Source organism: Silurus aristotelis (assembly GCF_946808225.1).
Source record: "Silurus aristotelis genome assembly, chromosome: 21".
Classification (NCBI taxonomy): Eukaryota; Metazoa; Chordata; class Actinopteri; order Siluriformes; family Siluridae; genus Silurus; species Silurus aristotelis.
In genome coordinates, this window is record NC_139594.1 from 12,181,956 (window position 1) to 12,326,134 (window position 144,179).

The 144,179-nt window shown below is 37.3% G+C and overlaps 5 protein-coding genes across 7 annotated transcripts; 3 read left to right on the forward strand and 2 right to left on the reverse strand.

Moving 5' to 3' along the window:
- Positions 1-13,539: 13,539 nt before the first annotated feature.
- Positions 13,540-50,676, reverse strand: gatad2b (GATA zinc finger domain containing 2B). Its single transcript, XM_083523324.1, has 11 exons — positions 49,843-50,676; positions 26,216-26,566; positions 25,010-25,139; positions 23,579-23,710; positions 22,366-22,479; positions 21,851-22,021; positions 20,576-20,945; positions 19,689-19,891; positions 19,479-19,589; positions 18,753-18,948; positions 13,540-18,645 (listed from the first exon to the last, which is right to left on the reverse strand). Exons 2-11 carry the CDS (start codon positions 26,563-26,565, stop codon positions 18,518-18,520), a joined length of 1,905 nt encoding a protein of 634 aa, XP_083379450.1. The 5' UTR covers position 26,566; positions 49,843-50,676; the 3' UTR covers positions 13,540-18,517.
- Positions 50,677-60,868: 10,192 nt separating this feature from the next.
- gnrhr1 (gonadotropin releasing hormone receptor 1) lies at positions 60,869-70,578 on the forward strand. 2 transcript variants are annotated; one of them, XM_083524184.1, is made up of 4 exons: positions 60,869-61,106; positions 65,551-66,082; positions 68,938-69,145; positions 69,218-70,578. In XM_083524184.1, exons 2-4 carry the CDS (start codon positions 65,552-65,554, stop codon positions 69,631-69,633), a joined length of 1,155 nt encoding a protein of 384 aa, XP_083380310.1. In that variant the 5' UTR covers positions 60,869-61,106; position 65,551; the 3' UTR covers positions 69,634-70,578. The 2 variants fall into 2 exon arrangements, with proteins under 2 accessions (XP_083380310.1, XP_083380311.1); XM_083524185.1 differs by having other exon boundaries at positions 69,221-70,572.
- Positions 70,579-97,587: 27,009 nt separating this feature from the next.
- Positions 97,588-116,503, reverse strand: LOC310716295 (immunoglobulin superfamily DCC subclass member 3; the record flags this gene model as incomplete). The annotated part of the gene is made up of 14 exons (XM_083523323.1): positions 116,389-116,503; positions 109,489-109,800; positions 109,108-109,252; positions 108,870-109,000; positions 108,429-108,566; positions 108,099-108,257; positions 103,526-103,691; positions 102,831-103,081; positions 102,428-102,592; positions 100,845-101,033; positions 99,266-99,382; positions 98,340-98,466; positions 98,130-98,262; positions 97,588-97,677 (listed from the first exon to the last, which is right to left on the reverse strand). Exons 1-14 carry the CDS (start codon positions 116,435-116,437, stop codon positions 97,588-97,590), a joined length of 2,172 nt encoding a protein of 723 aa, XP_083379449.1. The 5' UTR covers positions 116,438-116,503.
- Positions 116,504-122,657: 6,154 nt separating this feature from the next.
- tmem106bb (transmembrane protein 106Bb) lies at positions 122,658-129,567 on the forward strand. Of its 2 annotated transcripts, none has more exons than XM_083523343.1 (8): positions 122,658-122,799; positions 125,320-125,567; positions 126,108-126,171; positions 126,548-126,707; positions 126,855-126,995; positions 127,112-127,161; positions 127,816-127,869; positions 127,979-129,567. In XM_083523343.1, exons 2-8 carry the CDS (start codon positions 125,360-125,362, stop codon positions 128,106-128,108), a joined length of 807 nt encoding a protein of 268 aa, XP_083379469.1. In that variant the 5' UTR covers positions 122,658-122,799; positions 125,320-125,359; the 3' UTR covers positions 128,109-129,567. The 2 variants fall into 2 exon arrangements, with proteins under 2 accessions (XP_083379469.1, XP_083379470.1); XM_083523344.1 differs by having other exon boundaries at positions 122,680-122,799; positions 125,305-125,567.
- Positions 129,568-132,057: 2,490 nt separating this feature from the next.
- Positions 132,058-142,493, forward strand: scin (scinderin). Its single transcript, XM_083523422.1, has 16 exons — positions 132,058-132,876; positions 134,323-134,477; positions 134,626-134,787; positions 136,097-136,246; positions 136,468-136,560; positions 136,650-136,782; positions 136,971-137,059; positions 137,269-137,484; positions 137,923-138,056; positions 138,175-138,265; positions 138,957-139,127; positions 139,224-139,401; positions 140,087-140,208; positions 140,922-140,999; positions 141,101-141,161; positions 142,126-142,493. The coding sequence occupies exons 1-16, from the start codon at positions 132,684-132,686 to the stop codon at positions 142,260-142,262; spliced, it is 2,163 nt and encodes a 720-aa protein (XP_083379548.1). The 5' UTR covers positions 132,058-132,683; the 3' UTR covers positions 142,263-142,493.
- Positions 142,494-144,179: the final 1,686 nt, after the last annotated feature.

The window sequence follows — 144,179 nt, forward strand, 5'->3', positions numbered from 1 at the left end:
AACTTCTTTTAAATTTGGGGGAAATCAGGCGTCACAGACTTTACAGATATTGTCACGTACAGACATGCGCAGAATAATGAAATGTAGAATCAATACAACCAAAAACAACCCCATCTCTAAACTTTGGGCAAACTTTAGCATCATTCACACTCTTACTCTTAAAATTGTTGAATAGACTTGGATTTGTATCATGAAAATAAACAGCTATGTTTCCCTTGTGTGTTATAATTGTATCATTGTAAGAAAGATAAGACATGAGGAGCATCAGGATCATGCAGCAGGTTTGTCTCTGGAAGGTCTGGAGGAATCGTAGTGAGAGAAGAATCAGGATCTTGCAATGCATTGTTATAAAGCTTCAAGGCATCATGACTATATACTGGAAGTGATATAATTGTATAGTAAAGTCTCCAAAGTGTTTGTTAAACACAGAGGGCATGCAGTGACAAAGGCATAATTCTTGGAGTACTGCCATAGGCAACAAATCATGACTGTAAATCTGACTACAAGAATGAGTACTGAGTAACATCAAGCAAAAAATTGGACAAGTACTTACTAGCAAATAAGTCACTTACAGGTACAGTGTTTACAATAATAATCACACACCTTTTTTTTGGTCTATTTGTATTCAAAAACTAAGCATTCCGATGGATAATTGACTATTTAGAATGTGATGAGTTAAAAGGTTTTTTGGAAGCAGGTAAGTAACAGATTACAGCCGTTCATTCTTTCAATGTTGCAATGATTATTTCAACACACAAGGACTAATTCTGATCTGTCCTTCTTCACCTATGTGTACATGCATAGTAAACAGTACAATCTTTATTATTACACCATCTTATACAAGGGTTAGGCAGTGCGACCATTGAGTTCACATTGGTTTTTACTGAGGCTCAGAGATCAAGAAAAATACTTAATACTACTACTAATAAAGAAAACGGTTGAATAGATCAAGGATGATATGTGTAACGAATGCACAGATGTTAAAGATGATCCTAATCATAAGTCCAAACCTCTGTTATGCAGCAAGAAAACTCAAAACTCAGACTACAGAAAAAAGCTTGTAGTTTAGGTAGAAAATTAGATGGAATGATCTATAAATTACTAGTGATTAATGGTGATATAAGTATGTATAGCTGCCAGTGAAATATCCATTGTGCCAGTCAGATCCAACTAATATTCCTCTAATTACAATCCTCCCATCCGCGTAGCCAACCACTCAGTGATATGTTAATGTTCAGTATCAGCTTTATCTTCATCAGGGTTGCTAAGCATCTGGAGCTTGAGCCAGGATTACTGGTTGTGAAAAATGCATATATCCAGGCCTGTTTTACTCACCTGTTCTTAAGAGAAAGCAGAAGAACAAGCACAGACATAGAAAAAAACAGCTACACTTCACACAGACAGGATTTAACTGATAAATACAACTATCAAAAGTGCGTTCTCTCTCATACATTTGTAACCACCACATTAGACTATTCTGTAAAATGAACTAATATGCTATATCCGCTTTGTATGAATATGATTGACTTCTTCAAAAACTTTAATTTACCTTCCCAAAATGTCTACAAAGTGTGTTTTGTTACATGCTGTTAAATGTATTTTTAACAACCTGTCAAAACTACACACCAAAATATCAGTGTTGTGTCATCGCAACATTCCCCCCCACTCGCTGCTTTGTTCTACACAACTACACTGAATCATTTATGGTAAATGTGCATCGTGTTTCTGTAAACCCACACGAGAGAGTTGCTAGAATGTGTAGGCTGAAGTGAATTTTTAAGCACTCACCACTCCCTCCCTTTATCACAATCCAGCAGCCACAAAGCTATGATTCAGTGATTATGCAACTGCGTATTATATGTGTCATGGATGAGTCAATATGATCACATTATACAGATTTCACAAAAAAGTATTGAGGAGCTCGGGCCAGGAATGAATCAGCGGACTGACCTTATAGCTGCTGGGCTTTATTTCCTTTTAAAAAAAAGAAGGCATGTGACATGTTCCAGTTAGAGTGAAAAAGTGATAGGGGAGGAAGAAAAGAGGTAAGTAGAGTAAAGCCAGGCGATATTTGAGATTAGAAGCAATGCACTGCATATCATCAACACATTCTTGAACAATCAAGCTCTTTTTCCTCCATCAGGCCATTGCAGGCTGTGACACACAGCAGTGCACATCAGTTCATGAAAGCACATGGAAAAATCTGCACTGGGTATGCACAATGAATCTGCTCAAATAGCTCTAAATTTCCAGAAATTTCATTTTCTATTATTGATTTTATTCCTTAATCATTTTGTTTCAGCAGGAAAATTCTGAATACAGAATGCGCTAGCTTTTTGTACAATGAAACTTACTTTGCTGGATTCTACTAAACAAATAAATAACTACAAAAAACTCTGTTGTTGTTTTTTTTAAATGTGTGAAATAAAACGTATTGGTGGTTGTATATGTATCTGGTTACATCTACCTGGTTCTGTGCATGTGATTAGAGGGTAGGAATTGCAAATGAATCAATCTGGGGGGAAAAAAAGATTTTAAATGAAAGAGGGGAAAAAAAGCTTTGAAATGTTCTGTATGTTCTTCAATATTGTTAGATATTTTTGGAAGAAACTAAGCAGCATCATAATCTTAAAGAAAGTTCAATCAAGTGCAATCTTTATAGCAGTCTGGGAAAACCGGGTGGATGCTGTAACTGATTTCAAGTGTCATTTCTTGTTTAAAAAAAAAAAAGTTTGGATAGAGAAGTAGAAAAATAGACATAAGACTAATCTGTGGAGTTTATTTACTCACATACTGAATCTCAGATGGTCAGTGTTGTTATTGCACTATGCTCTGCATGGGGCTAAAAAGGTAGATATAAAAAAAGAAGCATATCTCAATCATTGTTAATCTAATTAAATCATTACAGAAATATATACATTATATACAGTATGTGTTAAAGCTAATGTTATTTATTTTAATGGGCATATTGTCACATTTTAGGTGCCATAAAAGTGCAGATACTAGAGTAAACTCTTGAAGGAAATGCTGATTCATAATTCAGGCTGACACGAGGGAAAAGGTTTCATCAGCAAGAATTTCTTCCGTAAATTCTTGAAATATAATTTCCAGACTTTCTGATTTAGTCACTGGTCATGCTTGTTAAAATGGCATGGAAATATGACACACTGAAAAAAGATGCATGTTTTTGATGTTCTGTGCTGTTTAAGCAAAAAGAGAAAGCATGAAAGATCATATACACTATCCTGAGATTCACATCTCGATAAACCTTTCACAAAGCAGCTTATTAGTTCTCTCTGTAAAAAAGGCTTTTCTTGGACATAATTGCCCACTGAATTTGAGTCTGTGGTATCTACTTTCTGTACTGTTCTTCTTAACCCTTACTGCAAGTCTGTTCACGTTATGTCCCCCACCTTTTCTTTAGCGGACGTGCATATCTGGCATTCTCAGCTGCACTTTCGCCAGGAATTCATTTTCACCTGCAAATGATAGTTCACCAAAAGACACTGGAGTGTGGTGGAAAAATGCCACATGCAAGGGCTTGCTGTGTTGCCATGTTTTTGTTTTGCAAAGACCCCTTTTAGGCTTTTTCACTCAGGCTTCACTACTAAGCATTAAAACAAACCTAAACATTCATACCTGCCTTATACATTATAATATTATAACATATTTCACTTATTACATATTATATTGTAGAAATGCAAACCATGTGACTAAATTCCTACAATCAAACACCAGGGATTCACTCTGAAGAGAAGGATGGAAAAATATAGCACATAAAATGATTAATTAGTAAGATATGTTTTTTATTTCAGGCTCAAGCTAATTTGAAAACAACAAAGAAAACACTATGCCATCTGTCAATATCTATGTCATTACATATTCAGTCCTTCCTGCCTGCCTAATTTTATATATATATATATATATATATATATAAATATATATATATATATATATATATATATATATATATATATATATATATATATATATATATATATATATATATATATATATATACAAAACTGCCATTTTATGCCTATTTTTTATACTTGGTTATATGTAATACTTTTATTATTATATTTTTATTAGTTTATATTTTTGTATACTCTATTTCTCTGTACATGTTGGACAGCATTTCACTACTCTGTATGAATGTGTATGTGACAATTATAATTTCTATTTGAAGTTGTTTTACAAAGAATAGGCCTCAGGTGGGGCTCATATTCCTTCCCACTGTGAATCAACACCACTCAACACCAACCATAAGCGAGCACCTCACACACAATACCTGTCAGGCCATCACCCTTCACTTTCTGTCTCTGTCTGGCTCTCTCTCGCAATCACACACACACACACACACACACACGCACACACACACACACACACACACACACACACACACACACACACAAATTTATAAATGTAAAAGGACTGATTTGTTGATGCATTGAATTGACACTTCCAAATTCCTCTAAAAATCTTTTTTGAAGCTTTCAGCTATCTGGGATACTGGCAATTTTCCCGCTGGGAAACGTACTTCTTGGGATGATACATCCCATTTTGTTTTTGTCTGATCGGCCAATAATTCTGAATAGTCTATACTTTTTTCTGCTTAATTAGTTGATGGTGCTGGGGTCTTTGTGGTTGTCAAAAAGTTGGCGTAGGGTTTTTTTTTTCCAGACAGACCGGCCTGTGAGACGTTTAATTAGCAGCCCATTGGTTCTTTTCTTAATTGACATTAGGCTGACCTAATCACATCTTTAAACATCACCCCTTTCAGGGCTCTGTGCGAGCATGCAGTGTGCATCTGTCAAAATAGTCAGAGAGAGAGATGGAGAAAAAACTCAAGGAAGGAGCAGAGAAATTGTGTGGGGAAAAAAAGAACAGTAAATTCAGAGAGACACTGCAAAAGGTTTAAAAATAACAGATGCTTTCTGCTGCAGCAGAACCTTCATCAGCTGCAGTGGCTGATTATGATAGTAGTGGCAGCTCCGGCACGCACAGTGAGGAGGATAAAGAGAGGGAAAAAGATGAGGGAGGAGTGAGTGTAGAGCCAGCGGTAAGCTGATCTGCTTTCAGAGCACTTGAGCTATGTAATAATAGATACCACTTGATAAAAAATAGCCAAAAACTGTTCTTTGGCTTCTTACATTTATGTCTGCAGGAGTAGTAGACTGTAGTTCCCTGTTGAGCTAAAAGCTACTTGTTTTTAAGTGTCTCTGATACATTGCTTTATTATTATTATTATTCTCCCATTAGGGGTCGCCACAGCGGAACATCTGTCTCCATACCCCCCTGTCCTCTACATCTGCCTCTTTCAACCCAACTACCTACATGTCTTCCTTAAACACATCCATAAACCTCCTCCTTGGTCTTTCTCTTTTCCTCCTTCCTGGTGGCTCCATCCTCAGCATTCTCCTACCGTTATACCCCATGTCACTCCTCTGAACATGTCCAAACCATCTCAATCTCACCTCCCTCACCTTGTCTCCAAAACGTCCTACATGCGCTGTTCCTCTAATAAACTCATTTCTAATCCTGTCCATCCTCCTCACTCCCAACGAAAACCTCAACAACTTCGGCTCTGCTACCTCCAGCTCCACCTCCTGTCTTTTACTCAATGCCACTGTCTCTAATCCATACAACATCGCAGGTCTCACCACAGTCCTATAAACTTTCCCTTTCATTCTTGCAGATACTCTTCTATCACAAATCACTCCTGTCACTCTTCTCCACCCACTCCACCCTGCCTGCACTTTTTTCTATACTTCTCTAACTCACTCTCCATTTTGGACTTTGCACTGTTGACCCCAGGTACTTGAACTCCTCCACCTTCTCCACCTTGTCTCCCTGCAACCGCACCACTCCACCTCCCTCCCTCTCATTCACACACATGTACTCTATTCAACTCCTACTGACTTTAATTCCCCTTCTCTCCAGCGCATACCTCCACCTCTCCAGGCTCTTCTCAACCTGCTCTCCACTCTCACCACAAATCACAATATCTTCCGCAAACATCATAGTTCATGGAGACTCCTGTCTGACCTCGTCTGTCAACCTGTCCATCACCTCTGCAAACAGAAAAGGGCTCAGAGCCAATCCTTCATGCAGTCCAACCTCCACCTTAAACCAGTCTGTCGTTCCTACTGCACACTTTACTGCTATCACACTGTCCTCATACATGTCCTGCTACACCCTCACATACTTCTCTGACACACAAGACTTCCTCTTACAGTACCACAACTCCTCTCTAGGCACCCTGTTGTATGCTTTCTCTAAATCCTTCAAAACACACAACTCCTTCTGACCTTCTCTTTACTTCTCCATCAACATTTTTAAAGCAAATAATGCCTCTGTGGTGCTCTTCCTCAGCATGAAACAATACTGTTGCTCACATATGGTCACCTCTTCTCTCAGCCTGGCTTCCACTACTCTTACCCATAACTTCATGGTGTGACTGATCAACTTTATTCCCCTGTAGTTACTGCAGGTCTGCACATCTCCCTTATGCTTAAAGATCGGTACCAGCACACTCCTTCTCCATTCCTCAGGCATCTTCTCACCAGGTTAAAAACTCCACTGCCATCTCTTCTAAACATCTCCATGCTTTTACCGGTATGTCATTTAGTCCAACCGACTTTTCACTCTTCTTCCTCTTCGCTGCTCTCACTTCCTCCTTACTGATCCTATCCACTTCCTGCTTCACCATTTCCACACCATCCAACCTTCTCTCTCTCTTATTTTCCTTGTTCATCATCCTTAAGACCATACCTACCCATCACCTCCTCATCACCTCTGTTTCCTTCACCAACATGCCCATTAAAGTCTGCCCCAATCAACAATAGTTTTTTTCTAGGTAAACTCTACCACTTCATCTCACAACCCATTTGTGCAGCATTAGCATTGATGACATTTATCATCACCCCTTCAAATTCCAGCTTCATGTTCATCACCCTGTCTGAAACTCTCTTCACCTCGACTACATCCGCTCTAATGTTCCTGGACTTACTACCTTTCCACTTGGTCTCCTGAACACACAACATATCTACCATTCTCCTCTCAATCATATCAACTAACTCTCTCCATTTATCAGCTATAGTACCAACATTTAAAGTACCATCCCGAACCTCCACTTTCCCCCACTTCTCCTTTTCCTGCTGTCTCTGTAGAAGTCTTCCTCCTCTCGTTCACCTTATTTGGCCAACAGAAGCCAAATTTCCACCGGTACCCTGTTGACTAACAAGACCTGTTGAGGTCAATGGTAACCCGGGCCTCGACCGATCCGGTATGAAATTCTGGTTTGTGATCCGCATACAGTAAAACCCTGTTGTACGAGGAACCTATAGTACGAGCAAACGGAGATACGAGCAAACTTGCTCGCAATATTTTACCCTATTTCACGAGCAAATTTCGAAGGCACGAGCAAACCTACGCTGCCGGTTCACCGTTTTCGGCCGAGGGTCGCATCAATCGCTTAGTTGATGACGTATCACTCGGTCTCTCTCGTTGTTCAGTGCAGCAAAAACTTTACTTTTTTTAGTTTTATATTTTTATTTCCCTAGAATTCTTGAAAAATGTCTCCCAAGAAAATCAGTGATGGTGCTGTGAAAACAAAAGTAAATAGAATTACCATGGAAACCAAGAAGGTTACGAGCGTGATGTGTGTCTCACACTCACAATCAACCACTACCACATGGGTCAGTGTTAAATTATGTTTATATTACGGTAATTTGCGGTGTATTTGTTTGTTCAAATAGGCTACAAATACTTGTTAAGTGCAGAAATAAGCGATCAAATGAGATCTCGGAACGGATTAAATCGCTTTTACATTAATTCTTGTGGGGAATATTAGTTTGAATGTACGAGGAAATGGACCTACGAGCAATTTTCAAGAACGAATTTTGCTCGTACAACGGAGTTTTACTGTATTTGATTTGGCACGTTTTACGCTGGATGCCCTTCATAACGCAACCCTCCCCATTTATCCCGGCCTGGGATCGGCACTAAGCACTGGCCTAATGACATTGCTTTATTATTTAATATTATTTATGATAAACAATTCTTCAAGTCTCTTTTCTTTCTCCCTCAAACACAGTCACACACATGATGGATGTCACAGATAGCTTTAGGATTCATCAGTGTGGATTAAAGTTTTGTTGTATTAATAAATTACACTTTTTAAAGATTATAATCTGTAAACTCTCATTCTTTTCTACCTATTATTATATGGCTTCAGTGCTTTTATGAAATAGGAGATATACATAGTCAAGAGCGTACAAAGAAGGGTAGTATTTGTGATCGTGTGTAGTAGGCAGATCTGGGACAAAATGCCAGGGCCGATTTTTACATGTGTACATAAAATATTGTAAAACACTTTGCTTAGATCAGAAAGCCTACTTGAGGCAAATGCAAAACAACATGTTTGTGATAGGATATGTATTCAACTGTGTACATGCGCTTGTTTACTGTGTCTTCACTGACTTCCCAGTTGCATCACACTCTGATACTCTGAGGATTGACAGGAAGTGAACTCCAGCTTGTGTGTGGGACAGTGATTTAGAGTGTTATGTGTGAATTCATTGTTCGAATGAGTCTGTTGATCATCAGGGTTGGGTCAGTGTGGGACTTGTGGGGAAAAACTTCATCATTATGTTCCAGCTCTTAACTTGTTTACAGTTACCATGGGGATAGATACAGAAAATCCAATTCAGAAATGTGCCATTGGGTCAGAACTGTAATGCATTTAAGAGTCTGAGATGATCACCACTGTTCATTGTGGTAGAGTTGCTATTTACACCCAACAGCACTGGTGCTTAGAACATTGCTCAAAAACCTTTCAAACAGCAATATTTTCATATGCCACAAAACCTGGCTTAAAGATTACTGTGTTTGCTGTTTTTGTACTTATATACTATACTGTATATATTTGTACTGTGTTTCTGCTTTGTGTCTGTACATTTTATTTCTCATTTTTTTATTCATTCTTTGCTGCTTTAACATAAAAATTTTCTGACGTCCAGTCATGCCCTGTCTTATATTTAGATAAAAGCATTTATTAAGTTGATCCTCCATCATGTGTCCAGAAAAGACAACTTTATACATTACCCCCTGTTTAGCAGGAGTTTATTATATCATGGCCAAGTTACTGAGTTTACTCAGGCTACAGGAACGGGGGTTTAATCTATGAGTATTGTTCTCTATCAGTGGCATGTGTGTGATAAAAATATTTCATTACTGAAGCCACTGTATGTTCTAAATGTTTCAAAGCTTTCAAAAATGATCTGGAGTAGTTGCAAAATAAAATATTATATATATAAATTATATACAAATTATAAAAGCGAATTATAATAGTGATGTCCACGTGTTTCTACTGAGGTTAATTCACGTACAGTACATTGTGATCAGTGTTCATAGGATTGGCTCAAGATTCTCAGTGACCCTATATGGCTATAGTTGATCATTGTAAATGATAGCATAGTACCAAACATCAAAAGCGACAAAAGTGTGAACTAGTGTCTAATTCAATCTTTCTACTTTCTCATATTAACCAAGAAAAACAGCTAACTACGACTTGTCAGATTTTTCCCATGCCCAGGTCCTACTGACCTCCAGAATGTTCCTGCATATCTTAGATATGCTTATCTGTGGGTGCAATAAAAACATAAAAAGAATTAAAGAAAACAATGGAGAGGAGAGAGAGCCAAGCAGAAAAAGAAGACAAATCAAAGGATTCCCATGTCTGATGTTGTCCCAAGAGGACCTAGATGTTCCTTTGCTAAACAAAGCAAACTTAAAATAATATTTTCTGAGAAATTATTTAGAAAAAGCATCACAACTCACAAAATGGTAAACAAGGTAAAATCCTGCTTGTAAATAAAAAGTTTGATATTCATTCTTGAAAGGCTTCTGGGTCAAGTGACATCTCCAATGAGCCATGCTCGACATTACTGAGCCTGAGGCAGTGAATATTGGTATGAATAATAAACCAAACTCCACCTTGATCCAGGAGAGCGTGTTGGGAATAATCATATGGTTAGTCCATTCTACAGCAAATAAGATATTGAAAAAGAAATAACGTAGAAAAGTTTTTTATATTGATTTAGTTTTCTATTGTGACATTTACACTACTTAAATATTGTGTCTCTGTTTTATTTGCTCCCTAGTACACTGGATACCATTTGAGGATGTTGACTATATAATTGTGGGAGGTTTCAGCAATCACTGATGGATTAAACCCCACCAAAAGCATCTGTAGATGAGTCTCTGGGTGAGGCTCCTCCATCAAAAGACAAGATTGTGTTAGAGAGAAGCTTTTTATAACTCAATAATTTCATTAACTATCAACCAATAAAAGCATAAGGCTTTCATTTCTTCATGAAGGTACATGCTATTCCTGTCATCTATGAAACAGAAGAGCAGTCTGATTGATTTGTCACATAGCTGAAGAATGGCACTGCATGCTAAGTACCTGTTCTTTATACACAGGAAAAACCATTTCTCCTGGGCATTTGACAAAAAGAGTTCCCAAATCTCTCCATAGCTCTGAGGACATACTGATCCCTAAGATTACTATGCACTATTGGTTAAAACAACGTTCCATTGATCTCATTGGGTTTGGTCAATTTTACTGCAATACAATGACACAAAGTTTGTATACATATTTGAAACTAGAAATAGCCTGGTGATTGATAGCTCAGACAAATCATTAGGCGCGTTTTCATGGAGCATTGTCATCAGTTTAAAAATACAATCCGAATAAAAATGTTCAATATAAACACCTCAGTCATATTCAAAATGCCCAAACAAAATGAAATTTTAATCGGTTTGAGAGGGGTGGGATAAACCTTTCTAATACCCAAACTAAAACAAGAATTGTGCCATGTTAAACCGATTTCTTGCAGAAGATATTCACAAACTTTTTTACTGTGCTCTTGTGAACACCGAATTGATTTGCCTGATGATATTCATGATATTCCGCACAGCTTCCAAATTTGCATAAAACAATCGCGACACATAATTAAAGGAATTGGATTTTTGAAGTCCTTCTCTTCTGGGCCAATAAATCCCTCTACCAGTTAACACAAATGTGTGAATGACCTGCAAAAGTTTAGTTTGCATTCCAGGTCAGTAAATTACAGCAATTCACACGCCTCCACCACTCCTTACTGTGGACCTTCATCCACACGCTTCTGCTTTTCAGAGGAGGAGAAAGGAGGGGTATTAAGATGCTCCTTAGAGATGCACAGCCACCAAAAAAGCTCAGCTTCCTGCAGCAGTCTTTTCTGCATACCTTACAGCAGTAGTGTACCTACAAATTCATGCTGTTGCTCGATGAAGAGCAACACTTAACATAATAAAAATAGCAGGTAAGAAATTATTTGACTCCATGTTGACAGAAATAAAAGGTGTCAAAAAAGACATAGGCTAATGTGCGCATGTCACAAAGACATTCCGATTGAAAATGCCGGCACATGTAAACACCATCGGATCATATAACGTCTCATGTGAACACCACCGAATCTTTCAATCGGAATGACAAAAAATGTTTAGATGTAAACGTGGCTATTGTCTATTGGGAAATGCAACTGAAGGATCATGAAAAAAACTGATCAATTCACCATTTGAGTTTTAAGTAGAATCCACATGGAATTGTTCTTTATAGATAACATTTTCATCCAGCTTGAACTAATTTCATTCTGCTTGGACTTTGCAAACTTTCTTACCTAATATCATGGTGCATTTATTTGGCTCTCCATCATTATAAGTTCTTCCATACCAGCATTATCTTACCTTTCCTGACTACTGAGCTCAGTACAGTTGGGTTCTGGTAAATAAAACATTTCTTCTCTCAACAGTGTCTCAGCAAGGAATAAAAAAAATGATGCTATTGGGGAAAGAGGATGAGATTTAAGACTAAACAACTTGTTGGACTATTAAATTACTGAAGTTCAGTAAATGACTAATACACAAAAAAATTAGCTTATGACACAAACTGTACTATTTAACTATTTCTATTTAATTAGTCAAAGCCTTATTTGCATAAACACAAACATGTTGAAAAAAATTCCAATACAGCAAATATCAGCATATCAGAATAGAACCAATCAGCTGATCAGGAATAATTGCAATTTTTATTTTATTAAAAAGTTTAATTCACTTATTGTGTCCTGCCTTAATTGCACTCTGGTTTGCTACCAAACGAGAACCTACTGTGCTCAAAATATAAGAAGAGGATTGATTTTCTTTATTCATTTGCCATCTGTTTTGCACAATCTCTGATTACACAATGGTAGAACTTCATAACAAACACATACCTAGGGGCTGAGGGTGGGGTGAATGCATGCATTTGTTCTGGAGGTCAGATAACACCACATTGCTCTCCCAACAAAAATAAATTAAAATAATATATCACCATCACTGGAAGTGTCTCGTTTTAACAGATATTTATCGGTCGTCCTTTTTAAGGAATGTAGGCAGTTACACAATATGAAACAGGTCGGTGGATGTAAATTTTTAATGATTATCTAAACTTGTTGCACAGAGAAGTAACTCTGGTGAACTGGGTTTCTGGAAAGAATGGCTGCACTTTCAAATAAATAAATAATACAATTTTTTTTTTCAAAGCTGCAATTAAAAATGACAGTTTGAGTGAATGAGTTTTTAACATTTTTGTCCTCGCTGACCTTTTTCTGTTTTTCACAACCACTTCAGATTTCATTTTGCATACAAATGCATATATCTGAAACATGAAAAAGATATAGATACAGATCGTATCACTGTGTTACCCTGCAAGTGCCTAATTTAAATAGAACTTCATAATTCATGAAAAACCAAATCGATTTTCCCTTCAGAAAAAGGCTTGAACTAGTTGAAACCTCTAACAAAAAGCATATGATCACAAAATCAAAATCACAGACAAATAACTGTATTTAATGTGAACGTTAACTGAAGCACTTGAGCTGTATCTGTGCTGATGATACAGGATTAGCCAATAGTAACTGCATGCATTAGAAATTGTATAGGTGTTCCATTAAGTGAATGCATCATATGTTTAGTACAATAAAAGTAAAGTCACACAATCACCAATGGAGACAAAGCCCCAGGAGACACATTGCATAGAGGAAGAACAAACAGTACTGGCAATCTTTTTCCACAGTGTTCTGCAAAATCACTTACAAGCAATCACACCTTTCCATAGACACGAGACAAAAAGAATACACAGAGCCTTCTCAACTCTATTTCACAACATGACCTGCAACCGCGCATATAAACAATGGTGAAGTATCCCCAAGGGAACATCGCCCTCACCCACTGTGTTCTTCTGGCTTTGGAGTCTTTCTACTGCTGTCTTGATTACGCATTTAAATCTAGAGCTTTCTATATAAACAGTTAAAGCACAAACAGCAATATTGCTAACATATTTAAGTTTACATCAAAGAGAAAAAAAGCCAATATTGGATATATACATAAGAGTTAAAGGTCTTTTTTGTGTCAATAAATAACACCACATATAAAGAAGTGACTCACTCACAGATGTAAACTGTTCCATCCTTTATTAAACATAGCTTGCAAGAGATAAATATTACAAAGTTATTTCCTCCAAAATTAGCTTATTTTCTTTTTTTTTTTTTTTTCAGTCAACGCATAATTGTTAATCAATCGGCAGTAATCAAACAGCAATTTCTTTATTTTCAGCGTCATTTTTAGACAGTTAAATATCAAGGATGTGCAAAAGGTCTGGATTAAATGTTCCAAAAAAAGAAAAAAAAAAAAAAATCCCTTGACAAAACGCACAGTAGCCTTGATTCGAAATTCATTACTGTTCAAGCCAATCACCAGTTGTCCATACAATAGATTTTCAAACTCAAACAAGGTTTTATTTATGCATTTTTTTTTTTTTTTTTTAAACAAAACAGATTTATATATTGCCAAGTGTTCTAAATATTTAAATTGGTGGAACCACAGCGGAGTCTGTGTAAAAAAAAAAAAAAAAAAAAGAGAAAATTATATATATATAAAAAAAAAAAAGACTATTTTCTTCCACACTTAATCAAAAGTGACTTTCATTTTCCAACAAATACTAAATAAAGGTGGGGGGTGGGGGGGGGAGAAACAAACAAACACTGAATCAGAAAAAAATAAACTGACAAAAAAAAAAAAATTTATAAAAAGAAGTGAAAATGGTTTGAGTACTTGAGAGACATTACATGGTGGAAAGACAAACTAAAACTAAAGTCTCCAGAAAAGCTGATTGTCCAATCAGGGAGTTACGGACAGTTAAGTCTATGATAATGAAAATTGAAAAGGAGGTCACACTCTTTATAATTAATACTTAAGTGTGCAAAAATTGTCATTCTTTTTTTTTTGTCTTAAAAATGTACTAAACTGAAAGCAAGAAGCAATAGAACAGTCAAAGGCAAACATTTTCCTTAACCTGTGGACGTATACAAATGTATACAATTATCCATGAAAAATTAAGAGCATTGCGAAATCCCCCACTCGGGGCAAGACATGAAGAAAAGGCATAATGAGATAAGATGGTAAAGTATGAGAAGTACAAAATGAGGATTTACATTGTCTCCCAAAAGTGTCAAGTGTAAAGGTCACCCTGGGTTGAACTCAAGGTAAATGAAGTGTGCATTGCCTTATGTCGTTATCTACAGCTGAGTGCTTGGGGGTTTGGTCAGGTTTAGGGTAATACTGTCAAATATCTGATCTGCTGCAGATGTGTGAGTCTGACCCTTTGCATGGGATAGCAGGAGAAAATCAATGCATTCACCAAACATTGGTTAAACTTCAATGTTCTTGACAAAAAAAAACTAAACAAAAAAAAAAAAAAGCAACACACAAAAAAAAGTAACATATACAAGATTATCCCATTGTGTCCGAGTCCGAAAGACTGGAAAATGGATCAAATTCTTTTTCGGTTTGCAAATACTACATACTACAAAAACATATATTCTGGGAGAAAATGCATCAAAAAGAGCTCAAAAACAAGAGAAGTATAATCCCGTACATTTTGCACATTTGTTACACAATAATACACAGTGATCACTAAACAAAATGACAAGCTTCACAATATTCATGGCTTTTTGCTTGCGTGTCTACACAATATACAACCATTTTAATTTCATTTTTTAATTCAAAGGAGAAAAAAAAGCGTATGTACAATAAGTCATTATTACTTATGACCTAGTAAATATTGTGTTGCCATCTCATAGTTTTTTGTTTTGTTTTGTTGATTACATGTAGGTTTTATGTATGAAAGTCGACAAATTAAATAAAGAAATCAAATGAAACTAAAAAGAATAAATCAAAGGAAATTTCATTTTTTTAAATCCTAGAATAAAAAAAAAAAATAAATAAAAAAAAAATTTTTTCAATTCATTTCAATATCCGACTGGGAGATCTCAGGAAATGTGTATGGATGCAGCCATTCCAGTCTGGCAGAGAGATTAGTAGAGGGAAAGGAGACTGACTATACATACAGCCTATTAGACACTCGAACCAGAGGGGCAAAAACATCATATGCCTTTATAGGGGACTGATTAAAGTCAGGAAAATGGAAACAATGAAATCTCTTATGCGTAAACTTTCTATCATATATCATAATATTGCACCTGTGAATCAAAGTCAAGGTAGTTTTAACAGCTGTGTCTGAAGTCACAATCTATGACCGCTTGCACACGAGAGAATCGAAAAAAAACCCTCAAAAACGAAGCCTTTAGGAAATGACATTAATAACACACGATATAAACGATAGTGCCAGATTGGGTTCAGTGCTACCTGATGTTAGCTCGCAAATGTAACTAACATTTGCTGTGCTACGTTGATTTTTCATTTTAAATGTAAAGTTTGGGTTTGGGAATGTTTAAAACAGCACCGCAGACGCAGATATGGATGGTGTCTGCTGTAAGCCCCTCCCCTTTGTTCTGTGGAGCATGATGGGACAGATCAGTGCCAAAAAAAAAAAAAAAAAAAAGGTTTTCACACTTCATTTGTTCAGAGAATAGAGCGCACCAGCCGTGTTATATTGGCATTTCTCCGTGTGAACACAAGACAAAAAGTCAAAGTCTGTCTGGCATGGTGCACATGTATGAACTCTGAAACACAGCTAACGACTTTGTTTAAAAGTTGCATCTTTTTGTCCCAAGCAAGAAAAAAAAAACACATAGGCTATAAAACAATGGTTTCACATGACACACATTTTTTAACTTGATTTTGTCATTAAAAAAAAAAAAGAAGAAAAAAAAAGAAAGTGGCACTTAAGAAAGTGCTTGTATGTAACATGATTTCAGTGCTTGTTGTAGTCTATGTTGATGGAACAAGCAAAGTTCTTGCAGAATTTAAGCGATCAAATGAACTTACAAATGGGTGTCGAATGAAAGAGAGAGAGAAAAAAAAAATTTGCCATCGTATTCAGGGTGTGTTCCATTCTCATGCCCAGTGTTCCTGGAATAAACTCCAGATCCACTGCCTCCTTGATAAAGCCCTTTTACCAAAAGATATTTACTCAGTTGGTATTCTGATGATGACATTGGAGAGATTAGTTCCTCTACTCTTTGCTACAAATTCTCCCAGAGTTGTTGATTTGGGTTTAGATCTGGCGAGATCATTACCATCAGGGTAGAAATGTTTGATCAAAGAATAAATGCGTTTAGTTAGAAGAGCTTTGAGTTGATGTATAATAAGCCCTGCAATGCCAACGCATAACTGTAAAAGCCACCAAAGCATTAAAGAACCACCAGTTTTTCCTTTGTCACCCATTTGTATTTTGCTGAGCAATCGACACATATTGCTTCAATAAAGCGATTTGACAGAAGTCAATTCATTGCGAGCTGATTAGCAGAGGGTGAACAGAAGTGAATAACGCCTAGCACCGAAAAAAACCAAAAGGGATTTGATCTCAGTCTGAACGTTCCCAGAGAATACTGCATACTAACCAAACGCTGCACATGCTGCCACCTTGTGCAACATCTGCCATACTGCCCTGTTTGTATTCTGGCCTGAAATGTGTAGACAAGTGTCAACAGTTGAACAGAAATGTACTGGTGGACCCGAGGCACGAACAGGACTTACAGCAGAAAACGAACTGATGGTCTGGGATTCACGACACTGTCTCTCTCCTAACTCTCTCCGAGACGAGCCTGGTGACATCCATACCTGAAAAGCCTGGGAGATGAAACATTCTTGTCCTTTTCCTAACCATTATTTTTTCAGTTCTTGATTGAAATTTTTTTTTTTTTTAAAAGTGCTCCTGGAGAAAAAGGCATCTCGAATGAGTTGCCCCATCACGGTGATTGATCCTTGCCTATGCTATTATAGATATACGACCTCCATCTTTTCAACCTTTATCTCATGCTAAGAATCTATACATAAAATCATATAGATATTTGAATAGTTTCTGTCCATTTACCGTTTTGATGATTATCGTCTCCTGTGGTAAGTACCTCTCAGATACGCAACCGTTTCGGCAGGAGACGCCGCCAAGGAGGGAAATAGAAAAAATTAAGGACGCTGCAGGAGAATTGATACTGACAAAGGGAATTAGTTTCGTTTGGATGCTCACTTCCTCCATATGCAGCTAAACACATGGCACCGCAAGAAACGTTCTCACAGCATCGACGTCATGAAAGTAAAGGCATTGAAGGAACGTGGAAGATGCGTTAATCCAGGCCTCTGAATTTGCTGCAAATCCTTTATCACAAACACTGCATGTTTTGTTTTTTTGCTTCATCATCGCGATGCTCCTGTCGCTGCACATTTTCAGCCATCCTTCTGCTGCCATTTTTTGACCTAAACATCCTTCAATGATTCTGCACACAGCACCTAGTGTTCTCGTATCACGTTGCCTTCTCAAGGCAGAACAGCCATCAGCGTCTCAGTGCATTAGGATTAGCTTACTAGAAAAGTCAGTCATTCTGTCAGACGCCGTCTCCACCAAGGCTCTTTCTCTTTGAAATGTATTTGCTACAAAGATATATATATATATATTTTTTTAAACACATGGCATAGGTGAGCTGTTCTTGTTCCTGAAGCTTAACTATAGCTTCAATGGGGCTAAATCATAAGAAAAAAGGGGTTTTTGAAAAGGGAGGGAAAGCTCTCGTCATTTTACAGGGTGCAAAAAGGGAAGAAGCCATGAAGGAAAATAAGAGCAACACATTTTCAAGTAACCCTGAAATCTAGCCCCTTCCTTGAGAAATAAATAAATTTAAAAAAATGTCAAACAGAAGGAAAAAAAATAATAATCCACAAGTCACTAAAACTACTAACAAACATAAGGATACCTTTAACACAAGCAATAATGATATTAATAATAATATTATTAATAATAGTGATAAATGACAGAGCAATAGCAAGAAATAAAGAGCTTTGTTTTAGTAGGAAATGGAAGTTGAGACAGTCTGGTGTTCATCTGGCCGAGTTATTCAGATGGGTTAGTTGGGTAGGCACACGGACAGGCACTGCATGCGACAGGGGTGATGGTTGCAGTGTGGGTGTGTGTGTGAGCTCATTTCTGGCCAGTGATGGATTGAGATATGGAGCGTGGGGGGATCATGTCCAGCAGATACTCCCTCTGCCGGTCCGCCAGGCTGGATGCCTTGTGACCTCCTGGGTTCAAATAGGCAATATTCAAGCCTGAGAGAACAGAGAGGTAGAGGATATAAAATCAGGAGGGAAAAAGGAGAACAAACCGGATCGCATTTATACAAAACCAATCCAGGTCGACTTTTCATCACGCTCACCGGGGATGTTGTAAAGCTGTCGGCGGCTGTCGTGCTGTGACCGACTGCTGCTGGCACTGCCTCCTCCACAGCGCTTGCTGGTCATACCCAACAGTCCGCTGGCCACGGAGAGCTGTGATGCCTGGGCAAAGTTAGATAGCACGCCACGCGCCGAGCTGGATAAACCCCGCTGCATAGCTGCCTGTGGCTGAGGAGCCTAAAACACAAAATAAATCAATAAAATATAAAACAGACTCCACCATTAGAAAGATGTTTATGCTGCTTAATAGCTAGTTTGTGTGTGAATCTTAGGGATTGACATTCATAAAGAGAAATGGTTGAATTAAAATTTTTTTTTGATTGGCTAAGGTTAAAATATTTGAGAATCAAGCAGCAATAAATGGTAACTGAAACAACCTGAAAAAGAGCTTTTTTTTCCTTTCTATTCAAAATGTGCACATTTGTTGATTTACACAAAAAGCAATAAAAAATAGAATGTTATGATGCACCTAAACACCCAAAAGTTGATTCTTTTCCCATAACAGCAGGTCCCAACAGGTTTCATTACTCTTATTTTATGGCACTTTGCTAACAACAAAGTATTTTTTTTATCAGTCTGGTGTTTAACCAGCCCTGAAATATTGCATCTGATCAGATATTTCTCAGGCTTTGGTTACATGTCAGAAGAACTAACCAACTTTCACTTCTAAAGTGCCAGATGACATGCAATGATGGTTCTGGTGGTACCTGTCGGAGTGCGTGGTGTCGGATCATGCTCTCGGCCTTGCTGATGCTGGGGACAGTCTGAGCCGCACTTGGGGACAGAGCCGCCTGCTGCTGAAGCCTTTGCTCGATTTCCTACCGCACACAAAACCACAAGAGAAAGTGAATATCGTCAGAGATTCCCTTAATGCTGTGCATTATGCGTCTGAATATGGATTTTGGCTGTAAGTGAACCTGCTCCTGTTGCAGGGCCTTGACAAAGGCGTTTTTCAGACGGTTGGTGTGTTCAGCCTTTAGGGCCTTCTTCTGGTTGGAGGTCATGCATTGCTCACACAGGATGCGACCGCTTTTCTCCTGCTTCCAGTGGGGGGTGAAGTCAGTTCTGCACTGGGCACAGAAGAACGGCTCCATGCGTGCTAGTGAACCCCTCATTTTACCTGGCAAGACAGGTAAAGACCACTGAGACCTGCTACATGTTGTGTTATAAATAACTTAGCACTAAAGCATATAATAAAATGTTGGCTATATTTTTAGGTTCTTATGGCACTTTAAACTATAAAAATGACACCGTATTTCAAAGTCGTCTAAAGGCTGGTGTGCAGCTGTCAATCAATTCATCAGTTTATAAATATGTACAAAAATAAAAATAGAATGACAGACTTCACATATTCCTCTTATAAAATATGTTGGTTATACGAGTTCATGTGTGTTCTGACAAATTTGAATGAAAACACTGGTGAATTCCTTAAACTTTTACACACATATACTACCACTAGTAATATATATATATATATATATATATATATATATACACACACACACACACACACACACACACATTATATATATATATATATATATATATATATATATATATATATATATATATATATATATATATATATATATATATATATATATATAAAAATAAGAAATCAAATCATAAAGAATAAAACCCCTATACGCTAAAACATAATAGGACATCAGGTCTAATGTAATAAATTTAATTTCGGAAATAATGACCCATTTTTTTCTGCCCTGTCCAGAACTCCAAACCACCCAGAGTATATAAGGAGTAAAAAGAAAGCAAGATCCATCATTTTTGGGGTCATGATTCTCACCCTGGCTGTCGAGGACACTCTGAACCACCTCCTCCAGTCCCACCATGTAGATGAACTCACTGTTGGCGGCAGAGGGCAGGAAATGGAGCAGCGGTGCGGGAGGTTTGGGTGGAGGGATCTCCAGCAGTGTTTTCTCCAGCTGTTTGCGCAAGGCTAATTTGGCAGCTGCCTGGCTGCTGGCCTGATCACTCATCGTGCCCACAGAGCCCACACTAGAGCTGCCGGGAAGTGCAGAGGGGCTAACTGCACTCACACCTACCCCAACACCCGGCACACCTGCTGCCCCGGCCGCCTGCATGTGGGCCAGGTTCATGTAGATGGCTGCTGAGGAGCCAGAACGCTGAGAGGCCGCCACCTGTTGGCTAGCAGCCTGCAGTGCAAAGAGAAAGCATTATTTAGGATTTCAGAAAAACAATCATGGCTCTGTGTTCAGAAAATCAGTGTTGATACATGATGGTAAAGCCATGGATAGACTCATTAAAAATCCTCCCAGTGAAAGATATCGACGTAAGGCTGAGTATGCTGCGACATGCAAACATTACCCTTTGTCCTGCAAATCATTCCGGTGTTCACAAGAGCATTTGCCGAGAAGTTAATTCTGGAAATAATCAGTATTATGGAAAATGACAAACTACTGAATCGCCACAACTGCAATTATGAACCTCTTAAAATGGTAAATCAGACTTAAAAAGGACCCACTACATCCACTTTCCTAAGTTAGAGACAAATAAGTTATATATATATTTTTTTCTGTAGTTTTTCCTAAAAACCGAAAACCAGTAACCTTTTTAGAATCTGTTCCAGAACACATTCTTCAGTGAGGAGGAGCGTGTTGTGCTGATTTGTCAAACAAATCCGGACTAACCCACTTACTCAGCATTTTATAAATCTGCATCTATTTAAGCAATTATTAAAGGTTTCAGAGATGTCTGTGTACACATGCTTGTACTGAAATACCAAAGGAGGAGACAAACCCCCCCCACTAAACGTTAAATCAGCTCTGTGTACACAGCTGGTATGAAAGATCTCATCTGCACAACAAAGCAAATACAATAGGACTTCAGTCTTAGCATTATAAATGCTCCTTGTGATGCTGTTTTTTTTGTCACATGCTGAAGAGTCAGCTACTTGGTGAAATTCATGCGAATGTGCTCTGTCTCTGCAGTGAAGTAATAACACAAACCAGGAACAGGGCAGTAAACCATTGTATATAGAGCATGCAAGCCTGTGCGATAAAGTAGACATCCTTGTTGAAGGCTGTTAGGATGCATGTACCTGCTGGTAGTTGATTGCATTGCTCATGCTCCCTGCTGAGGGTCGGCCCATGCCAGGCTTAGAGGGAACTCGCTGTCCCTGCAGCTGGGCTGGATTAGGAGCGATCACTCTCTGAGACATCATCATGGGTGGCAGAGATGCACTGGCTGCAGACCTGATCACCGTGTGGCCCTGGAACAAACATACAAATAAATTAAGTTGTGTAGTACAATGGATGACCACTAGAGACCAGCAGTCACTTGATTTTATTATTTTTTTTTTAACTCTTCAGTCACATAATACAAAGACGTTAACCAGCTGTGCAATATCTAGTAATCTATACAACCACTATGCACAATAGATGCTCCTTTTGTGTGAGTAAAAAAGCCTTTTTTACGCTGTCTCTTAATTGTAATAATCTGGGTATCCAAAAAGATCAGTGACCTAAGATGATCTAAAGAAGTAAAACACGAGGAGAAATCATTACACTGCAGAGTACAAAAAGAAATCCACCAACATGCCGCACACATACACACCTGTGCTGTGCGAAGGTTCTGGGGCTCAGGCCGCACAGGCAATTTGGTCATCCCCTGTGTGCTGTGAATTGTGGAGGGCTGCACGGAGGAGGGGGGATTCTGAACAACTGGAACCTGGAGAGTGATGTACAAACACGAGCATTAACACCACAATGAGGTTTACATGTTAACAACTATGCTAACGTGGATCATCAGGTACGCCTTTAAGTTATCAATATTGCAGGGAAATAAAAGTTAAAAACCTGAACACATGAGTGCTGTGGCCCTAAAGCAAATATTTCACAGTTCTGTGACAGAACCTTAGAAACACTACTAACACCTGTGCTTGCTGCTTTCTTGAGGATCCCAATTTAACCCTCTGTATCTCCTGAAATGGACAGGAAAACTCATTTGTACTCATTGTAATAAAATTTAGAATGAGTTATTTGGACAAAGTATTTTTGACAGTGGTTTCTTTTTCTGTCTGGGGTCTAATTTACTGATTGTGATTTTGCCATTGCAATCACAACTTCTGTACTTTCACATGATCGAGATCTCGTTTCACAGATTTGCAAGGAAATCAAAAAATTACAGTCGACAGAGTTATTGGCAGCCACAACAATAAAACAGAACAAGATAACGGACTGAGTAGACAATGAGAACTATTGAGGGCTTCAGAGAACTTCAGAAACTTTTCTAACAAAACTCTTCTTATTAAATCTTCAAAACGTCTCATATGAACGGTTCTCCGTTCATAAGTACCAAGATTCCTATTGCACAAAACAAGTCCTGACACCCCTAAAAGTGAAATATCAAAATATCTTCAGGCAAATCAGACTAATGAATCAAAGCTGTTCTAACAAGTATTAATGCAATTTTCCTGTAAGTGAGATTATAACATATCATTACGTTGTGAAGGGTGCCAATTATTTAAAAAACTTGGCTCGAGATTAAAATAATTAGCAAAGTCCCCCTGCAATGACGCACATACAAGCCGTTTGCTACTCGTGCCAAAAAAATGGCATGATTGTGCTGAGCAGATTTCCTAATAACACCACTAGCTGTATGAGATTCTTAGCATAGTTCAGCTACGACTGATCGCACACAATATTGTTCAGGTCAAATGTGCGTCTTGGCATTTCACTGTGAAAACCAAGCTGGTGTGAGCCAGGTGTCCAGCTGGTGTTAGCAGCACTGCTAAGTGGAGCTAATGGCAGGGAGTGGGAGTGTTGACCTTCTGTACGACGTTCTCCTTCTGCATCTGGCTCTGTCTCAGCTTCTTCAGCAGCACGAGCCTGGCCTCCTCCAGCCTTAGCTCCTCACACAGGGCTTTGATCATCTGCTGCCTCTCTTCGCCCGTCTTTCCCTGTAGAGCAACACACACGCAACAGAACAGTCAGAGATATGCAGACGATGATCCTTACATGGACGACTATGATGCATCTGCACACCAGGCCTGACACAAGAGTCAGGTCTATATATACAAATATAGCCAGCAAAGCTCTCTGCAGCAGCACTAAGGCCATGTCCAAATATTGTCGATTTATAGCAGCTGTTGGCCAAGAGCTCTAAGCAAATTGCCCACTGGAGACAAGAGCTGAGAGGCATGTAGCCAATCCACACTGATTAGGTATATTTCCATCCAAATGTGAGCACAGATGGTGTAGTATTTGACATGATATTTAGTATGGTACTTTGGTTGGAGACAAGGAACCTTCCTGTGGCTAATAAAAGTGATCGTTAGCTAGCACAGATGACCTACTATTGAATGCAGCACTATGTAGCTGTAGATGTTTGAATGTAGCCATGAAGTGACTCATGCACACACTTGCTGAATCCATTGCTTTAAAAAAAACTTTACCGCTAAAGAAACACTTTTATCCAGGTCAGGGCCATTGTGGTCACAGGACTGGCTGCAGACTACTGTGTGAAGCAGAAATGCACCCTCGATGAGATGACGCTACCATGTACACATGCACGTACACACATACCCCTAAGGGCAATTTAATATACCCAGCCCTGAGGAACCCTAGAGCTGTGAGAGTGCAATACTCCCCTACTGCTCCACTATGACATCCGTACTCCTAACTCTATGGAAATTCAGAACTGATGGTTAAAAGTATCATGTTTTAAGAGAAGAAAATTATCACTGACAAACACTCACTGGGGATTTCAGGTGCATGGCAGGGATAAATACACACCATTCACCTTAACTTAAAATTCTGTAAAGCTGCTTTGAGACAATGTCTGTTGTGAAAAGCGCTATAGAAATAAACTTGACTTGAAAAGAAAAATGGCTGTAGCGGAAGAACAAATTGCATACTGTGCTCCAATTGCTTTGACCTGAAATGGCAATATGGCTTCCTGATAAATTTATCAGGGCTTATACCACACATATGATAAAAAAAAAATTTATCTACAAGCTGGCTGTTGCTCATGATCACATAACACATTTTTGCTAAATCAATATTACAATATATCCTTCAGTCAGGGACATGGCATGGGCAGAAGATGAAGTGTTTGTCTCATTCTAATATCCTATAGGCAGCTATAGTGCATACAGTGCAGAGGGCTGAGTGTATTAAAGTCAGTAAATGAGATGCTGGAGCAGAATCAACAATGCTGGATAGTGGGATTGAGATGCTCCGTGTAAGGAAAACTGTACCTTGAACATGTCTAGGTTGGGGTGATGGCGACGCTCCTCCGGGTGTGGAGTGCTCCTTGGGCTAGATGCTTCATTATCTGACAAGATAATCACGTCTGGAGATGGAGTACACCTCTCTCGCTCCACACCGCTGAAGGAGAAAGAGCAGGGGAGGAAAAACATATTGTGAATACATTTTTGGTAAACTCTTGTTCAGTCTGAAAGCAGGGAATATATGATTTGTTTCTTTAATTCAACATTGTCTTCTATATTAATGACAACTGGTATTGTAGGTGTGTATGTGTGTGCATGCACTGGATGGCAGGACAAGTTAAACATGGCTAGTTAATCTTGTTACAAACATGTTATAAATCATATTTTACATTAAGGCTATGTCCAGAACAAAAAATATTCACTACAGACAACAGGGACATCAAGTGAAAAGGTTATACAAGGTCCTCCCTGCCCTGCATTCCAGCTACTTTCTGCTCTAACGTGAAGAAGTTACATACTGAATGATGAAAAAACATGAAATCCAATTAAATGAACTCCAACAGTCACATGTACAGAAACCATATGCTCATGGAGCAATCTGTAACAAAAACATTTAATTTATGCATTTTATTTTTTTCCACAAAAACAATTCTCGCTGAAATCACATCTGCCAGAATTTCAAACTACTTTTCTGAACATTGTCTCAAAAGACTTCACTGTTTTGACTCTGGGGTCTGGTACATTTTGTAAATACACATGGCTAAGAACAACCTGTTTCCACAAAAAGAGGCATTTTAAGTGACACTGCTGGCAGATAACCAACCACAGACTTTTTCCAGTAGCCCATCAGCAGACATGCAAGTTTCTCTCACTGACTTTCCACTACTTGTTTCAAACAAAACTCTTTTATATTAAAAAAAAAAAAAAAAAAAGGATTTTTTTTTTTTTTAGAGACAGCAGCCATCAAGATTCTGAAGCTGTTGGCCAGAAAAGTGAAGACTGTCTGATCAGTATATAATAATATATTTACATGAATAATTTTTTGTTCTTTATATGGGAGATCCATTCTTGGAATTAATACTTAAATATTGCATAAACTGCTAATAAAGGCATTAATTTGAATACAAATGTATGTTAAATGTTAGCAACCAAAACCATTGCAAAGCACATGAGGTTTAAGTGTGAATGAAGAAACAACCCTGTCAGCTGAGTCAACCCTGCATGTCCTCTCACCTCCTCTTGGCGCTCATGTCCACAGGTTCATCCATCATGTTCTCTTTGCCATTCTTGCTGGGTCCTCCATGACCTGTGCTCCTCATGCTCCCATTCAGCTTCTCCTCATACACCGCTGAGGCTCCCATCAGCCCCTGGCTGGCTCCGGGTCCTTTCCCATCCGCCACATTGGCTCCTTCCAAAGCGGCAAGGTCCTTGCGCTTGAGCAATGCCAGCATCTTCAGTCGCTCCATCGCCTCATGACCCTCCATTTTCAGGCGCTTGGCCAGCGCTTCCTCTCTCTCATCGGCCGTTTCCAGACCCCGCTTCAGCAGGTTCAACCTCAATGCCTCCTCAGACATCCGCTCCATCCTGTGTGCACAAACAGATTCAGAGGATGACACGAAACGCAGGCTCGTATGCAGTTATTTAGAAAATCGTGCCATGTTCAAGTGTCTTCATTCAACCTGCGATCGATTCAGATTTTTACAAACCCCGCTTGCGCCAATGCAAATCAGTCAATTATTTTAAGGCCTTTCCTGACCAAGTGCCATGACAGAGCTGCGTGAGAGAGACGGCGAGTGAGAGCGAGCATGTTGTCATGACTCCTTCTCACACACCCACACACAGCCTGCCACTCACTAGGCCAGGAGGCTGCAGCGCTTAAAACCAGACTTAATTAATTAATTACAATCGAATCACTGTAGTTTTCATGGTCCGACAAGAGTGGGCTGAGTGAATGAAAGCACAATGGTCTAAGCCTCTCTCTCTCACTCTCCCTCTTATATCTGTGAGAGAAAGTGTCCCCAGCCTGGCAGCACAGTGAGAGAAACTAGCGGTCTTTCCCCAACAGCTCCAGTCTGCTCCCATCTCGTACAGTGCACATGGTTAAAACAGGGTGTCCTTCAAACATCCAGGAAAGAATCATATTCCTGGCTTCTAATTACTGAGATTGAGAATTTAACTCTTATCTGAGGAATCTAATTACACGAGCCTCTGTTCTCTGGTGAACAAACCCCTTTGCTGGGGAATGAACGCCCAAGGCCTTTGTATGAAGACTGAAATTTTGAAAGGGTGATAACTTTGTTTTAAAATGCAAAGGAAAATCTTCTGGGGTTCGAAATGTGCTATTTTAACTCACAACTGCAAATCAGTTACAAGTAGGGAATTTACCAGTCATTAATCAGTATCGGGACTGATACTTATTATGGTATGAATCACACTCAGTATTTGGAATTTTGGATCTTATCAAATTTGACCCCTTGAGCATTTTAACTGACAGAACACAGATATCACAACTAAACAGACACAAGGTTTCATCTTGGAAACTGCTGTAACTGGATCAGAAAATTGTACTTCGTGGCTTTTCTACTCTGAAGTACTAGTAGAAAAAGCAAATCCAAAAGAACAGGACTGAAGCTTATGTTATACTTGATTTTAGCAACTATCCAAAAAACAAAACAAAAAACCCCCCACCCAGAACCATCCCAAGATTGTGAGATTCAAGTGCTCTTGCATGGTTCGATCATATAAAGCAGTTAATACCCTCAACTGACCCACCTGCAGGAACTGAACTGAATACACGCTGTGTATTTAAGGTTGCAAGCACTGTTTTTATTACGCAAGCTCCTAATGTGATCGGTGAGATGCAAACTACCAAATATTACTCAGGACAGGAAGAAAAAGAAGAGGAAATGGTTGCTATGGTACACAAACTAGGTCTTTACTATTTTCTAGAGCTATACAAAAATAGCAAGAAAATCTATAAACCTATGAACTGAGATTTTTCTTAATGTAATTCAATTCATAATTAGCCCTCACACCATTAATGCATACATCCAAGCTCCACTATTGCCCCTGTTTTCTCTGTGAACAAGGTCTAGAAATCACATGACCATACACCTGTAAAAGCACCCAAAAGTACAGAGAAAAACTGCACGGCGAGTGAATTTGACCTGCACATCTGCTAATAGTCAAAAGAAACAAATTTGTCCTAATGTTATGCAGTGAATATTAAAATCCCAATTTTCTTGATAACTAGATGTATGACAGGAGTGCATGTGGTGTGTGAGTCATGGCTGTATGTACTGTCAATTTTCAAACAAAATAATTACTTTTGGACAAGATTAAGGCCATGGTAAAAAAAATAAATAAAGTGTAAGAAAAAAACCTTTTGAAAGGTTTTAAAATGCGTTACTGTAATGCATTTATAAATAAAATTTTTTTACTTAAATAGTAACATACACATCACACACTTCCTTGGTCACTGATTGGCCTAAAAGAATCATGAATCAAGATTTTCTTTTAAAAGTTCTTTTTAATTCTTAATTTTTGAACCTATTTTTTGTTTTTACTCCTGCTCCCTCCTACACGTCTCTTTTTTAATACTCTTTAATTATAAGTATTTTAAAACCAACCCAAACACATAGAAAACAAATCTAAACCTATAATTTTGTCTGACACAGATAAACCTCAAACCTTCTTTATCCCATTTGCAATAGGAAAAAAATGGCTGAACGTATGACCATTTTTTTGTTTGCTTGTTTTTTATGTTTCCAACTGCACATCAGTGTTGGTTGGTTAGTCGTTCCTTCCAGAGAAAGCAGATGTTTCTTGGCCGTAGTAAGTGAACAAACTACCAGACAGTAGTACAAACAGGACAAGTGCATGCTGCTCATTAGGCTGCTACTTGTACGAGATCCTCAGCTAGGCTAATCAAGAATACGTGGACATGAAATGGAAAACAGAAACAGGATGAAACTGCACCGTTCTCCAGAGCTGCATTCTATCAGGCAATCATTAGACTAAAATTGGACAAAACCACACCACACCATCCACAGGGGAGAGGATGCTCACAGGCCTGGGCCTAATTGAGCCACTCTGTGTGTATGTATGTATGTGTGTGTGTGTGTGAGTGTGTGTGTGTGTGTGTGAATCTTCCTGTGAAACACATGAAAGGGAGATCATAAATAATCAACTGTCTGTAAATCGGGGTATATACACAGGAGTCTGTTCAGGTTTGGCCATGTGTCTTGTATAAGCGATCTAAATGATCATGTGTGTATGCTTGTCTCCAAGAGTTAGACATGCATGGTCAAACACTATGTAGCCAGAAGGAAGACAGAAAACCTCCATCCTCCCTATTTTTTTTTCCTCTCTCTCCCTCCTTCTCTCCCTCTCCCTCACACACACGCATATATAAAAAGAGGAGTCTTGAACAGTGGAGACTGCGTGTACACTATGTGGGCTATTGTTAGTGGCGGAACCTCTTTATCTGTCTGAGGCATTTGTATTCTGGTCCTAGCAGCTAGTATGAGGTTGGCCATTAACATCAGACATGGCAGTACACGCATGTATTCACGCACTCACTCACACACACACACACACACACACACACACACACACACACACACACACACACACACACACACAAATCTACATACCCTATATTAGTAATGTAATGATGAATTAAGCTAGTATATACACTGAATAATGTAACGTGTACAAAAGGAAAACAAAAATGCATCGCATACAAATTCACATGCGGTCGTTAAAGATGGAAAAAAAAATCACTCACAAAAGCTTCTGCCTTGTGCCCAAGATCCTGCATACTGACTAACATCCTCATGGTGGAAGAAGAAGAAAAAAAAAAAGGGGACTAAATTTAGAAACTCTGGCTTCACTCATTCCTCACTTTTAAGAAACCTGCACAGGAAAAGGTGCTGTGTAGCCACATTTTTGCTTCCCAAAGCACAAACAATTTAAACACGCCTTTTAAAATTGGCAACAGTGGTCCTTAACCTCCAATTATGCTTCTTCAATTAGATTTTGAAAGGGTATTTACTTTCCCTAGGAATATACAAAAGGAACAAAAAACGACTTGAATGTTACCGCCTCTGTTGTATTTCTACCAGGGTCGTAATGATGTCATGGTTTCGTTGTTACTTGACTGTAACACTGCTTAAAATGCTTTTCTATTCTATCACCTTTTACCGGTTCAGATTCAAATTGTGCAACTTCCTCCATCTGGACTCCTGGTAGCATTCAACTTTCAAACTGTTAACAACCCGGGTTTGAACGCTGAAAGGTAAGTCGTTTTTTTTTTTTATCTGAGAGTGTGTAGTGATCACACATCACTGTGGAATCTGACTCGCAAGAAAGGAAGTTTATAATGCAAGAGCTGCAATGCTACAGCCATGTGATTGTTATCGTTCTGCTGCATGTCAGACAGACTACAGCGATGCTCCTTGATGCAATCATTACATTAAATTCACAACAGAGGGAGCATGAGAGAGAGAGAGAGCGCGAGCGAGCAAGAGAGAGACAGAGAGCGAGAGAGAGAGCGAGAAAGAGAGAGAGAAAGAGAGAGAGAGAGAGATTCTATCTAATCTATGACAAATGATTGTGTATGTGAGGCTGCAATGAGTGCACTGCACCAACCATACTGCAAGACCTCAGGGGAGAGCAGTAATCACGCACAAACCAAAACGCTTTTTTGAGGGATGGCCGTGGGAGGGGGGCATTCCAGGGGATCTAATATTAGTTCCAGCTCTAAAAAGTGCATGAGCTGTATTCTTCCTTCCTCCTGTAAGACATGACTAATGAACATGTATAGCGCACGCCCGTGCGGCCGATGTGACCTTGTGTAAACAAAGCGAGTGGGTGGAGTGTACGTCTATTAAATCTGCGACACCTTTCCAAAACTACCATCCGTGCCTGCCACAGACCACATACACAGAAACATTTCCAAACTTTTACACACCCTGTCACGAAAGCTTAACATTGTGTAATCGGATCACGCAGGAGGTAAAATGATCAAACCGCTAGCCAAACGCGACGTCACCCCCCCACAAACGTCTGTACTGCTGCGAGCGAGCCAATCAGCAGCCGTGTTAATGAGAGCCCCTGACTGCCGTACTGCACCCTGAAAGCAATTAAGCTCCGGGGAGCCACGTCTCGCTGGTCTTAAAATGCCACATTGTACAGCCATCCCCAATTATAAATTAAACACAGCTGTAATTGGCCCCTTGATCACTTAATCATAGCTCGATTATCTCATTATTGCTCGTTCTATCGTTTTATCACTCACAGCCCCACATATCTGCACTCCGATCGTGCCTAAGTCGGTTGCTTGTCACGCTGCTGCAGCTGAATATCTGCAAAATCTACATTAGGTTCATTAACACAAACGCACAAAAGGAACCGTGATCGCAATCCGAGACGACCTCTTTGGGGGGTGGGGGGCAGCTAGACAGAAAAAAAAGCTCTCCTGCTTTTAGTAAAATATTATTCTGGCGTTCCACGAATACTGACTTAATGGTCAACAGGGGTGAAAAAAAATTAGCTTGGCTATGTAATCCCATGCCATCACTCAATACCACCCACCTTGCATGTGAGAGAGAGAAAGAGAGAGAGAGAGAGAGAAGAAGAGAAATACACATGCAACCAACAATGACAGCAACCAGCCAATGAATAAAGCGTTGCGCTGTACGTCAGCATGAAACCCCTTCACGCACACCCCGGCCCCCCTCCTTTACATAATATAATGACTGTTTCAGTTCAGTCAGCTGCTACAAAAACCAGACTCTTTCTCCTCCCTTCCTCCTCCTGTGCATCTCCACTACTCCACCTCCCCAGAAACCTGCACACGCGCAATCCAGCACACACACTCGCAACGTCGGGAGCTCGGCCAACAAACGCAACAGCAGCTAGGGGGATGAAAAGAAAGAGACGAAGAGAGAGAAACTGAGCAGGAAAGAAGGAGACTGAGGAGTCAAGATACAGTCCTGATTACAGAAGAAAGACTCAAGTGATATCGCTGCAACTACAGAGGAGATCACCTAACCACTCAGACGCCGAGGGGAGGGGGGGATAACAGGCACCCTACATTTCTGCCCTTTGAGACACCAGTTACACTGCTATTGCTATGAAAGCTCTGTATTTGTTTTACTGTTCAAGTGTTAAGTGAGGATGCTGCTGACCTCATAGTCTGAAGCCATGAAGGTCTTTATAGACCTTGTTTCTTTTAGCCGGAGGTCCTAATGTATCGTGCCAATATAAGGCTGTCTTTTGTGCCCTTAAGCCCCCCCCTCCATTCAGCTTCAGCTGTGCCACAAGCCACAAAGCCAAAAGTGGCCCCTCCCTCGTTTTGCACCCCTCCTCCCCATTCCTTAAAAAAGTGCCTTTCCTTTCCCCCCTTATTTCTTCCCTCGCTGTGTTGTAAAAATAAACACACACACTTGCGTTCTGGGGGCCCCTTTAAGGTACTGAGTTAGCTGCGGACTTTTTTTTTGCATAGTCTTTGCATTTATGATAGACAGGTTTAAAAAAAATAAAATAAAATGAGGGGACGTGGGGATAAAGAGTAATAAACTGGAAAAAAAAGACCAAAAGAAAAGCAGCGCAGTGTGCTCTCCTGACATACTACCCTGTCATAATGCCAAACCTTAATTCCCCTGTCTGCCCATCCCCCCTTCAGTATTATGCTTTCTTTATGCACACGCCACGGCTGCTTGTCGATCAGATCGCTGTGTGAACAAAGATGTCCTCCTCCCTCTGCCCTTTCTCCAAACGCCATTACACCCTGAAGACCCCGTATACCTAAATCCTCATCACACACATGCAGGGTGAAGGCAATCAGTTTGACACTAAGACACAACAGATTTTCAGAGGTTGGTAAAAGCAGGCCAAACGCCAGCCGATGGGGTGTAATAATAATAAGGCCATTTGTGAGTGCATGGTGGAATCCACAGCTCATTTCACGCATGATCTGCATCATGACAATTCATTTGGCTGATGCAACTCCCCACCCCACCTCGCAAACCCGAGTGCTAATGGCATCACATCCCTCACACAGGGCAGCAGGAGTGCACAGAGACAGAACACTGCTTTATTCAAAGCAACAACAAAACAAAAATGATCTTGATTTCTTCACGCGAAAGCACTAGAGCATCTTCTTAATTTTCCAAACGTTCACTGCAATTCGTCCCAGGTCATGGTGCTTATCAGGAGCGTGCAGGGGTTGTCACCCCAGCCACGTTGGCCTGTAACCAAACGTGCCCGTGCAGATCCAGCCCGTCTGATCAGCCACCCGCTCAGTTGGCTAGATTAAGTCTTCCCCATTTGCTCCATCTGATGCCGAGCTTCACAGATCTCAAAATGGCTCCTGCATCATTACTGAGGTGTGTGCTTAGAATAATGCGAGTATGCAAACTTAGAAGTTCTTAAGCACAGTTGCACAGTGATGCTCAACAATGCGCAACAAACATGCTGCTCGAAGCTCTTAAACCCCGTGAACGGGGGCCGTCGCACAATACTTTCCCTGACCTTAAATGTAAGGAGCGTGATTTATCGCAAACAGAAGCCTTTGGCGCAGTAACCCAGTTTGAAGCTGCTAAGCGCAGGATTGGTACGGGGTCACACAGGGTAAGCGCTACCAACTCGAAGGAAAAAGATGACGGCTGGCCTTTCTGTTCAAGCTTTACACTGCTACTCTCTTTCTTTCGCCTGAGGATGTGTACAAGTTGGTGGGAAGTTATGTGGAAAAGTTCAAAATTACAGCAGAAAACAAGTTTTGTGTTCTGCTGAAAATCTTCCTCATCAACGACACGACAATTGTTTATAGAACTGTTAGAGAAAAGCCTGTTCCGATTGGAAATATAATTGGAACTCATATCATAATCTACACAACTGTGTGTTTTTTTTAAATCACTTATATATATATATATAAAGAGAATTTCTCAGAACTCTTTTTGATGCACATCCTTTTCCATAGAGTGCACAGATACAATCCATACCAAGTTACAAGTAAGGCTTTCCCCAAACACACACACACACACACACACACACACACACACACACACACACACACACACACACACACACACACACACACACACACACAAAACCCAGACTAATGTATTGATACAGGTGAGCGCTACAATAACACATATATAAAGTAGAATACTATAAAGGATACATTACATATCTTCCAACACTCATAATTCAAATCAAAGCTTCAACATTCCCATGACTACTTTCTGGAAAAGGGAAGATATTTATACAAACTTCCACATAGCCATGGAAGAAGTGGTGGATTATGGAATAATAGTAGAAAGGAAACACAGAAGCAAATAAGTCAACCATGTTGAGCAAAAGGCTGCAGACACTTTTGTGACTGCCGGATACAGTAAGCAGCCAAATCACAGCTAAAGCGTTTGTAGTCCTTTCCTTCGTAAAATGCTTGTGATTGGCTGCAGACTACAAAAAGCGTTCAGGCCACTGGCTCCCTGATCATTCTGGCAGAACAACAAATCCTCTAGCAACGGAGACCCTCTAGAATTTCCAGAGAAGATCTTAGGATCGCTCCACATTACTGGAATTACTGAAAACCTATGTACTGAAAAACTGCATAGTGTCGAATTTCTTCGTAATGTTGGATATGAAATTAGGAATTCCTCCTTGATGCTTGCCTTATTTTAAGTTAATTGCCTTATAATTAAGATATTTATTAACCAGGAGGCAGGTTTATTAATGGTTGCAAAAAATATAAAATATCTTATACTTTACCTTGACCTGCTGACAGTGTTTTCCCCATGCTTATAAAAGTATAAATGATGAATAGTTATTAAATAAATAGCATCATAAATAATTTGGTTTATTTATGAAGCTTATATAGTTCTTCCTGGTCATTGCCTACTGCTTAAAGAAGCGTGTAGAGTGTAAAGTAAGCTACCTTTTCTTACAGATTTTCTGCTAGCCAGCTCGTATGGTTTTATCAAGATTCCTCTTTCATAATCAGAGCTGTTAAAGTCTAATAAACAGCAGACAGAGAAGGAAAAAGTTGCTTTTTGTCTTACTTAGAACTGACATTTTGCTTCTTCTGCAATCGATTGTGAGCCTTGATTACTTCAGGTTTGGCTGAATTAGCAGGGGAATCTGGAGTGACTGGTCCAGCTAATTTGAGTGAGGAGAGATTGAATAAGCCTGGATATTCTAAGCTTGCATTGTAGAAAACCTCCAAGGTATGCCTGCCCTGGTTGGTTTTGTGTGGTGTTTTACGTTGACAAACATTTCAGAGAATGATCTTGTGTGCCTGAATCATTTACACAAAACCTAATTTAAGAACTAATTTGTCCTCTGTGTGAGCCCTGACACCACTCTTTGCACTTTCAGACATATTTGTCATGAGCATGGGTGGCTCGTGCTTTGGTATTTAACCAGGGTTTCAATGTAAGCTTGTTGTCAAATCTGATTAATGCTTGTTTCTTTTTGCCAGTTGCTATTGGAAAATGTAATTAATCCAACTAATAAAATGTTCAAGGTGCAAAAACCCAGAGTTTGCTCCCTTGACAAACCTGAACAACAGAGATAATGGCCGAGAGCTGTATCCTCTTTGAACAATGTTCGAACATTTCAAAACTTGGTTGTAAGGGTGTAAACAAAAATTCACGATTCGGTACTTAACTCGGTTTTTAAATCACGGTTCGGCTCAATTTCGGTAAACTTAGGGGGAAGAAATGCATAACATACAATTGCTTGTTGTTTAATTAAATGTTAATATTATTATTAGCATTTGTGAACAAGAGTTTGCATTATTAAAGAAATTTTAAATAAGATGCTTGGTTAAATAATATATAAAATAATATTTAATAAAATTCCATAAAAGAAATTTAATAGAGTAAATCAAATTAAAAAAGTATATTGCTTTATTTATTAAATTAAGTCATTAAATAAACTGGCGCAAATAAAATGTATTAAATGAATTAAACGGAAAAATTTTATATTTTACATTTGTTAGAGCCCATTTGTGTAAAACGTGTAAATAAGCGCGTTTTTTAACATTTTATTTTTAGAAAATTAAATATGTTCTAATGAACTTTTCTACTTACTTCAGCATACTTGAACAGATCTCTTTATTCCCTCCATCCTTCATTTATTCACTCCCTCAATATGTGGAATGGTCAGGACTTTCTCCTTTTAAGAGATATTCTTGAAGCTGTACACAAAATGCTAAATGCTAAGGAATCCATATTATTAGCGCTGACCGTTATCATGAGTTTTACTACGCACTACAAATTATATTTCCGGTACGGAGTGAGTAGCCACAGTGACACTGTGCTGACACTAGTTTATTTTTATACCCTCGGCATTGTTGTCGATGTTTTCAAGTATAATAATAAAAAAACAGTGACGGCATTTAAAGTGCAAGGCAAAGACTCCGCTTAGAATGTTCCTGAAAGAACTCAAGACTTTAACCAGTTCCACACATAAAAACAGATTACATTTTCTACATGTGCACCAAACTGGAAGCCCTGTACTGAAAAGAGTTCAGTATGAATACATGTGCCATTACACTCCTAGTTGCAACAGAAGCAAAAATAATTGCATGAGGTGAGAAAAAAGCAGGTTTTTACATGCTGTAGGAAAAGTGCTAAAATTCCGTTTCATCCATGATTCAGAGAGAGACAGATATCTGTATGTTATAAAGTTTTGTTTTAAATCAGTGTAGACTTGATTGTAAAGTAGATTATATCAAACCTGAGTAGTAGCCTGCAAAGGGTCAGAATCTTGTCATGCACACACTATGCTATGATCAAAAAAAAAAAAAAAAAAAAAAGAAACCTAGCAAGGAGTACAAAACTCACACTGTGCTTAAGCCAAAAGTGACACTTAAAAATTGCGTCACATGTTAGAGCTATTTTGTTTTAATGAAGAATTTGGTCATTCCCAGCCTTAAAATCCAGTCATATTACCCCAGAAAATAGTTTCAAAGATCTAGCTGGGAAAGGAGCAATAAGCCTCATCTGACCTTAAGTGATATGGCAGCAATGATCAGTCATTAACGTGTCAACAGTGGAACTTTGGTTTGGGGTTTGGTGTGATGCTTCCTGAGATACTTCTTTCCTAAATATGTAGCTACAGCATCCCCATCAATCAACATCATTTCAATATTAATGAGCTACACTGCAGTCAGAGAACTCAGTTTTGTTCATGAGCCGGCCTGGATAACTACACTTTGCTCATGGTATTGAGAAATATCCACAAAAAAACTTTTGTAATACAGAGATAAAGATTCAATTTGGGGGAAACATTTTGGTATTTTGTTAACAATTGGGATTTTATCGTGGTTCGAATCTCGCGGTCCCACTTTATCGTAATTTTTAAATTTGGTACATAACTTTTTTGTTTCACAAATGAGCCCAGATTCAGCTCATAAGAAATGAGTAGCATTACAAGAAATCGTAGGTTTCCGCTATTTATTGGTTGTAGTATCCTCTGATGTCAAAAAAGGGCGGAGTGAAAGACGTACGTCACCAGATTTAGCCAATGAAAATAAAGAATGCGAAATCGTATACAGTACATGTATCTTTAACTCAGTCCTTTTTTTGACATCATAGGACACTTCGACCAATAAACAAGCAGAGAAACTATGCATAGGCTACGCTACAGTCACTATATATACTCACTATAAATGTATTTATGTATGTACTTATCACCAACAAGCAAGCCTGGTGGACTGGGGCAAGAGAAAACTACCTTAGAAGGTATGAAAAAGAAACTTTGAGAGGAACCAGACTCAAAAGAGGAACCCATCCTCCTCTGGGTGACAAGAATCATGAAGATGAATTTTTACTGCAATTAAAATAAACTGTTTGCTACAATGGCTTGGGTCTACCACAAACAGTTTTTCACCCAACTGCCCATTAAGGAACTGCTGATAACCTCAGCAATGATGAAACTGAATAGTTTGTTGATGAATGGACATTTGGTATCACCAAGATGAAGAGGGGTTCCTTTGTGAGTCTTGTTCCTCTCAAAGTTTCTTCCTCATATTGTCTTATGGAGTTTTTATTGGCACAGTTGCCACTGGCTTGCTCATTAGGAATAAACTTAGTGACTAATTTATGAATGTGAAATTTATATTAATAATTATTTAGTTCTGTAAAGCTGCATTGGGAAAATTTCCAGTGTTTAAAGGGCTATACAAATAAAATTGATTTTGAATGGAATTACTGGTTTGAGTCCAACCGTTGCCACCATCATCTGTGGCTGAGAGAACAAGGGAGCAATCTGGTCATGCTCTCTGGGTGAGAGGAAATGAATACTCACTCTCCTGTCAATCATTGCAACACTGACCAACTGTGGACATCTGGAAGGTTGTGGAGGTGCACTAGTTGCACTGTGCTGTGATACAGGATGAGCTGCAGTTTGAAAAGATGCCGCGGTCTTTGGCTTCACGTGTCTTAGATGAAGCATGTAGTGTTCATATGCTAGAGGAGAGCTAGTTTGTTGGATGGAAAAGCAAATGAAGAAGAAAATGTGTGTGTGTGTGTGTGTGTGTGTGTGTGTGTGTGTGTGCGAGCGCAAAGGGAAAGTTTTTAGACTTTTGAGCAAGTCCGCTTCCTATTTCCACAGCAATGATATCCACTCTTGCCTTTGTGCTCTTCAGATGTTAAAAATGACAGCGAGGCAGTGAGTCCCCTTGTGCTGTAGTCACCTCTATGAGCTCACTTTCACAGGCAGCAGCACTCCAGCACTAGTATGACCTCCCTGAAGGCGTGCAAAAGCAGAAATACAACTTCAGCAATGCACTTATGAGATCATGAAGCAGCCATTACTACATTCACAGCTCGAGAGGAGACCTGATGCTTGGCCGAGCTTTCTCTCATCTCATCACACCAGACCAGACCAGGGGGCACTGATCTGTGAAAGGGAGTAAAACTTGTTTGTAGAACTTATATAAAAGATATAAGTTCTACATTGTACTACATATTTAAGCAACCAATCAGATCGTGGATTGGATTGAGTTTTTCAAAAAATATTAAAGATTTAAATAAATTGTGCGAAAGACATTATAAAAACAGCTAAAACCTAAACGTGTACAGTATGCATATAAAAACCTGGTGAATGGGACCCGCGTTCTATTAACGACTCCTTGCACCTCAATGGAATGCTAAAAATAAGCAAAGCAAAGAGTGCGAGGGTGAGAACAGCTCAGCCCCATTCTTCACGGGAACATAAAAGCGGCATAATCAGTTACTAAATCTGATAAAAAGGGATTACCAGCGTTCACAAATGTACTGGAACGTTGCAGCAGAGAGGAAATGGAAAAGCGTGTGCTTATTAGAAATAAGAAAAGCCATCTTGCCGTATCACCTCTCAGAACAGCTGCTGACTGGCCTGCCTGCAAACTATAAAGTGTCATCAGCGAACAATTATCGATTAAAAGTGAGGTTATCTAAAGCAGATGAGCAGACAACAGCATTCTTTCTTTCTTTAAGCGAAACCTGAAATCACGCTTTCGAGCAGAAAATTGGTGAGAAGGAACACGGAGGACAATGCATGACATGTTGTATGAACACTAATCATTTAAAGCTGCTGAGAAGCGAAACTAAGCTCATTGGATTCTACTCTAATTGGACCACAGATCTGACCAGCCCACAAATTAATCTACTGTTACTGTACATTTATTGCTGCAGGGGAGGGGCTGTTGGAAATGTGAGGAAAATTTGCACAAGTTTTCTGACACTAATGAGGCCAATTAGTCGGACCCTCAGCAACAGAGCTGTAACTGGTCGTATTCCGGTTTATACGAGCTGGAAGTAACAAAATGTGGGTTTACTGGCAATAATGCATGTTCCGACTGCAAGTGCATGATACAATGTCACTATATCTGTCTTCACCCAAAACATCCACACACACACACATACCTGTGTACATGTAAACACAAGGAAACAGCAGTATGGTACAATCCCTGCTGTATAAACGAGCAAATCAGTCTCTCTGTACGCATGTACGCTGCGTTTGACGCACCTAGGCGTGAGCAGCGTCTCCTGCACAAGCTCATTCAGCTATAACACTTAAGACCCTGATCTTCATTAAACAAGACAACAGCTCATTGTGTCCGTTGCCATGACAACAGGCCCTTCTATTTTTACGCCATGCCACTAATCAATTCTTCTGCTGTCGCCCGAGGGAGGGAGTGGATGTTTGGGAGAAGGGTGGAGGAGATGGGCCAAAAGGGGAGGAAGGCTGCATGTATGTGGGGGTGAAGTTCAAGACAAAGAAACACGAGAATGAGAGAGTAAAACAGAGAAGGAAAAGGCACAAGTGAGTTTCTGTGAGGGAATGCTGTAAAGAGAAACCCCCTCCCCAGGTCTATCCAGACCAAACAGGGAAGCCCTTTTAGAAACATGGACAGCAGGTAGAGGAGGATGCAAAGCATATCCTGCACATCATATCAGAAAAGAGTCAGCAGTCTTGCATAACCCAATATTAAAATTAATTTCCATTTATGTCGCTGTGGATCGGCTGGATGTACGTCCGGTGCCAAAAGGACACAGAGAGACCACTGCTGTTCTGTCCGACATGCCTACCCAACACTGTTTCTCATTTTCACCACTGACTGGACTGTCTGCTCCAGCTAAAACATGAATGAAAACGATTCTATAAAAACGCCAGCAAGAACAACATGAGATTTTACACACAAAACTCTGAAAATGTCCAAAGCATTTTGTTCACTCCTTCTACATCACCAAAAACAAAACAAAAAAAACCACAGGTGTGCTCACAATGGCTATACATAAAAAACAACAACAAAAAAAACCCCAAGAATTTGATGATTTTGATAATTTGACGACCGGTTTACTAAATGCTTCAGAAAACCGAGATGGGACTGAGCATACCCATGCTCCAAGCCCTGGATTAAAGAAGAATGCACTGATGCTCATAATGAAACCACAAGAATGCTAAAGCAAACATATGAGGAAAAAAAAAATGGATGTAACTAACATGAGGCATTTTTTTTGTGCCACGTTAGACTGGTTATTGTAACGCAATGGAAAAGCTGATATAGTCTGCATCTAAACTGGTGCAACGTAATAAACCAGACCGTCTCCCTTGATTGTGAGCTGTACGTGCACGTGAAGTACTGCATCAATAATATGTCTGGCTTTGTACCTTGGTGTGCAATTGAAAATTAGACTGCTGCTCCTTTAAAAAAAAAAGCCAGTGAGTCACAATGTTTTTTTTTTTTCTTTAAAAAAAACAAAACAAAAAAAAAACAACCTAAATAAATAAATAAATAAAATGGGTACCCAATGGAGTCAGAATGCGAGAGAGCCGGTCTAAGCCGGTTTGTAACCTCGGGGTATGGAATTATCTCTTAATATGTAGCCGTTAGTGGTCAGGACATCAGAGGAAGACAGAAAGAGATGGAGAGAGAGAGAGGAAAAAGAAAGACATAGGGGGGCGGGGGGGGGGGGGGTAGAGCATGAGAGTAAGAGGAGGGGCATAAAGCTCCTGTGCTTTCAGGGCAGCAAAAGGAAAATTTACTTCTTACGAGACGCTGAATATAAAACCTGGCACCTTGACAAGAAGCCTCATTGCGGAACTTCAGACCACAGGGTGGGGCATACGTTGTTTAAATAAAAAAAAAAAAAAAGAGGGGAGAGAGAAAGAAAAAAATAAAAAAACCTTGGAACTTGAGCCATCTGGAGAGAGTGAGGTAGCAGAGAGATTTTAAAATGGGGCTGATCTGGGTAAGAGGGAAACAGACTATGCTGAAGGAAACAAAGAAATCGAGCAAGAAGCAGCAAATGCAATTAAGCATGCGAAATGACACACAAGCAATCTAATCTGAATGTGCATCCTATTAATCAAAAGCACAGACTGAGTGCAGACAGTCTGAAAAGTGCACACACACACACTTAATGGAGCCTGTGTGTTAATAAGTGGAGCCGAAATCTGGTAAGGAACATTTGTGAAGATGAAAGTAACAAGGTTTGTCATACACATGCTGGAAAATCCCCACACTTACACCAGAAAGCAGAGAATTAAAAATAATTGACTGCAAGGGTCAGATATGTCAAGTTTGGTTGAGTTACACCTTCTGGAAAGCCTTAAAAAATAGATCATTCGATCAGGCTTTCAAATAAAACGACCAGGTGCTGGGATCTGTCTGTACAGATACAGAGAGCTGCGGTTTTAAATGAGGCAGTCAGGAATAAGGATGTTACAGTTACAGAAAATTTCACAGTAGGAAACCCGGGTCTATAAATATCCCGGTATTCCCCCATCATGCTATTAATTGATCATTTCAAACCGGAAGAAATATATTCGGAAGAAATATATTCCAAATTCTTTATGCGGAAAGATTTCTATAAAGAACTCGACTGCAAAAAAAATAAATAATCTCACTACCATGGCATTTCGCAGCACTGCTAAGACAAAAATAGACAGATGGCTTTTTTTTAAGTTCTGATCACATGATGTTCTATGCATTTAAAAGGTGGTGTACATGATTAAGTTACCAACATGTCATGTGATACAATACGCTTTTTTGTGGTTTTTTTTTTTTTTACAAAGGAATTAAACATGGTTAGAAAAAATTATATAAATTTTTCTTTTTATAAAAAATTTAATTCGATTTTAATAAAGTATCCATCTGATCTAACTGTGACAACCTGTGAAATACTGTAACAACCGTGGTCAGTAATAAGACAAGGTGAGGACGTACCATATGGGTGAAAACATTCCCTTTATCCAATACAGAAGAGCTCTCAGTTATGATCCAAAACATTTCATATTAAACATTAACTTTACTAGTATGACAGTAACATTGGCATGACAGGTGTCTTCAGAGCAGGAACACAGTTTATAGAAAAAGTCAACGAGCCTCAAAGATGACAGATTTTTGCAAGGAAACATGCCTGAGGTGATGAGAAGGTGCCAACTTGAAGAACCTGCTATGGGTAAAAGGGCAAAGTAATGACATGTCCCAGAACTGCTGTAAAAGTAAGGCAAGGCAAGAAGAAACGATGAAGTAGTGGTGTGTGATTAGTCCAAAGGGGTCGTGTTATGAAAATTAATAACATGGTGTAACCTACATAATGGGCCCCAAATCACAAAATAGAGGTACCAGAAGAGCAACAACTTTTAAATAGTCAGCAGTGGAGCTTTATGACTAGATCATTTAGAGTCCCTTAAAAAGCAGCAGACTAGCAGTGAGTTCACTGAGAAAGCTGCAAAAAGATTTGATTTTCATATAAAACCTGGACAGTCAAAGCGCATCTAAGATTTGGACACCCTTCTGACATACACAGGAATATTACATGGGCCGTATATACACTTCTGACCTTGTAAATGAACTTCACCAAATGAAAGCACCTAGTACACCATAGTAGAGCAGGGATTTGTATGTGTATGGACCAAAGATAACAAGATTTGTCTTTTTGTGTCCAGCCAAATTAACAGAAAACGATCACATGCATATAAAGGGACTTTCTGGTTGTTTGCAGAAAATTTAACATTAGTTAAGAGGCTCTAAAATGTACAATAATTAAAAATGTATGATCAATTAAAGGACAGTAGCAATAATCATAAGTTTTTAGCATATTTAATTTGAGTTGAAAACAGACAGTAGGTCACATCAGTGTCACATCAATCTTACACCCCATCAGAGTAGTGTGCAGTAAGATTGAAAAAGGCAGTGCATGTTGGCTTCCAGACAGAACACCTAAGCGCTATCTATTCCTCCAGGACCTGTCCGTGACCTGTCCCCCTGCCTATGATGGGTCTAAATATCACATGATGGCTTGCATCATTGCACAGAGTAGCAGTTTGATTTCCAGGTCAACTGGCTGCACGTTTGCTTAACAGACCGTATATACGATTACCTTATATATGGTCTATGGCTAGCTTTTGGTTCTGGCTGAAGCAGCATGAACCAGTACAGGGAAAAAAGAAATAGAAACTCAAACCTGCCATCTACTTGTCTGTCTCTTACTCATTATTTACTTTGTAAAATATTCAAACGCCTTTCGTTTTCACATGTTATGCCTTATTCACTGCTTTTTTTTTCTCCAATCAATTTGACTGGGCTGCCTTGCATGCAGTCCAGCAGTAGGGCTACTACATCAAAATGTACAGTAATGCATTATAAAAGAGCGGAATTAAAATTGAACGTGTCCAAGTCCACCTGTCCCAAAGTAATCTACAGCAGCATTGGCCTGGCTACACTAGCGTTTTCAGTCAGGTTAGCTCACGGTACTTTTTAAACATCAAGAACAGGAATCTAAAACTACAGTAGGCACACACCATGCAACCAGGCAAAGTTTTTGATTTGCCTGTGCTAATAAAAGAAGTGGAAACCTGTGCCATTTTTTTGGCTGTTGTAGCCCCATCTGTATCAAGGTTTGATATGTTGTGCAATATGCTTTTCATCTCACCATGTTAGTAAAAAAGTGGTTAATTTGAGTGTAGATTAACTAAAGCTATTGACCTATACAGGACTTGGACACCACAGGCTGATTAGATAAATGCATGAATGACAAAGAGCACAGCTGTCCATATAAAGTGGTGGTGAGTGTATCATATGGCATACAAAATGTCAAGGTTTAAGATGTCATATGCCCATTCCTACCAAATATTCCTTTAGTTAATTCGAAGTGTACAACCAGATTGTGTTCAACCCGCAATTCTAAAATCGAATTGTACCCATATTTAAATAAAACAACAGACCAGAGAATCTAAGCAACACTCAGAAACTCCTAAACTGTCAGGTTCTTTTAAAAACCTTCATGCCACACTGTAGGAGCAGCAGTGTAAAGTAATTCCAAAAACTATTATGCTACTTCATGTGGGTTACTATGTTGCCATCTTCAGTTCTACTTCTCGTAGGTATGAATTTCTGTTCTGTCTTGGTTTGAGGCACATTTCCGGCTACTTTTTAAATCTGGCTCTACAATCAGAAAGTGAGCCATTTATCCAGCTTAAAATACCAGGTTTACAAATGCTTGCATGAGGCCTCCCTAAACCAGCTGGTTCATTCATTCAACTGTACAGCACCACAGTACAACCCGAACTAGTCAAGTGCATCAATTGTTTCTATTCTCCATCCAATAGCCATGAAAGAAACAAAAATAAAAACCTGCAATCCACATGCAGTTTCAGGCAACTCGAGGGAAAATATGTTAGTCATCCAACATGGAGCAGAGACGCTTCAAGAAGCCGTTTCAGAATGACACCGGAGCAGGTTTCATATCCATCAAAGACACTGTGTGTGGTTTTCACCACTCCTGAATTGCAAGAAGATAGACTTCTAAAGAGATGGTAATTGGACGCCACGAGATTTGCTGTAAACACGCAAATGTGTATATATGGGTGAGATTATAGAGCCTGCAGCATCAGACGGTGATGCGTTATCAAATGGGGACAGGGCCGTAAACAATTGTGCAGGCAAAATATGCCGGCAATCTAAGTGACATCCTTAATCACCGTCACTGCGAAACAGGTAGTAAAGTTTTCAAATCCTGAGACATTCAGGCAAATCAGCTGCAGCATGAAGATTTTTCACCATTGAGTATAGTGTTATTCTGCTTCGGAAAAAGAAATCCTCGTTTATTAATAGACTTCACAAGAGTTCATTAGCATCAATTAGCAGCGCATGCAGCAAGCAACAAAGCTTCACGCCCTCAAGAGTTTCATTTAAGGGTTTAAAGATGATAAAAACTTTATACAATTTCTCTTAATTACAGGCTATTGATGTTCATTTCCTGATACTAAAAAACTATTTTTGTTCAATTAAAAGATTGAACAAAACACTGGGAACCCAATGTCATGCAACTGTCTCCACATATACAAACAAGAACTATTTTATATATAATTTAACTGCTAAATATAATATATATATATATATATATATATATATATATATATATATATATAAAATCATCCATTAAATGGCTCAAATATATTTCTTTGTCTTCTTCAGGTGGTCCTAGGGGCAAAAAAAATCCAACATAAGCATGCCCCCTTTTTGCAGTGTGAAGTCAACAAAAAAAAGTTTGCTTATTTATGCCTTTTCTTATAGGTAACATGTTTTCAACACGACATGTTAATATTGATACTCCTGATAGAAGGTGAACAGCAGCCTATCAATGTGCCAATAAATCAAAGACGGAAGTTTATCCATCGTTTTTTTTTTTTTTTTTATCCAATTTATTTTTCTCTCTAAAATCAAATTGCAATTAAAACACGACCCTGAAGTTGATAAAATATGTTCAATGCACTGAAATCTTATGGTCTTTTTGTGGTTCTGGTGCTAATTTGTTAGTCGGTGATGTATTGTTAAGGTTAGTGATTGTGTGCTGTGTGAATATCACAAGGGCAATTTTTCAACAATCTCAAACACAAGTGATAATGGAACAATATCAATGTTACCTTCGGAGAACAAAACAGCAAGTCTCTTTACTCATTTCACCAGTTTTTTGTGATGTTCAAAGTCGCAGTAATGTGAAACCCAGTGCATCCAATAGATCCAGAATGCAATGTGATGCAGTTGCATGACACAATTGCGCTGAGCTGCAGAATAGTTTCAGCTCGGCTAGTTCGCAATCTATGAGATGACAAGCGTGATGTCGTTGGCAGCGGTATTAGCATAAGTTTTGGAACATTCTGTTAAAGCTGAGTGTAAAGTAGAGGAAGTGTGAGAGCAGGACAGACTAAAGGACTAATGTGTTGCTGCATCACTCTGTTTAGGAAAAAAGGATCAGTAGGTAATCAAATGCCACTGTAATTAATGTAACCTGTTAACCAAAATGAAAATAAAACATTTTTGGGAAAAAAAAAATAAAATTATTGTAGAATTCCATTAAAATTTTAATGTCCCTGGTGGATTTTTCCTAGAAGCACAAAACTGATCATGACTGAAAGCTTTTTTATAAAAAAAAAAAAAAAAAAAACTATTGCCAAATGTTGAATGTTAGATCATATATGGAACAAATATAACACTTATTCTCCTCATTCAGAAATGACCTGCTTGGTTCTCCAGACTTTTGACCAGTGCATTTTCTGCTGTTATAAATCTACTGGTACATATTTATGGTACAAGTCACATTGTTTCGTCTACTAGCAGTCTTTGCCAAACGGACACAGCTAATTCTAAACACTGCCTTTTCTGACGATTTTAGCCAGGACAAGTGTCTGTGCTGAGAGGCCAAGCCTCCAGAGCGCTTCTAAATGCGGTCTATTTCCAGTGTGTTACATCAGCAGGGAGCAGAATTATGTGGACGCATCAATCCGACAAATTTTTTTTTATTCTTCGGCAAACAAATACCCTGCATTATATTGGGATCAATTCTGCTATTCTATTCAAAACAGTCACTTAATGCATGAAAGGCGGTAAATTGTTCTAAAGTGCTGAACGGAGCTGCACCACCACCGCGACATCTGGTAGAAAGTTCACTTTTACAGTGGGATGCCTCAGATGTGAAATTTATGTTGATAAAAATTAGCCAGCCCACAGAGTCGTACCCTAGCACGGTGCATTCCATCTAATCACCTGGTGACACATAACGCAGATCTCATGGGTTTAGCTCTACAGCAGGCAGTCGCTCGAGATGCGGCAACTCTGCACCGTGGAAATTAAAGAGAGCACACTGCATGAAATCCCTTCACAGGCTGTGACCACAAGTTGACTGAAGTGATGAATAGCTTAAAAAAAGGAGACAGAAAAGAAACAAATACGACCCTGCTTTTCTTTCCCAAGTCTGTCAGAGAAGGGGGGAAGGAAAGCAGTCCAAACTAAATGTCTTAGAGCACAACAGTCAATAAGAACATTGTCTAGACCCCTCCTGAGGATGTAATACTAGTGGGGTGCCCTCACAGTGTGCAGTAACTGCTATTAAAATGAACAGAGTCAGAAAACAACAATTGGCTCCTGTTTGACGTGGCTGTTGTGAACATGATAGAATAAGCATGTATTTAAGCTGCAGATGAGGCGGTGAGATGGACAACCCAAACAACGTATGGGGATACGAACAGAAACGAGTAGACACCAGGGCCGCTAAGGTGTAGGATTATGTTTGTGAAGGATGACAGAAATACTAAATATACAGTCTGAATGAGCTACGATACAGAAAAGCGCTATAAAAAATCATTAGTGGAATAATTCCACACCTTTCTTCCTTCCTTCCTCAAAACAGTCCAGTAACAGAATAAGAAGAAGAAAGCAATACTGATCTGACACGGATACAGAAACTCTGACCTGATCAAATCTGGCAGTTTTTGATGCAATCAAGTGGTGCATTTACTGTCAAGAATGCTTGTGATCGTGCCTCTGATGTCTCACATAACTTGGCAAGAGAGACGGCGGAAGAAAGTTTTTCGGGATCTCAGAACCGGTACAGTTTCACGTACCCGGCTATTAAAAACAGAAAATGTTCAGAAGATCCTGAATTGTTATAGTCACTTGTCAAACATGATCACATGACAAAATAATCCTTCAGTACTATATTTGGATGTCAGAAGCATTAAAGTGCAAATCTAAAAATATACATGGACTAGAAACAAAGTCACTCAAAAATCTCCCTGCAATAATATACCCCACGATCAGGCATTTACCACGTCCTAAAAACAATAAGTTCTCGTTGTCTACACGTGAGTCTTGTCTAGTGAACAAAAAAAACTTAACAATGTGCTGCAAATTGCCATGTTATAACCTTCTGTTGTTACTCTTTTTGCTGAATACTATAAAGAAAAATGCATGATCAGCAAAGAAATGAGCTCTTTAGATCCTCTAATGCAGACTGATCGCTTTATTCAGGGAATAAAGACCAGAAAAATCAGACGCCTCTCACTTATTTCGTTGTCTGTAAGGATGGGGGGGGGGAATAAAAAAAAAAAACCCACACAAAAAAGAAGACATCTATTATTGATCAGACTTTCTTCCCGAAAGTCATCTCTACCCGTGTCAGTCAGTGGCTGTGTTTTTGGTGGTGATCAATACATGCATTTGCGCCGGATTTTATTTTGAAGCCTGCCTCACGCCTGCCTGTCAAAGTGCTTCTGGGCAGCCATTTGCGTGCATATGGAGCAAGTTGAGAGTGAGACAGCGTCCTCACTTACGTAAATGGCTGATGCATTTTCGGATCTGCTCCCCCCTCCTTCTCCTCCTCCTCCAAATCATACACACATCAGCTCTCCGCCGTGCGCTTCCGTGTGCCCTCACCCACCACCACCACACTGATCCCCGGATGGCCAGCTCTCTGAGCTCGCTCGGAATTAACAAACTGTATCTAATAGAATTGGCGGATAAATGACAGCGCTTTACACTGAGCTCTCAGGGCTTTTATACTGCGAAGCGCCTCGCTGGAGAACTCGAGCCTTTCTCCAGTAGAACCAGGACGCTTCGGCTTCCTCCGCCGATCTGCCTTAACCCCCAGAGACTCGAGATGAAACAATGAAACGGCTTTTCAGACGCCAAAAAAAAAAAATGTTGCAGTCTGTACCCAGACTGCGTGCATACATTTATTCAATGCTGCTTTTAAATATATATTATTAAATCCGCCAGACACTTGAATCGGTGCGCGCCGGAACAAAAAAAAACCCCGAGACCATTTTAATACCGTATTAGTGAAAGCACTTTAAAACAGTTTGAAAGCTTAGCCGTGCTATTGTCTAAATGCGAATCCACTACGGATTCAGACTGTTTATCAACGTGGTCTGTTGAAAGCAATGTATTTTTTGGTTTCAGCTCGTGTATATTCTGACGCTTCAAAATCCGCCGCTGCATATTTAAAAAAAGAAGAAAAAAAAAGAAATCTCGTCTGAGCCCCAGTAGGCCGCGATGCGAGCCTCGGTCTCACCTGACTCGCCTTCACCGCCTCAGGTTGCTCTGGCTCCGGGCTCACTCTCCGATCCTGAAGCGCTGCGGCACCTCTGTTCCCCGTGCAGTCCCCGGCGCCGGCAGTGAACACAAAAGCGCTGATTGGGCCCCGGCTTGCGCTCGGCCGCTCGCTCTCTGCCCAGACACGCGGCTTATTGGTCGGCGGCGGTGTCGGAGACGCGCCCCTATTATCGTGAATGTTGTTGTCTGTGTCTGGAGGGGAGGGGACAAGCAGCTCCGAAACGCTGCGAACTCCCCGGGTTTGTTATGCGCGTCGTGTCAGCGGCGCAGGGCGAGATTACTACTACACTGGCAGATGAACTGTGGACAGCCATATTAACTCCCTCTTCATTCCAGCAGGCCGGGCGGCCGGATCGCATTGCTGCTCCGCTGCTCAGACGCTCAAACGGCACCATTTAAACGAACAACAAACACACGCTTCTACACGTGTCTAAAACCCCATCCTGCTACAACGGACCGTTAGATGATCTTCAACTTTGTGCGTCTTCTTGAGCTGGATGATGAGAAACGTGTCTGATCACATGTTCCTCCGCAGCGTCTCAGAAAAATTATTGTCGCCATATTAGATTAAGACGCGCATAATTGGCGACGAGGCGCTTCGTCTAATATATTCATGTATTCATTCATTATTCGGGCTAATTACACATTGTAGCTTTGATTCATTAAGATCGTACCTAGTTAATGTTTTACCGGTAATACAGTCTTGTTGTCGGTGTTGCCTACACAGAAAACAGTGCGCTCATTGTCTCTTAATGACCTACTTTAATAAGTATTTAGTAAGCTTATATTTGGAAAGCGGCTTGGATTGTCCTTTATTACATTTATATACAACAATAATACAGCATATTTACTGTAACACATTCTGATTCAATTATTGATCAATGATCAGCCTGTTAAAGGATTTTTATCATTTTTATATTGTGTATATATTTATAATAATAATAAAAATAATTTTCTATACAGAATAATCAAGTCATTTATAAGAATGATCATGTCTTTGGGGTGATTTAAATCTTTATTAGGGTTTATGAAGTGTACTCCGCCCTCTACAGGCAGCACGGGTCAGTGCAGCGTCTTGTACAAAAGATTCGGATTCATTTGCTTATTTCTCAAATATTTTTTTAATATGGCTCCTGCGCTTCCTTTAAAAAAATAAATAAAAAATACGCACGCAGTGGTTGTTTCCTGCAGTGTGCAGAAAGTAAAGCGACATTAGTTATAATGGAGCATTAGGTAAAGTTGGACAGTTAAACCTGGCAAAACTTATTTTAAGAACTTTATATAAACACCAGGTGTACATAGCCAGAGAGTGGACCACACCCTTTGTATGTTGGTACAGTACATCACTTAAGTCCTATTAGCAGGGGAGTCAGTAGCAAAATCAATCTAATCAGCAAAATAAATCTTGAAATTATATGGTTATTATATTGCATGACTATTACACATATTGAGATATATGAGCAAACAAGCAGAAAGTTTAGAATTGTGATAGTCTGTAGATTATATATATATATATATATAGATAGATAGATAGATAGATAGATAGATAGATAGATAGATAGATAGATAGATAGATAGAGATATAGATTCTGCAGCAAACGTAGAGAAAATAAGTAAAGGGATTTCAATTTCATTCTTAAGTAGCAGTATATAGTCCCAGTACAGTTTTTCCAAACGTCTCTGGACACTATTGCTTATATGTACTTTTAAACATCTCATTCAGATTAAGCCCCCATTGCTGTTATAATCTGGAAAGGGTCATACACTAGATTCTGGACCATAGCATTAGGTAATCTGCCCAATTAATAAAAGATCATTAGTGAATTTTTTTGCACTGATATCAGGTAAGGAAGCTGTGTGATGGTCAGGTGTATGTTTTCTTTTTTATATGATAATTTATTTTGATATAGTAAGATTATTTCTACTTTACTGCATGGTGTCAGAGCATGTTCATTATTTTGCTGTTGACTAGTTTTGCATGGCAAAAACGTTATCTTAGTTCATATATTGTAGCACTACAAAATAAAAAATCTTCTTCATGAGTGATGATATGTTATTAATGCCATGGGACGATGATTTGCTGCAGCTTCTGCTGATTTATTATATGCCCACACACATAGCGTTCCATTCTCCAGCAAGGTCCATTAACCAGAAGTGTCTGTATGCAACACCTTACCGGAACTATAGTTGTTATCAGGCATATCATCTCATCTTTCCCCCTTTTGAAAGTAAACTACTTTTCTTTGAAATGTTTTTTTTTTGTTACTAGTTTGTTCTTATGCCAACAATAAATCTTTTATAACAATATCACAACCAAAGCATCACTGAATTTTTCAAAATGAACTTTAAATGTATTTTTCAAACAGTCAACAGATTTTAAACTTTCAGGAGGTCTAACGGTGCGTTTCATCGTTCCATCCATATCGGTTGCAAAAAAAAATTGTTAATTGTTAATTTTTTTCTGAGGACACGGGAAAAGAGTTTACAATCATGCCAACACACACTTGCATGTCTGCACCTTTCTCAGATTTTCATGCTTGTCTTTTCGACCTGCTTTTTCATACATTAGTATTCGATGCTCCTGTACTGGTTTTGCTGGATCTCGTCCCCGGGCCGCTCTCCGTGCGCTTTGCATTCTCCAGCAAGGTCCATTAACCAGAACTGTCCAGTATGCAACACCTTACCGGAACTATAGTTGTTATCAGGCATATCATCACAAGTGACAACCAACAATTGTAGCAAAAACTTCTGTCAAAAATATAATGCTCAACGATGAAATTTAAAAATAGTGTTTGACACAAAGTAACATGTCAGAGGGCTACCACAACTGTAAAGCCCACTTCCACATCATTACCAAACACTGAATGAGCATTATCACCATAGCCATACTGAAACTGATGCAGTGCAGTGTGGTTTGGGTTAAGGTTTGTTTCGATTGTCGAGCAAATAAAACCTACCACAATACATCAACTTGCTTTGTGTTAGAAAGGTTAGAAAGACCAGATCCTTCCCTTGCAAACAGATCTCAATTCAAGAAGTCAAGAAGTTTATTGTTATTTCAACTATATAAAGCTGACATCAGTACACAGTGAAATGAGACAATGTTTCTCCAAGACCCTGTGCTACAAAAACCAACATAGCGCGACATCACACAACATAGAGCTACATACAAATATCTTTTAATTCTGAAGTAGGATAAAGCATTCTTATTTGATTTTCCCTACATTTTTGTGGAATATTTGGAAATGTTTATTGTTCCTTTTAACAAAATATGCAACAGTACAATTGTACGAGAAAGTGCTAATGATCATCAATTTCATACGTAGGTTGAAAGAGTAATTAACTGGAACAGATACAGCTGTGTAGGAGGCTTAAAATTAGGTGAGGAATAGACAAACTCTGCTACTAAGTTGAGGTTGTGAAAGACAGTTTCGTGTCACAGGTCATATACAATGGCAAGACTGAGCACTGCAACAAGACACAAAGCAGTTATAATGCATCATCAAGGTCTCTCCCAGGCCAAGTTTTCAAAGCAGACTGGAGTTTCAAGATGTGCTGTTCAAGCTATTTTGAAGAAGCACAAACAAACGGAAAATGCTAGGACGAAGCAGTGGTCTGCCAAGGAAACTAGCAAATGAAAAACACATCATGATTACTTCTATTTTGCCATTGGTAGATATCCAGAAATGCCATCGGCAAAAAGCTGGTGGAAACCAGTGGGACCAAGGTACACCCATTTACTGTCTAGAGAAGTCCGGCCAAAAGAAAGTATTGCAGCCAAAAAGCCACGCCTCTGACTAAGGCGAAGTGACTCATCTATGCACAAAAACAAGAACTGGGGCACAGATCAAAATGAATAATATTTGGCTATAGTTGTTAGCTGAGGGGGTAGAGAGCGGTACAATAATAAGAGTCTGCAGGCAATAGTGAAGCATGATGGAGGTTCCTTGCAAGTTTGGAGCTGAATTTCTGCAAATTTAATTAGAGATTTGGTAAAAAAATTAATGGTGTCCTCAATGCAAAAAAAAAAATGCAGGCAGGTATTTATCCATCATGCGTTGGCTGACGAGCCGAGACCAGGTAAACAGTTTAACAAGTGTATCGTTTTACTTGAGATGCAGGAGTTCGTCCACATACATGAAACTTCTCTACGATAACACCTAAGCATGCATAGGGACAAGCTTAGAAACTGAGAAATTAAAGCAACTACATCATGCAATACCACCAGGGAAACATCTGATTGACAAGAAATTCAATCTGCAGAAAGACAACGACTCCAACATTCAGCCAGTGTCATTAAGCAGCATCTTTGGCAGAACAAGGAGTCCGGGAAGAGATAGATTTTGCCCCTACAGAGCCCCGATTTCAACATAATTAAGTCTGTCTAGGGATTACATGAAGACAGTAGGATTTGTGGGAATCTACATCCACAGAAGATCTGTGATTAGTTCTCTGAGACATTTGGAACAACCGACCTGCAGAGTTCATAAAAAAAATAAAAAATAACTGTACCTAGAAGGGCAAGTGTACCAAGAAGAATTGATGCTGTTGCACAGAAAAATAGTGATTACACCAAACATTGATTTGATTTAATTTCTTGAACATTGATTTTGTTTGACCAGTGTGCTTACAATATGATCACTCCTTTATGCATCTCATTGCTCTGTGACATATTTTTAGCATAGAAGAAAATAAAGTTAATAATCTTTGGTCATTGAACATCCAGGTCTTTCTGGCTGAAACAAACAAAAGCTTGGGAGTCTCAGGAGTCCAATGCACAGCTCAATAAATCTCCTAGTGACATTTGAGTTTTTAGTCTTTTTCACAAGTCAGTAGGTACCCATAAACTATTTATTTATTTTTTAATTACACAGGAAAAAAATTACTGGAAACAAATGCATAATACTCCCTAACATTGCAGTTTTAATTACATTATAGTTATGCTTCATACATTATAATGTTCATATATTACATCTATCACAGCAATATGACATAGCTGTTGCATCCAAGCAAACAACAGAAGGTCAGTAATGTCTTGGATAATAACTAGGTTTTAAAAACATAAATTAAACTGCATGATCCACAGTCCAAGTGCTATAAATAATATAAACATTACGTTACATTATTATGTTTTAGAACATAAAAAAAAAAAGTGCACCACTGATCTGCATTTGCTCTACAAAGATGATTCTACTGTATGTTCAAAGATGGTTCAGTTAAACAGGGCAATTTTGATCAAATGATCTATCATCATTTATGCCTTTAAAATTCAGGGTGGTCATAATGAAGCTTGAACATAATTAAGATTCTTTTGGATATGTAAATTAAAAAATAAATTAGTGATATGATAAGTCACAAGATGTGGTGATTTACTTCTTATTTCAAATATATATTTTTACCAAATCTGTTTGAATTACTTTATTCCCAGTTGTTTCACTCTGTCTCTAATCAATCACTCCAATTAGGTATTCATTTCAATCATGAAGAAAAAAAAAAAATCATCCTCCAGGAGAATAAACCTCAATGGACTAAGAAGCAACATTTAAACAAGGTGTCAAAGACACATTTAAAAGTACTGGTTGAAACGTTATCTAGAGCTACTGGTCGACTGAGTTTACCACATTGTTTCATCAATTTCTTTCTGAAACTCTACAGATATTATGGCTCAGTCATGGATAATCATTTCATAATGCAGTCAAGCCCGACTACAACTATGCACCTTTGTCTAACTGATATCTGATAGCGATCTAGGCCTTCAAACTACATGTTTAGTCACATATACTCTACACATTTAAAAAAACAAAAAAAATAATCTGTTAAAAGAAAAAAACATGTATTGTCCTTATTATTTCTAATTGGTGGAATAGTTGCAATGAATCTGCACTAACCATAATCTTACTTTGCACAAAAGAACACAGCAATGTTTAGAGTATTGCCTTACAGCAGACACCAGCTCTGAATTGGCATTTGAAAGAACCTGAAGGACAAGCTTCTGTCTCAAATGTACAGACAAATGCATTATTTAAGTACAGAAGCATTGAATGCACGGAGTCCATAAAAAGTCAATTTTGTTTTGTTTTTGTTTTTAAAACACATTCTGAGCCAATTGTTGCTAAGAAGAATATTTGAAGCCAAACTTTAATTTCAAATGACCTTTTCCTAAAATTATATCTTAAAAATATATCACTCATCTCATTCATAGGTTCTAGTGGAAATAATATTCCCAAAACAGTCCATCATATACTAGAAACTACCATGGCTAGCTTAGACCAGCTATCTGTCCCTATTTATTTTACCATCTGTTTTCATGACTGTAAACTGTTAAAGGCTGGTCCCTGCTTACTTGTAAATAAACATGTAAGCAGGACTTATAAATTGATAAAATAAAGGTTAAAGGCAGGGTTTGGGTTTAATTGAAGAAACAGCCCCAAACATGACTCAAACCTGGAATTTCCACACTTTGGGATGTATCCACTACCACAACACCACTAGGTGAACTGGCTGCAGCAGTTTCTAATTTTAGATTTAACACTTTTTGAAAGCACCAAATGACAAATCTAGAAACATTTTGCACAAGTGATTTCTGTTAAAGAAAGTCTCAAGTACCACTTGGCCTATAAGTGGCCCATAAGCACATGAAGTCATCTCAAATGTAGTGACTCTGCTCTGAGTGAGAAAAGACATTTTTTCCCTTTGAACTTTGAACGATCATCTTACAGGTAAACCAATACAAAATCACAGCACAGCCACTGACTATCATGGATGTATGGTGGTTTTCTTCAGACAACATTACCAATATAAAAGTAGGGCTATAGCAATGAAGAGCAGCAGCTTGGAAGTGGCTTGAAATTAACTGCTGGTTAACATGTAGTCAAAATCGACCATGTTTTTATCACTATAGCAAACCTATTCTAATGTTGGACAACAGACAGAAAAGTTAGAAAAGCAAAATGAGAGCAGTGTGCATGAGCTTTACAGTGAATGTAGCTGTATTCAAATAAAGTATATGTAAATATATTAAAGTAGAAGGAAACAAGCTGATGGAAATGAGACAAATATTAAAATAGCAATTGACCATCACAATTTCTAATTATTTTAGGGCATAATCTTTTATATACAGTGGGTACGAAAAGTATTCAGACCCCCTTAAATTTTTCACTCTTTGTTATATTGCAGCCATTTGCTAAAATCAGTTAAGTTCATTCTTCTTCCTCATGAATGTACACACAGCTCCCCATATTGACAGAAAAACACAGAATTGTTGACATTGTTGCAGATTTATTAAAAAAGAAAAACTGAAATATCACATGGTCCTAAGTATTCAGACCCTTTGCTGTGACACTCAAATATTTAACTCAGGTGCTTTCCATTTCTTCTGATCATCCTTGAGATGGTTCTACACCTTCATTTGAGTCCAGTTGTGTTTTATTATACTGATTGGACTTGATTAGGAAAGCCACACACCTGTCTATATAAGACCTTCCAGATCACAATGCATGTCAGAGCAAATGAGAATCATGAGGTCAAAGGAACTGCCTGAAGAGCTCAGAGACAGAATTGTGGCAAGGCACAGATCTGGCCAAGGTTACAAAAAGATTTCTGCTTCACTTAAGGTCCCTAAGAGCACAGTGGCCTCCATAATCCTCAAATGGAAGACGTTTGGGACGACCATAACCCTTCCTAGAGCTGGCCGTCCGGCCAAACTGAGCTAACGGGGGAGAAGAGCCTTGGTGAGAGAGGTAAAGAAGAACCCAAAGATCACTGTGGCTGAGCTCCAGAGATGCAGTCAGGAGATGGGAGAAAGTTGTAGAAAGTCAACCATCACTGCAGCCCTCCACCAGTCTGGGCTTTATGGCAGAGTGGCCCGACGGAAGCCTCTCCTCAGTGTAAGACACATGAAAGCCCGCATGGAGTTTGCATAAAAACACCTGAAGGACTCCAAGATGGTGAGAAATAAGATTCTCTGGTCTGATGAGACCAAAATAGAACTTTTTGGCCTTAATTCTAAGCGGTATGTGTGGAGAAAACCAGGCACTGCTCATCACCTGTCCAATACAGTCCCAACAGTGAAGCATGGTGGTGGCAGCATCATGCTGTGGGGGTGTTTTTCAGCTGCAGGGACAGGACAACTGGTTGCAATCGAGGGAAAGATGAATGCGGCCAAGTACAGGGATATCCTGGACAAAAACCTTCTCCAGAGTGCTCTGGACCTCAGACTGGGCCGAAGGTTTACCTTCCAACAAGACAATGACCCTAAGCACACAGCTAAAATAACGAAGGAGTGGCTTCACAACAACTCCGTGACTGTTCTTGAATGGCCCAGCCAGAGCCCTGACTTAAACCCAATTGAGCATCTATGGAGAGACCTAAAAATGGCTGTCCACCAACGTTTACCATCCAACCTGACAGAACTGGAGAGGATCTGCAAGGAGGAATGGCAGAGGATCCCCAAATCCAGGTGTGAAAAACTTGTTGCATCCTTCACAAAAAGACTCCTGGCTGTATTAGATCAAAAGGGGGCTTCTACTAAATACTGAGCAAAGGGTCTGAATACTTAGGACCATGTGATATTTCAGTTTTTCTTTTTTAATAAATCTGCAACAATGTCAACAATTCTGTGTTTTTCTGTCAGTATGGGGAGCTGTGTGTACATTCATGAGGAAGAAGAATGAACCTAAATGATTTTAGCAAATGGCTGCAATAAAACAAAGAGTGAACAATTTAAGGGGGTCTGAATACTTTCCGTACCCACTGTATATTTAGAGATACTTTCAGATTATTTTAGCTTTCACTTCTTCTCACTTGCACCTCACATCTACAGTTAAGGTTCTTTTCTCATTCCTGGCTTGATTTTAGGTCGTCTCTTCCTTTTTCAGATTTCTGTTTTTATTTTTTCTCTTCCATTTCAAACTATCCTATCCTATCCTATCCTATCCTATCCTATCCTATCCTATCCTATCCTATCCTATCCTATCCTATCCTATCCTATCCTATCCTATCCTACCCTGCCCCCTTCTGGCTGACAGAGGTATATTGAAATTTACTCAACTCAAGCAGCACGTAGTGTGCAATAATTCAGTTCAAGGCATATATATATATATATATATATATATATATATATATATATATATATATATATATATATATATATATATATATATATATATATATATATATATATATATATATATATATATATATACTTTTGTTTTTTTTAAACCAAAAGTTCTTAAAGATTCATGATATATATAACTGATAATGAAGCAGTTATATATTTTTGGACAATATTGTTTTTGCTTGGCATACTAAATGTATAAATCCACTGTGGAATGATTTGTTGTATTACCTCATTAAAAGCAGCATTTTTTTTATTACGTTTACATAATTTATATGGTAATAGTACTTAATGTCATTATGGAAATTAGAAAATGATTGAAGCAAGTTCTCAGTATATCAGTTTATCTCATTTTTACTGATTGTTATCAGTTTTTATGGCCTAATGGTTTAATTGAATGCATTATCAAAATGCAGCTTTGCCTTAATGCACTGAGAAACTTCTCATATTGTCTCTGAACACTGGTGATGCTGTGAGTGTGTTTTATTATAACATACAGCTTTGCAGGGTTGTAAAAGTTATAGCATTTTCGGCCACATTAAGACAGTTGTACTTTTATTAATAAAAAGAAAAATGATTTTGTAGCAGTATTTCCATAAATATATACATTGACTACAAACGCTTTAACCATCTTTTCCAGCAGATGGCAGCACTACAACAGAAAAATCATGATCTCAGATTCCTGTTCTTGGCGTACTGGTGTGTAATTCCGTGTGGTCTTCCATCTTAATGTGTGTTAAAATAAAAACTACAATAAAATAAATAAATAAATAAAAAGATTAAACATTAATGATAAAAATAGTAATTTTTGCTTAAATTAGTAAACAGCAGTATAGAATATGCCAGGCTTTATGAATAGCAAAAAGGGACATTTGTGGGGAAATCAGTTCCAAGCTAAAATCAACCAGTACACTGTGAAGCTTAGGGAAGGTATGTACATATAGAATATAGAATATATATTCAGCATATAGAATAAAATGTTTAATATTTTGTAAACCAGAAAATCAGAAAGAATAAGGTTTTCTTTTTGCTTAAAGCACAAATATCCTTCACCACCTGTAAGTATGCATGGGCATCTGGAGAAATAAAAACAGCATGGTAAATCTGAAATAAATGACCTTCCTCCATCTGGTTCCCAAACTGATCTGTAACGTTAGTGATTTTATACACAATATAGACCTATCTAGACCTATCAGAAGGATACTTAAAACAAAACAAAAAAGGAATTTTGCAATTATTTTTCTACTAGAGGAGCAGAAATCAGCAGAACAATTGCCCATATTGTGTTGAAACCATCACTTATAGCAATATAAATTTCATATTTATAGATATTATTGAAATCTTTGATGATAGGGTGATTGTATTTTTTGTTGAATATATGTCTGTCTGTCTGTCTGTCTGTCTGTCTGTCTGTCTGTCTGTCTGTCTGTCTGTATGTATTTATATATGTTTGTAAGAATTTGTTCTTTTTTTTCGAGAGCTCTTGTCCCATCCCCTCCGTACAGCACATCTGTCCTGAATATTTCAGCGTGCTCCTGCAGTGACGTCACAAGACACGCATCAGTATTGGGAAATGACTTTGTAAGTCTACTCATAGTCCTGAGTAGTCATTTTTGTAACATTGCACGTCATTTCTAGTACACACTATTTATCACAGTGGTGTGACATATTAGATATGAGTTTATGAGCAGGGCACCGCTTCACTTCAGTTTAGACTGCACCAGTGTAACTGAGTATACAGTATACTGTACTGCACAATACCCTGGCCACGATGGTGTATGAGTGACTTATTGCCTTCCATAGCGCGCGCGCACACACACACACACACACACACACACACACACACACACAGCCCACCTGCCTAGCGCGCGCGCGCACACACACACACACACAGAGAGCTGATGAAGAGATAACACCCACAGCAGCATTGTCCGGATCATGGGCTTCTCTGAAAGGGATTTCCAGGATTTCCTAAAAACATGTGACCCACTTCTTTTTATTCGATTATTCGAGCTTTCCTCTGGATACTTTATATCGAATAAGAGCATCGCGGTGAATGGGGAAAGTGGGCGTCCTGCGGATTAATCACTAGCATCAGCCAGCTTCAGGTATGTTTTAGGATTTTACAAGAAACACTTGTGTGCGATAGACTATTACAACATTTTTTTAAATAAAATAACCAGTCTGTTTGATTTCCTTTAATCAGACTGAATATTTTTTTTTTTAGACACTGAGTGAGTTACTCCATCACTTCATTCTGAGAATGTGTAAAATATGAAACAATATGAATTTAAACAGAAAAGGGCTGACAATTGATTTTAATGTCTAATAATATGCCTTAATAATGTTTCTCATATATAAAAGACATGCTCTAATTCACCACCCATCATTAGACTGGTCATTACCTTGTAGAGATTGTATTTGTAAAAATTGTAATTAGTAAACAGGATTTTCGGGGTTAATCGATTTATTTACTTTTGTAAACATTTTTAACCCTTGTATGTTTGAGAACATGAAAACATGAGATAAAATGTAATATACCTTTATAAACAAATGCAGATCCCTTATAGAGGTACACTACATACACCTTTCTAGGTAAAAGATGCCTAATGAAGTTACAATGTGTGAATGTGTGAATATGGTGGAATACCATTAAAATAATCGGATGTATATATATATATATATATATATATATATATATATATATATATATATATATATATATATATATATACATTGGGTTTTCTCATTTGGAATATTTAAACCAAGGTAAAAAAAATCCAACTGATAGTTAGTGATAACGAGTATCAGTTTTATGTAATACGGTGTCATTTATAAACAGTTGAGGAAGTCAAGACAAATGTTCATGATGTGTGGCATCTACATCACACCTGCTGCTTTGCTCCCCAAAGATATGTACCAGCTGCTCCAGTATTACCTGAGAGTCAGCACAATTTCGGCATAGATGTCTCATATGTTCCAAAGCTTCAAAGCATGGCTATGTATTATAATGTGAAGAAAGATTTAAAATGCTGTATCCTGGTTAAAAACATGATCTCTGCAATGCAGGACACACCTCTGCTTTAAAGGCAGTTATATCATCACTCTGCTGCAGGATGAAATGCCATCGTTTTAATGATCCAGAGATGTTTCAGTCTGTATTAGGTACCATCTTGCATATTTCAAAAGACAAATGTTCTGGCTGTTGGGCTTGTCATACAAAGATGAGAAAAATCAATTGACCCTTTGCAGAGGATACAGAGTGACTACAAATGGCCAGAGCAGATTTAATAGAAATAGTAACAATATGAACAAGATTTCAACGCAAATAATGAGTGAGATGGCAATAAGTGTGTGTTGTTTGCTAGATATTTAATGAATAACACATGACAAGGTATGCTTATATTGCAGAATAAACCAGAGATTAAATTATTTTCCATAAGCAACACATCCTAGTGTTTTTTTAATCATGTACTACAGCAATTTACCAACGATTAATTGCTTCATTTATAGTGCATTTCTATTGGGTAATAGTATGCTGAATATGCAAAACTAGAATTTCTAGCAATAATAAAGAGTCATTCTGTCACCAGAATGACTGACAGAAAAAAATACAAAGCACTCAACTTACAGTTTTACCTCTGACTGTTGCAAAGTACTGATATTGGAGACTAAATAAACATCTCCTGGCAGATAAATTCACCATATCAATGATTAAACACTTCTTGTGTGGAGCATCCACTAGATATGTCCATGTCTAAGTTTTACTGCAGGAACGATACTGTATTAGAACGAGTGCATAAATATATAAACCTTGGGTTGGAAGTACATGGGTTGGACTAGAAGATAACTTTACTATCACCCTATGGCTGAATGAGCACAAACATCCACAACCACTTTCCAAAATGTAGTAAAACGTCTTTCCAGAAGAGTGGAGGTTATTATAACAGTAAATCAGATGACCGGTACTTTTTACAGATTTTTTTCTTGTGGCTAGCTACAGCAGAATAGAGTTGGTTAAGGTTTATAAATGATCGGGATTGTGAAGTGTATGCATCTTAATCACCAATAAAACATTGTTCTGTTTAGTTTTTTTATGCTACGATAATAGATATGCGGCTCAACTTCTAATTATACATTTATTATATCATATATACTGAAAATATACAAATTAGTGAAGAGGTCACACATGAGAACAAGGGACTATTAATTTTTCTACTGATGCAAATATTCTTGGTGGTTATTATTAAAAGTATGTCTTTGACTACCAGGCTCTAGCTGTCACACACACACACACACACACACACACACACACACACACACACACACACACACACACACACACACACACACACACACACACACACATATTGAAAGTGTCTTTTTCAGTCCCTCTGGAGATTTAGACCGCTATTCGGATAATGTGGCTGGGCAATGAGACGGCAACAGCTCAAACTGAATGTTGCGTCTTGAGCTGTTGAATTCTCACCATGTCAAATCCGCCTGGGAAAGAAATCCAGGAACTGCTGGCTTGCCTGTGATTCAAATCTCAGGGGATTCACCAGCACCAGTTCCGATCTGTTCGTCAAAAATAAAACTCAGCAGCAGCCTGCAGAAATTCAGTTTACATTACAATCTGGTATGTTTTGTAGGTTCTCACTGAGATTTCACACTCAAGATGTCATATCAAGATAATAAGAAATAAACAACAAGAAATCAACGCCATCCAAACAAAATCTTGACGTTGTAAACATTTGTTTTTATATTCACAATGTGATTGCACCTCAGCTAATGTTGCTCATAATGTGAAATGCTACAGGCACTGGCTGAAACGAAATAAGGTGGACAGCCTCACTAATGCCATTATAGAGGTGCACTAATGTATAACACTCACTGGTTATAATGTTACCAGATAATGGAACTATTATGCCTCATTATGCTTTTAAAATGTTAAAAAGAGCTGTTCAGAGTTCCCAGGATGTATCTCCCCAGTGCTGTTTACACTGATACAGTGACTAGGGGGTACAAAAAGACATCAAAATGAAAAATACACTATAATGGCAACGAATATTATATATCATAGCAAGTTCTCATATCTTTCTATTATCTTTAAACTTTATATTAGGAATATTTCAGGAAAGATTATTTTAATTGCTCTATAGGAAATATTTGTTTTATGGTATATTTTTAATATAATTATTTGTATTTTCAAGCATAATCCCATACTTAATAACAAATATAGATAGGTGACAAATCAAAGAAAAAAATTTGCTCTGACATGCTTTGGGGCATTTTTCTGACATTGTTTAGATGCATTTGACTTCTTAAAAGAAATCAATACAAAGTTATTCTGATTGATCACCTTTATCATATGATGAAACATTTATATTCTATTGGGGACAATTTCCGAATTCAAAGGACATAAAGGCTCACTGAATGCTCGGAAAGTATAAAAAAAATAAAGCATCACAGTCACCACATCTTATCACAGTTGAACATCTCTGGGAGATTTTGTATCAACATTTTAGGTAACTATTTCAATTAGTATCATTTTGGCACAAACAGAGGGCATATTTTTTTTGTTTGCAAGAAGGATGTTAAATCCTTCAGTACAGTTCCTCAATATATAAGAAGAATGATATTCATAAACAGTTATGAATAAAATCTTTTATTAAATAATAATGTTTTCAAAGCAAAGCATTTTTCAGGATGAAATATAAACATCGTATAGTGCAGTGGGAATTATTTGGCTTTTTTTCATCAAAGTCATCATGTTAGAATAAGATGCTATGAAGAGGAAAAAGGAACAGATAAACAATCATATCCTGTTGATGAGCCAGATAATGAGCCTAATACAGACCTATAAATCTACAGAGGATTGAAGTATATAGCACAGCCATATTAAATAAAGAAGCGTTATGTGATTCTCAAGTTATATTTTAAATATCAATTCAAGAGAGTCAAGTCAAGAGGCTTTTGCTGTCATTTCTACTATACACAGTGATGCACAGTACACAGTAAAAATGAGACAACGTTCCTCCAGAATCCTGGTGCTACACTAAACAACATAGAGCTACAACACACAACATAAAGCTACATAAAGTGCACAAACTACAAAGAAACAAATACACTTCATCTGTGGACCTGCTCTATTTTCCCATCAATATATAAAGTGAACTCAGACATAATCTTAGATAAATCACCCATTTTCATTTTTATATTCACTGCTAACAATATTTTTCATCATCTGAGAATAACAGCGCATTAAATTAGCACTTAAAACTTTCCGATTAACAAACTAAGTAGAAGAGCCAAAGGAAACATCAGTTCAGTGTGAAATTCCTTCTTATCAACAGAAGTATTCAACTACGAGTAGTACTTCTTACCCTTTTAAGTATTTGCTTTGCAATTAATTTATAACATATTTACATGTTAAATATAAAAGGTTAAATATACAGTTTGTTGTTTTGAGAAGAGTAATATTATAAATCACTCAAGAAAGTCTAACTAACTATGAACATGTCTGTCTTGTTATTTTTCATTTATTTCCAGCATGTCAGAAAACACAACACTACTGCTTTCCAGCCCCACATATTTATTGGACAGCTCTTCTCTGCCGAATGTCTCTGTACCACCGGCACTGCCTGCCTGGGAGACCCCGACCTTCACTACTGCTGCTCGATTCCGCGTTGTGGCCACGCTGGTGCTCTTTATATTTGCAGCGGTCAGTAACCTGTCTGTGCTGCTCAGCGTGACACGGGGTCGAGGCAGACGCTTGGCCTCACACTTGCGTCCGCTCATCGCCAGCCTGGCCTCGGCTGACCTCGTCATGACTTTTGTTGTGATGCCCCTGGATGCAGTGTGGAATGTTACGGTGCAGTGGTACGCTGGCGATGCCATGTGTAAGCTGATGTGCTTCTTAAAGCTGTTTGCTATGCACTCGGCTGCGTTCATCCTAGTGGTTGTGAGCCTGGACCGACACCACGCTATCCTGCACCCACTGGACACACTGGATGCAGGACGCAGGAATAGGAGGATGCTGTTGACTGCATGGATACTCAGCCTTCTCCTTGCTTCCCCACAGGTCAGTGCAGCTCTGTTTACACACAAATATGACATCAGTACCTTATGAATGGGTTTTTTTTTATAATAGATTTATTTGTATGAATCAGTTTCACTGTCAACGTGCTGTTCTTATTTCTTATAAGTAATCACATTTCTGTCATGGAATATAAAAAAATTAAGTTCATCTCATGCTTTTTAGTTTGTGGAAAAGTATGAAAGGAATAACTGAATTGGTTGTGTTCCAATGCTCCAGTGTGTGAATGAATGTGTGAATGTGTGTATGTGTGCATGGTTTTCAGTGTTGGACTTGCATCCCACTGAGGATGTATTCCTATCTCTTATCCAGTGTTCTGCATCTGCCGTGACCCCGGCCAGGATAAAGCACACACATAAATGAAAATAATGTTTGTCTGTACTTTGTGCTGCCAGTGCAGAAGTCCAGTACATAATGCATAGCATTAGCCACAATGTGCACAATAAAGTGCAAATATAAGCCATTGGCTCCTCGGATAGACCTTTAATGTTCCTCCGATTCTGGCACATAAGCTTCCATTTGATTTGAAGCAGGTTATTCAACCAAATGTTGTTGTACATAAAGAGTTCATACAGATATTTGTGCACATTTGTCTATAGACTCGACAAAACCTAAAATTAAGCAAAATCACTACCGAATAACATGTTAGTGCCTGGCTACACCAAAGTGTAAATTTTTGGTCTTTATGTACTATATGGCAGTATTATGTCCTGACCTATGCCATGTCCACAGACTGGTAATCAGGTGCTTACATCTGGTACGGGTGCCTAAAAAGGGGTGATCAACAAAAATATAACAATATATTACCCAATGTCTTCTACTTCTGGCAGATGTCATATATAAAAAAAAACACTGCTATTTATACCCTTGATAAATCCTGATATAGTCCATGTTTAACTGTAAGATTGTGTCTTTTTCTGCATCACTATAATTTGTGTTCAATATTACTGCTTTGCTGAGTGAATGTAAATAATATGTGTCTCAGAGTGCTGATGTTCCCTATGAGATTTTTGTCTGAAATGGCAAAATTCTCACCATTCTAATTCTAACCCTAGATATGTTTATATAAATTATTTATGTGTCTAGCATCCATAGCGCTAAGATTACCAAGTATGTTTATTCAGTTTAATGGATAAAAATTAAGTGTTCTTCACAACCTTATAAAATGCAGATGGGGTTAAACTGAGGTTACAGTACAGTTTACAAAGATTTATTTAGGGTGAACTGGCATGCCATTTAGTGAATACAAGTATTTTATTTTAAGGAGTGAAAACTTAACAAAAATGATCAAATTAGAACTATACACACTAGATATAAAACTCCTTATTAGTCACTCTGTGTTAGTGATAACAGGACTGATGTGAGTACTCAGTGACATGTGACAGGTCATGTGACAAGTAGGGGTTAATGGGTAGTGTAGTTTTTGTGCTGATTTCAGATGTGTGCATTCACTTTAAATTCCCATTTCACGTTTAGTTCCTATTTGCTGTTAAAATAACCTCCATTCTTCATGAAGGATGTTCCACTAGATACACTAGATCCATACTCATACAGCCACAAGTGTGTTTTTTTATTTATATATATAATTTATCCAGTACAGGTGATTTAACTAATGAACATAACAAAATTATCATGTTAGGGTAGTTAGGTCAAAATCCTTTTCAGGCAATAAAATTCTGAAGTCATTGATCCATAAACATCACCAGATGCTAATTAGCTTCCCTGGTGGTGATCTATCGAGCCTGTAATGCTATTTCCAATTGCTGCTTGCTTCAAGGGCTTTTTGCCAGGCTGCCATTGCAGGACAGGCATGATGAGGCTTTTAATTTGACAGTTAATCATATCATTACCTTTGCTCTACCCTGTGTGTAACAGCCTGCCTACATGCATACATAGTTTAAAGCATGAGTACCTGTTTTTTTTTTAAACTGTGTCTATGTCAGCATCTAGTTGTGTGTCATTAACCTTAGTTAGATTTTTTTTTACACAAGCTGCCAAGCAGTTGCACTATTACCTGACAAAACAATACATGATGTTCATCTTGTTTAGCTGATCCTGTATTAATATTTGGTGCTAATTTGTAATTAATATATTTGTTTCTATATCCGAAATCTTATCTTATCTTATCTTATCTTATCTTATCTTATCTTATCTTATCTTATCTTATCTTATCTTATCTTATCTTATCTCATCTCATCTCATCTAATCATTCGCTCAAAACCTCTTGAAAGTATCTTCCAGAATTCAGTCTATACGTATCAACATCTGTGCTTGTTTAAACATATTAAATGTTCATTCTGGAAAATGTATTCACTTATCTATAGTGTGAAGGATGAATGGATGTAGTTCTTCTGGTGTAGCTTACTTGCATGTGTTTGAGAATTTTAATGTTGTTTTGCTTAATATTTCTTGATTTTAATGAGTTAATTTGAGTGAAAATCTATCTTAAAGATTTGCTTATTCTCACTGCCTTCGCACCTCATGTTGAGCTCATGTGTGATTTAGAAGATATTTTGGAAAAAACAATCATTATATGCAGGTAGCCTTGTTGTAGTAGCTCCATCTTTTATTTTAATAGTATGAGTGTATGACTGGCTTTAGGAATTGACAGTAGACATGGCTTGTCATGTGCTAAATGTATTAAAAGACCCTCCAGATATGTCTACGAGGGTTTCTACGGCTTAATATGCAGAGTGATAAATTATACAAATAAACATTGTTAATTGTAAACCGTTATAATAATTGTACAGTATTTTTTATTTTATTTTATGTGATTATTTGTCCTTTACAACTACTAGTCTATTCACTAATCATTTCTCATTTATGTCTCTATGTGACAGTTGTTCATTTTCCAGGCAATAAAGGCCAAGGGAGTTGACTTTGTCCAGTGTGCTACACATGGAAGCTTCCAGCAGCATTGGCAGGAGACGGCATATAACATGTTCCACTTTGTTACGCTCTATGTGTTCCCACTGCTTGTCATGAGCTTGTGCTATACTCGTATACTGATTGAAATCAACCGCCAGATGCACAGAAGCAAGGACAAAGGTGAGTGGCTGTCCTGATATGGTTGTGTAATTGACATGCCCTAAGGTGTAGTAACTGCATATGTCTTTCCAGCAGGAGAGCCCTGTCTGAGACGCAGTGGAACGGATATGATCCCCAAAGCCCGCATGAAGACCCTAAAAATGACCATTATTATTGTTGCCTCCTTCATCATTTGCTGGACACCGTATTACCTCCTCGGAATCTGGTACTGGTTCCAGCCACAGATGCTGCAAGTAATTCCTGATTACGTTCATCATGTCTTCTTTGTTTTTGGAAACCTCAACACGTGTTGCGATCCAGTCATATATGGTTTCTTCACACCGTCCTTCCGTGCTGACTTATCCCGATGCTTCTGTTGGAGGAACCAGAATGCATCAGCTAAGTCTCTCTCGCAGTTTTCTGGCCATAGGAGAGAAGTCAGCGGGGAAGCAGAGTCAGACTTGGGCAGTGGTGACCAACCCAGTGGACAACAAGCACAAATGATTTGAATGTAACTTAATAAGGATTTGTGCCAAGACGACATAGAAAGGGAAATGTGGTGATTACCTGAAATCATGTTTTTACCTCTGCCTTATCTGCCAATCTGTTTCATGTGCAATAGAAATCTCTTATCATCTTCCAACATGAGCTTATACTCTGATGTTAAATTGCAATCTGACCCAGACATAACTATTTAATATCTGTAAGTGATTTTTTTTTTTTAAATCAAAGATCTCCTTGAAACACTATACAGAGCAGGTCATATGTAACCTGAAACTGACACAAATTAGTTTGCCTTGAGTCTGTAATCGATTACACCGACTCTGACATGAATCAGTGACATGTTAATTTGCAAACTGCCACCATTAATTATATGTACATGCATTGTGGTTGTGCTTGGTATAAGTTATAGCTCTTACAAAGAGTATTTTTCTGTTTAAAATCTGCTATTAAAGGACAGTTGATTTCCAAGACCAGCTGTAACTAAGTGCAACATTAACTTATGTTTGGGTGCCTGAAGTGAAAATGCAAACACCTTTGTCAATTATGAAAGAACGCAGCAGGGGATGACCAAAGAACAGCTTTGGTTGTGATACAAAGCTGTTGAACAACACTCTCAAGGATAAACAGTAGCAATATAAACTTAAGCATTACCATAAAAGAACAAATACATAAACACAACCTCCAATTATTTTACGTTACGCTTTATTGTATACTTTTACATGTAGCTACTTGGTGGAGGTTTGCATGTTCTTAATATCTCTGCATGGGTTTACTCTGGGTACATCACACAGCTGGGAACATGTCAGTGATGTCTGCATGTTTGTCTCACACACACAAAAAACTAAGGCATACTATGTACACCTCATTTAAATAATTGGGATTGTTTTGGCCATGGTTATCTAAGTGCTTGTTGTGGCTAGGCAAGTTGTGTTTGATCAGATTGACCAAACTGAATAATAGATGTAAGTGCAAATAAGTAGACCACCTGAGGACCACAGTCTAATGCATTACTTGGTGACATGCTGATTTAAACAAACTTTCTTTCGGCTTCTCCCGTTAGGGGTCGCCACAGCGGATCCTCCGCACGTTTGATTTGGCACATGTTTTACGCTGGATGCCCTTCCTAACGCAACCCTCCCCAATTTATCCGGGCTTGGGACCGGCACTAAGAGCGGCTGGGGATGGTTCCCTGACCAGGGATCGAACCCGGGTCGCAGCAGTGAGAGCGCTGCATCTTAACCACTAGACCACCAGGGGACCGGTGACATGCTGATTTAATTACAGAAAATCTGGGTAAAACACTGATTAAATTGCTATTCAATAAAATATAGCTATTCAATAAAATTTTGTCTATTTGTTCTTTAATTTCAAAATATCACAGCTATATTAACTATTTAGGCTACATTTCTGCAAGGTGGCAGTGCTCCCTGTTCATTAATGTTTTATCACAGGCATGAATGGGCTGTGAATGAAACAGAAGAGCTACTTTGATAAAGGAGATAAGACTTGGATTACAGCAAAGTTACTGACTCTGAATATCTAATGGGAATGGGAGTAATGGTAGAGTAACAGGCTGAGAAAATAAATATTGCAGAAGAAAAAAGTATCCAATAAGAAAGGAATGAACAATTTTGCATATTTTTATTTTTTAACAGATTTTAAGAGAAGGACTTGACATCTGTTCTTCTGCTTATCATGCACACTTTCCTTGGTACGTTTTGATGGTATACTGCAAAAATCACAGCAAATAAACAAAACATCATTACATTGTTTTAAAACAAATATAACATTATTATGTATGTCAAAATATACGTTTTTACTTGTGATTAACAGTTTTTTCTCTATTTCTGTTTAATTCTGAAGAAAAATGTAAATTATAGTAAAATTAATATTACAAAATATTTTAGGAAATAAATTTAATAGTCTCATAATTTGTTATATATAATAAATTGATAATTAATCAACTTTTTATTCATTCAATATATCTTCACAGGCAACTGGCACACGTTTTTTTTTTCTTTTTTCAGTGCACAATTCATGCTTTCAAGCTGTAATATTGTACTCTACACTATTTCAAATAATACAACAAAAACACGATGATATATGTAGCTGTGTTTAGCATGCAGACATTCAACCCAAATATGCAGATGGACAACCTTAACAAATGAGCACATTGTTGACAGTCGCTTAAAGTACTATAAGTAGTAAATATTACTACTTTTGAACAGTATTCATGTTATATCAATTGCAATTTTGCAAAATGTAATATTTATGATTGTAATCATGAACTATTTGTTGTTTTTTTATTCTGTTCATCATGAATTGTGGTGATGGTATCCATTACCACTGTCCTTGTGATGTAACTAAATATTGATGTGGTTGCCTGTAAGACCTTCAGGGCACGTTTAACATATACTGGTGGTTAATGAAACTATTGACAGATAGATTTAAAGACATCTACACAAAACAACGCAAAAATATGCCAGTGATCAACGTAGTAGAGGCTCTTCAGAGAAAAGGGGTTTAAATGTACAATGCCCATTACTGTCCACCTAACCATAATAAATCTTCTCTAATCTTTTCAATTAATAAAACAACTTTTTGTGCTTTATTTAGTGTGATAACATATAGGACTTTTTACTTGTTACTTCAAACACGCATGCGGTAAATGCATTGTGCTTTTTGTGTACTCGGTGCTGACAAACCTGACAGGATTCACCGAAGCCACCGCAATCTAATTGCTTCAGGGCACCAGCAGGGCCGTCCTTATCTCTGAGCAGTTTTAGCATCACTGTCACTGACAAAGAGAGAAATCCTAACACAATCCACACCCCCAATCATCCTCTCCTAAAGCACACACATGCACACAGGCACAATTTATCATACTTCTCCAGTGGAACCATATGTGACAAAAACACATAATCACCGTTTCTTTTATCCCTGGTGTAATACAATATAGGTGACTAATCCCTTAATAAAGGCGATCCCAGTGTAGTAATGTAAATGAGACTGGAGTAAACTGGAGCTAAATAAAATTGACCCTGGCAGACAATCTGGTTTAGCGACTATAGCGACCAATAGCTTTTTAACATGACTTAAGAAAGAATGCACAAATGAAAAAAAAAAGAAACATTCTGAATATTTTTAGTTGAAAAGAGCAGCTATTGAAAATAGGGAACACATTTATGAAGCTGAAGACTGGGATTGTGTAATTAGGTATCATATGCAAGCAGTGAATGTGAACTGAACCAGGATTGGTGAATGAGTCCTTTCTGTTTTTCGAATATTGATGTTTAATGCTTGTTACTAATTGTGGTTTATAATTAGAAAGACATAATCAGATAGACTATATTTGACAAAATAGCTTTAGTCTAATTTGTATTAGATTAGATTTAACTTTGTTGTCACTGAGTACAAATACAGAGCCACTGAAATGCAATTAGCATTCACCGGATCAGGCATAACTCGCTCAAATCCTTACGCTTGCCCATTTTCACTGCTTCTAACACACACACACACACACACACACACACACACACACACACACACACACACACACACACACACACACACACTTTTTTGCCAATTTAACTGATTATTCAATGTAATCAATATAATAAAGAAGTATAAAACATTTGATTTATTCTGTTTTATTTTTGTAAAATACGTAGCAGGCATTTTCATTGAAATGTAAAAAATATATATAAACTGTTCAAATGTTGATGACCACAAATGTTAATAATAATAATGAACTGCCTTAATAAACTTTCTTTCAGCTTCTCCCGTTAGGGGTCGCCACAGCGGACCATCCGCATGTTTTGATTTGGCACATGTTTTTACGATGGATGCCCTTCCTAACGCAACCCTCCCCATTCCAGGCTTGGGACCGGCACTAAGGCTTGTGCAACCCTAATGGCTGGGGTTAGTTCCCTGACCGGGGATTAAACCCGGGCCGCAGCGGTGAGAGTGCCGCATCCTAACCACTAGACCACCAGGGAATGAACTGCCTTAATAAATAATCCCTTAAAAAAACGACAAGCAATTTTCTTTTGCATTTCTGCGCACCTAACTGTACCAAAATTTAACCAAACCATGACTTCAAAACCGAGGTATGTCCCAAATCGTAGATTTCATGTACAGTTACACCCCTACAGTGTTAACTGTGTAGTATATAGATATATAGATATATAGATATATGTCAGAGTTTAGTCCGGTATCACCTCATTAACCATCCGTGTGGAAACATAGCAAAGTTTCTGTTTGGTGTCCTGATAATTTATGTACTTCAAAACATCATAATTACTGTTTATTAGAGTATAAAAAACTTGAAAAGTATTAATTTAAGGTACATATGAAACAGATAAATATGTGCAAATAAGTTGCCATTAATCATGAGTTAATCAGCGAATAAACATTTTAATCGATAAACAGCCTTAATATTAATATGATGTGAGGTTACAGTTACAGTTACAGGTAGTATTAATGGCTACTTTTTTTTACTTAAGTACATGTCAGAACCCGAAATTAATTGCTTTAACTTGAGTAAAAAAAACATAGTCAGTACTTCAATTTTCACCAGATTATTTTAAAACATGAGTATTTGTACTTCTACTTAAGTGTAGGATGTGTGTACTTTTGCCACCTCTGCATTTGCCAGATGGTAAAGGAGTAAATAGACCATGTTTGGGGTGAGAGGTGCTTTGATTATGTTTCTCACTTTCTGTAGGGAGCATTTGCGATCACAGTCTTTGATAAAAAGTAGTTGGACACCAGTGATATAATGAGCATGAGAATGGTGGGCCTTCTGATTTGAGACAGCTTGTGAGGATGCTTTTAAAAGTTCAGCAGTAAAAGTTAAGTAGGACCTGGGATCCTAAGCTTTCATCATATTCATGAGGAACTAAAGATGCTGTTGCACTTTCTTGATAAGGACAGAGGTAATGAGTGCCCAGAAAAAAAAAGCCCTCAGAGATATGGACATCCATGAACTTTATGCTGGTGACCCCTTTGATGTGAATGGGTGTGTGTAAATATATGATCCCTCCTCCTCAGGTGATCCACGAGTTCTCTGGTCTTGAGGGTGTTGAGTGTGAGATTGTTATTTGAGTTCAAATGAGTCCTTGTCTATCAGTTTGGGCTTTTCTGTTTTTAATCTCTGCTTTGTTCTTTTGATTTATTTTCCTGTTTCTGCCCTTTTGTTTAGACATTGGTTTCTAGATAGATTCGGTGGTTTTGACCTTTTCTCTCCTTTTATAGTTAGTCTTTTTTTGCCATTTTGGACAGTCTGCTATTTTTGGGATCCCTTTTTATTGCAGTCATTTTTTGCTAGATTTGTCACAGTCTGACGACAGCCAACAGCTTGTGTTGTAGTTCTCATATGTCAGATTCACTTGACAGCAATGTGACAGCACTTGCTGATTGAATTTATTATAAAAAGTGATATGAAAGTGGGCAACACTGATCAGCTGTGTAACAGCAAGTTTTATTGTTGATGGATTATTGGATTTTGATGAAATGTCTATTACATAAGTATCACAATGTAATTATAAGTGTGTCAAAAATACCACATTTGGATGGCCACTATATAACCATCATGTAAAGAAGAGCAATAACCTACTAGGTAGTTATAAAAATATATGCCCTTTGTCTCAGGTGTAACTCAGGATGATGGCTGATGTACGATAAATGGATATGTACATTTATTGTAGTTGGCATTTTATGCTCGAGTCACTATCTTGCAATGACTATCTGTACTAGTGAAAAAAGTAAATGAGGTAAAAATTATTTCACACATACTTTTACAAATATTTTTTGCTAGTGCCATTAGCTTTTTCAAGTCTGCTGAGGACATTAACAACTTAAACCCACAACCTACCTTTTTGAGTCTGAGACACTTTATCAAAACGCAAGTATTTGACTTGCTTTGGGACAATATACATTGTTAAATGTGATGATAGTAGATGACAGAAGACATGCCAGTCCAAATCTGGTGACCACAAAAGCCTTAGTATATAAGTAAATCTTTTCTCATACTCATTAAAACACTTAATATCCCTCATGCCCTGTAGCCCCTGGAAAATAGCAATCCCATCAAGATAGAACTGTTTTGTCATACAAAAATATCTGATAAGTATTGATTTTCACTGACCTTTTCAGTTCCATTTCAGTTTCAAGACTCTTGTTAACTGCATCACAAGCAGTGCTCTTATTAATTATTAGTTAACCTGCTGCAGGTCATGTCAGCTGCTTCTTCTAGCTGAATACATTCTAAAGCCATTCTAAATCTCTAAAGTAGGTTTTCATGTATTATTTGTAATAAATCCCATCATTTAAAATTGCATTTATCTCAAAAGCTAACAAAGAAATTGCTTTGTATCAGAAGAATTTTTTTAATTCTAAGTTCTATCTAAAACTTTCAATATAAAAAATTGGGGGATACCTTAGGGATAGTGTATAATTCTTGGTTTAAAACAACCATTGCACCCTCTGAAAATGGCCACTGTGAACTCTGGCTCCCGGACAACACACACTCTTCATAAGCTACTAAATGAGCATGTGTGCTCAATTAACCTGTCATGCACACTTAAAAAACATTCATTTACAAGTTCATGTAGTATCACTAATAAAGAAACAAGTCTCTATTAGTGATATTACATGAGCTTGTAAATGAATATTTTTTAAGTGTATATTAAGTATATTAAATATTTTTTAACTCATTGCTGACCTGTTTTTGGTACCTGTTCTGCCCCTTCTCATAGTGCATTTCATAACAAGAAAAGTGACAAATGTACAATAAGCAAAGTGCAGACAGGTTCTTGTTCTTCTTCTTCTTTTTATTTAAACCACCCCATCTCTATTGGGAGTTGAATCATCGGTACAAAGACCTTGCAGGAGCAATTTTCACTCTCAGAGAGAACAAAAGCACTGTAGAGTTGCCATTTTTAGCACTGGAAAGCATGACGTAGAAAACACACCTTTTGGAGAATGATCCTGTATCATTCAACTGCTGTATCACCAATTTCAGTGACTTTTGCACTCTTAACTAATCCTGAAGGTGAGACAAGGAGAGAAAAAGCTTAATAAAGCTGATATACAAAGTTTTAATTCTACTTTCTAAGAGTGAAGAAATTCAAGACAGTGTAAACAACATTTACTGGTAACATAAAACCACAAATTTCTTTTTAAAAACTAGGTATAAAAACCCACATTTCTTGAATTCCTGGACAAATATATCATATATATCAATATATCAATACATTTATTAAAAAATGTCATTCATTTTAAGTATTGTGCTCAAGTTTTTAAAAGATTGTTTGTGCTAATCATTTATCTTTTACACATTTTATTGGCACAATGTAACCCTTCAGCAAACATATCCCAATATTTTCCACCTTCTATAAACAAAACTTTTTTTCAATGATGGGATACCATTGAATTGTTTTTTTTATCTTTTGCTCTGAAAAGCTTATTTTAATTGTGTTCTTGAAATCTGAAATTCCCTTGTGTTCTATATAAATACAGAACCCTTTGTATAAATATAACCCATAGCTGCTCAGTTGAGATAAATGTAAGTTGTACTGGATAAGGGATTCTTCCAAATGTCATAAACATGAATGTAAATCATGGGTTGAATCTGTGAAATATTGTATTTATTGTATATATCAGGTTCATGTGTATTTCATATGCATCACTGTTTGATACAAACATTGCAGTTTGACATTTTGTGTGATTTTACTCTATTTATCCTGTCCTAATGACTTATAATCTGCATTTCACTATGGATAGGGGTATCTGAGAAATATAATTGTTCATTTAAATGTAAGTAAAAGTAAACATTACCTCTGATGTCTGAATCAGGTTTATTCTAATTGACACAAATAAATTGTATGCGTTTGGAATTACACCTCCAGATCCTTCATGGTTTTATATACCTGTCTGGCACACACTCAATTGTGAATCTTCTTGTAAATGTATTCATAAGTTGCACCAAACAAAAAATTCATATGGAAGTTTGCAGTTTTTTTTGTCAGTGCCAATTACATGACTTGAATCCATGAATCCATAGGGGAGTGGTGGCTCCAGTGGTTAAGGCGCTGGTTGCCGATCGGAAGGTCTGGGGTTCAAGCCCCGGTATGGCCAAGCTGCCACTCTTGGGCCCTTGAGCAAGGCCCTTAACCCTCTATGCTCCGGGGGTCCCTTACGAGGGAAATATCAAGGTCCGTGATGTGGGGCCGCCTTCCTGTGGGCTCACCACCTGCAGGAGGGACCGTAAGGGACGGTGCTATGAGGATTGGGCAGCAGGCGGGGGCCTGCTTAGACTGCTGCCCCTGCAACCCGAATTACGGATAAGCGGGAGAAAATGAATGAATGAATATAATAATTACTTAGTTTTATATATATTTTTATATATATATATATATATATATATATATATATATATATATATATATATATATATATATATACATATATATATATATATATATATATATATATATATATATATATATATATAATTATCAGTTATTACTGTGGAATTATATTTTAGGGAATATTTTTTCTTCTGTCGTTCTTTATTTCTTTCTTGGATTTTAGGTTTTTTTTTTTTTTTTTAAAAAAGAAAGAAAAACAGCTTACATTACAGCCTTGTTGTATTATACTGTAGTTCTCACCCTGTTGTTCTCATACAGTCATTTTGCTCTGTGGATTTATTATTGACATTTTACTCAGGAAATGAGCTGACTTCACAGTCCTAATGTTCTCCAAGAGATTTTAACTGTAACCTACAGAAAACTCGTGCTCTTCTACTGCTTGGGGAAAACAAAATACAGGGTCAGCAATTGTTAAAAAAAAAAAACAGTCCATGTTTGAAATTTATTAAATGTCTTAATTTACTTGTATATTTCCCAGAGCAGTGTTAAGGTGGCTATAATGGAAAGACTATAGGGATGGCAAAAGATCAGCATGATTAAAATAGACCAAACTATAAAAAATACCAAGAGGCTATACAGAGGACACATCGCATAGCATAGTCTGACAAATACCATTAATATAAAATAAATGTAGCACATTCTTGTTTGATATGTTCTGATTCATATTTACGACTTTATATGCATTACATGTCTTTTTAGAAAGAAACAACTTTTTTAAACCATCTTCAGTAGCAGCAGCATGACAAAATTAAATCAGTTAGATTTGTGAAAACTCCCTAATTCACCTGCTTGGGTTTTTCAAGGATAGATGACAAATACAAAAAGAACCTCAACTTTACTGTCATTAATGCGATGATTGTACAATTTAACACCCGAGAGATCTGTGATTTCGAGGCAGATAGAACACAATCTGCATTGGTATTGCTATGTCCTTTTCCAGGTTAAAATCTTGGCGATAACATGACATTTGAACATTTGGCATATTCAGTTCTGGGCTCCAGAGCATCCCGCTCATCTGGCAGGGAAAGGTCTTCACACTGCATGTGTGCCCAGAATATAATTAGCTCCACATTTTTCCTCAAAATGACAAATATAAAGATTTTAATGGTCAGGAAATTAGCACGAATTATAGCAACAAATCTACTTCTGAGAGATTGATTTTCTTAACTGTTTAGTTATAGAAACTAAAAAATTCACTTACATTCTTTTTGTAAACAGTGATAAAAGCCTGATAATAATTACAATGTTTGCTTTAAAAATAACACAAAAAGACACATATTTGGGTGTATAATATTTTCCAAAAATAATTTCTGGGATTTTTTTCATTTTTCAAAAGATTAGATTAAAAATAAACTATAAATTGAGCATGAAGACAAGGACAACAGACAACAACCACTAAAAAGGTTGTGAGACATGGAAGACAATGGAAGGTAGCGCTATATACGTGGGATAATTACCAGTGAAACAGGTACAGGTGCCATTTGAGAATTTACCAGCTTGTTGTTTGCTTTTCCCAGAAGTGTATGCTGCTCTTTACTCTCTTGTATTGTTCAAATTTTATTACCTTATTACTAAATAAATTGCAGCATCAAATTCACAAAACTACACAGACATTCTGCTCTCGCTAAAATGAGCCTAATTCACTGACTGGAAATATAATCAAGGACAAGGTCACTGGTTGCCATGGTTTCAGTAGATAGTCATCCTTTCATTTCATTTTTTTCTTATTTCCACTTGTTGAGAGAGATTTGGGTAATTAGATATGAAATCATGCTGCGAAAAAAAACTCAAGGAGTTTTAAAATATTAGAGGAAACAGCTCTCAAAAGACACACATTTGTATGCATATATTGGACACGAATACTACAGTTGAACATCTCAGCCAAATTTCTTCTAGCCTGACTTTTTACCCAACAGTAACACCTACAATGTCACCATGTTTGATCATCTCATTCTTTCTGGTCATTGCATCATGCTATAAATATGCTTTAGATAGCACTTTATTTTAAATACTAATCAAATAATACAAATAAAGCAGTAATACAACCAAATAATAAAATATCAGTAATGCCAAATAATATAAAATAATTTAAATGATGCAAGTCAATGACACAGGGTCAGCCTGTATGTTGAAATTTTAAAATCATATTTATATAAGATAGTAGAGATTAAGGTGCAGATAGACAGGGAAATAAAAGGTCTATTCATAAATATAAAGAGGTCGAAACCAGAAAGTAAACCTTGAAACAATAAACGTATTATGTGGGAGACAGTAACACAAGCTACAAAGAAATGAGATGTTGCATTCAGAGAAAGGCACATGACTGGATAAAAAACCCAAAAGAATTAATAAACTCAAAACAGATGCACACATTATGTAACAGACCAGTGTTGTGACAGGGAGGAGACAGGACTCAAACACAGACAAAAAGCAATGCACATGAAATACTTGAAGTGAATTGATCCAGCTTTGAACCATGCCACATACTGGAAGGGGAACTCAAGGATACAGGTTCTGTAATACTAAAAATAAATATAATAACATTGTTTTAAATATTTAAACAATCTGGTTTTATATAGGTACACTGTAAAATAGACTTTAAAATTAAATGTAAAAATAATGACAAAATGTAATTATACATTTTGCTTGTCAAATTAGTTGTAAATCTGCTAACACGAATGAAATAAAATATTTAAAAAAAACCTTTACTTAAAATAATTAATCAAAATAAAACAACACATAATTGAATTAATACACACTCATTGGTAAATTAATATAAACTTTACTGGGCCTCTGTGGACCTCAAAAGCTTGTGACAACCTTTCTTGTGGGAAGGAATCAAGACATTTGTTAAAGTATGCTGAAATAAGTAGAACAGTTAAGTAGATCATATTTTAGAAAACACACACACACACACACACACACACACACACACACACACACACACACACACACACACACACACACACACACACACACACACACTTACATACACATCTATATTACCCAAATGGGTTCTAACAAATGTAAACGATTTAATAAAATTTCTCTATGTATTTCATTTTATTTAATTAATTTAATTTGTGCCAATTTAATTGATTACTCAATTTAACCAGTATAATGAACATTTTATTGTATTTGTTTGATTCATTCTATTTTACTGATGTAAAATGTAAAAGATAATTTTATATAGCTTATTTGAATAAAAATGACAAGCAATTTTATGTTTTGCATTTCACCCCCCAACTGTAGTAAAATTGAACCGAATTATAACCTTGCCATATCTTTACAACCTTGTTGCGGCTATGCTCAGTGTGGGGTCTAACTTTGAGGCTGTTGATAAATTTTTTACCAAAGAAGTTTATTTATGCCAATAATTGTGTTGCACTTTACAGCATGGTTAAAAGGTAAAATTTTGCAAATGTGGTTTGTACAAGTGCATGAGATTCAACTACAAATGATGAGGTTTGTAGCAATGTGGAACATATAATCGAACTTTGCTTGTCTCTTCTCATTGGTGCGATTACATTTTATTCAAACTGTCAGCCAATTAAGCTGGTTGTAGCTGACAGTGTTGTGACAAGATGTATTAATATTTACTACTTAATTGTGACGGGTGGCAAAATTCATCTGGCGGTAATTTGATTCACAAATAGAATCCTAATCTAGACTAGGTGTCATAGCACAGCAATAGGCAAATTATTTCATACAAGTAATACTGTACTCCTGTATAAGAGTTGGAGGAAAACGGACTACATGAGGTAAATAGATGACATTGGTTTTTATTTATTTTTAAGTAATATAATTTGATTTGTCATGCTTGTGAATTATTATTTGTATATGAATATGCATTAGCCATCTAGACACAGTAATCTGTATATGTCATTGGTAATATTGTTTATTCCTTATTAGCTTGTGCATAATTGGGAGCTCTATCTGTTAATTAGAAAACTTGTATTAATTTGAAACCTTAATAAACATGACAGTAAGACATTTATTTACCAAAATGTAATCATATATATATATATATATATATATATATATATAAAGAATCCTGTATATCAGACCTGAGGCATTTGGGAACTAGTGGTGTCTATTAATTCCGCATAATAAGCATCTTTTGCCTCAGTTTTTATTTTCCTCCAGGTTGTGTTAATGGCTTGTTAATGGTAGAATGATCTGAGGCAGGGATACACTTCCTCTATTTTAATTGTCATTAGCATAGAATGTTTATCATAACAAATAGATGTTCTGCTTGTCTCCACTGGCACAACTCAACCTGAATACATTTATAATGAACAGACACTGACACATCATGCAGAGAGACTCATGTGTGTATAAGCTTGCTTACAGTTGAAAATGTAATGTATTCTTGCAAAAGGACACTAATAGGTCTAATAAACCAAACATATTACAAATATAAAAGCATTTAAAAAGCTGGTCAGTGAACACAATATAGGATGGAGGCACATATAAAAAATAAAAAAAAGTAAATAAATTCACACTCAGTCATTTTGGTCTAAATTACATTCTTTTTTATTTTGCACCTGCCTGTATTTTCTTTATGGAGCAGAGAACACACTCTTGTTCATATGGTATGTTCCAAAATGTCGAACATTGTGTATTCCGGAAGGACAGATATCGTCCAAGGTTTTTAGATTGATGTGTGCAGTTATCCCTAAACCTTCCTGGACTGGGTCAAATGGCTGAATTTGATCTTCTTTTCCAGGAAATCAAAAGCCTTGTTAGCCTTGCTGTAACAGACAATAAGGGTCTTATTTCATTCAGCTGAGGAGCAAAGAACAACCTGTAGTTTGAAATTGGATAGAACAATAATACCTGCCCACAGTGAGATAAATGTACACACCTTTAGATCTCTGCTGTTTTCTCATTTTCTCTACTGCTTTTTATTTTTTTTAAACCTATCATTGGGGTGGCTAGAATGAATGAGTTAGTAGGAAAAGCCCTTCATCTCTTTCCATAACAATTCAACATCTGTATTAGGTCTCTTTTTGGAACTAATTTCAGTTTTTTTGTTCTTTACAAACGTCTTAAAGCAGATCTCTTTGGACTTTTGTGGAACAAAATGTAACAGCACCACAAATGCTCATAAAAATACACAGACTTGTATGAAGCAGTGACACTGGAGATCATTCTTGTATATTTGTATAGTTGTATATAACTTGCATAATAATTGACTGTAGATTAATTCTGTATGTCAGTGACAATTGTGACAAATGATTACCAGCTTTACTGTAAATGTCCATTTAACTGACACATCATCATCATCATCATCATCATCATCATCATCATCATCAGTGGCTGAGAAGTTTCACATAAGATACATTTGATGTAAAAGTGCTTTTTAATGAATATACCCAACTACATCATTGCACTTCATAGAGTCTATAAACAGAAAAGGCTTAACACTGCAGGAGTGCTTCATCCAGCCAACTGCCTTTGAACCACTTGCCCTTTTCCTTTATACAGAGCCCAGCCATTGGCATTACACCAAGGACACTGGTTATATATAAAGGGGACAAAAAGACAGACACTAGGCTTTAAATTAAAAGCTACAGTCTATTTATGGATGTAGTGGGAAGAAAGTCCAAAGGATTTTTAATGCTTAATGTTCTATGAATCTTTAGGTTTAAGGCTGGCAGTGACATGGACATTAATCCTTTGAATAATGGGGTGCTATTGCATTTGGAAAACTGATCATAAATTCTAGCATTTGCAGAGAGTGTCATCAGAGGCAGCATTATTTCCTGTCATTTCTCCTTCAGTGTAAGTAATTGGGAGGAAATGTGTGAAGGTCAGTAATTAAGATGCTCTTTGTGCATTTTTTTACATACTGCTGTTGACATAACAGATTGCAATAAGTTGCTTGATCCTTTCATTAACAAGGTGGCAATTAAATAACCTGTGCATGTTTGTCTGTCTCTTTGTGTGTGTGTGTGTGTGTGTGTGTGTGTGTGTGTGTGTGTGTGTGTGTGTGTGTGTGTGTGTGTGTGTGTGTGTGTGTGTGTGTGTGTGTGTGCGCGCGTGCGTGTGTGTTTGTGTGCATGTTGTAGGATTCTGCTGACAATCAAGATGAAACATGACAACAACTAGATCAACCCATGTTCTGTAAGAGGTGCGATACTCAAGTAGAGAAAAATAAAGGCATCATACAGACGTATTTGAAATGTCAGACCCTAGCAGAATCGATGTGTGGGATGAAAGCTTTTCAAGGGATGATCATGTAAAAATGAAGCGAGGAATGGGGTCAACATCAGGAGACATGCTGGTGCAAAAGTACTGAAGATTTCATGAAAGGATAAATAATGAAAAATAGATGGAAAAATTTGACTCTCTCACACACACACACACACGCGCACACGCACACACGCGCACACACACAGACATGCCATTGGCTTTAGATCTCTGATGTTTTACGTCAAGCAGAACCATCCTAAAAATAGTTTATTCCCTGTTCTCAAACACAGGACAGTCTGTACACAATGAGAGCACAGTAAGGGATAATACAGTGTGAAAGAAAATACAGTCTAAGACACAAATACTAATGACCTTCAAAATGGAGAAGCAATTTAAAATGTATGCATACATACATATATACATACATAGAATCTAATAAAGTGTAATGTGTTTCATAAGCAAAAAACGTGTTCTCGTACATATATAAATAATATTTACAGTTACATTTATGGCATTTAGCACATGCCTTTATCACAAGCATTTATACAAAATGTTTTGAAGTCGCTATCAATTAATATATAAAAATATTGGATCATTAGTACACAGACGAATACCATCTGTCTAAAAATAGTTCGATCCAGCAATATCTTGTTGTATAAGGTTGTCAGCGGGTTTGACAAATATAGCACAGTATAAAAACCAAATTCTACAGATTTACAAATTACAGAAGATGAATATATTCTTTTGAATGTATTTGTGTATGAATGTGTGGGACAGCGTGTAAATGGGGGAAGAAGAAATGCGCCACAACAGGTCAGGTGCAAAGGCTTTACAGCCACTTTTATTTGTGTTTTATCTCGTGTCTGTCCACTTAGTGCCCACGCAGCACGTCTCTGGCACACGCGCACACACACACACCCTACACACACACTCTTCTCCTTAAATGCATCCTCTGATCACTGAAAATAAAGAATAATCATTAGGTTACATTGACTTCAGGTGAGGCAATCCCTTGCCTATCTGCTCCCGGCCTCGTCCTCCATTCACAAACCGACGCTCGACCACGCCCCCACTGCCACATACCCCCACTGCCCGACTCAGGCCGGGGAGGCATCCGGCCCGCAACCGACTCCCCCCTGGCGCGAGAGGAAGTTGGCCACGACCATCTGCGCCCCCGGTCTGTGGACCACCTCGAACTTGAAAGGCTGAAGTGCCAGATACCACCGCGTGATCCGCGCATTGGCATCCTTCATGCAATGGAGCCACTGGAGCGGGGCGTGGTCCGAACAGAGGGTAAAGGCCCATCCCAACAGATAGTACCGGAGGGTGAGGACCGCCCGTTTGATGGCCAGGCACTTCCTTTCGATGGTGCTGTACCGGCTTTCGCGCACTGACAGTCTACGGCTGATGAACAGCACTGGTCGCTCCTTCCCCTCCACCACCTGGGACAACACGGCCTCCAACCCTCTGTTCGACGCATCAGTCTGCAAAACAAGGGGGAGAGAGAAGTCAGGAGCATATAAAAGAGGACCACCGCAGATTGCGGCTTTGACACGCGTAAAAGCCTGCTGGCCAGGCTCCGACCACTGGACCGGATCTGGCGCTCCCTTTTTAGTGAGATTGGTCAGCGGACTGGCGACGTCCGAAAACATAGGGATGAACCTCCTATAATAGCCAGTCAGCCCCAGGAATCGTCTCACCTCCTTTTTGGTCTTGGGTCTCAGACAGGCCGCAATCACTGCCGTCTTATCAATTTGGGGATGCACCTGCCCATGACCCAATTGGAAACCCAGATACCATACTTCCACCCGCCCAACCGCACACTTCTTTGGGTTCGCAGTGAGCCCTGCCCGTCTCAAGGTCCGCAGGACCACCCTAAGATGCTGTAGATGCCGCTGCCAATCATTGCTATAAATTACGATGTCATCTAAATAGGCAGCGGCGTACCCGTTATGAGGATGGAAAATCCGATCCATTAGACGTTGAAACATCGCAGGAGCTCCGAACAAACCGAACGGAAGTGTGACGAATTGGTGTAAACCAACCGGAGTGGAAAAGGCAGTTTTTTCCTGGGACATTGTCAAGGGGATTTGCCAATATCCCTTGATTAAGTCCAGAGTCGAATAAAAGCGAGCCGCGCCTAACCGATCAAGGAGCTCGTCGATGCGAGGCATTGGATACGCGTCGAATTTAGACACCGCGTTGACCTTTCGGTAATCCACACAGAAACGGACCGACCCGTCCCTCTTGGGAACCAAGACCACCGGGCTGCTCCAGTCACTGTGGGACTTCTCAACCACCCCCATGTCAAGCATCGCCTGAAGTTCCTCCCGAACCACATTCTTTTTGTGTTCGGGCAGCCGGTACGGGCGACTGCGCACCACAATACCGGGAGATGTCTCAATATGGTGCTCTATAAGGTTTGTCCATCCGACATTCCCGGCATGCCGGCAGGCGGAGAGCTCTCTCCATCCCGGTCCATTCCCCAGCAACCGCTACAGTTTTTACAGTTTTACCGGAGACTCTTTTGAGCTCAGAGCGCTCCGGAATGCCGCCCGGTCCTCCGCCTGTGTTTGGATCACTTCCTCGAACCGCTGTTCCTGCTCGGCACGCACCTGAAGGAGGGCCTGGTGCTGGGTCTGCTGGAGCTCAGCGATCGCCTTTACGAGCTCCGCCAACAGTGAAGATTCTATAATTTCCTGACCTATGTTCCCCTTTCCTTTTTTTCCCCCTGGTTTTGGCACCACTGTGGGAGAGCGTGTAAATGCGGGAAGAAGGAACGCCACAACAGGTCAGGTGCAAAGGCTTTAGAGAGAAAGAAAGAATAATCATTAGGTCACATTGACTTCAGGTGAGGCAATCCCCTGCCTATCTGCTCCCGGCCTCGCCCTCCATTTACAAACCGACGCTCGGCCACGCCCCCGCCCCTGCTGCCACAGCATGCATGTGGGTATATGTTTGCATGTAGTTCCCGAATGAGCAAGCCGGAAGCCACTGTGGCAAAGAAAAACTCCATGAGACAGCATGAAAAATAAATGAGAAAAAAAAGAGACTCAATAAAGAATGCATTATTTTCTGGGTCTCTCTGCAAAGGAGGGCATGTCATCAGTTTACCTACCAGAAACCTGAAAACTCCACACAGACAATAACCTGAAATCAGCATCAAACTGGGCACCCTATGAGGCATCTTATTAAAAACTTAGTGGACTACACTGTTTTACCATGGGGGAAAGAAATGTACCGTTTATTTCCTCTCTGGTTTCTTTCTGCCTCCCTTAGATGTGGTGGAGTGTCAGAAAATGTTAAGAGCAAGTAAGGACATTCATATTTCGCTAAATTTAGAATGTTGTACAGTATTGGCTTTTATTACAAACAACAATAATTTTATGTTTTTAATTGGAGTGTTATTTTGTTTTGACCATAAAATTCAGCGCAGCTTCACTTTAGAGAACATTGAGAAATAGCATAAAAAACAACAACAGCTGGTGAATCTGTAAATATGAAGTGTGTGTTTGTGTGTGTGTCTATAATGCTCTGTGATGGACTGGAAATGTATTGTTTATTTTTTATCATGTGCTCAGTGAATCCCAGAATACCACCACAGTACTGGACCAGAATAGAGTGCTGAAAAAACATTTGAATAAATTATGTGTATGAGATATTTACGTGACAGTAAAAACACTATCTGCAATCATTATGCAAAACTTTGACCTATCAGCAAAAGCACAGAATGGTTTAGAGTTAGAGAGCAGAGGTGGCAAAAGTACACACATCCTTCACTCATGTAAAAGTATATATGCTCTGCTTTGTTTTAAAATACTCTGGTAAAAGTTGAAGTACTGACTAAACTTTTTTCACTCAAGTTGAAGAAGTTTGGGCTCTGACTTAAGTGAAAAGTACCCATACTAGTACATGTTTTAGTGTCACTGGTAACTGAACACCACGTCATAATAATATATTATATATAAAAGAATGTAAAATTTTGCTATCTAATGAACAACCAGCATATAGAACACAAGCAGAAAAAAGATGATGATAATCAGGTGATCAGGAATGTTTCTGTTCTCAGTCATGTTTACATCGCTGGCTCCCTCTGTCTCATCCACCTTAGCCATACTTCTTGTTGCCTTCTGCCTTGCTCGTTGTTATTTTTGTAGGCTAGTTTACATCTGTGGTGTGTGAGAGCCAGGAAATGATACACCAGTGGAAGGATGAAAAAGCCACGCAATGACAAGAAATAGGTTGATGGGCTGAAAACTGCACGCAATGAGAAGAACATTTTTTATCATATCACCAAACAGATTTAAACTAAAGTTATGAGCCGGTATGAAAATGTAAGAAGTAGAAAGTACTGATATTTATGTAAAAAAAAATCAATGTGTCAAATTAAAAAGTACTGATGCCAGAAAAATCTACTGAAGTACACTACTTAAGAAGTTTTTGTACTTCATTACATCCTCATTACGTCATTTGATTTAGGCCAAACAAGTATTTAAAAAAAGACAAAGAAATAAAGCAATCTTTTAAACAGGTCTCTTTAATTGACAAATAGATTTACATTTTAATGTCACAAAGTAGAGAAACTATTAGATTTTAAAAGAGAAATATAAATTTTACCTTGCCGATGGCTTGAACCGCCAATCTTGTGGGGCCCTGCTAATCGGTAAAACAACACCTTATCCACTGAGCTACCAGGTCCCACTTGTGCAAGCAGTCAATAAGCCTAATAAACCAAGATAGCTTCTTTTCCATACTTCAACACCATGTAACTCAAATTAAAAGTAGGCCTTCAATCTTTGTTCACCTCTGTCAGAGAGACACAATCCATATACACAGTATGACTAATCAGGAAGAAAGCAAATTAAAAAAATATTGTATTGATGAAAGCCTTGTTTCTCCTTGGTGTGGCATGAATCATAACAAGAGCAAGAAGACTGGGACAGAACTGAATGTTTCAGTGATCAATGGGGCTCAACAAATCTCAACAAATTTGCAAAATCTAAAACAAATAGATTGTAGCAACAAAATTCACAAAAAGTCATATTTTATAGCACAAATTATATTTAACATCATTTTTACACATGAACCTGTTAGCGCTATTATTTGAGCATATTATGTTGGGTCACTACACTTATCCTTGCACACTAAACTCTGGAAGGCTTCTGCTTCTGAAGACTGATGAAAATATGTTTTCACTACATTCTGCTTTTACCCATGGAGAATAAAAACCATAGTGTTGTAATGCTCTGAGCAAAACAATTTCAATGGGGATAAACCCATCACTGTGAGCTGAGCACCACTTCCAGTGCAGCTGTAAAATTTCCAATACACACTATGGTTAGTTTAAAGAAAAGGCTTAAAGAAATCATAATGATCTTTAAGATTCATATTTATGACTGATGTGGTGTTGGCTAGCAACTAATCAAACCATGCATCATTTTTAAAATCATTCTGTTTTATGATGGCTGCATTACCATCCATTAAAAGGCAGTTTTCTCATAAGCACTAATAGAATAGTTTAAAAAGAAGGTTATCTGAATATTAATAAGGAAATGAAAGTTGTATGATGTAGGAACTTTTAGGAAAATGATATGTGAAAAAGTTTACTATTAAAAAATTATTTGACAGCTGAAGGAAATAAAACAAGATTATTTATTAACTAAATATTTTTTTGATACCATCACAGCTTCTCTAAATAATATAATAAAGAAAATCAACTGTATGAAAGGAGTTACGTTTCTTTTGACCTTACACTGTTTGCAGGATTGTATGTAGGATTTTGTAAAATGCAAATATACATGAAAAATAGAAAAACCCCAAACAACACGATTGTTGAGTTGGTGGAGAAAGAAATAGTTTATAATGAGATATTTCTGTGAGCCTCCCTGACAATCCTGCAATAGTAATTCAGAGTGCTGTGCAAGTGTGTCAAGTTGAATTTGGTCGGAAATTTGTATGCATACATCCTGCACCAGCTCAGCTCCTCAAATAGCATTCTGCACTAACTTCAAGACTTAAGGCACAAAAAAGTGTACACTGTATTTGGCAGGAGATATTGCCAGTTGGGGAGGTGGGGGTGTGGGGTGGGGGCTAAAGGAGAATGAATGTATAGAACAGAGAACATAGATTGAAAGAACCAGAAACTACACTATAATGGGAAATTGGAGTTAGGACTGATGGAAACTTTAATTTTTTTATTTAATTTTTTTTTTTTTATCAAACGGTTAAGTTTGTTCTGTAATTTTGCAAGAAGTAAATAAAAGATAAATGATACACTAAAAAAAAGATAAATGATACACAATAATGATCAATCACAGGTCACTAATACTTATTAATGTGCATGCATTACAAATTGTTAGCAGTATTTCTTCTGGAGAGATAAACGATGGGGTGTTAAAAATGATTTGAAAATCAATCTAGAATCAGTTCCACCAACAATGAATATATAAAAAGGCCAATATGGGTTATGAAGTGCTTTAAGAATAAATATCCAGGTTTAATTGTTTGCCCTATTTTTGCTTTAGATGACATGACCATTTTACATCACAAACATGAATAAAACAATGATATTAAAGTTTCTTAACATTATAAATGACAAAAAATAAACCGAGATACTGTGCTTAGCCTTTTCTCATCAGCAGCCTGTAAGAGTCTCAGTGTTCCGCTTAAAATGTCACAGTCTAATTAAATACGGATCAGTAATTGTTCTGAATCAGACTTAATTAAAAGAAATAAGACAGCCATCAACAACATCATATTTAAAAAGACACGAGCCTGTCAAAACATTCCTCTTGATTTAGATTAGTCCTAACTTTCTATTAGAAGGAGAAGGGGTGGGGTGGGGGGATATAATTGTATTGGAAGCTCTTTAATTGTACAATAGAAGCGCAAACTTTATTTTAATTGAATGTAACAGATGGACACAGTATAAATTTCGATCAGATACAGTTACTGCCAAAACTGTTGTTATTGCAGATACAGTAGCACACTCATCAATCGATAGCTGTCCTGCTGTGTGTGCTGGAGATTGTAGCACTGCGGCAACAGGACACCCCCCCTCCTATCCCTCACTCCCTGTTAACACTTTGTGATTGATTACGAGTTTAAGTATACTGTAGAACTGCCTGACAAAAGCAAATAAATTCAGATAACATGGTAATAGATTTTTTCTGTGAGTATGGGGAGGGGGCAAGTAATTAACATTCCTGCTTATATATTTAGGCATTTGACAGGCACTATTTATTCAATGCAACCTACAAGTCAGGCAAATACAAGCTGCAGCAAAAAAACTCTTACTCTTTTTCTTCTTCTTCTTCTTCTTCTTCTTCTTCTTCTTCTTCTTCTTCTTCTTCTTTTTCTTCTTCTTCTTCTTCTTCTTCTTTTTCTTCTTCTTCTTCTTCTTCTTTTTCTTCTTCTCGTTTTGGCGTCTCCCATTAGGGGTCCCCGTCATCTGTCTCCATACCCCCCTGTCCTCTACATCTGCCTCTTTCAAACCAGCTACCTGCATGTCTTCCCTCACTACATCCATAAACCTCCTAGTTGGCCTTTCTCTTTTCCTCCTTCCTGACAGCTCCATCCTTAACATTCTCCTACCGATATACGTTATGTGCCTCCTCTGCACATGTCCAAACTATCTCAATCTCGCCCCCTCACCTTGTCTCCAAAATGTCCTACATGCGCTGTTCCTCTAATAAACTCATTTCTAATCCTGTCCATCCTCGTCACTTCCAATAAAAAAACCTCAACATCTTCAGCTCTGCTACCTCCGGCTCCACCTCCTGTCTTTTAAAACTCTTACTATGGTTCTATTTTAGGAATTGTTGCATATAGGTGTTGCAGAAAATGCTGAGAACTTCAGTGACATAGCTACAAAATACCATATATAGTATACACAGCTATCAATATCCATGCTCCTTACAACTGCTTACTGTATTTGAGGTTCTAGGAAAATCTATTTTGTATCTTTGGCTTATTAGAAGATCTCGAACGTAGAAGTTCTTTTGCTTCTTCCTGTGTAAATCCAGACTGGAAATAAGGAACCTATAGCATATAGTGCATTATGTGTATTTACATTAGCTTGAAAAATCCAATTGATTAGTTTTAAATATTGCCTTCCACAAAGGAAAGCCAAGGTGAGACATTTGGGTGGCAAGGGAGAAGGAAGAGCACGAAGGGCAAAGTTTCCATGGCAACAACATACGGATGTGCATGTGTGGATGCGTGTGTGCATGCGTGTGCATGCGTGTGTGTGTGTGTGTGTGTGTGTGTGTGTGTGTGTGTGTGTGTGTGTGTGTGTGTGGCAGCATCCAAATTGAAATCCTTAGACAGGATACATTAACATACATGAAAGAGGAATTAAATGAATGAGCAAAGAACAAACCAGATATGAAAGAAGAAGAAGAAAATAAAGGAAATCGCAGAAGAACCAGTTAGTACGCAGATCAATATAACTGCAGGGGAGAAAGATAGTTGGTAAATGAATGCAATTAAATGGTGGACATCATGAGTCATTAGTAAAAGGATTATAATACTGAGAAAAAAAAAAGAAACAAATAAACAAAGCAATCAATTAAATAACGATAATATAAATAGATTGCATGGTATTGTGGCATATCATGGTTTTACAGTAATTCCCTAAATAATGGAGAACAGAGTGATCATGTGAGTGGTCTGTTCTGAAGCACAGCTGCATTAATTAGCAACCCCCTGCATGGACTCATTTTCTTCAAGTTATTTGCAACATTTGGCATAGACTCTATCTCTGCAATAGCCATTCAACGAGGCTCCAGCAGTTATGCAGCTTTGAGGCAATCAGCAGAACTCCAGAAACTCTTCATTTGAATAATTAACACTCTTACAGATTCTTAGGATCATTCAGACATTCATATTTAGTCTTGATTTTAAAATGATGTGCAGATCTTTTCTAGTCAACCCCCCCCCCCCCCCCAAAAAAAAAAAAAAACAACAAAAAAAACAAAACAGTTTTCTGTGTTCATTGTTTGAGTTGCAGTTGGGCTCCTATCACATAGCAGCCTGGGATGTTGTTTATTGTTCAGCATAATTCAGCCGAGCATCACTTTAGAGTAAACTGAAAAATAGGAATAAAGAAGAATGGCAGGCTGTGAAACTCAATACTGTGACTACTGTTAAAGAAAGAGTAAAGGATATTCCATATTCTGTGTTATTGTATAGAAAGTCAGTCTTTCCAACTTTTCTAGTAAGTGTGTGTGTTGAAGTGTGTAAACAAAAGATATAAATGACAAAATCATGAAGACTTGTTACATATTTTGCTCTTTTGTTTTTATTTGGTATTATTATGAAATTAGAGCACATAAGGAAAGCCAGAAAGCAGAGACAGTGCCAACACCATGAACATCACCAAAATCACCACAATCAAGAACACCAAGCAGATATACTATAGTAATTCAGTTTTCCAATTATATGAGATATCTTAACCTATCTCAACCTATACTTTACAATGCATCTGAACACGAGCATCTTTTGAAGCACAGACTCACCACATGATATTAGGTCATTAAAAAATATATATAATAATGCCAATTTTTTTCACCCCTTAGCTGAGGTCTCTTCTTTATAGATCTGATCTCTGGCTCGTGTGTTATCCTGGTCGATAAGTCTCTATACTATGGACAGTTCTAGCAAACAGGTTCTGAGTATTACACAAATCTCATTTTAGAAACAGAGGAATTAAAACATGCTATTCTGAATCATGTCAGAAGGTCTAGTGAAAAAAACTCTCGAATGACAAATTTATTACATTTTGAAACATTTTGATTTGAAATAAGCTATAAAAATGCTTTAAAACAGTTTGTAAGGAGAAACATGCGTAAAGAATAAATCTGCTTGGTTCCTTATTATGCCACTTTTTCTCCTTCCACAGCACTAGTCTCTCTCTCTCTTTTTTTCTTTTTGGTTGGAGACATCTTAGTCTCAATATGTTTAAAGCTTTGGGGTTTAGTTTTTAAGGAAAAGAAAAAAAAAAAAAAAAGAAATTATTAATCTAAAAGTTTTCCCTTATTTGGTTCTAGCCTGCTAGCTCTCTACAATTTTTTTTTCATTTTCATAACCAGTGGGTCAAAAAAGAAACCATTATTATATTACAAAAATGTCAGTTTGATATTTGAAAGTAATTTATAATTTCTGCATTAGCTTTGGTAAAAAAGATCTTACAAGAATACTCTCAGTGTACATAGTATGAATTAAAATGTAATGCTTTTGAAATGTCATTTTTTGACCCACTGTTTTTCACAACATTTCTAACAAACATTTTCACATGCCTCTTCCACTGCAATAAAAATAAAAATCAAAGGTGAAGGAGAAAAAATTACAATAATAACAATAATAATAATTATTATAATATTAACACTTTGAAAAGAATGTACCTGACTCATTTTCCTTGAGCTACAGGAAGTGCAGCTTTTTGGGAAAATGGCCAAAAAGAAATGAAGTTCTACAAAAAGAACCAACAAACACTGAATTTCAAAAAAGAGAAATCTATCAGTCTACCAGTAGAGAAATCTTGCACTAAAGAAGATATAAAAAAAAATCTTCCTTGTATGTAGACATATTTTGGTATCATATTTGCTTCTTCAGAAACATGGACAGGAATAAATTGGATACTGTACAAGTTGCAGTAATTATGTAACCTTAAAATCTTAAGCACAGTAGAGCATCTTTAAGAAAATGAGTGCTTTTCTTTCAACCAGTGATAGAGTTATTCATATCAAAAGGTCATCTGACTATAATGAAATATTGCTAACAGTTTAGGCTCAAACTACATGTAAAGTTTTGCAAAAGATCCCAGACACTTTCCTTATAGTTCGGTCATGTTCTTTGGTTCAATGTAAATGTTTCTGTAAAAACATAGTAACATTTACATCACCTTAAATCTGTTTTGAAAGATAATATTATGAAATATGATGCATTACTGGCCCTAGGTTTGGCCCACTGCTGTTCCATCACAAACAACTCATTTAAACATACATACCGAATACATGCATAATGTACTTACATGCATGTTTCTGTGCTTTGGTAAAAGTAGTGTTATGATATAAAGACAAAGACTTTGAATGGTAAAATAGGTACAAGTTATTTGGTTACATTATTATTAGTCTATGTATTTTGGCAATTTCATTTCTATCATACAAAATGAAGACACAGTTTCTTCAAAATCAACATAGAAAATCTCCTTGAAAATATATCCCATTTTCATTTTGTTATTCTTTAAAATGTATATTTCTAAAATGGTGACAGTTCCATGTCAATCAAGGAAGTCTGAATGAGGATGGCACTGACAACTGACAGACTGTCAATCAAGGCTTCACGCATCCTCCTAAAGGCAAAAAGGATTAATTGTATGAAGCTTTTGGTTTGCTTCAGTTAAAGCACTTTCATGATGACTTCCTTTCATAACAAGAACTTAAATGCAATGGTGTATGTGTATCTCTTAAACAAGGTAGGATGAGCAAAACAAAACAAAAACCATTTTTACATCTTTGGATATCATAAAGCGTGGTTTTCGTACAAAAAGCTTTTTTTGGGATCTGGTGCCATGCCCATTTGTCCTGAGAGGAAAGTATATTGAGGTCCTACATCCTCTCATTGAGTTCGAAACGTTGTTAGCTGTTACCTCGCCACCTACATGCTCCCATGGCTACCGATTTGGCATCTAAAAAGCCGACCTTCTGGCTTGAATAACAATCTATTAAGTGTCAGGTCAGCTTTGGTGAGACACATCCTGCAGTGTCGAGGCAGCCTGTTTTAGAAGGACAGGGTTGAGATGAGCTTTTGGTTTTGTAGCATTAAGAAGTGCTACTCCACATGAAGGTCAAAACTTCCTTTCCCACTAGGCAAAAGGTAATGAAACAGGTCCTTATTTTCCAGGAAGCACTCTTCAGCTGACGTCTCTTCTGTTGAGTTGAAGCACTTTGGAATCAGACTCCTGTCTGTGTTTACATTGTCTCTTTTTGTCTTTTCTTTGGAGCTTAGTACAAAAAGGCAAGAGTCCTTCATCAAGTTTGGCAGGTTCCAAGTCACTTTTAGTGCAATGTGACTTCATAAACACTTCAGAGTGAAGGCAAAAGAAATTGTATGAAAGCGTTTGTTCTTCTTTATCCATACTTTGTGCTCATTTAAAATGCAGTGAGACGATCAGTCGTTTTGGTCCACTAAGGCTGTATTTGGGGTAATGGCAGAAATAGGGTGGAGTCAAACCAGGGTCACACTCTTCATGGCAGTAACCAGGTGGGCACAGGAGGGCGTGGGAGCAGGCACTGGCACTGGCACACAGAGGATGAGATGGGGCAGGCCATAGATCAAACTTCTGAGAGTGAGAGTGCTGAGAGAATAGAAGTTTTCCCAATTCACATAATCATGTATTATGTAAATTATAAAATAGATCCTAAGTCAGCACTCATACGCCAAGAAGTGAGATAAACCCAGAATCTTTTTTCGGCTGAGGTAGGCTTGCTTAAACAGCAGCAGGCTAACAAGAGCAACAATGGCTCAGACATTCTGAGGTAGATATCTTTGGAGGTATGCTGCTTTTTGGTGGGTTACTGATGGAAATAGGAAAAAAGTACAGCAAAGGGACTGCCTTTATGGTTCCTTCAACTCTGTCTGCCTCAAGGCGTTTATGGTGTATAACCATCAATTCTCACACAAACACAAGGCAGTTTATTATTCTTGGTATTTCTGAATTAAGGTAAAAAGGGTAGGAGAACTAAACCTGTAGCTAGTCATAATGTGGCTAGCCTATTTGGCACACTCGGTAGAGACTACATATGCCTCTTTTATGTTCTGTAAATATATATGAGGCCTCTGTTTGTGTAGTGCAAAATTAGAATATTTTATTACCAGAGGACACCGTTGCTAGAATTAATTTTGGTTTGAGAAAAACGTCCTCTGATATTAAAACATATTTGTTTTACGTTTACTCTAATATCACACCTATTTTGGTGCACAGGCTTGATGTAAAGCTCTCTAACACTAGGTAATGTGGTGTATTCTGTGTGTTTCAAGCAAGTGTTTTCTACTAAGAATACAGTATTTACAGGTATTAAAGCTTTGGTTAAATATGAATAAATGAATAAATGTGAATAAGCTCAATTATATTAATTAAGACTAATTGCTCAAAATTACTATTGTTCTGAAGCCCATGGCAAGAACAGTTAAGCCCTTATTCAGTATAGCAGCATTTTTTTTACACAATTGAAACATGTAATTTGAGGGGTTCAGAAGGGGGTCTTTGGTTGGCAGACAAGACAGGGGAACCACAGGGAGGCTGGTAAGGTGAGTTTAGAGACTGTGCTAGCCAGTGCCTGCATCCGTTCCAGGCAAATCAGATGAATGCTGCTCTATAAGAACTTGACACTGCATTGGAAAAGTCTGGTTTTGACCCTAGGGCAGAGAGAAGAAGCAAAGTCAGTGGGATTCACCTAGAGCAATCAGTCTTCTAATTGCCTGATCAGCAGTCCCTTAATCTCACAACCTGTGAACTGGTTTCTCTTAAAATTCTTTTAACCAGCAAATTTATTACAGTGTCACTGCACTTGACTAAACCTTGATGGACTATAATTACTGAAAGCCTTTAGCAAATAAACTCACATTTTGATAAATGACAAAAAATCTACTAATTGTGACCAATAGGTACTTTTTTCATGTGTATTTCATCATGCATTTACAGTTACTAGACTAGATGTTAATTTCCATTAGACAAGACAGATACTTAAGATCACTTTGACATGATGGTGGTGAACTAGACACAAAAAAATCTATTAACGTTGTATAATATTTCTCTGATTAAAACAGCTGAGAAGATTTTACTGATCTATTTATGTGTTAAATATTACCTGAGGCACAGGCTTGATAGCTTGTGGTTTTGGTGCCCCATGTTTAGAAATGCCATTACTGTGAGCATTGTGTCCTCCATTCTCACTGCTTGGCACAGACCATTTGTCCTGTGTCCCCTTTCTGCAGAGGAAACTAAAGACATTCGACATTTAAAATTTTTCCACCCTGAACTAAAATTTCTAAAAGATATTCATATGATGAAACTTTACCTGCGGCGGTATCCAAACATGAGAAACAACACACAGAAAATGATGCAGGCCATTCCAATGTGGATTCCAACCACCATCCCTGCTAATGAGCCCTCAGTTTCCCTACAGTTGCACCTGCTTTCCTCCCCTGCACAAAATGCATCGCCAAATTAATTTGTACCAGCATATCATTCCCAAACAGGGATTCTCCAATTAATTTACCGTAATTTCCGGACTATTAAGCGCACCCAAATATAGGCCGCACCCACTGAATTTTACAAAGATTTTTATTTTAAACATAAATAAGCCGCACCTGTCTCTAAGCCTACATTGAAACTAATGAACATTACACAGGCTTTACGGAAGACAGTGTCTGTTACACGGCTTGTATCTAAACAGTAGCCTACCAAGAAAGTCATAGTTCACTGTCTTCCTCCTTCCTTTCACAACTATTTCTCTCAGGAGTTTATCTTTTGGCATCGTCGTGCGTTTAAAAATCACCATTGGTGAAGCTTTTCTCCCGATGTCATGCAGATCAGAACACAGGTGAAGTGCGTTTTTTCAGGCCCGGTTGTTTTCAGCATGACAAATGATTCACATTTCCTGTTGACAGTCCGAGTGAGCGGCAGGTCAAACATCAGAGGAACATCATCCATATTTATGATGTGGTGCGGCCCGATTCAGTGGGAGCGCATCTGATTCCATATAAAGAATTTCATTGGTTCACCTAAAACCGTTCGGCAACTTCATTGGTCTAATGTTACGGGGCTCAGTTTTTTGGCTTGAATCTTGTGAAACCGGGAAAAACCAGGAAAAATCCATAAATTAACCACTTCATTGTTTAAGCCGCGGGGTTCAAAGCGTGGGAAAAAAGTAGTGGCTTATAGTTCGGAAAATACGGTAGTTGGTTATTTCAAAACATTCAAAACGTATTAATTTAACCTTACCAGCACTGGCTTTAGCTGTGGTCCCATCCTCGGCCAGTGATACCAAACGCTTAGAGCAGTCACTCTCTCCATTTCCATTATAGGCTACCAGTTTGACTTCATACACAGCACCAGGATCTAAGGCGCCATCACACAAAAAAAAAAATTATTATTAATCACATAATCCTTCACAAAAAAAATAAATACTCAGAGACATTACTTGAATGAGGGTCAGTAAAAATGTTAATCAGGACTGTTTATAGGCACCTATTCTCACTTATCAAGCTTTATTTTTAAATCTTTATTTGAAGCTGTCTACACTATACTTACATTATGCCTTTAATTATTATTAATCTATTGATTTCATTTATTTAGTTGTTTTTTCCTAAATATGAACCCTAAATGTACAGTATATCATGGTTGAGGTATATCAGATATTAGATGGGACATAAAAACTAATATCTATCAACAACTTGACTGTCAACTGCAATGATTTATATCAGGAGTTTTAATAGATGGCATGATAAGAGTTTTTTGAACACTTTGGACTCACGCACGCACGTACACACAAAAAAACAGATAACTACATTCATGATTTTTTTTTAAGTGTTTCAAATTTCACAACTGATCAGTTTGTGCAGATACGTCACTGACATGGATTGGAAAATATCAGTGCTGATAGAGATCAAACATAGATCACCTGATTAGCATTTACATTCATATTTGAATTAATGGAATTTGGCAGATGGCCTTCTTAGTGTGTATTTTTAGAATCCACCATGACAACAAATATTCACAGCTAATAATCTGCAATGCATGAATAAATTATATATTAAGGATTATTAAAATCTTAAATAAATTTGTTCATTTAACTACAAAGATTGGAAGTGGGTGAGTATTTTTCTTCATTGTGGTCGGCTTTAATGGCCTTTTTTAATCCTCATATTGATTTGATATTGAGATTTATAAACTATGTGATTATGTATAAAAGTCTACAATAACTACAGAATTGAGGTACTTGAGGTAGGTTCTTTGAGCCAGGGCTATAGCTAAAACAACATTAACACAACATTAACTGTCTATCTCGTCAATTACTTGACAATTGAACTGCAGATGGTCTTCGCTCAAATTCTGTTCAATCCCACCTCTATCTTAAACCATTAATGGTTTTGTTACACACAATTACGGTTAATGTAAATACATTTCTTTTTTGCAGATAAGCCCAAAGGACACTATGTTCTTCAACATATTAATGAAAGCAAAGCACATTAATGATAAAACTCATAGCATTTATTGTACAATCATTCAAATCCAATTTTTCTGCTTCCTTATAATCTTATATAAAACAAAATAATCTGTGTTATTTACATGAAAACACACACATTTAGATGTTCTATCCAATGAAACATTGTGTAAATACTATGGCTGTCAAAAATAATGTTTAAAAAAGCCGCACTTAATCACAAAATATTTCATGACAATCATTAAATATTTTAATCGATTGACAGCCATAGTAAATACACCAAAGTAAATTTTTATTAACTGAGCACACACAAATACATCCAAATTTAACTATGTGTTCTGACAGTCTCACACTTACCAAGGTGTGCAATGGTGTGAACAGTAGTCTGGCACGACATTTGAATTGGGCCCTGGAAATCTCCGTGAGGGACGCGGCGGTAAGACAGTCTGAAACCCTCGACTTTACCTGGCTTGTTTGGCAACTCCCAAAGGACTTGCACTGATGTGGCATTCATCACTTTGGTGAAGAATACAGGTGGAACAGGAGCTAAAAAACAGAGATAAAGCATATATATATATATATATATATATATATAGACAGACATAAAGCATAAATAATTAAGCAAATGTACAAAATATCCTATGTTTCAGATGTTCCTGTCACCACTTTTATTCTTTTTATGTCCTTTACTGTTCAGTGATCTTCCTGTTTGGTAAAATCCAAATCAATTAATTACCAAATTAATCAACTATATTAAAAGAAAAACAAACATTAACAGGATTCTGACCCTTCACAATAGCAGGTGAAAATATCTGGTCTACCAGAAGCTCGGAAGGCAGTGTTACAGTATCCTGGCACAAAAAAGATGATTGTCGGGAAATGCAAATGTCCAGTGCATCCATGTGGAAGCATCCACAACAGTAAAAGGTGACTCACAAATAAACAAATGCTCAAGCATCTGCACATTTTATTACATTTATGCATCTCTGAAATAATTAATCAAATTCTGAAAAGAGTACACAGAATGTGTGGTATGAAGTTAAACTATAGTCTATAAAAATAAGTGAAATGTTTTGTTGATGGAGTATAGAGTATAAGGTATAGAGAAGGTCAGAAGGAGTTGCATTGTGTGTTTGTGAATTTAGAGAAAACATACGACAGGGTGTCGAGAATGTAGTTGTGATATTGTGTAAGGAAGTCAGGTGTGTCAGAGAAGTATGTGAGGGTGGTGCAAGACATGTATGAGGACAGTGTGACAGCAGTAAGGTGTGCAGTGGGAACGACAGACTGGTTCAAGGTGGAGGTTTTTACTGCATTAAGGATCGGCTCTGAGCCCTTTCCTGTTTGCAGTGGTGATGGACAGGTTGACGGATGAGGTCAGATAGGAATCTCCATGGACTATGATGTTTGCAGATGATATTGTGATTTGTGGTAAGAGTATGGGTCAGGTTGAGAAGAGCCTGGAGAGGTGGGGGGTATTTGCTGGAAAGAAGGGGAATGAAAGTCAGTAGGAGTAAGACAGAGTACATGTGTTTGAATGAGAGGGAGGATAGTGGAGTGATGCGGTTGCAGGGAGAAGAGGTGGAGAAGGTGGGGGAGTTCAGGTACCTGGGGTAAACAGTGCAAAGTAATGGAGAGTGTGTTAGAGAAGTAAAGAAAAGAGCTAAAGATTCTGAGGTTTTTGTTGGGAGTGACGAGGATGGACAGGATTAGAAATGAGTTTATTAGAGGGACAGCACATGTAAGACGTTTTGGAGACAAGGTGTCTCCAAAATCATGTAGCGGACAGGGGGGTATGGAGACGGATGATCCGCTGTGGCGACCCCTAATGGGAAAAGCCGAAAGAAAAAGAAGAAGAAAAGTAGACAGAAATCTCAGCTTCTAGATTTTGTGTCTTCTAGATTTTGTGTCTTTTGGCATACACAACAGCGGTTACATACCGCCCCCTAGTGTTGTAGCAACAACAGTGCTCGACTCCTGGCTCGCACCCACAGGAGAGTAGGCCTTCAGGAAAATGGAATAGGTGGTAGCTGGCTCCAGGTTTATAAGGTCATGCTGGTAGGTTGTTTTGCTCACAGCTTCCTGAAGTTCTTTATTTTCTGGCTCTGTTAATTAATAAATCATCAAATAAGTGATTTTGAGTTATGACAGAATAAAACTAATTATTAAAATTATTTAAAATTTGCCATTTCTAATTTTTTACATAAAAAAAGACAAATCTAAAATAACAATAATTAGTGGCTAAAATTATAAGAAATTAATAATGTGTAACAGTTTAAATGTATTTTGAAGTTCAGACAAATTAACTAGTAAACCTATCAGCAGTTTAGCAGTGTTACTTACCACCCATTTTGCGGATGTGTAACACATATCCGATGATGCTGTCGGTCACTTCTATTGGAGGCTGAGTCCAGGACAGCTGCAGGGTGTTTTTGGACAGAGGTGTGGCCTTCAGGCCCTGAGGAGATTCAGGCAGCTCTGTGGCCATAGTCACAGCCAAACGAGCACTTGCCTGGTTGGTGCCAGCACTGTTCTCAGCTATGCACTGGTAGATGGCCTCATCTTCAGATGTGATACGAGTCACTGCCAGAGTACTGAGGGACATATTTTATTTGTTATGAGAATAGAGAGAAATTTATATCGACATCAATATTTAAAGAAAAAATTTTTTCTACCTCTAATGTTTTCTGAACTTGAAAAATCTAAACTATAGGATCGATATGCCAAATCTAATCTCGAATGTTTAATCCAAGTACAGTATTATAATGTAAGATTAAAAGAATATTATTGGTAAATTTTGGGAATTTTTTTTTATTTCTTATTAGTTGACCATTGGTAATAATAATACAAAATATTATTAAAGAAATATGTAAATTAGCAAATATTGTATGAAATTGGGAATGCAGTTACAACTGAGTGAAGACTGACATCGTGTGGTGACAGAGAGAAATTACACTCAGCTCTTGACTAGTATTAGTCCTAAATTTGGCTTATTCCATTTTATTAAATGTATTTAAAAAAAATTTTAGCATTAGCACCTGTTGTTGTTGGTGAGTTTGACATTGTCTCCAGGTGTGAGGATCTTGCCATTCTTTAGCCAGATGAGGTGAGCTTCAGGAACTCCTTGAGCTACACATGTAAACACTGCACTGCCCCCTACTGGTTTAGACACAGACTGTGGCCACTGGATGAATTCAGGAGGAGCTGCACATGCAAGCAGGTGACAAAAACAAAAAAGATAAAAAAATGTAATAAAAAACATGAAAGAGTAGAAAGTCCCAACATACAAAGAACGAGTGTATAGCACAATAAACTGCCATTTTTAAAAGTATATTACTGCATTGTTAGCATTGAAATGAACAGTCTGGATATGTGAAAAATTTAATGTTAATCTGCACTTAAGTTTGCAAAGTTATATAATACAACATTGTCATGCTGTACACCTATGTAAATGTAAAAATAACAGGAGGTGCTAAAGAAAGAACTAACACAGTCGTGTTCAATCTTTTCCACAAAGGGCCTGTGTGGTTGCAGGTTTTCATTCCAGCCAATCAAGGGAACACCTGATAGATTGGACACCCCTGCAGTAACAGAACCTAAATCTGACTAGTCGAATAAAGACAATAATGTGATGATCTTGTGTCAATAACATCATATTTGCAGAATTCAGTGGGTTTCAACCAGCAATCTGAATTTGCATACAAATAAGTTTTCATTTATTGAATCCACCACCATTTGAAGTCAACCTTTAATATATGATCTTGAACTTAAATATTCTAAACCTGCTCCGTCTCCCGGAGTGACGTTTGTGGATCGTCCGTCTGCACAGCGGGGCAGATGTGGGTTCACCGTTCCGCATGACACTCCTTTAACGGCCTCACAAAAGCCGTGCATATATAGAAAGCTCCAGACCCCCAAAACTTGCATCTTATTAACCTATTGACACTAGCTAGGGCTAAACCCCCACCAGACCTCTTACACCCTCACAGGAGGTCCATGACTCTCCAACCCTGGGAAGAAGGTCTGTGGGTGTCTCAAAAGGCCAAGGGTCAAAGACAAGCTTATTTCAACAGAGGATCATTCATCGGTTCATTCAGTAAATCCCGGTTTGCAAGACTATAGACAAAAATATAGATCAGCTGGATGCACAAACACCCTAAGGGGAAAAAGTATAATTGTGTGTCTGAGTTGATTGATTGCGGCTTCAAAATTGTGAGGAAATCTTATCATCCTAAGAATAACATTTCAGAAAGTGAAAACATGAAAACATAAACATTGGTACATTTAGAGCTAGTAATAATAAAGATTCCATGTGATTTTAAGAGACATGTGATGTTCCAGTAACTTATTTTAACACCTCACTATGCATTATCAAACAAAATCAAAGATTTAAGATGTTTGTAAGGTAGTGAAATAATATTTGCCCTTAAGAGCTACAGACCTTTTTAATTTTATGTTTTTAAGTATTATTTTAAGGTATTGTATGGTTTATTGGCTTCACTTGTAACTTTAATTTACCTTTAATTTAAATAAAACTCCTATAAAGCACCTAAATATCAAGTTATATATTTGAGAGCAAATACTGTGCATAATGGCAATTAATATTTAGGAAACCCAAAGAGAAATGTAATTAGAAAAAAAACAATTTAATCCCATAGTGGGAGAGGGTCCTACTCCTACTCAGTTGTAGTTTACAGCTGAGACCTAGCTGACAGTTTCACTAACCTTTCACATCAACCAATCTTTAGAATAGTATTGATCAGCCTTCCTGTGTGCAAGGTCTCGGTGATGACCTTTACTTTGAGCAGACATGCATATATATATATAAAATTTAATTATTTTTGGCTTTTAGTCTTAATGTATAAATAAGCATTACACATGTTTTATAAGAACTGTTACAAAGTTCTAAAATAGTCTCTTCATATTGTTTGCAGAATAAGTGTACCTGAAGAATTGTTTTGCCTGGGACAATCATCAAGCAACACTTAAGCGCTTGTCTAAAATCCTCATATTCAAGAGCAATACTTTCCCACATGTTTGGAGAAAACTCGATGATCTGTCAGCTGTTGAATCTGGACTTTGCTATAATATTTCATATGAAAATTCTCACCCCAAATATAAAGGAGATGAATATCAAAGGGTCTGTCAGACAAAGCTAAAGGGTCTGTCAGACCCCCACCACATCTCTGTACCTTGAACTTCGTCTCTCTCTCTGCTGACTCCCAGCTGTGAGGAAAACGACCAACCCCACTACTGTGGGGGTAAAAGTGGGGGTAGGGGCATTGAACGACCGTCTCCCGTTCTCATTTGGGAGTCATAAATTGTGCTGAGCTCCACCTCTGATCGGTGGTCTGTCAGACCAGGCTCCACCTCACCCCTGCTGCTCTAAAACCGCCATTGGCAAAAGTGTCAAAGGTGAGAACTGACAGGCCAAAGGTTAGAGGTGATGGATTTTCACACTAAACACACAAACACACGTTTCTGCTATGACTGACCCTTCTGTCTATCCTTCATTAGACATTTCCATGAAGGCATCTGTTTGGACAAGGACTTCTGTCCAGACCATGGGTCAAGTACACAGGGAAGTGTGAGAATGTGAGAGAGAATGCTTTGTGTAAGATTAAATATCTCTTATTTCCTTCTATGTCTTAGTAAAAGTCTGAGCAGGAGGTATGAATTTGAACATAAAATGTAATATATAATATAAATGAGTAAAATATTATTGCCTAGTGTGCAATGTAACTGATTATTCCAAGGTAATCAACTGATTATGAACTTTCTGGAAAAAAAAAGCAAATTATATGTTATATTTATTTTAGTTTTGGGTTGAAAGCCCCTTTGTAAAACTCTTTGTTTTGCTCTTTTTAAAAAAATCAATAAATTAATGAATATATTAAAGATTAATCCCCATGGCTACACAGCCAAACCCATTTTATACGACAGATAGGCAGGACTATTGATTGATCAGATTAAGGATGAACGCTTGGGATATAAATTGGAAAAAAAAACACAGCTGCATGCAAGGATTTCATATTAAGACTAATTTTATTATACATAATCTGATATATAACTATTTAAAGCAGAGTGAATTTCTCGTTAAAAATAGTCACCTTTGACTTTTTAGTGTTGTAGGTAGCAGAGAGAGCTGAACATTATTATGCCTTTTCCATTCAGTTACAGTGTTTTGTGCCAAAACACAAGGACTGCATTTTTTTTATATTTAAAGACTAACATAATGCATTAAGGTTTTACATTTCAGGAAGAAAGTGTTGGTTTACAATTACATCTCACTTTTAACTAAATTGAACACACTCTACAATTAATGGCATTTATGGCCAAGTTGTGTGTCCAGTTACCATGAGGATGTCCAATTAGTGAGGGTAATGTCATAGAGAAATATGAGCAGGCTAAGCATATAGACAGTGGCAGAATGATGGATGAGCCATGTCAGCTTGGGGCACAAATAGCGAGCCTACTTATGTAAGGCTTTATTCCCTAATCTTTCCACACCCGTACATCCTAATGCCTAGTTGGACAATAGCTTCATTGCTATTGCAAATACCAAAAATGCTAGTCGCAGCTCTTAAGATTTGGACGAAATGGAGAAAGTATGGAGACATTATTCTCTCCTGGTTAGCAGTAATGATTAGTTGGAGATCCTTAATGTTGACTTTTTACTTTAGCGTTCCGATAGAATTACTAAGCACAAGTCCAGTTTCATTTCTGGCCATTCGTCAGTTTACAGGAAATCATCCTTTAGCTTCCTTTGGTTTAAATGTTTACCTACAGTTAAAACAGTCAAATATATTATGATATATTGTCATCACAGAGTGAGTTTCACCATCGATTATTCATCAGTTATTCAGCTCATATTCAGATTGCCCTGAACCCAATATGTAGATTATATGATTCAAATCGGGGAAACAAGGAACGTGGTTCCACAACTTCAACTGACATTAAAGACTGTAGAAAGGACATTATTCTTAATCACACACTCTAGTGCTCATGGTATTTCTCACGCTCTGGTGTTTTGTATTGTTTTTATGATCATACTCTTGATATCACCCAAATAAGGATGGGTTCCCCTTTTGAGTCTGGTTCCTCTCCATGCTTTTTTCTTCATGGGATCTAACAGAGTTTTTCCTTGCCAGAGGCTTGCTCATTGCGGACAAAAACTTTCTTTCGGCTTCTCGCGTTGGAGGTCGCCACAGCGGATCCTCCGCATGTTTGATTTGGCACATGTTTTTACGCTGGATGCCCTTCCTAACGCAACCCTCCCCAATTTATCCAGGCTTGGGACCGGCACTGAAAGTGGCTGGGGTTGGTTCCCTGACCGGGAATCAAACCCGGGCCGCAGCGGTGAGAGCACCGCATCCTAACCACTAGACCATTGGGGATAAATACACATAATTCACTTATTAAAAATTTTTTGTTCTATAATTCTTACAGTCTGTAAAGCTGCTTTAAGACAATGTCCATTGTTAAAAGCGCTAAATAAATAAACTTGAACTTGTGTCTCTCCACAAGGAAATTAACAATAGCTCTGGATTGGACTATATAGTTTAATTAAGTTGCCCATATTTCAAATTCTTATACCTCATGGCAGCTTACCTTGAACTACTAGCCTGCCAAGAGCTGTACGTCTCATCCTTGTACCAGGACGATTGGCAGCACACACATACACTCCAGAGTGCTGCAGGGACACATCAGAGATCATCAGATTCCCTGTGCCCAGGACCTGGATTCCTTCCACACCTATAGATCTGCCATCTGAATACCCAAACACACAGAAACACAATTGAAGTATAGTACATAGATCTAGTACACAGTGTGCGCTACACACTCGAAAAAACAGAAATGTTTGTGGTGATAATGATACAATAAAAGCATCATATTAAGATCACTTAAAACATGCTGGGATGAAAATCTGAAGGTTCTAACCCAGTCTGCTCCAAGACACAATAGGCCTGGGGTTTCCAGTAGCAATACACTCCAAAATGGCTGTCTGATGGACAGTGATAGTGAGATTCTGGGGGCCAGACAGGATCACTGGTTCCTTGTAGATGCGTGAAGCACCACCTGATGGAAAATAAATTTGGGAGAAAAAATGTGTTAAAAATGCAGAATTCAAATGTAAATGAAATCGGCTATGACATACGACAATATGAAATCATGATTATTTATAAAATAAAGATGCAACATGTCGATAAACATTCAGTATTCCAAGAAAGATTTCTATGATTATTATTTTATGAAGGATATATAGCTCAAGCCAGGTTATTAGCTAAAATGTTGTGATGTCAAAAGTGATAGGCAATGCATTTAGATTCTGTTTTACCAAACTGATTTCTATCTCGTTTTAAAAAGGAAATGTTTACTGACCAGTGACGTTAAGAACGGCTTCATGGCTGTAGCGGGTGTTCGCAATATTTGTGGCAAAACATCGAAAAACCCCAGCATCTGACTTCTTCACCCCAGTGATCTGCAGGATGCCCATGGGGAGAAGTGTATACCTGGATTGCACAGACAGAGGGAAGAGAAATATATATATTTTTTTTTGTCAGAAGGAGAATAGGTCACAAAAAACTATTTAAAAAAATAATATTCGTTTCTATATTACCTTTCATTTGATGTGCTGATGGCCATACGATCTTTCTCCCAGGTGATGCCGGCCTCAGGAATACTGTTCACCTGGCACTGAAAACGTGCCACTCCTCCCTCGTCCACCATCATGGACTCTGGATGCATGTAAAACTTAGGAAGGGCTGCATGAAATAGATAAATAAATAAATGTCACAGATGTGGAAACAAAATCAGCATTAATTTAATATCACATCTGTTAATTATTTAAATGGCTAAATCTATTACCTTGCATGTAGAGTACAACATGTGTATTTGCATAATCAATAAGCAGGATTTGACAGGTGCAACACTATTTTTTTATTTTAGGAAAACATGTTGTGTTCAATGTGCATTATATAATTAAAACTTTGAAGCTTACATGCCAGGTGAACACGGGCCTTACGGCTGACCAGCATGCCGTAACGGTTCTGGGCTGCACAGTGATATTCTCCAGCATCAGTGGAATCGCCATCTCTTTTCTTCTGAAAGCTCCGAATCAGGAGGGTGCCATTGGACAGAACTATGGCTCGTGCACCAGCTCCTGTAGGTACCGGTTTTCCATTCCTAAGCCACGTCACAGTAATGGGTTCCTCACCCTCCACCCGGCAGTCTAACATTAGCGGCTTCTCCCTTACAGCAATTACATCATTAGGCTGGAGCAGAAAGGCCAGCTCTAAGCCATTACAAGCACCTGACCATGAGAGAAAGAGAGAGCTGGTTAGACCGCAACTGTAGAACATTGTGAAACTGGTATTATAAGGTTCATTTCAGCTTTTAGAAACAAATAATACTAAGGTCACAAAATGAATAGGTGTACTTGCAATTATGCAGCGATTCTTTGAGATTTCATCAGTATATTTTGACAATTAACTTTATTGAGATATTGAGATCATGATTGCTGATACTGTATAAAATGATTATTGAAAAAAGAATGATATGCCCAATCATAAAATTAAATGAACAGACATACAGACAGTAACTTCCCCTTAAGTATATCTTCATAATCTCTATCAAACTTTATTCAAACAAGCCAATACTGCTATTTGTACCCACAAATAATTCTTCAAATACTCATCATATTAAATCATGGTATAATACTCTTAATTTTTTAGATTAACTGTACTTGTCTTTCATTATTAATGAGGCAATTGTCAAGTCACATTCAATGAAATTGACCCTTTTCTTGGCAAAAAAAGTTTTTTGTTCTGATTCTGAAATATATCATTTTTTAACACAGAAAACAGATCACTGGATCACTGCCATATAAGCAAAGATTTTCTTCCAAACTACATTGCCTTGCTAGATTAAGGTGTTATGTTCTCCATATCTTCTTCAGCTTTATATCATCAAACAGGGCCTGGCTATAACAATTAGGCCAAATGCCATGAGTCCACTGAACCAAAAAGGAAAAAAAACAGACCCAAAGAGTGGTGAAGGTTATGAGGTCAAGTTAAAGCAGCCACTTTTGAGTAAGCCCACCCTGATGACAATAACAGTGTGACAACTCCCTTTTTCCAACTCCCTAAAAAAAGCTGCAATCAACCATCAGGAGCCATCAGCGCTTCTCTCAGATTGGGCCATCTGCCCCCTACTTATGCAGACACCCACCCTTCCATACCCCCACCTCAGACCCCATTTTCCTTTCACTCTGACTTGGAGGTGACTTTCCCATGCCACTCGCTAACCCCGGTCCTCTCTAAGTGTCAACCTTTATGCTTTGGCTCTTTCCTTCATTTGCTTTTCTTTTCAGATGGACGTCTCCACACTCCCATCCACACGTATGCCCCAAAGTGACCCAGGGCGATAGCCATTGCTTAAGTCCCAGCTGTTGTTGAAGTCTGCTCTTGAACTTGCACTATAAAGTGTGAAGTAGTAGCTTCTGGACACAAGTAACCCCCAACATGGGAAGGGATATTATTCACATCACACCTCTGACACTGTTCCTAATAAACATGCACCTGCTTTAACTCCTGTCTTAAACATTATAATATGAACAGCAATAACAATTAAATTAAAAACTTACAAATTTTAAACCATTGGTTTTTCTGCAATCAGCATAGCTATATATATGATTGTCTATATTATGCTTTTCCACCATAATATCAAAGTTCAATACATTTTTTTATACAAAATGTGTTAAATATATATTAAATGTTAAATATATTCATGTTACATTATGTCAATATATGAAGCAAATTATGCATGGGCTGAATTTATATGAGCCCCTTGTAAACTATATATAATATTTATAAAGACAAAGTTGTTTGTTTTCCAGTAACACATGCCTATGGAAACCAGCAAATATACAAAACAGGCATACAAAATTGTGTAGTACCTTTTCTTTTTGTTTTTACAGTGTCATTTTTATTTCATGCTTTCATTTTAGTCCAGGGAATTATAATATGATGTTTGGTGTTGGTATCAGAATCAAACTTTAAATTAAAAATGATATTGTTCGATCCCTATATGACACATCTTTATTGCCATAAACAGTTTGGGCATTATTTTGAAAGATTATTATTTTCACTCTTTATGTGGTGATGTGTCACAATCAGCACATGCAGAAAGCCTTGCTCAGCTGTTCTGTGCTGCCTTTTGACCCCTGGTCCACCCCCACCTGCCCACTGTGGGATAATATAATTCAGTTATGGCTTGTAGGGAAAAGAGGTTATGTCATAAACTGGATCAAATCTATATAAACACAGCACATATTCATGGGATACTACAATTTTAAGCAATATTGTACAAGCATGTATTGGTGTGGTACTTTAAATAAAAGTCCTTTGAATCAAAATATCCTTTTTAGTAAAAATACTAATATTACAACATAATGCATGTGTCTTTGTATTTGTTTAAATTGGTTGCATTAAATTTTAAAGAATAATTAATATAATGTATAGATGTAGGCTTACTAATTCTACAACTTTCAGAAAACTATGTCTTCTCAATCTAAATACTTGAGTGTTGAAGTGTGAGGAGGAATACATTTTCAGGTAAAGAATAGTGGAAATGAGATTCTGCGTTCTTGTTAAGGATGTCCAGCACAGCTGGAGTCCTCCACCCATCCCCACCCCTTGAATTGTGCCCCGATCCCCTAAAGGGTCATGAGAGAGTTGGATAAAGGTGAATGGGAGAAGTGGGGGCTTGTGACAGTGTCCAGTCATCTCAAGCCATCTCTATCCCTCTTTTAATTTATTGTCTCCACTTGGGGTTGGCCATGAACTTCACTACTATTTTCGTGGCCAGGCCTTAGAATAAGCTTTCCCATCCCCAAGACAAAGACTTTAACTGAGGCTCGACAACATCAAAGCAAACATAAGCAAATCATTTCATCGATTTCACTCCATTTGCTTTTTTGAGAGACAGTCATTACAATTAAGATAACAGAGAAGGCTAGGAATTATGGATGCTATGTACATTTTATTTGAGGTTTTGCTTCATTATTATTTACTAAAATTGCTACTATAAAATAAAATAAATATTTCCAACATATAGAATAGATACACTGTATAGCTAATAAAAATGCTATATATATATATATATATATATATATATATATATATATATATATATATATATATATATATATATATATATATATATATATATATATATATATATATATACATACGTGTGTGTGTGTGTGTGTGTGTGTGTGTGTGTGTGTGTGTGTGTTTGTGTGTGCATAGACTTTTGTACTTGTTTCAGAACATCTGTGCTTGGATGTGCAGAGTATTTGTTGATGTTAAGCTCATTATAATTTCTTATGGTCCTCTCTCACAAGAGTAAGCAGATTTGGTCATTCAAACTTGGCCCTACTTACACAATGTGTTACAAGGCTTTGAACGAAATTCCAAATGCATATGCACATTCACAAATTCCTTTCCCTCCCCTGTTTCGTCCATTATGTCAATGACTGCAGCAGGAGCTACAACACAAACAATGGCTGAATACAAACCTTGGGGGAGGATTTGTAAAGAAGCTGGGAGAAAAAGGGGGCTCGCCAGGCTCCGTGCAACGAAGTGGCCTGGAACTCCTTCTTTTGTGCTAATAATGGGAGTTAAACTATCCCAAGCTATGACTGCCACAAGCTCTTTATCAGTGTGCTACTTTAACACCCCTCTGTGAGCTAGCAGGGAGGCCAGACATTTCTTTTGTTTAACAGCTAATTGTCATTAGCTGTCATTTGCCAAGTTCAAAGCCATGAAAACACTCAGAAATTTCCGACTGGTTCAGGAAACATGTTGGGCTCATCTCACATCTGTTATGTTCATCAATTACTTCTTCTAATTGTCTCAAAACAATATATGAAGTGTGTCCACTTCATTAAACTACTGTGTTTCTATTACAAATGGCAAAACAAAGAATATATAAATAACAATCATATTATTATATCATTGATCATGCCACTTTAACTAAGTAGGTGTCAGCAAAATAAGCTAAAATGTTTTTTTTGATTGGATTGGGTTTTATGCTTAACACTCTCTTTGTTATGGGTTTGTCAAGCCACAAACCTTTAGTTTGGATCAATAAGCAATATTCTGTAATTGTGGGAGGACAACACATGGTTTTGTTCTCCAGTCTGTAATTACAGGGGGGAGGGTCAGCACAGAGGATCTGCACTTCCATTAAGCCACAATCTCATTAAATCAAAAGTATAGACCAAAGTGTTTCTTCACAACATTACACTGTGTTTTAGCTCCAAAATGTAAATTCACACATTATTTAGCCAACATCAGTAAGAAATTGCTTCCATTAGGCCCCAGGATCTATCATCTATATATGTATCTAGATATGTAACGGATTATATTTCTTAGTCTGCACTTTCAGGGTTGTTTATTCTTATGAATATGTGTTTAAAATACTTACACTTGGAGCTACTAAAAAGTTAAGCAGCTATAATTTTATGTAATTTCTTTAGTACTAAACTGTATGTTGAACTGGGTTTGATGAATAGCATACAGAGACCCCAGCACAAACTACTAAAGGTTACTGCCTAATAAAGATGGCCTAGTTGCTTCATCACTAGAGACTGTTTTAACAACAAGAGAATGCTCTAGCTCCATCCATTGTTAAAGTGTGTACATGTCTTAGTCTAAATAAAATACAATAACTGTGTCCACAACTATAAGTATTCACAACAGTTAGTGGCATGGAGGTAAATTAGATCTCAAGACACAACCCTTATGAAAAGGGCAACTTATATTTAGGCTGGGGGTTACACATCCAATGGAAATCCCTACAGGAAAGAGTAATATAAAGGGATAATGTGTGCAGATGCATGCTGCGATCTGACCGACACCTTGGGTTTATAATTTTACCTTCAGCAGGAAAAGGCCATGAAGGATTACTTTTAAATCCAACACTGATAGAGATGTATCCCACCCATATCTGCTTTAGAGTGCCGTGCTCTAATTCACTCCTATTGTAGCATGGTGGATTAGCTAGAGGGGTGTCGTGTCTTGTCTTGTCAGGGTATCCCCAAAGTCACATACATAGGGGAACTTTTTAGAATAATGTCTTTGTTTTATTTCATATTTATTTATAGTATTTTTTTTTCCAGATAGTCTTTAACAAAAAAAGTATTGAAATCATTCTCATGGATGCATCAAGAAGCAGTTGATAGTTGTGATGGACTTTATCAGGAAACATAGTGAGCACATCACACAAAACATTGCTTCCAAAGTTACATTTTGCTAAAAAGTATGCATTTCCCATATGAATTTTCATTGGACACCCTGCCTGCCTGATGTCCGAGGTGCACCCAGCAAGAAAAGAGGGGAGGCAGAACATGAACACCGGCAGCTGTAAAGGGGTTACCCTAACACTCACAGATGCACACATGCATGTGCACACATGCTTTGATAAAGGTTTCAATCTCAGTCAGTCTCCCAAAAAGACCTGGCCAGTGTTATGGAGATGAGGGTGTGAGGGTCAGGTCAGAGGGGGTGGAGAAAACTGCCCACTATTGTCTCCATGGCTCTTTTTTTAAGACCCTTCTATGGACTGCCCTACTAACCAGAAGGGGGGGACCCTAGAGGTTAATGTCACCCAAGGTCATCATAAGACCTGTCTAAGACCACAAGTCTCCCTCCTCCCTCCTGGGACTAACCAACTCCTTCTGTTACACTGCTAGAGCATATTGTTTATTTATTATTCCTGCCTTTGAACACACACCATCAGATTCATAGAAATAAAGATGAACTTTTAAATAAACGTGTTAATCCTTATGTCGAGTTTAATATAAGGCTGCAAGTAAAAGTGCAGGCTGACAGTAAAATTTGCTTCGGAAAAAAAAAGTTCTTGAATATATTGTTGGCTGATTATAAAAATATATTCTGAAAAATACTTACTTTCAAAAGAAAATGTGATACAATGTGTAGTTTCATGGAATTTGAACATGTTTTTTCAAAGAGCATTAAGAGAATTCTAAATGAATTCATTTTTACCAGATAAAATAAATCCTCTGATTGCCTAGTAATAAAATTATGTTTGTTTCCAAAACAATCTTGTTTGGTTCAAAATAATTTTTGGATGCCAATTTTTAAACTAGTTTAATATAAATTCCACTTATGCCTTAAGAAAATAAACTTCTCAAAGTTTAAGTAAAATAAAATAAATAAAACGTCCTATATTGAGTGCATACTTTTTTTTTATAAATCCACCTTTAAAAGCATTTGATTTCTAAGATATGCTTTTATCCAAGTTTAAGAACATAGATTTAGGAGTTTTACGAAGTGTAATGTATTCTTAAATAACAGCTTTAAACAGCTTTGTGTGATTCTCACACAGTGAAAACTGTAGAAACATATCAGTTTGACTTTGTAGTAAAACTGAAAGAAACTGTCCCCAACTCTCCTTAGTCATATAACTGTATATCTTCATATATTAGTGTTTTTATTAAGAACGATAAAAAATTAACAGTATATTGGCCTGACCGAAGTTTCGACACCAAATGTCTAGAAACATCTAGAACATCTATGTATGTGCAGCTTCAATAAAACATTATTGAATAACTGAGTAATACTAATAAACCCAAACAGCATAAATATTAATAATAATAATAATAATAATAATAATAATAATAATAATAATAATAATAATAATAATAATAATAATAACACAACATATACATCTAGGGTCAAACAGGTAAGCTCAATAAACCCAGACCAAATTTATGAATGAATCTCCAAGCTTATATATCATAAATATCTGCCAAAATATCTAAGTTTGCTTAATACTATAAACCTGATATAGCTTGAAAGTTAGTGATACTTACATGAGAATATAAATGTCAGCAAAAAGATCACCAGAATCCGTGGCTTCATATTCACTTAAATCCAATCACAACAGGAAATAAACTTCTTCTGGCTTGAAATCAACGTTAAAATAAAATACTCAGATGCGTTCCTGAACTACTGCTCGCTTAATTGTTGAATTAATTATACAATTGTGTCGTTCTTTATTTATTGTTTGGTTGTTTATTTGAAATAAGAAAAAAAATTTCTGCGCATTATAGTCCAGAGGATGCCGGGTGGAGGACTCCTGCTTGTGTCCACAGACACCGTCTAAATGCTCTCCGGCTGCGTGGGTGCGAGAAATGAGCCGCGGACATCAGAGACTCAGTGCGCGTGTCCGGTCTTCCATCTGTCATTCACACCGCTCACTGACAGCTCGCGCTGCGGAGAACCAGTCAGAAGCAGCAGGGACATCGGAGGGCGGGGCTTTGATACATATTATATAACTAATTACTCATCAAGAACACCATTTCTTCATGACATTTCCCAAAAATTATTAGGTGCCTAACTAAAATTGAGCTTCCAACACTTTTCTACCAGGAAAACACTTTTAAACACTGTCTAGATACATAACATTTCCCTCTAGAGAAATAATTCAGGAGTAAAATTAAAGAAATCTTTAGTGTTAAATGGGCCCTGAAGGAGTTTTTTGTTTTTGTACCTATTTCATTTTAATTGACTTTCAGTCCGTTTTCTAAACTATTTTCCTACACAGCCACGGGGGAGCCTGGACCCTATCCGAAGGCTCTCAGGGCACAAGAAAAAGGAAGACCCTGGACAAGTTCCCAGCCCTATTGCAGGGCACAATATACACATATTGCAGATAAGTTGAAGCCCATAAGACATGTGTTTAGACTTTAACATGGGAGAAATGAAGGGCACATTTTGAGGGACCTGTGAAAGAAGAAAAGCCTTTATTTGTCACATGTACATTTTTTTTATTTTATTTTTATTTAACCTTTATTTAACCAGGTTAGTCTCATTGAGATATAGAATCTCCTTTTCAAGAGAGACCTGGCCAAAATAGCAGAACAAATTAAATCACACAATCACAAAACAAACAAAAAGGCAAAAGACAACTCAAGTGCATTTCAATTGAAATAAAAGTGCCATTAATTAAAACATTTGCACATGTGGATACACTCATGTTCTATAGATTTAACATTATGTTTAAAATCATTTAAGGAAATTAGACACATTATACATTATAGCACAATGAAATTATTTCTTCACATATCCCAGCTTGTTAGAAATCTGTGGTCAAAGCACAGGGCCAGCCATGATACAGTGCCCATGGAGCAGACAGGGATAAGGTCCTCGCACAAAGGCCTAACATTGGCATCTTGGTGGAACAGGGGCTTGAACCCTCCACCTGCTCATCAGTAAAACAGTCCCTTAACTGCTGAGCCAAGCCACAATGGCAAACACATTATTATTATTATGATCATCATCATTATCATAAAAACGATATAAATTAGTCATTTTAAAGTGTAATAATGCTTGTAAAAGTAATGCTTGTTACAGATCAACTGCTGGACATAAAGGGAAAGTTCATGGAACCTCTGAACCTCTTTACAAAATGTTAACATGGCAGGTTTTGTCTTTAAACATTTATCAACCATTTTCTTGAGCATTATGAGCATTACATGTTAATAAAGGCAACAACCTTTTGTCCATCAAAAATATATTAGATACATTTTTAAACTATTTGATTAACATTATTTGTTGTGTCCACCAGTCTGTGGGATTAAGCTCTTACTAGAAATACAATGAAAACTGTTCGTGTAAATCCATGATTTGCTGATGAAATTAACCAAAATCTGATCAGGAATTTAATGGCATTGTATAAGAGAAATATTTTAATGAAGTTTATATAACTTCATATTTATCTATTTTTGTGCATACATTTTACTTTTGGACTGCACTATTGGATGGCATATAAAGACAGACAACCAATTATATAATAATGGAGCTAATCCACTAGTATAGAAAAATAATTAGCTGCCTGTCACACTCAAATTCCCCCCAAAGCTAATTTTATTAACTCTTATTAGCACAAGCATTTAAATATAAATAACTTCATGCTAGAATTAAAGACTTACAAGGACAGAGGACAGACATTGTAAATTATAGTTAATGAGCTAATTTGACAAGCAGTGGTACTGCCAATTTAAACATTTTCACTCAAATGGCCATGGTCCTGCTTAACCTGTGCATGGTGAACGTAAATCTGGAGTACACACTGAAGTTGTACATACTGCAAGTTCATACAGACATTCACACACAAATGACAGTTTTTCTTAGTTGCTTTGGAGCATTTCTTGAATCATCCTTATAATTTAAAAATCAGTAAGTGCATTCTCAAAACAATGTGAACAAACAGCACAATACATTGGATTTCTTGCAAAAGCCTGTTTTTTGCTCAAAATCCTTAGTACTTCTCTCAAAAGCAAGTATTTGTGTCAAAGAACATATCATTGCCATCAAGAAAACAAGTCATTTTATCATTGTTTATTATAAAGAGTGTGGTTTATGTGTGTCAAATTTTGAAGCAATCTGTAATTGAGAATATTTAATGCATCTGTGAGAAACATTTGTCTGACTGGTTGGTTTAAAATGTTTGCACAGATTTTGGCATTTGGACATTTTGGTGGACAAATGTCACCATGGATGGCTGCTCCACACCTCAACCTAAACTCACACATCCAAAAGATCCAAACAAAAGGTGCAGTATGGGTCATTTTTTATTGTGTGTCCCTCTAACTTGCAGCATGTTAACTTATATACCAATATATTACAAATCTGTTACATATTTGTTTTCTGCAGAGTGTAGATAATGTGTAGAGAGAGTGTATGTTGAACGTTTCTGTATTTAATTCATATTTTAAAAAACTTTCTTTCGGCTTCTCCCATTAGGGGTCGCCACAGCGGATCATCCGCATGTTTGATTGGCACATGTTTTTACGCTGGATGCCCTTCCTAACGCAACCCTCCCCATTTATCCAGGCTTGGGACCGGCACTAAGAGTGGCTGGGGTTGGTTCCCTGATCGAAGATCAAACCCAGGCCGCAGCGGTGAGAGCGCCGCATCCTAACCACACAAATATATATATTTGCAGTATTCATAAAGTGAATAGTTATAAGGCTATGGCAGTGAAACATGTGCAGATACTATTGTAAAGGTACAACAAGTAGAAGGTTATAAGGCTATGGCATTGTGCAAAAAGCTGAATAATCAAGTGCACTAAATATATATGTATACCTATATGTGAAATATTAGGCAGGATGTACAGTATGTAGGATATATAGATGCAGTTTACAGGATCTACAGTATGTAAGGTATATATAGATACACATACATATAAATAAGATTTTAACACAGCCAAAGGGGTGCACAAGCCAGTGCTCTCTTAGTGTTGGTCCCAAGCCCGGATAAATGGAGAGGGTTGCGTTAGAAAGGGCATCCTGCGTAAAAACATGTGCCAAATCAAATATGTGGATCACAAATCAGAAAAGTGCAAAGTAATGGAGAGTGTGGTAGAGAAGTAAACAAAAGAGTGCAGGCAGGGTGGAGAAGAGTGGCAGGAGTGATTTATGATAGAAGGGTATCTGCAAGAGATGCAAGTGAGACCTGCGATGTTGTATGGTTTAGAGACAGTGGCATTAAATAAAAAAGACAGGAGATGGAGCTGGAGGTAGCAGAGCTGAAGATGTTAAGGTTTGCATTGGGAGTGACGAGGATGGACAGGATTAGAAATGAGTTTATTAGAGGAACAGCGCATGTAGAACGTTTTGGAGACAAGGTGAGGGAGGCGAGATTGAGATAGTTTGGACATGTGCAGAGAAGTGACATGGGGTATATCGGTAGGAGATTGCTGAGGATGGAGCCACCAGAAAGGAGGAAATGTGGAAGGCCAAGGAGGAGGTTTATGGATGTGGTAACGGAAGACATGCAGGTAGTTGTTTTGAAAGAGGCAGATGTAGAGGACAGAGGGGTATGGAGACGGATGATCCACTGTGGCGACCCCTAATGGGAGAAGACAAAAGAAGAGGAAAACATATAAATAAGATTTTAATGCAGATGTATGCAAAGCACAATATGTGGAGAGAAATGGGTGTATAAATTTACAATATGCAATATGTACTTTGTATGTATAACTGTACAGACGTTATACACAGTGTTTATACATTGTTCTAACGGTGTAGTGTAGAGTTCAGTAGGGTGATAACGGATGGAAAAAAGCTGGTCCTAAACCTGCTGGTTCCGGAGTGTATGCTCCTGTATCTCCTTTTTGATGGCAGGAGGTTAAACAGTTTGCAGATGGATCAGCAATCCTTGTTGCTGATCCATCTGCAAGTAAAGGTGCAGATACCCAGGTGAACCCAGTAAACTTAGTGATCTGTACAGTGGTGATGACTGTATTGAACGCAGAACTAAAGTCTTCTGATGTAGGTGTTGTTTGTATCCAGGTGGGTGAGTGCTGAATGAAGACCCGTGGAAACTGCATCCAAACTGCATTCCACGGTCCAAACGGCAAACTGGTATGGGTCCAGTGAAGGTGGTAGGCCCACAGTGAGGTTATTCAGAACCTGTTTCTCATCATAACAATAGGGGTGAGTGAAACTGGGTAAAAATCATTCAGGCATTCTGCAGTTGAATGCTTAGGCACTGGCATGATGGATGTAGTCTTTAAGCATGTAGGAACCATGGCTTGGGCCAGTGGCAAGTGGAAAATGTCATTGAAGACCTGTGCCAGTTGTCCAGCGCATGCTCTGAGAACACGTCCCGGTATGCCACCTGGGCCAGCTGCCTTGCGTGCATCCACTCTGCTAAATGTTAAATAAAAATATAATTAGGAGCTGGCCTAAGTATACAAAGGAATTCATGAGAGAGAACATGAAACTTACTTTCTTTCTACTTTCACTGGGATTGTTCTTGGTAAGCTTACCTCACTGATACAGATGGAAATCCTCATCACGGACCCACGGAGCATAGAGGGTTAAGGGCCTTGCTCAAGGGCCCAAGGGTGGCAGCCTGGCTGATTTAAAAAAGTAATGTTATTTGAAACGTCATGCCAATTAAAGAATCAGCCAGTCAAAGAGTCTATATAACCAAATAGGAATATATTATTCAAATACAGTAGCCATTTTTTTTTTTACTAGAAAGCATGCCACAAACTTCACAAGAGAGAGGTTTAAGGTTTAAAGCAAAACATTAACATGAACATTAATCCCTGGTACCAGCCTGGTCATGGTCACGGTGGTATCAGTTCTTTATGCTGGAAAATAAACCAAACCAATGAAGGTAGAGTTTAAGAAAAATGTACAGTTTCAACTTTTCGCTGTTTAAATAAGCTACATTTGTAAATATTATAAATTTCTATTGTACCTAGCACAAAAACTGTACTGATATTCATTTTCACAGAATGGGCCTGTTACCAATCATTGAAATAAAACGGCTCATAGTCAAGTCACTAGCAATACATATAAATTAAATAACAATAATATCTGATATTCTATCCAATGACTAATGTCTAGGAATAATTCATTCATATACACTAAAACTAACAATATAAGTGAATACAAAAGAGCTTATCTCACATCTCAACAAATCAGGCTATATGAAGACCACAAGAAGAACTCAAATTTATTTCAGACAGGATGTTTTCTGCCCCCAAACTGCTTTACATAAAAAAATAATAATGATCAGACATACAGCAGGTGTCCAAAAAAGTTGTGTAAAAGTCTATAGGGGGTCGCCACTGCGGATCATCCGTCTTCATACCCCCCTGTCCTCTACATCTGCCTCTTTCACACCAACCACCTGCATGTCTTCCCTCACCACATTCATAATTCTTCCATGTTTACAAAAAATCACATAGAATTGCAGAAAGACCTTTCAGACTGAACCTACCGTAGAGCGCCACCTTGTGTCTAAAACCCATGTGTAGATGTCTGTGTTTATAAAAGCTATACACTATAGCTTATAAAAGCTATACACTATAAAACTACACAAGGATGACAAATTTTGTACAGTGGAACTGTAATGCCTTGGGGACATTTTGTTATTATGTTCATGGATTTATTCTGACTGATCACCTTTATTATAAACAATATTAGTGATTGGTCTCTTCCAGCATAACAATGATTCAATCCACATGACCCGGGGGTTCACTAAAGAGGTTACTGAGAAAAAAATTGTGTGAATTATATGCCATAATAAACACTATTACTTTTAGTGTTTATGTGTTTAGTGCGGTTAATTTGAGGTCTTCCGCTGGGTGGCAGTAAAGGTCCACGAAGAGAGCTGCTGTACACCACAAGAAGAAGAAACTGGCTTCACGCAATAAACAGATTTAAGATCAGAAGACTCTCATAGCGAACACAAAACCTGTAAGTAAAAACATTGGGATAAAAATGAAATAGTGGTTAGACAGTGCGGGTTATATCGTATGAAATATAGCATGCTTTCGTCGCACAGCTTTCTAATACGTGCTTGCTATTGCTAACAATCCAGCTAGCCTAATACAGCACTTCTGTCGGTGTAATTTATACAAACACGAGGTTTTTAAGGTGTTAGCCTGATATTAGCCGTGATGTATTTTTTTGTTTTGTCTGTAATTATTAACGATTTCCCAGCTGTTAGACTGCGGCTTGGTTTCTGTTTTCATCATGTCGTGTTTATAAACCAGAACGTGCTGTTGGTTCTATTCCAAATGGCTCAATTCACACTACATAAAGTGTACTATTTACAGACTTTACAACGTCGCTATCTAGGGTTGCTCTTGTATAATAGGAGCTATTTGGGACTCGGCCGTTCTCCCTGGAGAGCTTTCATACTAAATAATATAATCAAGTGTTTCTATTCAGTACTTTATATCCAATATTGTACATTCAAACCTTTAAAACAGTACTTAAATACAGTGCCTAAATGCAGTTCTTTATAGTCAGTACTCTTATACAGTGCATTATATTCAGTACTTTATATCTTCTTCTTCTTCTTCTTTCGGCTTCTCCCATTAGGGGTCGCCACAGCGGATCATCCGTCTCCACCTCCCTCTGTCCTCTACATCTGCCTCTTTCAAACCAAAATACTTTATAAACAGTACTATATATTCAGTGCTTTATATTCAGAACATTAATACAGTACTTTATATGTAGTCAGTACTCTTAGACAGTGCATTGTATTCATATCAAATTCAGTAATCCCTGATAAGTGATAATTGGGGGATTAATGTACTTTATAAACAGTACCTTTTAATCAGAACTTTATATACGGTATTTAGAGTGCATCATAAACAATACTTTATATACAGGACTTTATATTTAATACTAAGGGACGTGGTAGCTCAGTGGTTATGGCTTGGGCCTTTCAATCTTCAGTATTGGCAAGCCCCTGAGAAAGGCCCTTGACCTTCTGCCCCCTAGGGGGCGATGTATCATGGCTGACCCTACGCTCTGACCACAGATTTCCAACATCACTGGAATATGCACAGAAGAATTTCACTGTAAAAATCTTTTCTTTTCTCTCTTCCTGTATAGTACTGATGCACTTTGTTTTTCTGGTGTGGTGTATTTTAGAGCTGATACCGCACGCCCACATACGTGTCAACCCAGATAACATTAGTGGAATAAAGTGGTTTAGTTATATCTAATATCTCTGTTAAATATTGTTCCTTTGCTGTCATTACAGTCTGTAGTATTCTAATTAAGTTTGTGACTCTCTTTTAATAGGGTTTTATGAGTGTGAATATTTTGTTTCTTAGATATATACAGGTTGTAACCATCCGTCCAGATTCATGTTATTTATCACAACCAAACTTTTTGCCTGTTACTCATTTTATAAAAATCTTGAATGATAATAAGCAATTTTTATTCCCAGTCCTGTTTTTTTATGTGATATCTGTTGCTTTATGGAGTAACAGCATTTCTTTTTTCTTTTTTTTTTTTTTAAACAATGTTGTGTTAATTATTTTATTATTTTACTCTCAGTAATTTATCACACAGGTTTACAGCACTGGTCCTGGGTTATTGCTGTTATGAACAGCCTTTTGTTTGTTTTCTCAATTTTAATACAACCATGTCCGCCTAGCATGGTAGTTTGTTTGGCTCAAAATTGTGCAGGAAAGACCAATGAGTAATCCAGGACCAGGATTGGAATCCTGTCATGTAGCAAACGAAATACAGTGTATGACTGGTCACGTCTAGCTCTGTTTCTGTATTCACTGTGTCAAATCTTTGGACAATTGTTTTTTTACTTCGTGGTTGTACGATTAAAGGATATAATTAATTTTTTCTTAAACCTGGTCAGCATGGTGGTACAGCGTTTAGTGTTGCTGCTTTACTAAATGCTGCCTCACTGTTCTAACCTAATTGAATATGTTCACCATGTTTTTGTTAGTTTCCTCTGTATACTCTGGGTTCTTCTTTTTTCTGTCACTTAGAACATGGCTGACGTTGTGCCCAGGTTGTAGAAGATTTGTATGCATGGTTGTCACTTCTTGAACACAGTGTTCCTCAGATAGGCTTCAGTTTCACTACTACCCTGACCAGCATAAAGCAGGCACGGGAGAGGAGTAAATAAATTCTCAAGCCTTTTATTAATATTTGTTTCTGACTGCCGTTCACTGGAGCTGTTTGGTCAGATGGTTATTCACAAGAGATTACATTAATCTCTTCATGCAAGGAGGCACATGGTTTGTGTTTAAAATATATTTGCTATTGGCTTTTCATCTCTTTTTATTAATACTAGAGGGTAAAATGACTAAAGGACTAAAGAGTATCTGTTTAATCTGAATGTCTGCTGGTACTAGTATGACTGAAAATAAGACATCATGTTAATAAATAATGACTAAACTTAGAGGTTGGCTGCAGTATTAATGTAATGTAATTTCTCAGCCTTGTGCCTTACAGATCTGAGTGAACACTTGGCTCCAAAAGGCCGGGCGTGATCATGGGGAAGGCACTGTCCCACCTGTCCAAGCAGACATGCCATGAGACATCACCCCACGCCACACTGGCCTCTGACTCTGAGTACAACCGCATGCCCAGTGAGGATGTTAAGAATGGTGGCGATGTCTCTCACTTCCCATATGTGGAGTTCACTGGCAGGGATAGTGTCACCTGTCCAACATGCCAAGGCACTGGGAGAATCCCACGAGGTAAACATTACATCATTCAAATAAAAACACAGCACAAGTTTTACCTTCACGAGTTAGAAGTTATTTACATGTGTTGCCTATGAATTCACCAAAGGAACAGTGATACACTTGTGTTTTTAAAAACAGGGGTTTGATGCCTTTTAAATAGTTCTAGACCAGTTATGCTAATAAATCCATAATCTTATATTTTGTAATGCTTTTCAAGATAAGACACAGAAAAAGAATGTATATAGACAGATTTTCCATTCAACATTTAGTGTGTTTTGACAAATAGGGAATTATTCCTACACTTGGCTTTATTAAAGTTTATATCATCATTCATATTTTAACAAATGCTACATGTCTATTTATAACTATTGTCCTGCCTTGAGGGGAAAATTTACAACAGAAATTGATTATTCATTCATCGTAGGTATATATGTTTGGTAAAGATAGTACTTGATTTGGATTAGTATCTCCCCTGTGTCTACCACACTGTGGGAAAGAATGCTATAAAAGACTACAAAAAAATGAAGTTACAAATGGAACCTTTAATTGCAGGTCAGGAAAATCAACTGGTGGCACTGATTCCATACAGCGACCAGAGACTGAGGCCAAGGAGAACGTAAGAATAGATTACCTCTCATCATATTCTAACTGTATTAGCCATATTAACTACAATAATGTCATATGTAATTGTTGGAGAACTCTTAGCTTGTTATTAGGATGTAAAAAGCAGTCAGGTGGAGTAAATCTATGTATAGTGTGCTATTAACATAATCGCAATGAAATTAATTAGAATTTTTGTTTTTATAGTAATCACTAATCTGTTAATGAACCTATTTTTTAAAAGTGAATGTAAACTTTTATTTATTTTGCATTGAAACTTTATATTTTATGCTCAGAGTAATCTACCAATAGTTATTACTTAAAAATTCAATCATTTTGTTTATGTATTTTGTTTAAGAATAAGACATCTATTTAATTTTCATCTTTTACAGAAAGTTATACGTGTTCGCTTCTGTCATCGTTTGTCTGCTGTTCTCGGGCTTGGCAGTGTATTTCCTCTTCCCGCGCTCCATCGACGTCACCTACGTCGGGGTGAAGTCAGTTTATGTCACCTACGACAGGGACAACCACATTGTGTATCTCAATATTACTGTAAGCACCAAATCAGCATTTTGGCATATGCACTATGAGAACAGATCTAGAAAACCTGCAATGCCTTTATCTGCATCCCAGCTGCATTTCTTTAAGTAGTAAATACTAATCAAAATGATTTCATTTGTGATTGTTTTTCTTCTACAGAACACGCTGAATATTACTAACAACAACTACTATTCGGTGGACGTGGCCAACATCACAGCTCAGGTGCAGTTCTCTAAAACTGTGATAGGAAAAACACGTGTTAGCAATATTACCACCATCGGCGCACTCGACATGAAACAGGTAGGCCTTTTAAGTGGGATTTTAATCCACATCTTAATCCAGTTTTAGAAATCAGAAATAAACTTCTTAAATTCAGTATTAAGATGCTGTATACTGATATTCTGGCTATGTTTCAGATTGATTACATGGTGCCTACGACTATAGCTGATGAAATGAGTTACATGTAGTAAGTATGCTTTAAGTTCGTATATACAAACACGCCACTCATGTTCACAAGGCACTTTTAAATTATATGTGGAGACGTGCATAAAGTGCACCACAGGATCTTAATCCTCTGAGAATCTTAAACCAGCAGATCTTAATCCTCTATTACTTTTGTTTGTTTCTGTCTTCATGATCTAATGAAGGAAATGCTGAATTGTAAACTACATTTTTAATGCAAGTGTCTTTGCATGACCTTGACTTAGCAGTCTAGACTATGAAGTCACTAAGCAGTGTTTTTTTTTCTCTTTAGCGCTCTAAATGAAACATAAGCTGTATTTAATTGACTAATTATTGAGTTGTGTAATTTCAGTTAAATGTGTTTTATTTAACACTGTAATTCTGAAAATAATAACTGAATGTGTGTGGCTGCTTAAAAGGTTTAATGCAACAATAGAATTTTCAACTGCCAAAGATAAATTTGTGATGCCGAAGAAAGCAGAAGTGTAAAGACACATCAGAAACGTGTTGCCTCTTTTTGTTCACAGCTCATAGTTTTGTGCATTTGAGTATTTGACTACTTGTTGATTGAATCAGCCTCGTTCAGGCCCATCCAGAAAACCTAAATCATTCCAACCTTTTATTTATTTATTTATTTTTTTTTTTTTTTCCCCCTTAGTGATTATTGCACCCTGCAGACTATCAAAGTGCACAACATAGTGGTCATGATGCAGTGAGTATTTCACACGCATTTCCGAAAGAGAAAGCACAAGTGACACTAACCGTTTTCTTTAGTGAAACAGTGGGGTAACATTTCACCTGTTTTGACTTTTGCTTTGCAGGGTAACAGTCACCACGGTGTATTTCGGCCACGCTGAGCAGGTCTCTCAGGAGATGTACCAGTATGTGGATTGTGGGGGAAACACTACATCTTTGCATGAGTACAATCTAAGGACTCCTACCTCAGACTAATGCGCAGGCTGAGGCTACACTGTGTCTATTCCTTTTCCATGCAGTCACTTTAATTCCATTCGGTCAAACTGCTTAATTCTCGTTACATGCGTTTGTTAGATAAGCAAGGTGACATGAAATCATGAGTAATGCACTTTATTTTTCAATCTCCCAAGACCTTTGAATATCTTTAACCTTCTTGCAGAGGTTTAATGCAGACAACTAAAAACCACTTGCAGCTGTATATTTGTGTTCTCTTTTAATACCTTTAACAAAAACACTGCTGCAACACTTGGGAACAATGCTTAATGTCTGAGTGTCTGTAACAAAACAAACAAAAACATGCACACATTTAAAACTTTTCTGCTCGAACGGTTACATTCTAATATTGGTAAACAAAAGACAGAGTATCCTGATGCTAAAACGCCACGCATGTTTTTGAGCTCTGTTTGGGTATGTGTAGTGTTAAAGTAAAGTTATTTATTAGAAGTATGATTTTTCATTCTGGCAGCACTTGCAGACTCACATCTGCTGTTTTTTACCCTGCAGTGTGTTCTCTAGGTGGTGAAAGTTTGCACTTTCTATTAGTTTTTATCACTTTTCAGCTTATTAACCAATTTTCTTGTTTCAGTTTTTGAGATATAAAAGGGGCAAAATACATCGAAATGAATTTTTCCTCAAAACACAGATAATGAAAAGCAGAACCTTGTGAAAAAGGAACAAAAGGAACCTTGTGTGGAAAAAGGAACAAAGCAATTACAATGCCAATGTTTTAATTTCTGCTCAAACATTCCCAACCACACAAGCGTTAAATTATATGCTGACTAGGATATATCTACTCATATATCACATTAACAAACTACTTCTTAACCCACAGAACTAGTAGTATTCAGCTACATCGACATTTGTGTCGATGATTTGTCATTTTTAACATTGCACATGAAATATGAATAACAGAGAGCTTTAAAACCTTTTAATCTAATTTGTATAAACGCTTCTAATACAAAATCCATTAACCTAAACTAAATAAATATTCATAAAGTGATTTGTATCAAACATACATTTAGATTTTGTTTATTTCCGTTACATGAAAATGATTGGATATTAATCGCTGAACCACTGAATATTTGTTTCAAGTTCACATCTATTATAACATTGTCTATTGAAAGTCTTTGTGCTTGTCTGCAAAGGAACATTATTTTTATATTTAATTTAGCCAAAAAATACAGCAAATAAATGGTTGAAGGTGTCATTATATTTAACAGTTGTCAGGCAGTATGTGAAGTTTGTATGTTGTTTCAGCTTACGTTTAGCTTAGTTTTAACAAAGAGTTCATAATTCTAAATGCTGAAATTATTGTGTAATAAAAAAAATAAAAAAAAGACTTGTACAAAGTGCACTAATAGTTTTGGTACATGTTCATCTAAAGCGTATTATCATCGCTTGAATAAAGGCTCAAATGCTCATTTGACTTCCTTAATCAGTGTGTTTGTTTGATAAAGCTCCACAGATATCGCAGATATCAATCATGTGTGGTTTACTTAAGCTAGGACAGTGGCAGATGGTTAATATCTGGTTTTCAAGCTGGAACTCTTCCATTGAAAACAATATTAAAGGGGGCAGGGGTGAGAGAGATGGGGGGGGGATTATATAATTATAAATAAAATGTATTTTTAAAAATTTTATGGATTTTAATGCAACAGCGCTACAGGCTAAGTTGAAAATGTAACCATCATTGGTTCTTGTTAACATAATAAAACATTTTTTTTAACATGCACTTCATTGTTGCCACATATCACAACATCCCCAATCAGGAATTTGCTGCAATGTAAACCAAATTGATCACAAACACACACTCAGTAATGTGTAGTAATATACATATATTCAAGTTTTCGCTAGTGATCGTAATAAGGTAACATTTGCTTTATGAGGTCATAGAAACATCATTCAATGTGGCACTTGTTCTGCCGTGGCACAATGAACTTTGCTCTGCAATGTTGCTAATTAAACCTTGGATTACATAGAGTCTGTTCAGGGGTGAAGCACTTTCTGAATCACATCTTTTTTTTTAAACAAATCTAATCTATTATAAACGATTTGTAAACTGACATTTTTTAATAGTTTTTTTTAGAGGGTTTGCTATAAGCAAAGGTCCATTACAATAAATAAAGTACTTTTCACCTTATTAAAACTGTAACTCTAAAATTAAACTGTACAAAATTCATTTTTAATATTCATTGAGTCACTTGTTATAAAAGTGCACCAAAAGGCATTGATAGAACCAATGCTTAAGAGTATTTAGTGGTGTTATTTAAATCACAGAATTGATAACATCTTGCAATATTGCCCAGCTATGCTGTTAAATAATTTACTCAGTTGTATCTTAGCTTTAAAGAAAAGCTATTTTTTGTGTGTCCTTGTTATTGCTGCCCTGAGATGATGAACAATCTACACAAGATCATGAAACGGAGAAAGAAAGCAACAGGTACAACACAACACACTCTAATAAATAAATGGGGGTGTTTATGTAATGCCTAGCAGGAGCTTTGGAGTAAAGAGAAGCTGAGGAACACTTCTGTATCATGAGTGACTTCAGCGTTATGAGTAAGAGGTTGGATTATTTGACAAAGGGCAATGAAAAGTTTAGTGGCCTAAAAAAATTAATTATAGCACCAAACTTAAACAGCAAAAAAGATAAAAGGTCAAGTCAATTGGATTACCATCTATGAGATTAATGTCTGTGTTGGTTTTTGAGTTACATTTCACGTTATTACCCACCAGCAGGTGGATTGGTATGTGCAGTAATGTGTCCATTTTTTGGGGACCCCTTTTATGGTGTATTTTTGCTTCTACTTGGGGTTCCTCAGATAGGCTCTAGATCCACTTTGATCATAATGAAGAGGTTTCCTTGGATGCATGAATGAAATACACACATACCACATAGGTTTTTTTTCCCTTTTAAAAATAAAAACTCAGTTAATCTTAGTTAAGGTTAATTTGGCACTGCTTGTTAGTCATATACCAGTATTAGTACATGACATCCTCTGCAGTTGTTCAGGCAAACTTGCACTGTTCAAATGTTCACTTGACATTTGATCTAAATATATTTAAAAGCATTCGTGTTAAATAAAAAGCATGTCAGTAGTCAATTGTGACATTATTGCAGCAACATTGGACAACATTTGAACATGTACAGTCTTAACTGGATGTTACATTGACAATCAGCAATGGGACACATTTGTCCTCATACAGTTCTCTAGTAATGTTACCAAGAAGTCTAGAAGATTACTGCATAGGATAATCTGATGTGTGTTTATGTAGGCAACCGGTTTTTAAAGTACAGAGGGATCACAGTGTTGATCTCTTACGCAGGTAGCGAGGCTTAACTGACTAGTGAGGAGATGCAGCAGGATTATAGAGATGATCAAGAGCTGGCGTGTCAAATATGAAGCAAACCAGTTGTTCAAACTTGTCTTTTTCCCACCACTGACAGGCAATTTTTTTGATATTTGTTCCCAGTCCTCAGCACATCTAAACAAGGTATTTTGGTATATAGGTGTGTCAGCAAAGCTGTTCCAGACACCTTGAGGGCCAGAACTGTGGCACACAATGGTGTATGGTGTGCACTGCTTTGCAATATGGATGGTATACAAGTATAAACATGCGAAAAGTCTTTCAGACTTTTATAAAAGGCTTGATTGTGAACAATTTTGACTGGACCTCTCCAGTGCCAGGAAAGTGCAAACGCTTTGCTGCTCACTCTTTTTCTCTTGTATTTATTTATATGTTAGACAGTTTCCTAATTCATACATGATTCACACTCAGCTTGAGTTAAAACGGATTCGTATGAAAGGTCAGACATTTTGCAGTTTCAGGCTTTTTAAAATAAATGTTTGTTCTGCTGTGTACTGAGAAAACAAACCTCCTTCAGTGCACCTGCTTCAAGAGCACAAGCAGTTTAGTGCTTTCTGGTGTATTTATGCAAACTAATTGACCTGAAGTCACAATAGATCAAATTAGGTCAAATTATTTTGCATTATTTAAATCTTTGTATAATGTTGTGTTGTTTTTGATTTCTTTTTTAATAAGCATGATTGCAAATACAAAATTTGCACACATTACAAATGAATGAAAACAATTCCTAATGTAAGAGTAGCATTCGCGAATTATTCGCTTTGGCACGTTTTAGACTGTATTTGTGTGAACAGGAACAGAATCCATTACATTGGCTGATCTCTGTATTTCTGTTCAAACTTCTAATGAGATGAGATTCCTTCCTGTGTGACTTTTTCTTTTATAAAGTTCTGTTTTTAAAAATTGACAGAGATAAAATCATATTGCCTTTAATTGCTTTTCTCCTTCCAGTGAAATGCAGTGTAATATGTGATGATTTCAGTTTTTTTCCTTTCTCTGACCATTTCCTCTATTTCTGCATACATCTGTCTGCTTTGGGTTGGAAATTTGTTGAACACACCCACTTGTACTCTGAGCTCACTAGAAGAGTGTAATACACTGCCACTATTGATTCAGCACTGTCAAGCAGCCGTGTATCACACCACATTCTCAGCTCAGTACACCTAGGATACTTATACAGCAATGGCTGTCTACCACAAGGAGTTTGAACGGGCAGGCAAAAATGCAGGCCTCCAGATCTGGAGGATTGAGAACATGGAGCTGGTTCCAGTGCCAGAAAGCCTGCACGGGAGCTTTTACGTTGGTGATGCATACTTAGTCCTTCGCACAGTCACACAGAAAAATGTCTTCTTTTATGATCTGCACTTCTGGCTGGGTGAGTTAAAGAACATTTATGGCACAAAGTACATATATTTTGTGGTATGCAATTGACATTATCTGATTGAAGTTTGAAATAAGAGCAATGTGTTCATGCTTTTTTTTTATTATTATTTTTATAATGGTCAATTCAATTTCCCAGTGACTGCATCAATTCCTTGATAATATTCTAACGTGGTTACTGAGATAAGTTAGTTGTAATACAATCTGTTTTGTGGATAGACAGACTGGAATAGATTAGATTCTAATTAATTTTTTTTTTAGATTAGATTATAATAGATTTTTCCATTATTTATTATTATTATTATTATTATTATTATTATTATTATTATTATTATTATTATTATTATTATTGACACCTCTAACTTATATTGTCAAGCTTGTGGTAAAATAGAAACTTGAAATCCATGCTATAAAATAGGAATAAAATAAAAAAGAAATAATGGTGATTAGACAGTTTACAGGCATCCCACATTTGTGACAAGTTATTATTATAAACATTCTGCAAATTTGCACTGACACACTAACTGCACTTCTGAGGTTTTTTTGGTCTTTGCTGATCAGATAACGTTGTGCTAGAACATATACTGATGAAATGATGAAGTGTATCAGTGCATTGCACATTCAAGTTAATATGCTCAGCTCACTGTTGAGGGGCTTCATGGTTTATGTCTGCACATTACTGTCTGAATATAAATAATTCAGGTCAGTTCTGGCATACTTTTGTCTTGTTGCCAGTAAAACCTTTGCAAAACAAGATCAAATATGTGACTACTATTTACTACTTTAAAATGTTCTGTTTTATGTTATTACTTCTTTAACATTCACCACTTTGTAATGAAGCTGACTCCATTGAGATACGTTGCCTTGTCTCTGCTCTTAAATCCACCATTAAGACACTATCACTGACCACTGAGGATGTAAATGGGCCCTTAATGGATTTTCTGTCTATCACATCCTCATCCTAAGAAAAGATCTACTCTAATGCAGTTCATGACATTATGGAGCAGAATGCATTGAAGGCCTTTTATGGTGAAATCATAACAACCACCAACCAAGTGTTTTTACAGTACATCGGTGCATCCTGTAGTTTAGCCAGAAAACTGTTTGCAAAGCATTTAAAGTGTAAATCTGCAGCATGTGCAGTTTAACACAACTATTACTTACAGCTTTGCAGAGGTGTGAAACAAAGTGCATACAGTCACATATTTGAACACTAAAAAAACTTTTTATTTGAGAATTGTACATATAATAAAATGTATTTACAGTGGCTTGCATAAAAATAATTTAATATGAAAATATATATCGCATGCAATCACAAAAGTTTTTTGTAGATGATTTGGCAAACTATATTACCTCTAACTTTATACACAGTATAAATAATGAATAATGACTTATTCTGTAATGTCTTTTTTTGTGTATGTATATTGCTGTATCTGTCCAGGTAAGGAGTGTTCCCAGGATGAAAGTACAGCTGCAGCCATATTTACAGTACAGCTAGATGACTTTCTAGGGGGCAAACCAGTTCAATACCGAGAACTCCAGGGATGTGAATCCACTGCTTTTACCAGCTACTTTAAAGGAGGGATCACATACAAAGTATGTTATCCCACATGATTTAACTCCTGCCTTCTTGGTTTTGGTTTTGTCTATATTGATTGATTGTTTAGGAGCCACGTTAGAATGTTTTGCAGAAGAACTAGCACGTGAAAAAAAAAAAAAAAACATTGATTCTTTATGACTCCAGGCAGGAGGTGTAGCATCAGGGTTCCAGCATGTGGTCACCAATGACCTCAGTGCGAAACGTCTTTTCCACATCAAGGGCCGGCGTGTGATCAGAGCTACAGAAGTGCCTCTAGACTGGGCCAGCTTTAACAAAGGAGACTGTTTCATAGTGGACCTGGGTGCAGTAAGGGGCCCACAAGCAAACACACACACACACACACACACACACACACACACACACACACACACACACACACACACACACACACACACTGTGATTAAATAATCTTTTGATTAGAGATTTTTTATTTAAGATCAATTGAACTCAGAGAAATGCTAATCCAATCACTCATTTCCAGAGAAGGCAAATTGTGAAATCAATTAGAAACTTTAAAATTACATTGCAGTCAAGTCTACACAGAAGTATGAAATAGGATCTCCTGCACAACATGCAGTGTATGTACAATGGGAGGGAATGCTATTTGGATTAGTCTGAAGCCACTGTTATTGTCAACATGAACCCAGAGACATCTCAGGAACTAGTGTAGAATTAGCAAGAACACATGATGCTTTTTCTTGCGTTAACAAGTTGCCTTTGCTGTCAGTGAAAAATCAATAGCAATAAATTACTATTTAATGTAATAAACAGTTTTACTATCATACAGTTGTGGTTGTAATGAAATTAGAAAAGCACACCAACAATAACATTTAAGCAATTTTAACTTCGATAGCAATTTCTAAAGCTATTTTACTATATAGTTTCAGGCCGTTTTATATGTTGAACGAGTTTGTGCCTTTAGAAGGAAAGATTACTAGATTACTGCTAGTAATCCATAGTTCTTTTGACAGATCACCTTTATTCTGTGTTAAAACATTTTGCTCCTAATGTATAAAAGGCCTGATTTAATCTTTTGATTGGCAAGAAAAAGGAATCAATAAACGTTATAGCTTTAATGATGGCTTCAACCAGATATAAATCTATAGGAAGTGCTTTACACTTTACTTAATCTCCACCATCATATCAGATACTGACATCTTTCGGTAGAATGGTGAACACCCCGTCATTAAATTTTCAACTTGTGCTCGCTCAAAACCTTTTAGCACACGTTGTGTTGTATTTTCCCTGTAATTTGCAACCTATCTGTAGACAGGTTGTAAACAGTATATAAAGTGAATCTGTGTGAATAATGTAGCATACTGAGAGCATATATGAATTCTTGATGTGACACTATTAACAAGAAAAATAATAAAATGGCATTTGTATTAAAATAAATTATTTTCCCATATTTGGGACATTGCAGGTGTGTACAGTGACGAGCCAAAAAAAAAGAAATGAAATCAAACATTTGGGCCTGACTATAATTATTTCACTATAAGTATTTCAAACATGAAGAAAAAACATTTAAATATACAGAGCAAACAGATTAAATTGCACTGGTGTTTGTTGTTGAATGTTTCATGGTTATCATGGTTCTCATGCTCACTTTTTCCAGACTATCTACCAATGGTGTGGCTCAAAGTGCAACAAGTTTGAGAGGCTGAAGGCATCTCAAGTTGCTGCAGGCATTCGTGATAATGAACGCAACGGCAGAGCCCAGCTTGTGTTTGTAGAAGAGGGAAGTGAACCCAGTAGGTTGACTGAGGTAACATTTAACATTTAATCTTTATTTACTGTTATAAAAATATCAGAAGGTCCCTTGAAGGTATTGTAACTATAATTCATTATTAGAAACAGGAAATGCTCTTCTGTAAGCAGGAAGGGTTCACTGTGTGTTTTTTTTTCGCAATTAGAAACTATGTGGTTAAGTCGCACAGAACTTTTTGTGACAAAAATATGTAGGCCTTAATATTTTTCATGTCACAGGTTCTTGGTGAAAAGCCGGACCTTGCAGATGGTGATGATAATGATGACATTGCAGCCGATATTTCGAACAGAAAAATGGCAAAACTTTACATGGTGGGATGCTTTTATCAGCTGTAACACAATGAAATATACAGATACAAGTTCTCATATATAACTTTAACAATAAATATGTTGTTTAATAGGTATCTGATGCCAGTGGAAAAATGCAAGTGACGGTTGTATCAGAAGAAAATCCTTTCTCTCAGTGTCACCTTTTGACTGATGAGTGCTTCATTTTGGATCATGGCAAAAGCAAGATGATCTTTGTGTGGAAGGGTGTGTACAACTGAAACATTATAATCTTCATAGCATCTTCATGCTAAATGCTTATTTAGATTTATAATTAAAGGAATAGGCACTAATGAGCTGCTGACAAAAAATCCATTTCAAATTGTTTTGAAACATGAGCATTTCTCTGCTTTAGCTCATTCTTTATCACACAAATCATTTCCTTTCTGACCTAGGCCGCAACGCAAACCCCAGTGAAAGAAAAGAAGCAATGAAGACGGCTGAAGGCTTTATCAAACAGATGGGTTATCCTGCAAACACACAGGTTCACAGCTCTATTCTAATAATTAAGAATGTGACAGTCAAAGACCCTTATTCTCTTTGAATGTTCGTTCTTTGATTAAATTAAATGAAAGCTTTCCCAATGCTGCCACAGTTACACTGCATTATTTTAACAATTAACAATTAATTAAATAAGTAATTAAAAGTCAGATGCACTGTGTCATAAAAACTTTTCCATTCTTCAAAAAACAGATTCAGGTGCTTCCAGAAGGAGGAGAGACTCCCATATTCAAACAGTTCTTTAAGGACTGGAAAGAGAAGGACCAGAGTGAAGGACTGGGCCGAGTCTATGTCACAGAGCAGGTTGCTAGGATTCGACAGGTGGAGTTTGACGCTTCTAAACTTCACGAATCTAACCAAATGGCAGCCCAGTACAACATGGTGGATGATGGCACTGGAGAAACACAGGTAAGCAAACATGTAATGCAGCTTGTATAAATGGGCTAGCAGGTCTTGCAAATTATAAAGAGAGACATTGGTATAAAGTTATTTTTTTTGGCTTGCATGATATATTGTTTGCTGTTAAACACTGCAGAATTATCACAAATGTAATAAAAAAAATAGTATATTGACCAGTTTGGGAACCCTGAACAATCATACAAATATGTGATTGTTAAATATCCCAGATTTACTGATTTGATACAGATTTAGTCCTCTTTTACTTAATAACCTTTTTGTTTTGAAGCATTTTGGTGGTGGGACTTTGGCTATAAAAGGACACTAAAGGGCTGGTTTTAAAAATAATTTATAGACAGAATTGCATATTGTAATCATTTTACATAAATACATAAAGAAAATCTTTATGTCCGGGTTTTTCTTTTGTTTATGGATTGTTGTACTTTTCAGATTTGGAGGGTTGAGACTGGCAATAAAGTACAGAGCAAAGTTCTGATAGATCCACAGACATATGGACAGTTCTATGGAGGGGACTGTTATATCATTTTATACACCTACAAACGAGGACAAATCATCTACACCTGGTAAGGGTTACACTTGATCACTGTTCCTCTATGACTAACTAATTGTGACAATGAATTTTTCCTGTAGTTCATTTAATAGCTTTGAAGCTATGAACCTTTCTGCTCTCTCTGTTTATAGGCAGGGATCCAGCAGTACAATAGATGAACTGGCTGCTTCAGCTTTTCTCACTGTGGAACTTGATAAGTCACTGGGTGGAAATGCAGTCCAGGTGGGATAATTAAGGACACACATTAGAAGTATAAATCAGAAATAAGTTTATTTATTTTCATAAATTTTTCTATTATGATTATAAGATATAAAGGTAAGGAATATATGACATATATAGTCTACCAGACACCAGGTACTACTAGGTGGGCCTGATATAAAGTAGATAGTGGTTTATAATAATGTTATTGCACTAATAAACTGATAAACTCTGATAAACTGTGAGGGCTTTCAGGAACATTTGTATGTATATTGAGATCACGTGACCCTTTAACTGCCCAGGTGGATTCCAGTCATTTAACTGAATGCAACAGGCATTTCACAGTAATGGTGGTGAATACTTATTAAGTCACACTTAACAGATTCATTTATTTGGACATTTATTTTGCAAAACTACACTTTATTTTTTTTCAATATTATGCGGTTTAGACTTATGACATAAACCAAATGATGTATAACTCCATTTCACATCATAACACTACAGAACATGAAAATGTTAAAAGGGCTGAAATGTATACATGTTAAATAAACCAGGTGTGCAAATTATGAGGTAAAACAACTATAACTGTCAATCATATTGTGTTTAATGTTTCGAATGTATTAGTATTACAAAAAGTGAGTTATTCAGGAAAAACACTGCCATCTTGTGGTCATGTTTAAAGCTTTGTGTAAAGCTTGATCACACATGATTTTAGGTCCGGGTGACCCAAGGGAAGGAGCCAGCACATTTGTTGAGTCTGTTTAAAACCAAGCCTCTGGTTGTGTATAAAAATGGGACCTCCAGGAAAGGAGGGCAGGTACCTCCACCTTCGACTCGACTATTTCAAGTGCGCAGAAACCTGGGTAACATCACACGTATATCTGAGGTAAAGTTGTGCAAACGTTTAAATATATCAAACATGTGGTTCCACTTTTATTATTGAATATATTCACTCAAAGTGATGTTTTTGTGTTTTTTACAGGTTGATGCAATAGCAGCTAGTTTAAACTCCAATGATGCCTACCTATTGAAGGTGCCTCAGGGAAACGGGTATCTGTGGGTAGGGAAGGGGGCGAGTGAAGAAGAGGAGCATGGAGCTGAATACATGAGTAAGCTGCTGCAGTGTCAGACTGAACGCATTACAGAGGGAAAGGAGCCAGGTGAGAACACACCCCTCACTGTTTATACATACTATTACCACAGCACTGAATGCTCAATTCTTATGGATGAAAAGGTGTTAATTTATTTTCAATAACAGCACAGCTCTGACATTATCTATGACTGGGTTATTTATTAGTATAACAACTTCCTTTAGTGTTTTATCAGTACATAATTGTTTGCTGTACATAGACATTGTAACAATTTTCAAAAAAAGTGTCATGTCAGCGTTTTCTATTGATCCTAATTATAGCTTGGGAGTTCTGGGTTCTTGGTGAAAAGCAAAGCTGCACTGATTATTATTAAAATTCAACTTTAAGAAATATATTATTTATAGCAGCTGAAATTCTGAACATGAACTAGCTTTATCATACATACATACATACATACATATCAACTATTTATAGGAAATCATTTTAGCACTTGAACAACCATTGCAGGTGAATAGGAAATAAGAATACAATACCATAGACTGTTGATGACAGTGTAATTTGCCATTTACTGTTCGAATCATTTTTATAACTATGCCAATATCATAGTTTTTGCATAGCATTTTTGCAAATTAGATTCTAATTCTATTTGGTCCTATACTATTTGGTAGTTCCAGAACTGGAAAGCATATGTTTCCATGTTGGAAATATTCCATGTCCAATTTTTCTTTAAAAATTTTTCAAATTTTTTTCAAAGGGGCATTCTGGAAAACTTTGGGTGGACAAACCAAGTACCAGACATCAGAGAGGCTAGAGAGTAAAAGCATTATACGGCCTCCCCGTCTGTTTGCCTGCTCCAACAAAACGGGAAGATTTATTGTGAGTATTCAGACTATAAAGAGAGAGCTTTTCAGTTAAAGGATATGGTTCATAATAAGGCAGTTTGGAATGTAACAAATTTGCTGTTTTTGCTTTATATTAAATAAGCTGTTTTGAAATTACAACTCATTGTGTGAATTTGATCTTCACATTTGGATTGAGAGATGACTTAAGTAGGAATGGCATGGAATTCCTATGTAGCCATGTTTGGTTCTTGTGTTAAAGGACCTATTTTTATAGTTTAACTGATAAATTGATTTATGTTTAGTACAACATAAGTATCATATATTGCCATTCGTTGTTGATAGTGGTGGTAGTAGTTAAGATGCTGGACTAAGGCTTAGAAGGTCATGAGTTCAAGTCCCAGCCCAGGCAAGCTGCCACTGCTGAGCCCTTGAGCAAACCTCTTAACCCTCAACTGCTCAATTGTGTAAAAAAAACAAACCAGAAAGTGATAAATCATCACTCTAAAAGGGTCTGCCAAATGCCTTAAATGATTAACAGGCCAGACTAAATACAGTCTTTGAAAATACTACGTTCGAAGGATCACATGAGTGAAACAGTTTTACAGTAGCAACTTAGTTATTGCAGTTTTTAAATACTGTTTGCAGACTTTCTTTTTTTAAGAAAATATTGGCATTAAAAAAATGCAGCTTTATGTTTTATAGCATAATAAAGGGGAAATAAATGATTTATTTATGTTTAATACTCAGATTGAAGAAGTGCCTGGGGAGTTTACACAGGATGACCTGGCAGAGGATGATGTCATGCTACTGGATGTCTGGGATCAGGTAGAGTAAATAAGCTTTTAATCAGACATATTCTGACAAATGTAAATATGATCATATAAAAACAAAATAAAAACCATATGCATGTATATATCTGTGATCAGGTTTTTATATGGATTGGAGCTGATGCCAATGAAGTGGAAAGAACAGAGTCAGTAAAGTCGGGTGAGCAACTCTTGCACACATTAATTTCCCTGCAATAAAATCCACCACATTAAGCATGATAATAACATATCAGTATTATTTAACATAATTATGTGTGTCAAAATAGATCACTAATAGCACTCAAGTGCACACGTAATGACTTTAAAATGCATTAAAGATGAAATCATTGCCAGCATCGTTTTGGACTGTTGTAAAAGTGTCTTGTGTGATGAGTTCAGTGTGACAAAAATAATTAAAGAAAATGATGAGGTGAAATATTCGATTCTTGAATGGCCATCAGGGCGTACATTAAGTGCTACCATACAAGCCAAATGTCGAATGACCTAATCATAATTACATAATTACAAATTACTAAACAGTCTAAACATGTCAGCTTTATTGTCATTATATTAATGCTACAATTGTTTTTTAGTTACTCTGTGTAGCCAACAGTCAACATCGTCTCAAAATAACTCAATTATATACTTATACATTTGTAGGAATGGAGGCTTAATTTATTTTTGATACAAAATGGGGGAAAATGTGTATAAATTGAATACATTTATTCTGCCAAATTAACAAGAAATAAAAAAAATAATAAATATAAAAATATAAGAAATCTACATTGTAAAAATATTCATGTTATTGGTCATTATCATATAGACTGCGTAACCTAAACAGACATAGGCAATAATCATCTTTTTGTACTCTATTGTACTGATAATGTGAAATGGTCAGGGTAGTAACAGGAATCAAAGTCAATCAAAATAACAAACAAACAAACAAAAAACTTCAAATAAGTGTAACAACAGTCCACTAATGTCTTGAACAGGAATGTACATACCTGCTAACAGTGCAATACACAGTACACACAGGGTCAAGGCCAGTGTCTAGCACTGAAGTATGTGCAAACACTGTCGTACACTTCCCAAGGTGAAAAGGTGAAAAATCTCTCACTGATTGCTGATTTACCATTCCTTTACAGCCAAGACGTATATTGACACGGATCCATCAGGACGGGATAAGGGGACATCCATAGTGATAGTTAAACAGGCTCATGAGCCCCCTACCTTTACAGGGTGGTTCCTGGGATGGGACTCCTCCAAGTGGCAAACAAAATGAAGACACAGCATGTTATTTTTTAGCTAATGGCATCTAAAAGACAAGGAAAATACGAGTTACTATGCTTTTCTTTCCCCTGAAAGCATGTTCTTCAGCTATTTTATTCAACTTGCATGCACTATTCTTCTCTGTATTGTCTATTGTCTCTGAATAATGATGTTTTGTTACTGCTTCATGTAAAAAAAATCCATCAATGTATGATGAAAAAAAATCAATAAAAAGTAAAACTGATTAGAGCACTGGGTTTTTTTTAGTCACACCTGATGAATTACTGTCTCAGTGATTAACTTTGGTCGTATGCATTGAGTTATTTCAAAAATGTAATCAAGATAAATAGCTCCAGCTTTCGCAGACGTTAATCCAGGGGAAAATAAGGTGACGTGGCAACTAGCGACTGCTAGATGGCGATCGCGAGTCCTATTTTTCTTATGTATCTCCAGTCTCGATTGTTTAATGATCATGATTCCAGATCCCAAGACGAGAAAAAAAACGCTTGTGTATTTATATATACTGTAACACATTATAGACAGTCTGGGCGGTTGTTATTTGGCTCTTCTTGAGGTCGGACACGTGTGAATGGCCGGGCGATCCGCGTGATAGACAAGCTCATCTCGGGCACATTGGCTTTTAGATGGAGTTGTTGATGGATCTGGAGCCACCGCCTCTTTTCATCAGGTCTCACTTAAGACCAAAGACTCGTTCTTTTCCGGATCCAATTATTACAAACAGTGTTTGTGTACTCTACAAACATTCAAAGATACACTTTGAAATAAATATTGATTGTGTTGTCATGGTTAAGCACACACAACAAACAGGCTGTATGTACAATCATGCTGCATTTAATGCCACCTATTATTTAAATTCTCTAGATAACTAAGTATATTATGTACTACTAATGCCACTTCGATATAATAATAATAATAATAATAATATCAATAATAGTAATAGTTATTATAATTATTTTTAAATCCACACAAACAGGGAAGCACTTTAAACGTAATGGCATCATTAAAATAAATACAAAACTAATGTTGAAATGTGTTTAAAGTAACAGTTTTAAAGTTCAATTCAATTTTATTATCTGTAAATAATAAATAATGTCTTCGTGTAAGTCTTACTTTTATATATATATATATATATATATATATATATATATATATATATATATATATATATATATATATATATATATATATATATATATATATATACAGTACAGACCAAAAGTTTGGACACACCTTCTCATTCAAAGAGTTTTCTTTATTTCCATGACTATGAAAATTGTAGATTCACACTGAAGGCATCAAAACTATGAATTAACACATGTGAAATTATATACATAACAAAAAAGTGTGAAACAACTGAAAAATGTCATATTGTAGGTTTTTCAAAGTAGCCACCTTTTGCTTTGATTACTGCTTTGCACACTCTTGACATTCTCTTGATGAGTTTCAAGAGGTAGTCACCTGAAATGGTCTTCCAACAGTCTTGAAGGATTTCCCCGAGAGATGCTTGGCACTTGTTAGCCCTTTTGCCTTCACTCAGCGGTCCAGCTCCCCCCTAAACCATCTCGATTGGGTTCAGGTCCGGTGACTGTGGAGGCCAGGTCATCTGGCGCAGCACCCCATCACTCTTCTTCTTGGTTAAATAGCCCTTGATGCCTTCAGTGTGACTCTACAATTTTCATAGTCATGAAAATAAAGAAAACTCTTTGAATGAGAAGGTGTGTCCAAACTTTTGGTCTGTACTGTATATATATTGTTTCAATGTAATTAACGTCCCTCTTCCTTATCTTTCAAATAAAAAACAAAACATGTGATTAAAGTTCAGTTAAATGTTATCATCTACAAATCAGAAACTTGTAAATTTTATATATTTAATCAACGCTTAAGGTAAGTTTTTTTTTGTGTGTTGAAC

Excerpts from the sequence above, each read along its gene's own strand:
- tmem106bb (XM_083523343.1), top strand. The coding sequence starts at position 125,360 with ATGGGGAAGGCACTGTCCCACCTGTCCAAGCAGACATGCCATGAGACA. Across the intron at positions 125,568-126,107 it reads CACTGGGAGAATCCCACGAG|GTCAGGAAAATCAACTGGTG; the intron begins GTAAACATTACA and ends CTTTAATTGCAG. Across the intron at positions 126,996-127,111 it reads GCGCACTCGACATGAAACAG|ATTGATTACATGGTGCCTAC; the intron begins GTAGGCCTTTTA and ends GCTATGTTTCAG.
- scin (XM_083523422.1), top strand. The coding sequence starts at position 132,684 with ATGGCTGTCTACCACAAGGAGTTTGAACGGGCAGGCAAAAATGCAGGC. Across the intron at positions 136,561-136,649 it reads AAATGGCAAAACTTTACATG|GTATCTGATGCCAGTGGAAA; the intron begins GTGGGATGCTTT and ends GTTGTTTAATAG. Across the intron at positions 139,128-139,223 it reads ACATCACACGTATATCTGAG|GTTGATGCAATAGCAGCTAG; the intron begins GTAAAGTTGTGC and ends TGTTTTTTACAG.
- gatad2b (XM_083523324.1), bottom strand. The coding sequence starts at position 26,565 with ATGGAGCGGATGTCTGAGGAGGCATTGAGGTTGAACCTGCTGAAGCGG. Across the intron at positions 25,140-26,215 it reads GACATGAGCGCCAAGAGGAG|CGGTGTGGAGCGAGAGAGGT; the intron begins GTGAGAGGACAT and ends TTTCTCCTTCAG. Across the intron at positions 22,022-22,365 it reads AGAACCTTCGCACAGCACAG|GGCCACACGGTGATCAGGTC; the intron begins GTGTGTATGTGT and ends TGTTTGTTCCAG.
- gnrhr1 (XM_083524184.1), top strand. The coding sequence starts at position 65,552 with ATGTCAGAAAACACAACACTACTGCTTTCCAGCCCCACATATTTATTG. Across the intron at positions 66,083-68,937 it reads TTCTCCTTGCTTCCCCACAG|TTGTTCATTTTCCAGGCAAT; the intron begins GTCAGTGCAGCT and ends TCTATGTGACAG. Across the intron at positions 69,146-69,217 it reads GCACAGAAGCAAGGACAAAG|CAGGAGAGCCCTGTCTGAGA; the intron begins GTGAGTGGCTGT and ends ATGTCTTTCCAG.